General features: G+C 52.6%; 9 protein-coding genes across 11 annotated transcripts; 5 read left to right on the top strand and 4 right to left on the bottom strand.

The window, feature by feature from the left end:
• Nucleotides 1-18,111: 18,111 nt before the first annotated feature.
• Nucleotides 18,112-24,822, bottom strand: CRYGS (crystallin gamma S). Of its 2 annotated transcripts, XM_009977474.2 has the most exons (3): nt 24,738-24,822; nt 20,196-20,438; nt 18,112-18,384 (listed from the first exon to the last, which is right to left on the bottom strand). In XM_009977474.2, exons 1-3 carry the CDS (start codon nt 24,756-24,758, stop codon nt 18,112-18,114), a joined length of 537 nt encoding a protein of 178 aa, XP_009975776.2. In that variant the 5' UTR covers nt 24,759-24,822. The 2 variants fall into 2 exon arrangements, with proteins under 2 accessions (XP_009975776.2, XP_086474597.1); XM_086618471.1 differs by lacking the exon at nt 24,738-24,822 and having other exon boundaries at nt 20,196-20,483.
• Nucleotides 24,823-26,728: 1,906 nt separating this feature from the next.
• On the bottom strand, nt 26,729-36,915 carry TBCCD1 (TBCC domain containing 1). Its single transcript, XM_086618470.1, has 7 exons — nt 36,565-36,915; nt 36,334-36,483; nt 33,428-33,794; nt 32,259-32,445; nt 31,611-32,108; nt 28,369-28,532; nt 26,729-27,272 (listed from the first exon to the last, which is right to left on the bottom strand). Exons 1-6 carry the CDS (start codon nt 36,910-36,912, stop codon nt 28,403-28,405), a joined length of 1,680 nt encoding a protein of 559 aa, XP_086474596.1. The 5' UTR covers nt 36,913-36,915; the 3' UTR covers nt 26,729-27,272; nt 28,369-28,402.
• A 418-nt stretch (nt 36,916-37,333) lies between these two features.
• On the top strand, nt 37,334-52,063 carry DNAJB11 (DnaJ heat shock protein family (Hsp40) member B11). The gene is made up of 10 exons (XM_086618235.1): nt 37,334-37,401; nt 37,537-37,693; nt 40,682-40,779; nt 43,041-43,173; nt 43,778-43,920; nt 44,464-44,546; nt 45,136-45,193; nt 45,756-45,867; nt 46,197-46,356; nt 51,087-52,063. Exons 1-10 carry the CDS (start codon nt 37,334-37,336, stop codon nt 51,149-51,151), a joined length of 1,077 nt encoding a protein of 358 aa, XP_086474361.1. The 3' UTR covers nt 51,152-52,063.
• A 7,273-nt stretch (nt 52,064-59,336) lies between these two features.
• On the bottom strand, nt 59,337-61,446 carry PROCR (protein C receptor). The gene is made up of 4 exons (XM_086618598.1): nt 61,392-61,446; nt 61,036-61,272; nt 59,539-59,805; nt 59,337-59,449 (listed from the first exon to the last, which is right to left on the bottom strand). Exons 1-4 carry the CDS (start codon nt 61,444-61,446, stop codon nt 59,337-59,339), a joined length of 672 nt encoding a protein of 223 aa, XP_086474724.1.
• A 724-nt stretch (nt 61,447-62,170) lies between these two features.
• LOC147528046 (uncharacterized) lies at nt 62,171-62,793 on the top strand (the record flags this gene model as incomplete). Its single annotated transcript, XM_086618596.1, is given in 2 exon segments — nt 62,171-62,327; nt 62,330-62,793. Coding segments are annotated over 2 exon segments (621 nt in total), but the record flags the coding sequence as incomplete, so codon positions are not given.
• A 435-nt stretch (nt 62,794-63,228) lies between these two features.
• Nucleotides 63,229-69,145, top strand: PFKL (phosphofructokinase, liver type). 2 transcript variants are annotated; one of them, XM_086618730.1, is made up of 22 exons: nt 63,229-63,313; nt 63,864-63,937; nt 64,038-64,115; nt 64,211-64,400; nt 64,631-64,796; nt 64,898-64,942; nt 65,037-65,145; nt 65,480-65,575; nt 65,648-65,740; nt 66,074-66,199; nt 66,315-66,379; nt 66,524-66,587; nt 66,676-66,822; nt 66,937-67,007; nt 67,119-67,206; nt 67,343-67,495; nt 67,771-67,935; nt 68,139-68,200; nt 68,333-68,444; nt 68,525-68,624; nt 68,743-68,848; nt 68,924-69,145. In XM_086618730.1, exons 1-22 carry the CDS (start codon nt 63,229-63,231, stop codon nt 69,102-69,104), a joined length of 2,376 nt encoding a protein of 791 aa, XP_086474856.1. In that variant the 3' UTR covers nt 69,105-69,145. The 2 variants fall into 2 exon arrangements, with proteins under 2 accessions (XP_086474856.1, XP_086474857.1); XM_086618731.1 differs by having other exon boundaries at nt 68,943-69,120.
• Nucleotides 69,146-72,188: 3,043 nt separating this feature from the next.
• Nucleotides 72,189-79,170, bottom strand: CFAP410 (cilia and flagella associated protein 410). Its single transcript, XM_086618429.1, has 7 exons — nt 79,094-79,170; nt 78,121-78,139; nt 77,415-77,461; nt 76,611-76,840; nt 75,164-75,320; nt 74,446-74,539; nt 72,189-73,060 (listed from the first exon to the last, which is right to left on the bottom strand). Exons 1-7 carry the CDS (start codon nt 79,168-79,170, stop codon nt 72,935-72,937), a joined length of 750 nt encoding a protein of 249 aa, XP_086474555.1. The 3' UTR covers nt 72,189-72,934.
• Nucleotides 79,171-86,497: 7,327 nt separating this feature from the next.
• On the top strand, nt 86,498-106,480 carry TRA2B (transformer 2 beta homolog). The gene is made up of 9 exons (XM_086618266.1): nt 86,498-86,549; nt 93,435-93,568; nt 97,279-97,441; nt 98,286-98,474; nt 99,826-99,941; nt 100,875-100,958; nt 104,727-104,789; nt 105,515-105,588; nt 106,057-106,480. Exons 1-9 carry the CDS (start codon nt 86,514-86,516, stop codon nt 106,065-106,067), a joined length of 870 nt encoding a protein of 289 aa, XP_086474392.1. The 5' UTR covers nt 86,498-86,513; the 3' UTR covers nt 106,068-106,480.
• Nucleotides 106,481-113,155: 6,675 nt separating this feature from the next.
• Nucleotides 113,156-136,842, top strand: IGF2BP2 (insulin like growth factor 2 mRNA binding protein 2). The gene is given in 18 exon segments (XM_086618107.1): nt 113,156-113,345; nt 113,895-113,955; nt 123,898-123,946; nt 124,328-124,379; nt 124,728-124,791; nt 126,937-127,209; nt 130,783-130,917; nt 131,363-131,485; nt 131,761-131,896; nt 132,096-132,224; nt 133,139-133,162; nt 134,647-134,715; nt 134,862-134,978; nt 135,246-135,320; nt 135,478-135,609; nt 135,872-135,985; nt 136,746-136,796; nt 136,798-136,842. Coding segments are annotated over 18 exon segments (1,839 nt in total).
• Nucleotides 136,843-137,124: the final 282 nt, after the last annotated feature.

The raw sequence follows: 137,124 nt of genomic DNA, 5'->3' as shown, positions 1-137,124 counted from the left end.
GAGGTTCCCCTCCCTGCTCCCCTCCTTCCCCAGCATATAGAAACAGAAGGTGATCACGAGGCTGGATGAAAGGAAGGACAGTTTCTACCCCCAGTGCTGCTTCCAAACCAAACCTGCTGCTGGGACCAAGTAGGGATCATCCATTCACACCACGTCTGTTTAGCATTTGGGTCAAACAGGACAGTAGCTTACAAAGGTAGCCCAGCAATTGACCCATAAGACCCAGCAAACCCATGGGATGATCATCCAGCACTAACAGAGTCAGCAGCTTAAACATACACTGTGCAAACACGTCCTTCTGTCCGTTCTGAATCTGGTTCTTTCCTAAGGTCATCTGGTGCCCCTTCTACCAGAAGAGACCCCAGACTCCCCTACCTCTGGGAACACAAAGTTGTTGTAAACCTGCGTCTGTGCTGGTGCATCTCATCATAGCCCACCACAGGTCTCCACACTTGCTGTCTTCTGTGTTCTCCACCCTCTTCTAGCTGTTACCCTTGATGCCCAAAGGCAGGGAGTCAATCGTATCCACCATTTTGCCTATAATTCCTCCCATTGAGGAAAAAAAGCCAAAATCTCTACTCTGCCAGAAAAGCAGCTGCCTCAAATGCCAGGTTTTTCTTAGTGGGAGTGGTTGTTATGGTACATTGGCAGAGAGACGCTGGAAGGAGTGTCTCATGACGTTGGCAGAGCTATGGCGTGAGCCTCCACTATCTCTCTGTCATTGTTAGTCTTTCTCAGCACAGACTCCAGCAGTCTATTTTATTTTTATTCATAAAATCCCTCCCTGGTCACCTCCAAGTCAGGATCAGCTTCAGGAGCAAAGACAGAAGTTCAGGAGGTCACCATCACAGAGACCTGAGGACATCATCTATTTGCAACAGGTGTTGCATCGAGGGGACGCAAGAGAGACCACGATGGACTAAATGCCTCTGGGATGCATCTGCAGTTGAGTGGGAGGGACTGGAATCATCTGCCTTGGAAAACTCTGCCTGTTGAGTGGGACCTACTAGTTGAGTAGCTGAAGAGGAAGTATCCAACCATCCCCAGCTGTAACCTGTGCAAAGAGCTTGGCCTCTCCCACTTGCCCTCTGGATTTACACCCCGAGGCACCTCTCTCTTCAAACACCATCCCCCTTAATTAGAAAAAACATCTCCTTTTCTCCCAAATTCAGCCTCTACACCACAGCATCACAGCACCCATTTCCACCCTTCGGTACCCAAAAGCCTGCTTTTCCGAGGTCGATTCCTAAAGCATGCTGACAAAACTCTGGTCTGAGTACGTCATGTTAATGCACAGCTGCCCAGGTGTTAGGTAGGTCTTAAACTCAGAAGTGTCTTGAGCAATTCCAGCCCTTACAGGTTTAGGAAAAATATAGGACTTCAGCAAGTGGGCTTAGGAGCCAACCAAGCTGAGCTCCATTCCCACAATCACGTCACCAGCCTCTGCTTCCCTGGATTTAGCACCAGGAACGTGTACACGAAGCAGCAGCAGGAGGGGGCTGACCCAGTAAGTATTGCTAGGAGCTAATCCAGTCTGCTCAGACCAGTGAAGGCTCCCTCCTGTGTCCTGAGCTCTCAATCCCTGAGCAGTTCTGCCTCACAGAGGGTCTGGGAGAGACTCCAAATCCCACCACCCCCCTCCTCCTCCTGCTCACCGCCACTGAGCATAGACCCAGCAATGATGTACCCACCACACCAGGTGCAGACGAGGGACACTTGATGGAACTGGGTTCAAACCAGACCAAGATGATGCAGTGGCTAAGATCAAGAGGACTATCAGGACACTGTGGAGAAGGTGAGGAACATCACCTGCAACTGCTGGAAGCTTGGCAGACTCCATACTGTGAAGGCATTTGGGTGTGAGACATGGGACCTGTGTAATTTAAGGAATTTTCCCACGTATTCCAAGGGCTTGATCAAATTATAACAGGCAAAAAAAGCCCAGAGGGCCAATTCAAATGAGATCACCCCAACCCAGGTTGATAGAGGTTGGAGATTTACAGAAGTTTTTTCCTTAGACTTAACATGCACTGACATCTTTCCATGAGATCGTCCCTCCCAGCCCATGGAGGAAACATTATCCTAACAGTCAAGCAGACAAATGCAAGTTACCAGCACTCTTGCAAGCTACATAATCATTCCAGAACTTCATGTCTTCTATGTCTGAAACAAATAATACGCAATTTTTATGATTTGCCTGCTCTGCACTCACCACATCCATGGAAACTCTTCAAAACCAGCACATCATTCCCTTCTTACTTCTCCAGATGACCACAGGGAACTCAGATGACCTGTGTCCCCCATGGGCATCACCTTTTTCTGATGATACCATTAGTCACAACACTGAACAAGTCTCAGCACACTTTTGGTCACTGTTAAATTTTTAGGAAAACACCTTAGAACGTGCTTTGACCTCTCACAGACAGAGCAGGCTTAAGGTAGGAGGCTGGTGGGGTGTCACCAGAAGCATCAGAATTTACACAATGCACGCATAAAAAGCAACTGGAACAGGGATGCTTGAGTGCGTCCATGTCCACAGGAGAAGGCAGGTCTCTCCATGTTGGACATCCAATGTGGAGTTTGCTTCACACCCAAGCTTCAAGTCTGCTGGCTTTCAGAGCACACTTTGTCTAGATGACCTTCCTCACCCATTAGCTTCAAAGCAGTGGGAGCTTCTTAGGTTGAAGGAAAACCAGGTCCCTCAGCACCACACTGCACACAGCAGGGTTGCTGCGATCAGGTTGTATTTAGTCCTGTGCAGCAGGTAGCAACACAGCTGAGTAAGGAAGGATGAGCCAGGAGCAGAAGGTGACCCCAGCACAGGCAGTGCCCTCACCCACCAAGGCACGGACTCTCAGCACCACAGAGCTGAGCGCTGGCAACAGGGTCCATCAACAGTCCCTGATACAACAAGGGGCTGGACCAGATCCAAGGTCCATCCATGGGGTACCATCAGGAGATGGAGGCAGGAACAAACCAAATACAATATATGGTCAAGACCTACCCAGGAGAGAGAAGAAAGGCAAAACCAGAGGCAAGCAAAGCTCAGGCCAGGAGCAGATACCCAGGTCTGGGCTTAAATGGAGCTCCTGAGCCTATGGGTAGCAGGGTGTGTGGGCCAGGGTCCCAGGTGAGCCTGCTCAGGGCAATTAAAGCTTATCAGTGCACTCAGGTCCCTGGCATCCTATCAGGGATGTCTACTTTACCAGGGCTGAGACCCTTTTTTAACAGCTTCTAAAGAAAACATAGAGAGAACACTGGAAAGTCTAGATTTCTTACAAAAACACACCTGGGCACTGAGAAATTAGAAGACCATCCTGCTTTTTCCAAGTGTGAAGAAGAAGAGACCCCTCTCCCATCCTGGGATCCCTTCCCAGCCTGTTACCTTCTTTCCTAGGAAGGAAAGGAAAGCAAGGAAGGATGCTTCCCAGCCCCGCTCAGTCCTGGGCTGCTGGCAGAGGCCCGAGTGGTGTCCAGTGATGTCCACGCGGTGCTTGCTGGGCAGAGCACCCGGTGGGTGTTCAGGGATCGCAGGAAGCTGCCGGTGACTGCAAAGACAGCAGCAGCCTCCAGCGGCCAGCTGGCAAACCACAGCGGCACGGCGGAGCGTCCCACGGCAAACACTCGCGTGTCCGACCTCCCACGGCAAACACCGGCACGGTCTCATGTTCGATGTCCCACGGTCAACTCCGGCACGGCCTCGTATCCAACATCCCACGGCAAACATCGACATGGCCTCATGTCCGACGTCCCACGGTGAGCACCGGCACGGTCTCACGTCTGACGTCCCACCACGGACACAAGCGTGGCTTTGCGACCGATGTCCTCATGTGGCATGTCACCATCATCCCCTCCATCAGATCAAAGCCCACGGGGATTCACAGTCGGTCCAAAGCCAGAAGGACCTAAATGATACCCTTTTTACCAAAAAGGCAGCTTTTCAACGGCAGCATCACACTTGCCCTGGCATGGGTGGGAACGAGCCTTTTCCCTTTCTGTCCAGAAATGGTAGAGACGCACAGGGCAGGCCCTTGCCCCTGTTGGATGGACACGTGATGTTGTCACAGCATCATCCCAGCAGCAAGGCTGCACAAAGGGGTGCATCTCTTTCCTGCCCTTCACCCTGGTGCAGCTATACGATGGCACTGTGCTTGGCCAAGTGTGGTTATACATATGGTAGCAGCATGCTGGGGACTCCCTGGTGGCAGTTCCTCCAGAAAGACGGCCTTCAGTCCTCAGCACCACCATGCCACCGAGGCCCCAAGCTATCTTCATGACAGATTTCTGCCTGCCTTGGGTCCCCACCTCCTCACCCTTCCCCAGCATCTCACCCCACGCATTGACTGCTTTGTCTTCCCTGAGCTGCTGCACGGAGAACATCTTGCAGAGGAGGAGCCCACCCAGGTGCCTGGAGAAGCTGCAAAATAGGAGTCGAGGAGCTTGTTTTCCTTGTTGTCTGCTTTTTCTCAGTCCTTTGAAATAATCACAAACAGAGCAATAATTGCAAAGATAAAATAGCAAGGATTATGAAATCCTCACAGGCAAAGCTCTCCATCAATTAACTAAATCAATCCTTGCTTGAAAATATAATCCACAACAAGAAGACACACAGCAAGAGACAATTAGGAAAAAAAAAAAGCACAACAAATAAATATTTTCGTGGAAGAAGAGGGCGGGAAGGAGAGAGGAGAGATTTTTATCAGAGAGCAGAATAATTTTGGGTGGTTGCGTGCAACGTACGAGCACCAAAAATATCTCAGCAAGGAGGACACTAAGACGCACTGCTGAGGTTGTAAAATGTAGCTGAGGGGCTCAAGGGGTGTCACGAGTTTGGAGGAACACACCAAAAAAATGCCTGGATCAAGATTTTTAAAAGTAGTGTGTAAAATTGGGTTCCTCCATCCACGTTTGAGGACATCTAACTAGAAAAGCTCTCTGGGACCATGAAGTCCATTCCCCCACGGCACGGACAACGCTGGTGGTTAATCCCCGTCATCACTCACCGATCTCAGAGTAAAACGAGCTCCTCTCCAGGGTGGGTTCAGTCAGGGAGATGCTGTGCTGGGCGTGCTGGTAGAAGGGGTCCTCCACAACCTCGCTCTGCGATGGGAAACCGGTTACTGACAGTCAGCTTAAGTTTCTCCCAGTTTGGCCCCGCTTCTCCCAGTTTTGCCCCATTTCTTCCAGTATCAACATCCCCTCGTAACGGATCTAGCTGCCAACAACTCCAGTGTCTCTGTTTGGGGAGCGAAGTAGGCAGCCTGCTTCTCAGCAGCCCCAAGTCTTCTGCAGCAACCTCAGAGGAGGCTGAGCGCTCGACTGATTGATCAATCACTATTCTAATTAAAGTTCTGGTGGCTCTAGCCAGCGATCGAACCTCAACAACAAGGCAAGATGCCAACGTGACGTCAACGACCGGACACGTGTCCTTCTGGGGCACCCCAAAAAACAACATACACGTGAAGGGCGCTGGAGTGACGGGCACTGATGAGCACCATACAAACCACCAAGGCTTTGGAGAGATGTCCACCAAAAGCTGTAGACTCCCAGGACGCTCGAGTCTGCCTCTCTAGAATGGAGGCAGACCGGCGTCAATGTGCCGTACGGCATTAGCACTGGGCTGGTGCCTTGAATAAGGATAACTAGACAACTCTGCTCAGAGAAGCTGTGGCTGCCCCATCCCTGGAAGCGTTCAAGGCCAGGTTGGATGAGGCTTTGGGCAACCTGGTGTGGTGGAGGGTGTCCCTGCCCATGGCAGGCGGGTTGGAACTGGATGATCTTTGAGGTCCCTTCCAACTCAAACCATTCTATGATTCTAGGAACTAACCCATCTTTGACCGGGCAGATTTGGGTTTATGGCTCAGATGAGCCCCTCATTTCTCTTCGTTCATCATCTCACCCATCATGCCGGAAGAATCAGGAGAGCCTTGGGCTTGCCGGGTGGATAAAGCTTCCGTTTGTCTTCCGTTTGAAACTCAGGGCTCTTCCGCTGCAGCAGAGAGAAACCGTAAGGGACAATCGAAAAGGTTAATAAAAAGTTGAGAACGTTCTGAAATGACAGCTCAGGCTCGAAACGTGAATCTTCTGTTTGTTTCTCTTTTGTAGCTCGACTTGAATATCCCTGCTAATTTTTTGGATATTGCTGTAGCGCACAGAAGAATTGCTGATGATACATTTTCCTAACACGCACGTTACACAAAAGGAGATTATATTTTAGCCTCTTTTAGAGACTATAAAATCAGATTCATCCTAATGAAACAGCAAATAAAAAGGGTTTTCCCTTTTCTTTCTCAATCTCTTGGCATTTTTCCTCCTGCGGTTTTATTCTTCTCCTCCCCCCTCCTCTTCCTTACGTTATCTGTGTTTCCTGCTCATTTCAACTTGATGACATGTTGCTGGGACAACTAAGTCTCGTAACCTTCTTAACTTTGCCATTGTTACTGCCTGGAGTGTATTTAGGAGGAGTGTTTTAATTTCTTTCCGACTGCACGGCGCCTGCCCCGTAGAAAGATATTAGAAATGGATGCGGGGAGCGGAGCGGGGAAGCGGGGGGGGAAGGCTTTTCTTCTCTAAATGTATGCTATTCAAATCATCTCTTTTTTTATTTCCTTTAAACCCATCATTTGTATGCTGTAGGTCGCTACTTTAAAACCCAGCTCGCTGTTGCTGAAAGGATCACCCATATAATGATGTCATCCATATTCAGCTGAAATCTCGGCTCCGCCGGAGCCCGGCGCTTCCCTCCCCTCCCGCTGGAAGCCCAGCCGCGGGCTCCCAACCCATCCCGCGCTCACCCAAAATTTCCCGGTGGGAACGAGTGGGCTCAGCCGCGGATGACATCCTGATGGATGGATGGATGGATCCTGGCAGTGTTCAAGGCCAGGTTGGACGAGGCTTTGGGCAACCTGGTGTAGTGGAGGGTGTCCCTGCCCATGGCAGGGGGGTTGGAACTCAATGATCTTTGAGGTCCCTTCCAACCCAAACCATTCTATGGTTCTATGATTCTATGACGGAGGAAGGGGTCCCGGCAGGAGGTGCATCGTGCTCATGGAAAGGCACCGTGATGTCCAGCTTATTTAGGAGCAAGGGGTAAAAACAGCTGTTTTGGAGACATCTCTTTTCCAAAGTTGATGGAAGGTCTTTCCTTGGGGTCATCCCACCAAGGAGAAACGCTTGCTCTCATGGAGACCAAAGGATTGGGTCTGTCCCAGCCCTTACAGCCCCGGGCAGAGCCAGGTTTCACAGCAACATCCCAAACCCACGGTCGAACGCCCGCGAGATGCCTCCATGTCCACTCCAGTTTGACTGTATTAAAAACCTAATGGTACACGTGTTGTGCACGCGATCTCCCGGGCTCTTCAGTGTCAGCCTGATGTCTCCCTGACACACTTATTGTACCTGGATCAATGCTCCTTTAACAACTAATTGATCTTTTATTAACATATAATAACTTACTTATTAAATCTAAATTAAAGACTTAATTGAGACACTTAATCTAGAGTGGCTCAGTATATCACCCTCATAAGCATAATGTATAATTTAATTAATTGACAGAGCTGATAATAGCGTGTCATCTGTCACCATTTCTCCTGACCTGGGAGCTGGTTGCAGCCCGAGGATTTTGCCACGGATGCAAACACGGGGCTCTCCCAGGAGTGGTACTACGGGCTTTGGGTTGTGCCACTCAACGCGGCGGGCAGAGACGTCTGCAAGCTGATCCCCCACCCCTCCCAAAACGCGTGCAAACACACCTTCTGCTGCTGAGGACCACCGATCGCTCCTCAAAATTTATCTGCTTAGAAGGAGAGAGCACCAGGCGCTGGTGGGGAAGGACCAGCTCGGCCCAGGGGTGCCCCCCCAGGGCTGTCGGAGGATGCCAAGGACACGGTCGTGCTGCCTCTCCCTTCCCTCCAAGCAGAGATTCCAGCTCCTCTCCTGCCTGGAGCTGCCCCAAAAGCCGGGTGCCGGCAGCATCCCCCCCAAACGGGGAGGAGGCGGGTGGTCCCACGTTCCTGGGGAACGTTCCTGCCAAATCCAGGCAGGGTTTGGTTTTCCTGCTGGTCACTATTCCTTCTGCTCCAGCTAAAATTTGGGCCCGTGCATCGTTTTTCAGAGCCAGACACTTACACTCCCCATCCCCCCCCCACCAGCATCTCCCAGCAATAAAGAATTTCATTTTTAAAACTGAAAGATTTAATTTAAAAATACAAAATGGCAAAGGGAGGGTTTTTTAAATAAAAAAATAAAGGTAAAGAGATGATGGTTGGAACAAAATGTTCTAGAAGAAAGCTGTTCCCTTGGGGTCTCTTTTCTTTAAGCTTTGCATATTACAATTTGAAATTTTTGTAAAGAGATCCCCATTTTATATTCACACTGGTAGCCTGAATTTAAATATCTCTCTCACCTGAGATTAATACAGGCTTCACCCTGAATTACTTCCCAGCTCTGAAGTACAGCTCTGGAGAGCTCAACTCTCCACAAATTCACTTCTCTTTTAGAGGCATAAAAGCTTATGAAATATATGAAATATTAAAATAGCGTGTGTGCTGGGGCAGCGAGGGGGGAAGGGAAGGCTGGGGCAGCGGGGGGGGAGCTCCTTTGATAGGAAAACACACTTTACCTCTAGCAAAACACACTTTACCTCGAGTGAAACCACGAGTCTCTCAGCGCAGGACAAGAGACCCATTAAACTCTAAAGGTGGAGACTTCAGCCCGAAAGATGATGATCTTGGGGTTTTTTTTTTTCTTTTTAATTGTTCAGCCCCACAAAGGGAGCAGAAGGCAATTCCGTGTTGCGTGCGACGGAAACCGTTACGTCCATCAGCAACAGAACATCTCGAGTCTCCCCGGAGCAAAACAGAGTGTTCCCTGCAAACGAGGTTCCAAACCAAGTTGGCAACGCCGGCTCCACGTTACGCCAACTCAATATTAACCAAATCCACCTGACGGGGAGCAAAACTACTTGGTTTGACGTGCCGAGGACCCATTAGCTAATTGCCATAGAAATCTGGGATTTTATACAAGGATTTAACCCTCGCGGAGCTGTCGGGCTGGGGGAAGAGGGCAGCTGGCCTGAAGATGTTTGCTTTAGCAGGTGATGCTCGAAGACCTGCTGGTCCCTGGTATCCCCTGCTGCTCCCACACCTCCTCCGCCCGTCCCCGTCTCTCTTTTCCCCTTCCTGGCATTTTTCTGCAGCTTTTCCTCCCTGCCTGCCATCACCAGCTTGCACGGCTCAAAGCAGGAGCTCCTGTTCCCAGCTGGAGGGGAGGAGAGGAAGCTCTCGGCCAAGACACGTGGAGTGTTGGAAGGTGGGACCTCCTGGAGACCCAGCGTCGCTCAGATAACTAATTAGGAGCTGGCAGTGCTACAAAACCTTGTTGGCTCATGAGCCATGAGCAGAAGATGCTGAGATGGAGATGGCTGGAGTCTGACGGGGGTGACAGAGACAGCCCAGAAGAGGCCAAAAAGTGACCGTTGATCGAGCGCCGTGCCTCCAATCGTCAGCTCAAAGAGGCTGCGGGGTCACACCCGGCGACGCTCCGCAGCCCATCAGATGGGTTGGGGCTGTGCTTGTGGCCACCGCGGTGACCTGCCGCGCTCATGAACCACATACCAGATCAAACCTTTTCTGGCTCCATCACAAACCTTTCTCAAGGGTTCCTCAGCACATGGAACCCCACCAATTTCCTCCTCCTTGACCTCTGTAGTCTCCAGGGCTTGCAGGACACCCAGCGCCGTTGCCACCCCAAAAGACACCCCAGATCACAAGTGCTTCTGGGCCAAACCCAGGAGGGATGTGGCGATGCACGTGGCGGGTAATGGGCGGGCAGCCCCCCGCTGCGCATCAGCAGCGTTTTCTTGGGAAGAAACCGCGCGTGCCCGGCGTTTTCCTTGGGAAGGTCCTCACCGCTGCGACACAGGAACTTTTGTGCAGCGGCTCCATTCTGCCAGCTGCAATAAATTTCTTCGCTAGCGCTGCTCGTCTGAATCGAATATAGTTTATTTCATTTTAAGAAGTCTTTCTTTTTTTTTTTTTTTTTCATTTCGGGAAAATGAATGTTAGAGCCAGATAAGAAACTATAGCCTGCTTTCAAGAAGGTTACAAGAAAACTGCATCTTGCATTACTAATCCTTTATCTTTCATGTTAACAAAAAGATTACTGACATATTTTTGAATGAAAGAAAATAAAATAGCGAGTGCATCTAAAGGACTGTGTAACTTTCATGCAACACACAAATCGGTTGTTAAACGCCGAGGAAGAAAAAAAAAAAGGGAGGGGAATGAAGGGAAAATTCATAATACGGTTCCCTTTGTAAAGTGAGCAAACCAACTTTCTATAATCAGAGAAAGTCGTGGAGGACTAGAAGATGTTCCTTTCATCAACGGAAGACGACGATATTTTTACCGGAGGCTGGATTCAGACGGCGGAGGAGGAAATCTCCCTTGCCCGGGTTTCCCAGGGAGGGAATCAAGCGGTGCCAACCCCAGGGCAGCTGTCGTGCCCTCCTTGGGGGCTGGGTTGCTGCATCCCCCAGCCCCTTCCACCAACCTGGGCTTCAGAAGAGGTGTCAGCCTGCCAAAAACCAGATGCGGGATCAACGTGTCCCACCACACCAGCCATCTCCAGGACAGGCATTTGTCACAGGGGACCCGGATGGTGCATCGCTCGGCCCCCCCATGCCAAATCCACCTGGGATGAGCTTTTCTAGCGCTTCTCTCCCCAAACCCGCCGAGAAATCCCAGTCCTGATCCTCAGCCTTGCTTTTCCCGGAGAAAACATCCCCCTGCCTTGGCACACAGTGGTTCATTAGGAAACCCATAATTGAATTCCCTGACCATTGAGTTCTAAAACCTCTTTGATCGAGAATTAGTTAATTACATTGGGCCCAGTATATTCCTTGTTACAAATTTCGCCCATGTCCCCCAGATATGGCATTGTGTCCTTTGAAACGCGTCTCCGAGCCTTTGAAGCTCTCCCCCCTTAACGACGCATTGTTCGTTAATAAGTTGCCCGTAACACTTCCCCATTAGGATACAGCTGCCTGCGCCTCACTTCGGCTCCAACGAGGAATAATAATCCCAAAGTAATTGATAATGTTGGAGAATAAACGGGGATAGGAGCTACCTGGAGAATTGGCTCGAGCCGGGTGGATGGGGAGGGGGAGAGCGCGGTCCCCGCCGGCGACCTTGGCCGTGCTCGCCCTGCCAGAAATCCGTTTGACTTTGAGACAGGGGCTGAATCCAAACTCCCGGCGGCAGATAAGAGCCGGGGAAGATCACAGGTGAGCGAGTCGCGGCGCGGGCAGCCATCTCTCTCTCTCTCCCCTCTCCAGCCGAAGGGAGAGGGAGAAGGACGCCCGGTTCCTGGGGAAGGTGAGAGGAGATAAGGAGCATCCGGAAGAGCGGCAGGAGAGGAGGCAGATGGGGAGATAACGCCGGGATGGGGAGATTGTGATCTGCTCGTCTCAGCGAGGAGGGATTTAAAAAGGAGGGTCGGGGGCTCCGTGGAGCAAAGGTGGTGGAGCCCCTTCGTTCATAGAATCATAGAATCATAGAATCGTTAGGGCTGGAAGGGACCTTCAAAGGTCATCTAGTCCAACCCCCCCTGCAAGGAACAGGGATATCTCCAACTAGATCAGGTTGCTCAGGGCCTCATCCAACCTGGCCTTGAACGTCTCCAGGGATGGAGCATCCACCACCTCTCTGGGCAACCCGTTCCAGTGTTCTACAACTCTCATGGTAAAAAATTTTTTCCTAATATCCAACCTGAATCTACCTCCCTCTATTTTAAAACCATTACCCCTTGTCCCCTTGTTCCTCCCCTTTAGGGCCGGAGTCCGGTTGCGCCCTGTCCAAGCAGCAGCACCTCAACAAAAAAGGCCTATCTCAGCCTCCCCAAAAAAGAATCCATTCCCCAAGGCTTTGCCGCCAGCCCCATGCCGCTGTGGCACAGGTGTCTGCCCAAATAACCTCCCCAGCCACTTGCTGGGATGTCCAGTCCTCCTGGGCACCCTGCATCTAGGCAGGGTTGCTGCTCCCCAGTGCTCACAGCTCCCTGCCGCATGGAATTTGTCCTTCCTTTTGAAATAATTGCCTTTTTTTCCCCTAAAAAAAACCCCAAACAACAGGTCTTTACTCTATATCCAGGTGGCAATACTGCCAGGAAAGACTTCCCTGCGGTGTCTGTCTCGCCCTGGCTGGGAGGGCACCTGGAGCATCAAGCTCCTGCCATGGAAAGCTTTCCTTGCTAAAACATCCCTGTGTAATTCCAAGTAGTTTGGGACAAAAAATAAGGCTGATAAACCCACAAGGCAGGATGTGAACACCCGCCAAGCCAGGCAGTAACGCAGCGGGGCAGAGGCTCTTGCCTGAGCTGGTCCAGCAGCGGGGAGGTGGAAGGGATGCTCTGCCCACCTCTTCCCCGCCGCTTCCCCTCGCAGCCCGCTGCGGTTCCCCCTTTGCAGGGTGGAAGGGAGCCTGTGGGCAAGGCCAGTCCCAGCTCAGAACATCCCTCCAGCCAGGGCGGAGGTTGGCACCCAAAGCCTCCAGGCATGCGTGACTATGGTAGAATTTGTTCTCCAAGAGACCAAGAGCATCCAGAGACCCAGAAAGCAAGCTAGGCTCAGTCCCACAAGTTGACCAGGAGGAGTATAATCGGTGCTGGGAACTCTCAGAGCCGTTCCTTCCAGCACCTTTCACCAGAGGTGCTCAGCCATGCCCATCACAGCAGCACTTTTCACCTAAAAACGGACCTAAAATCAAGCGAGTTTAAACAAAAGGGTTAAATATCTCCCCTTCCTCCTCCATCCAAACCCAGAGCAATTAATTTTAGACTTACGAAAGCATCGCTTTGCTTTAACTCCTACCAAAACATCCTTGAATTGCTCTGTTTCGCTTGGACCTCCTTCTCAAGGAGGTCAAACTGCTCCCACCACCCATCACTCTGTCTACACATCGTCCCCTCTCGAGTCTTGCTCCTCTTCCACATCGCTTGCCAGGTCTTGTCTCTTCCATTTGCTTCTATTGCCCTCTGCTGGGGACTGTCGAAGGGAAGGATGATCCCTGGGCACTGCCGCCTTCTTTTCGTTCAAGGCCAGGTTGGACGAGGCCCTGAGCAACCTGATCTAGTTGGAGATACCCCTGTTCCTTGCAGGGGAGTTGGACTAGATGACCTTTGAAGGTCCCTTCCAGCCCTGACCATTCTATGATTCTATGATTCTCCTCTCCCTCTCCAATTTCCGGGGAGCTGCAGAGCCCCAGGTTGGGGTGCCAGCACCTCCCCGCAGCGGCGATTCCCCGTCGCCACTCGCACGTCCCAGCGAGGCAGCTCTCGCCCACGGCACTGCGCACCCGCTCGTGGGCACGGTCAACCCGGCGCGTGGCCAGCAGGACACACGTAACTCTGAGCAAATGCCGGAGCGGGTCTCCAGGGTGTACTTACGGGTGCAAAGACCTGTGTGAGATATGAAGCAGCTCAGCTCTGCTGTTTCATCTACCTGTGCACAGTTTGAAAGGTCTGGGCACCTTGAGCTGGGATGGACTTCACCCACAAGGCCAGGTTGGATGAGGCTTTGGGCACCCTGGTGTAGTGGAAGGTGTCCCTGCCCATGGCAGGGGGGTTGGAACTAGATGACCTTGAAGGTCCCTTCCAACCCAAACCATTCCATGATTCTGTAAGCTCAAACCAGGATGGACAGAGCCGCTCTTGACCATCTACTCCCGAAACTTTTTGCTCCGTGCAACCTTCGCATTTCAGCCAGTGTCAACAGGGGATGCGTAGGGTGGTTTGTGCATAAAGGAGAGGAAAAGAGGACGTTTGGAAGGGCCACACTGGCAAAACCAAAGCACGTGCCATAATCACCAGCCAGGACCTTCAGAGACTACCCAGGTATGGTCTAAGGCAGTGGCTGAACCTACAGGACCTTCAGTGAGAAGTGCTCCAAGGGAACCAAACGGCAACGAAGCCTTGCACTGAAGTGACATTAATGACCTTGGCCGGTGGGGGAAAGGGACCTGCATCAAGTTGGCTGATGCCTCAAGCCTGAAGAGCACCAGCAACACCAAGAGAAGACCCACAGAACCCTGAGGACCGCCGTGGGCAGCACGAAAGCTCAAGCCATGCCCACGGCAAGCACCACAGAGGATTCCTGCTGCAACCCGGGAGCATCGCCGCTGGAAAGCCTGGAAGAGGAGGACAAACACGGATCATGGGCTCATCTTGCCACGGTACGAGCTCCAGACAAGCCCCACCAAGCTGCGACTGCGGTGCCGGCAAGCTCCCACCGTTAGGGCCTGGGAGCAATTTTTTTTGGGGGGGGAGGCAAAGCTGAGCACGAGTGTCCCACTGGGGCCGTGCAGCAATCGCTCCGAGCCCAGGCAGAAACCCGAAGATGTGATGCTCCGTCGCAGAGATAACCGTGCCCCACGCTGGGCTGCCACCAGCCAGCTCAGAAAAGGAACAAATTGGCAGCATCCAGAGGAATATTCTTCATTTCCAAGCATATCATTTCTGTCCTCTGGCAAAAAAAAAAAAAAAGCCCCCTCCCCACCCCCCGCCCAGCTTTTTTAGCGGCTTTTGCGTTTCAGCGGGTTGAATCCAAGGTGAAAAAGGGGAGGGGAGAGACTGGAGACCAGTTTCCTTTGAGAGCTGGAGGGATTTCGGCAGTGGAAAGGTGGTGCAAGGGCAGGTTGAGGGTCTCCTGTGCAGCGCAGGTCTGCACCCAGAGATGGAGGGAAGGGATGGACCAGCAAAGATGGGGCAGGGAGCAGGAGAAAAGGAGACCACATCCCCCCCAGCCCTCGTGCAAGGTGTCCTGGTGTCCCCTGGGGATGGCCAGCCTTAAGGGGGGATGCTCTTTCCTCCTTCAAAGCGGTGCCACCTCCCACGGTTCCCCAGTCCCACCTCGACCTGCTTCTGCTGAGCAGAAAAAGTTTGGAGAAGAGCAGCACGGGGAGGAAAAGGGGGAAAAACAGCAGCAGGTCTTTGGGCTCCAAGGGGATGGACATGAAGGTGGCTTCAAGATTTCAAAGCCAGCCTGTGCCCCTCGGTCACGGCCAGCGCTGGACGGGCCGAGGAGGGGGGGCAGACACCCACCCGGCGGTCTCCGCTTCCAGAAGTCCTTGCACACCCACCAAGATTACGGATGATGGAGGAGAGGGAGGCCTTATAGCAATTAATTCCCAAAGTGTAATTAACATCTGGGCCAGCTGCGCGCGATCCCCAGCTGCTAACGAAGCATGGCACCCCTTTCATTCCTGCACCGCCGCACCATCTTATTAAATCCGGGAGTAGGTTCCATCACATTTCCCTTAAAGGGAAAAAGGAAAGCGAGAGAAACGGAGCAGGATTTGTCTCAACGAAATATGACAGATTAGAGTTTGCTGGATAAAGAAAGCAGGAGTAGAGAGGAGGGGGGGAGGGCACGAAATGTGAAATTTCGTAGGTGTGCGCAGGCGGGCATCTGGAGGTTCTGTCTCGCAGTGACCTCCTTCCACCCCATCCATCAGCCCGGGGTTGGCTTATTCTACCGAGCGGAGTCTTTGCCCGTGTCTAGCAGGTCCATCGGACACAATCTGCATGCCAATTACCGGAGCGGACCCCCTGATACTGAAAAATGGAAATTAGCTGTCAAGGAAAAAGGAAAAAAACCACCACAAAAACCCACGCCAACTCAGGGATCAGCAAGCTGGGTTTGGATTGCCGGCGCTCCCGTCGTCCGCTCGTATCCATCTGCCCCGGCGTGCGGCCGTGGCAAGGGAGCCCCCGATGGAAAAAGTCATCTTGAATAATAATAAAATAAAAATAAGAATACTAAAAAAAAAAAACCTACCCAACTAGCATATTTTGTTGTTATTCGCGTTGGTTGCCAACGTTCGGGGCACGACGGAAAAATTCACCGGAGAGTAAGAGCCAGCCGGAGGAGGAGGAGGGGGAAAGAGTTGGGATAATTGCGTTTTCGCGGCGGGTAGATCAAATGATGTCAGGGAAGGACACGGGGAGGAAACGTTACTGTAAGGGCAAACCAGAACCAGGTCTGGTTCCTCCAGTGCTGCGGGGTGGATGGACGCCAGCAGCCACGGGGCTGTAGCACCCCAAATCTGCCCGCTGCAGCTCCAGCACCTGCTGCGGGGTGGGACAAACCCCATTGCAGAGGACGTAGGACGGGGACACAAGCTGCCCAGGAAGACATGTATAGAATCATGGAATGGTTTGGGATGGAAGGGACCTCAAAGATCACCCAGTTCCAACCCCCCTGCCATGGGCAGGGACACCCTCCGCTACACCAGGTTGCCCAAAGCCCCATCCAACCTGGCCTTGGACACTTCCAGGGATGGGGCATCCACAGCTACTCTGGGCAACCTGTTCCCAAAATCCAGGTGGGACATGGTTGGAAACACACTGGCCAGAGTACGACGACCTGCAGGAGATTTTCCTTCGAAAGCAGGGATGGCAACAGGCTCCCCACAAAAAACAGCGGCCAGGCCATGCTCGAGCTGGTACCTCACACAAGCAGGAGCCGGCAGCCCTTGGAGGTGCCTGGAGAGCTTTGCCAAGAGCCAAGGGAAAAAAGGAAGCTGGAGCTGGGTGCTGGCAGAGCCAGTTGGTCCTAGAGAAATATTTTTGGGAAAAACGCACCGAGACTCAACTGTAATGCCAAATCGTCTGTGTCCTGCATCCCGCCAATCCAGGATGGAGACGTGACGAAGGAGAGAGGCAAGGGGGGGGAACAGAATTTGGCCAAGGAGATGCGTCACCCTTTGCAGAAAAGGGCTGGAATGGGGCAGGGGGTGAAGGTTTGGGAAGGGGGGGGGTGAGCTGCAGGGTCACAGCAGGAGGAGGAGGAGGAAGGGAACTCTCTCCAGCCCACCTTTTTGCCCAGGAAAGCCCACGGGGCCGGAGCTGCCCCTCTCGGCAGCCCCTTCCCGCTCCCCGCCAGCGGCTGCGTTCCCGGTGGGTCGCGGCACCGCAGCTTGACAAGCATCACTTAACCTGCCTCCCTGCTCCGTAATAACCTCATACATCAACCGGGAAGAGCCCGCGGAGCATGGCTGGGAGGGCTCCGCTTCCACATCCAGCGTCATTATCCCAAGGCCCCTTTGCTGGATATGCAAACGGGCTGCGGGTCCCCGGGGTGCCCGGGAGGAGATTGCCCGACGCAGCGGACATCGGTTATTCCGGCGCGGGCCCAGCCTGACATCTAGTGGCACCAGGCAAAACGGGGTGCTCCAGCTGGTGGCAAACTGGGCTGACTGGGAGCCCTGGGGAGCCCCACAGCCCCTACACATCCCAGGTGCCTGGGGATCTCTTCCCTCCCCTTCTGAGATCGTTCAAGCAGCAACCTCCCTCCCGCCCGCTCCGGGATCCCAGCCTCCCACCTCCACTCTCCCCCCCTCCACCAAGTCCCATCACCCCATGCATCACGAGAGGAACACGTTCCTCCAGCAACAGGATGGCTGCTGCCTGCCCGGGCTCGCCGGGGGGGTCCTGCTGCACGTGGCATGGATGCAGACCTCATCCCTTCTCCCCAGCCGTCGGCAGCCCCTTCTCCCGAGCCACCACGGAGAAGCAACGCAACAAGCAGGAACTCTCCAGGGTCACGACAGATTGAGCCACCGGCAGCGTCCCGGGGACAGGGACTAGCCAAACGCTGGAGCACAAGCTCCAGCTTCAGGATGGCTGGAGAGTTGTAGAACACTGGAACAGGTTGCCCAGAGAGGTGGTGGATGCTCCATCCCTGGAGACGTTCAAGGCCAGGATGGACGAGGCCCTGAGCAACCTGATCTAGTTGGAGATATCCCTGTTCCTTGCAGGGGGATTGGACTAGATGACCTTTGAAGGTCCCTTCCAGCCCTAACCATTCTATGATTCTATGGCTTTTTCCCTGGAGAGGGGCTGTGGGATGGAGGAGAGGGGACGGCGCCAGCCTGGAGGAAGGAGACGACAGCAGAGACGGGCTGGCAGAGGGTGTTTTGCTCAGCGGAGGCTCAGCTCCACCCCGGCTCTGCCAGGGCAGGATAACTGGGACGCCGGGAATAAGAAGGAGAGGCTGAGCTGAGCGACTCAGTTGCTTTTATTGACGGCCTCTGGCATCCCGGTCAGCGGGCCGGCTCACTCGGCGATGCTGCGGAAGGACTGGACGGCGGGACTGGCCGCTCCCCACTCCACGGGTTTGCGGTACTCGCCCTTGGGCAGCAGGTACTGCCTGCCCCGGTAGTTGGGATGCTCGTAGAAAACCCAGACTCCCTCCAGCACTCTGCAGGCGTGGACCTCGCGCATGTGCCACTCCTCCATGACGGAAGGGCAGTCTTCGGTGGCTTCGAACATCTGCCCACCAAAATCTCCCTTCTCAAAGACCTGGATGTGGCCCCGGCCTCCACTCGGCTAAAAAAAAAAAAAAGGAGAGAGAAAAATGGCAGAGGGAGGCACCAACACGTCCCCAGCTCCGATGGGATGGGAGCAGCGCTGAGGCACGGTCAGACACGGATAAGGCACAAACCACCCCCCTGGGCACACCAGGACAGGGCTGAAGAGCTCATGTCAGCCCCAAAAAGCACAGTGGGGAGGCAGCCGGGATAAATCTCGCCGGAGCAAGACTGCACCGAGCCGGAGCAGAGCCACTTCCAGCTCAAAGCCCCACCACGGCCCCGGTTTCGCAGGGAGGAACGGTGCAGGGAGGGATGAGGCCAAGTCAGTGCATGCCAGGCTCTATCCCAGGCAGTCTGTCCATCCCGCTGCCAGCTTGAACCCTCCAGCTGCTCTGTGTGAGCGGCAGCAGGAGAGACGGACCCCCCTCCGCTTCCCACCCCTCCGGGCGACGAAGAGTTTAATGAGCTGGTGACCCCAGCTGGGATGTATTACAAGAGCGCGGGTATTTTCCGCCGCGATTGGAAGCGCTGCGTTGCCCGCGGGCACCGCGGCAGGTTTAATCTACACCAGCTTCCCCCACCTCCCCCATCCACTCTCGTTCCTCTGCAGGGTCTCCGGGACACTCCAACCTAACTCCTGCGAGGGGCAGGTCCCCGGGAGCCTCTCCAAGCTAAGGATGGGAAGCCAGGCACCAGGTGGCCACAAAGGATAAAGCCTCCGCGTTTCATCCTGCTGGAGGAAGACGCGGCGCCGTTACACCTCCCACGTGTTTTGGCTCCATCCCTTAGGCCAGAGCAGTGCTCCGAACTGGCTGGAAACTCTCCCGGCCCTGTGCAAAGGGATTTACACCTAACTCAGACCCAGAACAGGCTCAAAGGTGTCAGACCTCCAGACACAAAGCCATAGGAAACCACGGCTGCGCCACTCCAAGTCAGCAACGCACGGACCCCCGCCGCTGGAGAAGACACAGTGTCTCAATCCCAATCCACGCTCCCATCCCTGCCAGTTCTAAAGGGTGCTCCTCCCCACGGGCTTCCCAAAAACATCATTCCCTCTGTTCTCCTCTCCCCTCCAGCACTTCCACAGGGTGTAAACGCTGCAGTCAACCTACATTTGTCCCATCTCCTGCTGGTGGAAGGACAGGTGCTGCCGGAGGCTGCAGAAACATCTCCCCATCATCAGTTTGGAGGGGATGAGCACAGTTCCTGTGCTGCAGCGGGGAGATGTGCATTGTCTCCTAATACAGGAGACATGGGGCTGCCCCAAGGAGGTCTCACTCCAGCTCTGCTCCTGGGGCTCTTCTCCCCATGCCCAGTGATAGGGATTTGGTTCCCTGTATCAGAAGGGAGCCCTGGCTTGCTAGAGAGGCAAACAAACTACCCCTCGTTCCGAGCGCTCCTGCAAAATCTACATCCCACTGTTACAAGCCTTGAGGCCACTGTCAGATTTGGATCAGTTGGCAGCACACCACGAGGGAAAAGGTGAGAGACAAACCTTGGAGCAACCTGCCTGGACACCAAAGTCCCTGGAGGAACCAGGAGATAAAACCATGCTGTTGTTCCTAAGGAAAAATCACCTAAAAAGCACTCCAAAGGATCTGCTTTTTCCCCATTGCAATCAAGAGTGGAAGAGATTTACCTTCTCCGCTCACCGAACACCTTGTCGTTCCTGGAGCAGGACGCCAGGAACAAACCCCCCACAGCCATCCTCTCCCAGGGAGCTCCCACAGGTCCCCAGGAAGATGGTGGCCACCCATAAGCAAGCTGAAACCCTTCAGTACTAGGTGTGCAAATTAAGCAGGTCCCTTGGGAAGAGGTCACACTTACTATCTGGACGGCTTTGCAGGAGCCGAGGCGGTCGTTGAGGCCCATCCAGTGGTGGTAGTCAGGGTACTCCCCGTGAGTCAGAACGTACATGTTCCCGGAAAAGTTGGGTCTCTCGTAGGCCACCCAGGTGCCCCCATCCACCCGGATGGAGTTGCAGCGGCTCAGGTAGGTGTGAAAATCAGGGCAGTCGCTGTCGCACTCGTAGTAACGGCCTAGGAAATTCTTGTCTTCATAGAAGGTGACCTGAAAGACAAGCAGAGGAAGGAAAGCAGGGAGGTTCTTCATCCCCCAGCACGTGCACACGCCTGCGTCGTCTGTATTCTAGCTGCCCCATGGAATGAACTACCTGGAAACAGAGCCCTCAAGATGTCAAAAAGTCATCAAGTCCAACCATTGAGCAGGATCAACTGCATCCCAACTACTCCTGGCAACCAATTCACCAGCCTGGCCCCGACAGCTCCAGCCACCACCATCTCCTTGCCCCTCCCAGCAGCCAGTTCTGTCCCAATCCAACCCAAAGCTCCCTTAGTGACCCCTGAGGTCCTCTTTGAAACAAAACACTAGTACAACGTTTCCCTCTCACCTTCTCTAGATTGGTAGTTGCTAAATTATGGCCAAGGGAGCTGTAAGTAGCCAATGGACTACTAAGCAGCATTTCATTTCTATCAGCTTATCGAGCGTCAGCACTTAGACCTTTACCAGTAAGAGGGTGGTGAGGTCTCTTACCTCCTGGGACACATCTTCCAGGCCTGCAAGAGTTCTCCTTGTTCCCACTCTAACGGTCCACAGTTTGCTTTCTCAAAAGTCAACGCCAAAAGTTGGACATCACAAAAGCTTCACCAGTGCCAAGAAAAACTGAAGGAGCACTCCACGTCCATGGTGGATAGCACAGCTCTTCGGACACCCAAGGATCACGTTTGCAGTTGGCTGCTTCTGGTTTGGTTGCTTCAAGTTTGCGACACCGCTGACAAATTTCTGATCCACCGCCCCACTTCTTTCCCAAGAGCTGCTCCACAGGCAGCCGACTGCAAAGCCCTTTGCTTAGGGACACTTTTTCCCTACTTTATCACCACCTGCTTCAAAACGACCTCGAGAGGCAGTAAGCAAATCCCATTCCTCCTGCCAAGGTATCACCAACCCAGCCAAGCCTGGAGAGGCGACACGTGCTTTCTTCAAAAAGCCCTTCATGGGAATATTGCCAAGCCCTAGACCCAGACCAGTCCTTTGGACAGTCCCATCTTTAGATCCTTCCAGACAACCATTATTCATCAAGAGCTGCTCTTTGCAATACGGGTTCCTGAACCATCATCTCTATTTTGGATATATCCCTTGCTTGCTTACGGTACTGTGACGTCAGACCATGCCAAAAATGACATTAGTTTGACGTGAATACTGTTCGTTGTCACAGTTTCAACCCAGGAGATCGACTCAAATCTAAGACAACCCGCTTACTACTTTTTTTCCATTCACTTTGTGTTAAAAAATAAGTTAGCCACGTTTTTCCTAGAACTGGTTGGTCAGCGTGTCCCACCAGCCTGACAAGGTATCTAGTGAGTTGGATCAATCATGTCAGAGGAGTCATGTCATCAGTCTTGTGGCCTGCTAGTAGAACTTTATTAGGATAACGTTATTTTCCTCTCACTTTACAGATCCTGCTTCTGGATCTTTGTCTCTAGAGGTGTCGTCTGAAAAACCTGCCAGCACGAGCCCAGAGACAACACCGAAAGCCCTGCTCACCGAGGTCTGGCAGTCACTCACCACCAGTAATCCTCTTCTTGCAGCCAGTGGTCAAGGAAGCCACGGCATCCCAGTAACACCCTCTGCAGGGATTGCACCTCTTCGCGACTCAACCATTACCCTTCACTGGGACAGCTGATGAGTTCTTGCCCTCTTCAACCTCACCCCAGAGCTCTGCAGCCCCTTCTCATCTGCAGTCCCATGCAGTGAGCGTCAAGCTCGGTTGATGATGAACCCTACACAACATCTGTAAGTGCACAGGTCGGGTCGGGTCTCCGTGCAGGCAGCAGCTCACCTGGGCAGAGGGATGTTAGATTGCCCAGAGAAGTTGTTGATGTCCCACCCCTGGAAGTGTTCAAGGCCAGGCTGGATGTGGGTTTTGAGCAACCTGGTCTAGCAGAAGGTGTCCCTGCCCATGGCAGGGCAGTTGGAACTAGATGATCTTTGAAGTCCCTTCCAACCCAAACCATTCCATGATTCTGTGATGTCTCCTCCTGCCTCACAGCAGGGCGGTTGGCAGTGGGAAAGAGAACGGGTCTCCACAACCTCTGGTCCTGGCTCCACAGGAGCTGCTTTGATTTTGCAGCTGGCCTCCAGCAGAACCAGCTCCTCTTGCGATGCCCCATCACAGCAACGGTGCGCGAAGTTGGTTAAACTGGCCTTTAATTTTGTAACAGAAAAGAAAAGCTCATTTGATGTTCCTTCCCTGCCAGGGACACAACTGAACCTCCATCTGCCAAAGCTACTCAGTGCTCCTAGGAGGACATTTTCCCTGTACTTAGAAAGCCACAAAGCCAAAGAAATCCAAGAGCACGTCAAGGGTCTGGCCATTCCCACAGAACAGCGAACAACCCAAAGCGTCGTTGGCTGTTTTATTCTGGGACCATTTTGGAGAAGACTTAAGGAGAGGTCTCCTGCCCACCCATTCTCCACCACAGCTTTTTGCAAACACCCTCCATTCATTTCAGACCTTCACACTCGGCGCTCCTCCGTCTTCCTCCAACGATTCAGGCACAAACCGAGCAGACTGATGTTTCTCACCCGCAGCACAACGACGGGAGAATTACAGATTTCAATCCCAGATTCGCCCGTTCGTTTCGGTCGCATCTTCCTCCGAAGCAAATCACCTTCCTTTAGCAAATCCATGAAGTTGCTCTGCTTACAGCACTCACCCGTTCACCGCTCACTGCCCAAACTTTGCTTTTTGGGGGGGCTTACCTGGCAGATAACACATTTGCCATAGCAGATCTTCCTTACGGGACCGTAAAACTCTTACCCCCTTGGCCACCTCATAGCAGTTATCGCATTTCTTCCCAACAGCAGCTCTGTTAGAAGGAAACTCGTGAACAATAACTGTAAGCAACAACCAGTAGTGCCCACTGCTTCTAAGAAAGCAGCACGGGGGCAGTGACCGCTTTCTAGGGTCACTAGAAACACATTCCAGTGTTTAATTCCCTCCTTTGCCCTATTCTTCTCCCTGGAATGTGCCAGGCAAGAGCATGGCATAGAGAAAAGATGAGATTTGCACTCTTTCACTGACTTAACTCTTCTCGGACGTTTTGCTGCACTACGTAATCAACAAATTCCCTGTAGCACGGTCCCAGGGGACACGGCTCTGAGCACGGGGTGAAGGCAGTAGGTGTTCAACTCTCTTTAAGCAGACACGAGGCTCAAGCAGGAACCAGTTACATTACCCCAGCACCTTCTTTATGCACAGGTTACCTAAAGGCTGTCCCGCTGCAGTCTGACAGCCACCGGGCCAGAAGCCAGCAGCACGTCGTCCTCGGTTTCTAACGACTGCTCACAAATAGTCAAATTGCTTTGAGCCCACAGACAAAAGGCGCAGGGGAGCAGAGACTGAATCCAGATCTTCCACAGCATCAGCCAGTGCCTGCGAAACCACTCTGCTTCCGAGCCCTCCGCCCCCTTGGGTCTTACAGTCTCCATGGGTCAAAAGGAACGTAACCCAAAAGCAACACTCACACAACGGGAAGATGCACGGTCTGTCCACAGCCTCTTAACAGTTGTTTAACATTTCGCAGGAGCAACTGGCCACTAGCCCAAAGTTCTCTCCCTTCCTACCCAGCTGTTTATCCCTGCCCGGTCCCAACCCAGCAACAAGGTCTACATGACCAACCAGTTCAGCTCTGCTAACTTCAAGGCTGAAGATCCCAGCATTACAGCTGGATCCCCACCTGATGCACGGCACTCTAGCTGAGGTTGAGCTTTCTGATCAACCTCCTTCTCCAGTTTAAGTTCATCCCTGCCCATTCCACCAAATCACGAGGCCGGTTCACGTTCTTCAGGGAATGCCTTTGGTGTGATGGTCATCATTCAGGCACCCTTCTGTCGCAGCACAGCCTCTGCTCCACCACGGAAGGGGGATGTGGTGGCTGCCGCTGGCACTGGGACTCAGCTTCTCCCAAGGAAGCCTTCCACAAGACTCTGCACTGCGAACGCGGCTCGAGGCGTTCGCCGCTGGCACAGCAGTCTCCACTGTCAATTTAGAAGGCATCAGGTCCTGGTGCATTTTAAAACGTCCCCTCACCAGTCACTTGTGTTCGACTCCATCCTCTCGCAGAGCCACACCTAGAGGAAACAGCCAAGATCTGGGAAAAGACTAGGGAGGGCTCAGCTCCAGCTTCCCTCCACTTGAGGAGGGATTTCAACACCTCCTCTTGCCGACAGACAGACAGAGGGGGAAGCCATCAGAAGAACAAAGAAACCAAAGTTTCTCCACCACTTACCCCTGTTAAATTCTGTACTCCTAGCCAACAATCACGAGTAGTCTGCAAATAAACTTACCTTGGCTCCAGCTCTGGACATTTTCCGTTCCAGCCAAGCTCCCCAGTGCTGGAGGAACGTCAGAAGCTGTTACAAACAGCCAGGACCTGAGGCACCCTTTTTATAACGGGCTTGTTTGAAACCAGACAGCCGCTTTGTCATGAGAATAGGATCCAAAAATTGAGTCAGTGATTCTGAGGCTACACTCGGTTTCCAGAAAAGCACACAGGATTATGGAATAAAGAAAGGCTTCACCATCCTTCCTTTGTTACCATTTGCTGAGTCAGAACACCAAAACTCTGCCAAACGCACTCAAAACACGCAGCCCCCTGCCAAGTCCTGGAAGACAGCGAGCGATTTGGCTGCTCCCTCCCTTTCGAGCACGTTAAACAAGAAGGCATCCTGGGCAGCTCCAAAAGCCCACCTCCTTTGTAAGGAAGAGACACAATATTTGTCAGAGGACATTCCCACGTGGTGGAGGACGCAGCTGGGAAGCGGCGAACGCGTGCTCGGAGCAGACACCATGGGCTTGCAAAGAGCCTCTGCACCAAAAGCTCCAAGTGGCAAACATCTGCGTGGCAAAAATCCTCCAGCGTCGCAAATTCAACTCGAAACTCTCACACCACTGCCTGTGGTTCCAGCAAGTTGTTCTTTTAGCCACGCTCCCGGCCCACCGAGCGGGGGGGGGTGAGGATTGCTGGCTTCTGTCCGCCCACACCCCCCCCTCCACCAGTGCTTTCTGTAAAAACCACCTCTGCAGCTATTCACTGCAGCAGCCCGAAGGCTTAGCGAAACAAAGGGAAACGAATTTGGCACAGCGGCGCCTGAAACTCACAGGCCCTCTTTCAAATCTGTCAGGACAAGCAGTCTGGCACCAGCAGCTCTGCGTGCCACCCCATCCACGCCGAGACAGGCGTGCTCAGCAGCAGCTCGTCGCCTCCCCTTTTTGGGTGTCTTGAATCGCCCAGTGCTGTTGCTCTTACTGCTAGAAAGCTGTGAGGCCACTTACTTTTTTGTTTTTTTTTTTTTATTAAAATGTTGTCTTCTGAAGAGCAGAGTTCAACCACAACCCAGGTCCCATCGAAAGGTAACTCAGTAGGTTCACGAGAACACCTCGAAGCTCCGCTGCAATCGCTCTGAACATCCCTCCTTTAAAAGTTGGTTCAATGTAATAAACTCCCCTTGCGTCGCAGGACCTGCCGCCCCAGGAGCCACGAGAGACCTTCGGAAAAATTCTAGCAATGTGACAGTCGTGTGCACAGAACCATAGAATGGTTTGGGTTTGAAAGGGACCTCAAAGATCACCCAGTTCCAACCCCCCTGCCATGGACAGGGACACCCTCCACTACACCAGGTTGCTCAAAGCCCCATCCAACCTGGCCTTGAACACTGCCAGGGATGGGGTAGCCACAGCTTCTCTGGGCAACCTGTTCCAGTGCCTCACCACCCTCAGAGGGAAGAATTTCTTCCTTATATCCAATCTAAATCTCCCCTCTTTCAGTTTAAAGCCGTTACGCCGTGTCCTATCACTACACACCCTTGTCAAAAGTCCCTCTCCAGAGGGTACACTGGAGCACTGAACGCCCCTGCCTTGCTCTCACTCTCAGCATGGGTAACTCTTCACAAGTCACACAGAGCTGCTGCATTCGGCCACCCACATGATGCCCGTGCCCGTTTTGCCTGGCTAATTTAGGAGCTCAGCTACGGGCACGTCTCACCAAGACAGGTTCTGCCAGCACACGAGAATGGCACTCTTTCGATACTCTTTGCAAGAAATATGATTAAATATTATATATTGCAAGACAGTCGATACTCTTTGCAAGAAATATTAAAGGCAGGAAACGGTGTTTTTATCAAAATGCTGTGCTAGGGCAGGCTCCAAAACCTCCGACTCCACGGCTGTTCACAAACCAGCACTTCTCCCTCAGCTGAGGGGTTCACATTTCATTAAGCAGCAAAGATGTTGCGTCCCTCTAACGCCCACCATACAGGTAAAACCTTTTCCCCAGGACACACGCCAGGCTTACCCGAGAACTCTGTTTTATTGACATTTGTCAGAACCACGCAAACGTCTACTCAAGTTAATTCCATAAAATCGCATTGCTTAAGTGCCATCTTCATATAAAAAAATCCATTGAGTTTCATTCATAGAAAAAGCAAACGTTTCTTTTTCACATCTATAAAAACAGCGCGGCTGGCTCGTACCGGGAAGATGCACGTGACACCCGGGGCCCCGCGTCCAGCTTGGCACCAGGAAGGGTTCCTTTGCTGGATACTTTCACACCATGGGTACCAACCATGATGACAGCCTCTAAAGCATCTGCAACAGGGCATACTTCATCATCCTCTAGTGACACGCACTTTCTCAGCTACCTGCAGAATGGTTAGGGCACATTCCTGGGAAAGCAGCGGCGATTAGAAATCCTAAACCAGACAAGACAGTCCAATCCACACCGAGGCTGGCATTCAGATCCACATCGAGGGTGTTCGGGTCAGGATGGCCACAAATTCTTAATGAGAACTGGTTTCAGCGCATCGCTGCCTGTTCCCAGGACTCTGGAACAAAGTGAGAGGAGCAAATTTTACTCCTAACGCTTGCAAAGAAAAAGCAACTCAAAGACTAAAGAAAAGGAAAAAAAAACCCGCAACTTTCTAATGGTTTGAAACACGCAATGGTGGAAAAATATGATAAGGGCTTGTAGCCAGCTCCTAAACCACTTCTGTTAGGGAAAAGACACTCCAAAGTAAGAATTATTTGAAGTCTTGCTGGATTCTGTTAAGCAAAAGCAAGACAGCTGAGTAGAGACGTTAATGCATGCGGCCTCTTTGGGAGAGCCCCTGTTCAAACAGGTTTTTCCATCAGATTACGTAGGATCATAGAATCATAGAATGGTTAGGGCTGGAAGGGACCTTCAAAGGTCATCTAGTCCAACCCCCCTGCAAGGAACAGGGATATCTCCAACTAGATCAGGTTGCTCAGGGCCTTGTCCAACCTGGCCTTGAACGTCTCCAGGGATGAAGCATCCACCACCTCTCTGGGCAACCTGTGCCAGTGTTCTACAACTCTCATGGTAAAAAATTTTTTCCTAATATCCAACCTGAATCTACCTCCCTCTATTTTAAAACCATTACCCCTTGTCCTATCACAACAGGCCCTCCTGAACAGCCTCTCCCCATCTTTCCTGTAGGCCCCCTTGAGGTACTGGAAGACCGCTATAAGGTCACCCCGGAGCCTCCTCTTCTCCAGGCTGAAGAGCCCCAAATCTTTCAGCCTGTCCTCATAGGAAAGGTGCTCCAGCCCTCTTATCATCTTCGTGGCCCTCCTCTGGACCCTCTCCAACTGGTCCATGTCCTTCTTATGTTGGGGGCTCCAGAATAGGATATGCCTATCTGCCTCCGCGGCCGCACGCAGAGGTCCCTGACAAATCACACAGAACACCTGCGGAGAACAAGGGAGGTGCTGAGGACACTGGGAACAGATTCAAACTGGAAAGAGGGTTCTGCCTGCAAAGGAAGAACTAAAACCAAACGCAAGGCTCCTGGGAGAACGTCTGCTGAACAGCCTCCCACTTCTCCCACCTCTGCCTACGCACAAACACGGCACAATTCTTCCAGGTAGAGAAGGATCGAGAGAAACACGCCCTTTACTCACCTTTCCTTTCCTTTTGCTGTGCAGGAACACAATGCTATCCTGCTGCCTGCTTGGAGCCTAGGGCAGGGGGGACGAGGCTATCCAGCTGCTGACGGTTCCCCGTCTGAACCAGCCACTCGTAGAATTTGTTTTCCACCAGCGTCTGGAACTGTTTCCTCTGATCCCTGAAACCAAAAGAAGATGAGCAGGGAAGTATGGAAAGGTCACGTTTATTTGTAGTGTTATGCTTCTAAACCTCAATTCCACTACCCAAACAAACATGTGTCAGGGCTTGGTTCCTGAACAGCCTGTACTGGGACAAGAAGGTTTTTGCCAAGTGGCTGTGACTATAACGGACCCCAAAGGGAGAACTTGGTGGAGTTATGCCATGCAAACTTGCCCATCCCACTAGCCTGCTCCACAGGGCTTCCTCTGCTTTACCCAGAGCACAGATTAAAAACTGTCTGAAAAGGGAGAAAAAGAAGATGAGTAACCAGTATTGGAGCACTGGAGACACAAAATTCTGTTCTGACAGCGTCTGAAAGAGAGAAGATGGAGATAAGGAAAAAAAAAAAGGTGCATATAAACAACAGTAATCAAATAATTCCCATTACTGGTAAATAACTCTCGGGGTGGTTTTGACCAGCAATAACAGGGTGTACCACTTAGCTCAGGCTCCCTGTCTCTGGCACTGGTCAGATGTCCAAGAGCAGCGCAGGCTCACGGCAGTATTTCCCAGCACAGCATCCCAGCCATCTGGGATCAGCTCAGCTCCACCATTTCTTAAGGCAAAGGTGGCATGAGTATCGAGTAACTCCTGCTGCACATTTATTTTTCCACGAGCTTATGCAATTCCTTTCGAAACCCACACAAACCATGAACATTTTCAACCCCCTGTGGAAATTTTATGTGGTTTTGCTTTGAGCCCATTCCTCATTTGACAGGCTGATCCCACCCTGTACTGGGAAAAGCAGCAAACCAGTCCTATTCATTTTTGTGCCACTCACTTTCCGAGAGGCTCAGTGCACCCAGACCCTTTAAGGCTCTCCTTCCCCTTTTAAAGGCTCTTCTTTGTCCTATTGCTTCCATTTGAGACACTGCCCAGAAAGCAGGGTTCTAGGAGAGAAACCACCCTGAATTCCTCCCCAGTGAACGTGAACACAAAGGCAGTCACTTCTTTCCTCTCTTAGGGTTTTATCTGCTCCAAGGGCTTTTTGTATCCCTTGATCTGCTACCGACCCTGAAAGACTTTCTGTCTGATATGCTCAGAAAATGCATAAACAGGATTTCATGCTTTTGCAAGTTGCTCCTCAAGCTGTCTTACTGGTCCCGTCTTACGGGGTTTTTACTTTCAGCCTGGCAGGATTTACATTCTTTTTTTGCCCCACTTTCCTCATTCAGACAACTTCAACTTCTTGAAAGACGTCGTCTTATTTCCAATGCTCTCTTTCACCTCCCCGTTCCAGCACGGCAGCTTTTTTCTTTCTACAAGTCTGATATCCTGTTTGCTCTAAGCTTCCTAGTTGTCTCCTTCGTTGATTCCCTGCCCGCAGGAGACAGAGACAGTTTACACCGTCAGCTGCCCGGTTTGTTTTCAGTGAGCTTCTCGACCTGGCACAGTTCTCCCCCTTTTACAAAATCAGCCACTCCAGTCCTGAGCTCTTGCCTCCTGTGACTGCTGCAGAGGATGTTAAATCTAAGCACATCACCCGTTTTACCTAACATTTCCTTACCAGTAAGTTTTTGACAGGCCAAACACCTTCGCAAAACCCTGGGGGGAGAAGCAGCAGCCCTGGGAGAGGGCTGGAAGGGGAAGAAGCACCTTAGATGAGGTTGATAGACGCAATGGATGACTCTAGCACGAGGGCTGAAGTTATAACTTTCCTCTCTGCTGCCCTTCAAGACTCAAGGATTGAGAGTCTCGAAGGTTTCTACATCTCTGTCACCACCACTGCTGCTCAGCCGCCCTCCACCTGCAGCAAAATCCTGCCCCAGAATCCTTTCTCTCTCCCAGTTCAGAGCTCTTTCAAACCACAGGCTCCTCCACGCTCGGCGCAGAGGCACCCGGATTGCAGAAAGGAACAAGGGAAGCAGAGGGAGCTCCTCCCCAACCATGAACGATCAAATGGACTAGAACTCCTCAGCCTGGTACGATGGGAAGTGTCGACAGTTTGACCCAAGAGGAGGTTTTCATATTCTGTGTTGCCCACAGGACAAACCCCTCTGAGATGGCTGCTTATCAGCACCCAGTTACACGACCGTTACAAATCATCGACCGAGCGCAATGCAGAAAGAAAATCTACACAGCTCAAGTGCAGCTGAGGGAACAAAAGTTGTCCTCCTCTCCTCAAGCCTTTACCATTGAATATCTGGGCTTCTGTCCCCATTCTGGATTTGCAAAGGAAGCCAGGTCCTTCAGGTTGCTGCCTAAAAACGGTTCACAGTAAGATACAAGCAGCTAAGGTGAAGGCAGCAGGTTTGTACCCCTGCCCGACCTGGCTGGCTGCAGAAGCACGTTGACAAAGGAAGCGAGGTGAACCTTTTCAGAACTCTGCTACGGGTGCTGAGAAAGCAAACAAACGTGCATCAGAACACAAGGTGGGCTAGGACAGGCCTAGCTAGCACGGCAAAAGCTGGGCAGAGGATCCCACACCATCTGATAAAGAGGATTTTAAAAGCTACTGTCCACGAGGTGATCTACGGTAATAGTCCACGTGCACGTTCTCAGCTCACCTCGACAACAGATGGGACAGTATTTTAAAGCTTCAATCTCTCTGTAAAGGTTGAGCTAAGAGTGACCACCAACCAGCTGCAGGCCAATAACTAGTTGAGTTGTTGTTCAGGGTATGTGCCCAGATCTCACCCAAGGCAGCACGCGACACTGGAAGCAGAACAGAGAGAGCAGAGAGGCAGTACCCAGCGTGAGAGAAGTTCTCAGTTCCTACTGCCAGGGCGGATCCCTCTCCTCAGCAGTATCTAGGCACGCTTTTCCTCGAGTCTCACCAGCTAGGAAAACACAATCATGACAAAGCACACCTTCCAAGTCACAATCGTGAGCGTTATTCTTCTCACTGCAACAACACCAAAGACCAGGATCCCAAGATGGCTGATTCCTAATGCCCTAAAAACAATGCAAGACACGGCTCAAGCAAAGCAACCCGTTACTAAAGTGGTTTTGTTGAACCACAACAAACGAATCTGTTTGCACGTCTGAGCTGAGCTTCAAGGCAGCTCACGCGTTCCCGCTGGGATGGAGCACTCACTTGGTCAGGCCTGCTTCCTTCACGGTCTTCTGCCAGATCTGCACCTTCTGCTCTCGCTGGCTCAGCGCCTTCTGATACGCCTGGGGAAGCCCACCCGGCGTCTCCGTGGTGTCTCCTTCCATCTCAAAAGGAATCACGAAGGTGTAGAAGTCCGAGGTTGGCAGGAGGCGGAAGATCTCCGTGTCACCGCTCTCCTTGCACACCAGCATGGGGCTGTCCCAGTAGTTTGGCAGAGTGGCCAAGCCCACCTGAGCCATGTGGTCTTCAAGCATCGGATAGTGGGTGTGGAAAGGGGCAAAGCTGACTCCTTGGTTCCCTGAGAGGATGAGGGGCTGGGTGGGTGTGAGAATGTGAAAAGTGCAGCCAGTGGTGGAGGAAAGGCACAACCGATGGCAAACCACGATGACCTTGACGTTGTCACAGCTGTGGACGTGAACAGAGGCCTCCACAGGGCCAAGGACAAATGTGCTATTCCGGCACTTCTCGATGGTCACAGATCTGTGAAAGAACAAGAGAGCGAGGACACAGTGAGCAGGACAGGGCAGAATCAGGACTTTTTGACCGCTTAGTCCCTCTAACAAGAACTTGGCACTTGAACAAACTCGCTGAGAAGACACCTAGCTGTGCCTCAGGGAAACAAAAACTCACCGGAGCGGAGAGAGGAGGTAAATGAAGGACTCGTTGCAGCGATGAATTCTTATGTGAGCGCCCACCAGGGTGTCTGAGCTCTTGGCCAGGGTCTGCTTGTACACTTGGCTCATGATCACCATGGGGAACACCTCGGGCACCACACGAGAGTTGCAGGCAATCTTTGCCCTCCTGGTTGTTCCTTCAACTGGAAAACAAAGTTAATCAATGCATTTAAAATAGAAAAAAAAAAAGCACAAAAAGGCTACACAATTCCTACAGAGACACAGACATGACAGTTCACTGTTCACATCACTCAGTAATTCCTTAAGAAAATAACCAGCCCAAAACTTCAAGGACAGTACCACCACCAAACTGCATCACTTCACGCACCAGTCGCACCATCCAAGTTCGCAGTACGGAGCAGTCAGAAGCTCTACAAGTCAAGGCACACTGAAAGACCAAAACCACTTTGAGATTATTCAGAGGCAGTCAAAGCCTCCCATGATCTCCGGACAGCTCTGACCTGCTCTATTCATTGGAGGTATCTCCATTTCCAGAGGTCTGTTCCTGAACACAAGACTTGGCTTGGCAGGAAGATCCCTAGGGCAAGTCTAACGTTGTTGAAAGCAGGAATTAAATGTTTTAAAACAGTGAAATGCTCCCTCTGCAGTACAATCCTCGAGTGACCTGACTGTCCCACCTACCACACTGCCTCTCTTACGACTGTGCAGTCAGAGAAACAAAACATCCATCTAAATTTGTTTCTCCTAAGGTGGAAGGTGCCTTCGCTCCACTGCCACGTCCCTGCAGGTGAGGGAACGCAGATGAAGGCAAGGAAACCCAGACCAGCTCCCAGCTTCGCCACCAACACATCACATCATCTCTTCTGTGTCCAGCAGGACTTGAATAATGAGAATAGCGATACCGGCGTCACTCAGAGCAGTCTTTGGAAATAAACTCATTAATGTTTGCTCAAAAAAGCGATGCAAGGACTGGAAAAACACAACAGATGTCACCCAGCACCCTCTAGCCCCCCAGACTCGCCTCTAAGCTGTCGCTTTCCCCATCTCCCCTGGCAGCAGGAGGAAAAGGAGGCGAGTTCCCACGCCACTGCCAGATTCCTGGTCAGCAAGCCGAGCTGAGACTGGAAAGTCATTTCTAAAAATAAAGGCAAGGCCTGCAGCTACCTTGCTGTGCCCACGCGAGCTTCTTCCCGGACTTGAGGCAGGCAGTCATTCCAAAAGGGTTCGTCACCAGGCAAGCCCGCAGCCAGCTCTCTAGCTTGAGGAAAGAGAAGGCTTTGGAGAGCTTGGAGTAGCCGTTCTGCCCGTGACAGGGCTGCCAGAGGGCGAGCTCGTGCAGAGGACGGACCGTCCTGGATTTGGCCACGGTCCCTTCAATCAGGAAGCTGAGGGCACAGACAGCTTCGTAGGACACCAAGCTGCCGCCAGTGGAATGGGAGGAGGCACTGAGCTGCTCCGGCTCCAGCAGCAGTTCCAGCATATCTGAGAGGTGGCTCTGCACGAAGGCACGGTGGTCCTGATCGTTCCAGTTCTTGGTGGGCAGAAAAACACAGAAGGACAAGTGAGCTGTCATGGAGCTGACAAGCTCCACTCACACCCTACCACGCACCCACCCGTTCTAACAGAGGGACAACAAACGTGGTGTGTTCTCCTGCTCCCTGCACTCTCCTGCTCCCTGCACTCTCCTGATCCCTGCACTCTCCTGCTCTGCTCTTCCAAAACACATCCAGGAAACTGAACCCACCAGCAACCTCCCCTCGAGAAGAGAAAACCGTTTTATTCTAACTCCAAGTACCACACATTTCATCCTAGAAAGCAAGAACAGACTCTCCTACAACCCTTCCCACACGAACCCAGCCAGCTGCTGCTGGAAACAAATCAATAACTGACAGTCAAGGTCTTGCAACTGCTCTATTGGAACATCCCTGCGTCTCTTCCAGACCTTCAGGTATGATGAAGTGCCACCTTCTGAGGCAGGGAAAAAGCAGAGGGTCGTTTCTTCACGGGCGAGCAGACTAACAAAGCAAACGGCCCCTGAAAGAATCATTAGTTCAAATTCTGAAGGGCTCCACGGTAAAAAAAAAAGGCAGAAGACTAGAATTACGGCAGACTTTAACAAAGACAACCTTTGCTGGCCCATAAACTGTACAACAGGCAACACACAGCTGCGATTACACACTGGCCTCGCCACCCACGAGGGCTGTAGCCAAAAGGGTGCCACAAGCAGCTGCAAGCGTCTTGTCTGGTGGCTGGAGATGCCTGCCCTGTGAGAGAGACCCCCTCGCACTGGACAAACCTCGCTGCACCACTTCAAAAGGGGGCACGGCTCACAGTGGGCATGGCTGGAGCTGGGGGAGGCTCAACCGATCACAAAGACACAAGTAACACCAGTGGAGACAGCCCCAGTCCCGTCAGGACCAAACCTCTGGGAGGGGTACGACGGCAGCCAAGATGCATCTCCTTCCTGTCCAGAGTTCTGTGTAATGGCTACAGTTCAAAAAAACCATCAGCTTTTAAAGAATGCTGGATGCTCCATGGCCACCCACCTCACAGCCCTGTACCAGTTCCTCTCATTTCTCCTTTCCTTTGTTCAATCTTTCAGTATAAAGTTACCCAGTCCCTATTTTTAATTAATGCAGCTTGTCCCAAGCTATGTTTCACTAGCTCATGCAGCTCCCAACATCCCAGTCACACCAGAACTCCACTGAGGTTTGCAGCTGGCCTGTATAACAGCACTGTGCATCTGGAATTCGCTCTCAAACACAGAGTTGCCCACAAGCTGCACCCCGTACAACCAACTCACTTCTCCGCTTTCAGAATCCTTGATAATCATTTAAAAGGGAACGCTGGCATTTTCACACGGTTGATCTGCAGCTGACCACCAACTCCTCCCTCTGAGAACCTCATGAAGTTCAACAAGGCCAAGTGCAAGGTCCTGCACGTGGGTCAAGACAATCCCAAGCACAAGTACAGGCTGGGTGGAGAATGGATGGAGAGCAGCCCTGAGGAGAAGGACTTGGGGGTGCTGGTGGATGAGAAGCTCAACATGAGCCAGCACCATGTGCTGGCAGCCCAGGAAGCCAACCGTGTCCTGGGCTGCATCCAGAGCAGCGTGGGCAGCAGGGCGAGGGAGGGGATTCTGCCCCTCTGCTCTGCTGAGACTCCCCCTCCAGTGCTGCGTTCAGCTCGGGGGTCCCCAACATCAGAAGGACATGGAGCTGTTGGAGCGGGTCCAGAGGAGGCCACCAAGATGATGCGAGGGCTGGAGCACCTCTGCTATGGAGACAGACTGAGAGAGTTGGGGCTGTTCAGCCTGGAGAAGAGAAGGCTCCGCAGAGACCTTCCAGTACTTAAAGGGGGCCTACCGAAAGCTGGAGAGGGGCTTTGGACAAGGGCATGTAGTGACAGGACACGGGGCAATGGATTTAAACTGAAAGAGGGGAGATTTAGATTGGATATAAGGAAGAAATTTTTCACTCTGAGGGTGGTGAGGCACTGGCACAGGTTGCCCAGAGAAGCTGTGGCTGCCCCATCCCTGGAAGTGTTCAAGGCCAGGCTGGATGGGGCTTTGGGCAACCTGGTGTAGTGGAGGGTGTCCCTGCCCACAGCAGGGAGGTTGGAACTAGATGATCTTTGAGGTCCCTTTCAACCCAAACCTTTCTGTGATTCTATGGTTGCATGAAATGTAAGTTAATGCCCGGGACCATCCTGAGATCCTCATGCTCTACAGCAGATCGTGGGAAAGCAGCTGCCAACGTAAGAAGAGTCTCCTGTGTGGCCAACAGAAAACCCAAGTGACAGTTGTGCCTCAAAAGGAGAACTACGAAGACCCTGAGAGAACCCTCACAGTTCATCCTGCACTCTAGGAGATTCCCGTAGACACCTTTTGCTGTTAAAGCTGCAGAGAACACCCTAGACTCATTCCCCTTGCTGTTGAGAGAAGTATCCCAAATTTTAGGGCAGGGTCACCCCCTCCCAGGAACAAACCCGCCGCTTTTCAACCCACTTCAAGGCAGGACTTTGAGCCTTCCCACAGAGCCACGCAAGGAGGCTCCTCCATCCACAAATACCTTATTTTCACTGGTGGGTTTCCCAGTCAGGCTGGGAGATTTGGTCCTGGGGCTGGGCCACTCCTCCCCGATCAGAGACCGCCGCAGCGAGACCTTGTTCACCTGCTGGACGTACAGGAACAGCAGGAACTGCAGAGTGTCCACGGACAGCTGGCCGAGGAGGGAGGAAAAGAGGCGTTAGGACGGGCTCGGCCCTCCCCACGCCCGCCCAGCCCGGGACGCGGCTCCTGCCTTGCTCCGCTCCCGCTCCAGCTCGTCGGCGCCGGCGCAGGCGGCCTCGGCCTCGGCCCAAGCGAGGCGGCGCGGCGGGTCCCGCCGGAGGAGGCTGCGGAAGAGCTCGAAGTAGAGCCAGGCCAGGCCGCGGCCCAGCTGCAGCTTCCCGCAGGCGATGTGCCGCCAGCGCGGCCACGGCAGCCGCGGGAAGAAGCCCTCGGCCGCCCGCGCCCGGGCGTACGCCGCCATCTTGCGCAGGTAGTGAGGGGCGAGGCGGGCGGGCGGCGGGGCGGGCAGGGCACCCACCAGGAACGGCTCCGTCTTCACCCACAGCCGTACCGGAGCCGCCGCCGCCGCCGCCTCCATGGCGACCGCCCGCTTCCGGTGCCCGCCGAGGCGCCGCGTAGAGCGGCGGCCGCGCGGACCAACGAGGCGGCCCTTCCCTCACAGCGTGGAGGCCTCAGGAGCCGGTTTCGATTGGCTGCCGGCGCCAGCGCGGAGGCGGGAATAAGCGACGCGCGCTATGATTGGCTGGCGCCTGGCGGATTCACTCTTCCCTTGCGGCGCGGAGCGCCAGGGTGCGGCGGGCTTGAGAGCCGACGTCCTGGCAGGCGATTGGCCGGCGGCGCCGAGCCTTTGGTGAGGTGTGCGCAGCCCATAGGCCGGCGGTCCGCCGCGCCGCGCTCCTATTGGCTGGTGGCCGCGGCGTGGGCGGGGCGGGCGGCTGCGGCGCTGCGGGCCCTGCGCTCCGTCTCCCCGGCAGGCCCGGCCCGGCCCGGCGCCCGCCATGGCCCCCGGCTGGCTCGGCCGCCTCTGCCTCCTGCTGCTCTGCCTCTGCGGCGAGACCGCCGCCGGGTGAGTCCGCCGCGCCGGTCCCGGTCCGCGTCCCCCCGCCCCGCCCGGGCTCAGCGTCCCGCTGGGCGGCCGCGGCGCTGATTTCCCGCTCCTTCCCTCCCCCCCCCCGTTTCTCTCTCCCGTCCCCCCCGCCAGGAGGGATTTCTACAAGATCCTGGGGGTGTCCCGCGGCGCCTCCATCAAGGACATCAAGAAGGCCTACCGGAAACTGGCGCTCCAGCTCCATCCCGACAGGAACCCCGACGACCCGCAGGCGCAGGAGAAGTTCCAGGATCTGGGGGCTGCCTATGAGGTGAGGCCCGGGGGTTCCCCGCCCTGCGCGGGGTAGCGAGGCCTGGGGGGGAGAGGGGGGAGCCGTGCGGCCCGTTGGAAGGAACTGGGAGAGCCTCAGGGCCTCCCGGCCCTGCCCAGACTGAAGGGTGGATGGGGTTCCTTGGAAAACACGCTGGGAGTGTGAAACTGAGCTTGGCAACGAGTCGTCTCGTGAGGCTTCACCCCATAATGGTCAGGGGAATGAGAAAGGAGGGCTTCTGGAGATGTAAAGGCTTTTCTGTAAGGTGCAAACCCTTCTCTCCTAGAATCATGGAATGGTTTGGGTTGGAAGGGACCTCAAAGATCATCCAGTTCCAACCCCCCTGCCATGGGCAGGGACACCCTCCACTACACCAGGTTGCCCAAAGCCTCATCCAACCTGGCCTTGAACACTTCCAGGGATGGGGCAGCCACAGCTTCTCTGGGCACCCTGTGAACCTCTCCCATTGCTATGTTGAGTTTCAGGCATTCTGCCGAGTCAAAAACAAAGGTGGAGGGGCTGTCAGGCTGATTAGAGAGCTGCTTTAGCCAGAGGGCAAGGAAAGGCTTTCGTTCCCTTAGCCAGGAGACAGCAAAGGCAGGAAGTTAAAGCCGTTTGGTATTTATTTCTTCCCCAAAGATCTGTCAGCAGAGTCCCATCGGCTGGGAGTGTTGGCACAGGAACGTGTGTGTGCACGTGTAGGGCCTTACTGGGGGTGAGCCTGAGCTGATAGGAGAGGAAAGGAGGTTGACTTGCCTTTTAGAGGGCATTAAGGTGGGGAAAAAAAGCATTATGTCCCATATCCATGAGGATTTCTGTTATTCCCATGATAATAGAGTAGCATACAAACGATGCCTGACACTAATAGCACAGTGCATTATATAAATTATTTCATCAGCCAAATCTTTCAAGTCAAAGACTACTTTCTCTGCTACATATATACACGTTAACACAATTTAGGCAGCCTGATGGAATCTGTTTCTTCCCCATTCTCTGTCCTTTTTATCTCCCTTCTGTCACTGTTGGCTTCCATCTGCTCTTGCCATCCCCCATGGAGCAGAGGGCCCTGAGGAAGATGGTGTTGACCAGGAGGAATTCATAGAAATGGTTCCACCAGGAGCTTGCTTGCGCTGGCGGACTGTTGAGTAGGAGGTTTGTGTCCTCTTTGAGGAGCTGGGCTTCAGAAGGAAAGGGTCCTGCTGTCCCTGCTTTCCTCCCAGGTGCTCCTCTGCTCTTCAGATACACAAATATAAAATGAATGAGGAAGTGAGGAGAGAAGCAGCTCGAATGCATTCCTCTTTAGCCAGAAAAAAATCCCCACGTTATTTTTGTGTCCGATATGGGACTGAGTCTGCCTCCCCCTACCCAGGGTGTCACTGAAGCACAGCAGCATCCAAGTTGTTCAACACAGAGTGTGAAGTTCTAGTGCTGACACGGACAGCATGAATGCCACGAGCTCTCCTTGGCTGCAGGCGGAAATGGAACTAGGAAACCTCCCTTTCAAGTCTTCCTGTGCTTCTTGCTGAATAGAGATGAGTTGGAATATTGAAATCCAGCACTGACATCCATGGGTTTTGAAATAAATTTGGAAGAAGTAACGTTTTGATGTCCTGCAAGGTCTTTGTCCCTCCGTTTAGCCAGTACAGCTTGCAGATCCTTCTGCTAAACTAGCCACGAGGTGCAGCGTGTTGGATCGGTTTGGGCGTAAAGGGAGCTCGAATTCTGGTTCTCTTAGAACCTAAACCAGGGTGCTTTTTGCCATGGAGCAAACCTCTCTTAATAGCACTGCTGCTCAGGGTTCAGTTAGCTGTGTACAGCAAAGTCTTCAGCGAAAGTGTGGGAAAAGTAGGTTAATTAAACTACTCAGTCTCCTTCATTTAAGTAATTTCCACCCTGCAGCTGCATGGGCTGAACACAGATGTTTGGGTTAGAAGGGAGACTGACCCCCTAGGAGGGAGCTGAGACTCCTCCATGTATAGCCAGTCGTCTGCGAGTGGTTTGGAGCTGCGTTTTCCGTGGGGTTTTTCTAAGCGTACCCACGGTGGTTGCTTTCCTTTCAAGGCAACCTGACATAGAATCATGGAACGGTTTGGGTTGGAAGGGACCTCAAAGATCATCCAGTTCCAACCCCCCTGCCATGGGCAGGGACACCCTCCACTACACCAGGTTGCCCGAAGCCTCATCCAGCCTGGCCTTGAACACTTCCAGGGATGGGGCATCCACAACTTCTCTGGGCAACCTGTGCCAGTGCCTCACCATCCTCAGAGTGAAAAATTTCTTCCTTATATCCAATCTAAATCTCCCCTCTTTCAGTTTAAATCCATTACCCCGTGTCCTGTCACTACACACCCTTGTCCAAAGCCCCTTTCCAGCTTTCCTGTAACCCCTTTAGGTACTGGAAGGCTGCTGGAAGGTCTCCCAGGAGTCTTCTCCAGGCTGAACATAACAAACAAGAACTCCTCACTGTAGTGTTCTCCCAAAGACTGCAGAAAGGAAGAAAATCAATGGAAAGGCAAATATTTCGCCTTCTTAATTCTTTTCGTATTGCTCGTGGTATCACCAGTCCAGTACCAGTATACTCTACTGGCAGAATTTTGATCCAACAGATCACAAAATGGAAAGCTTGTCTCAGTTTTTCAGGAAATGTGTGTTTCCATGCAGAATCTGAAGTGACAAAGGGAGACTTGAACTCTTATCTACAGGATGAAGCTATTAAAGTCACTGTTGATTTTTCTCCTCGTTGCATTTATTACTGGTTACAATTCCGGGCTGGTTTCCATAATTCTGAATTATGATTCGAACTTACCGATTCGAATTATTCCCTTTAATTTTTCTAGTCCAGTGCAGCGAGCGAGTTCTGACCAGTAACAGAAAACTTTGCTGCTTGGCCCCCAGAGAAGAGCAGTGGTGAGCGTCCTCTGCGCTGTGTCCCAGTAACCCAGTTCAGCCGGGAGTGAATGTCTGGTCTGTTTGCTTCCCTTTTTCCAGGTGCTGTCGGATGAGGAGAAGAGGAAGCAGTACGATGCCTATGGTGAGGAGGGATTGAAGGATGGCCACCAGAGCTCCCATGGAGACATCTTTTCTCAGTAAGGAGGTTTTGCCACTTTTAGGGCTGTTCTGTAGTTGGAGCTTTAATTTTGGGACGTCCATGCATGCGTTGGATGTGGGTGAGTTCTAAGGTCTTTTATCGAATCAGGAAGCACTGATTTGGAGTGAAAGTTGAGAATTTGAAGGAACACATTTACAAGGGATATCCCATGTGCAGTTTTTGGTTGTCTCTCTTGCACTGGTCCTTTCTCTAAGGGCAGTGAGTAGGAACCAGTGATGTCTTTCCACATGGATCACAGAATGGTTTGGGTTGGAAGGGACCTCAAAGATCATCTAGTTCCAACCCCCCCTGCCATGGGCAGGGACACCCTCCACTACACCAGGTTGCTCAAAGCCTCATCCAGCCTGGCCTTGAACACTTCCAGGGATGGGGCAGCCACAGCTTCTCTGGGCAACTTGTGCCAGTGCCTCACCACCCTCAGAGTGAAAAATTTCTTCCTTATATCCAATCTAAATCTCCTCTCTTCCAGCTTAAATCCATTGCCCCGTGTCCTGTCACTACACACCCTTGTAAAAAGTCCCTCTCCAGGTTTCTTGTAGGCCCCCTTTATGTACTGGAAGGGTGTACATGGACAACTCTTACTCACTTGGCACCAACTGGGTCACCAACATGGGTGACTTGTAAGGTGCTGCAGGTGCATTGAACGTGTAGGAACATTCTTGTGTTCACCAGCGTGTGACTGATGTTTAACTTGTTGTCCTGGATCACGTGTGTGCTTTGGAGGTCACTTTTTCTCTTGCAAAGTAACGCTGTGGTGACTTTGTGGTGACTTAGACCCAGCTGGCAACCAAGCATCAGGTGGCTGCTTGCTCACTCCTCCCACCAGGGTAGGATGGGGAGGAGAAAATGTAAGTAAAGGCTTGAGGGTCAAGACAAGGACAGGGAGGGATCACCCACCAGTTATGGTCACGGGCAAAACAGTCTCGGCTGGGGGAAAAAATCAATTTAATTTGTTACCAGTCAAATCAGAGTAGGATAATGAGAAATAAAACCAAAACCGTAAAAACACCTTCCCCCCACCCCTCCTTTCTTCCTGGGCTAAGCTTTGCTCCTGATTTCTCTGCCTCCTCCTTGCAGTGGTGCAGGGGGATGGGAAATGGGGGTTGCAGTTGGTTCATCACATGTTCCTGCCTCCTCCTCGGAGGTTTCCTCACACTCCTCCCCTGCTCCAGCATGGATCCCTCCCACAGGGTGCACTCCTTCACCAACAGACTGCTCCAGTGTGGACTTCCCATGGAGTCACAGTCTTCTTCAGGCACAGCCACCTGCTCCAGTGTGGGGTTCTCCATGGCCACAGGTCTTCACCTCCACCTGCTCTGTCTTTACTGACCTTGGTGCCTGCAGAGTTGTTTCTCTCACATCCCACTTACCTGCTGCAGGTTCCTCAGCAGTTTGGGTTTTTTTTTTTACCTTCTTAAATATGTTATCACAGAGGACCTCCCACTGGCGCTGATGGGCTTTCCATCTTGGAGCTGGAGAAACTTCTGGCAGCTTCTTGCAGGAGCCACCCCTGTAGCCTCTCCTCTGCCACTGAAAGCCCACCACACAGACCCCATGCAACTACATTTCAGAGCAACTGTAGGATTTGGATCAGTAAAACCTGAAAACATTTGCATGTTACTCAGGCAGAACCTGATCTTCTCTTTGTTTAAGGCTCCTTTGGTTCTGCTAGGCACAAATTTACTGAAATAATTCCTGAAATTTCTCATCTCATGTAATCCTTCTGGGTGAGAACTTGCAGAGTCTGCTGGTCTGTTTTGAGGAAAAACATGCAGACCTGCTAGAGTTTTGTTTTTTTTTCCTCACACTCCTTGTCCTCAAACTACTGAAAACCAGCCTGCTAGCATTGACCTGCAGTGCTAGAGATGGGGCACTACTCAGAGTTTGCACCTTGGTGGTGGGAGCTGAGCAGCAGTGCAGTGTGGAGAGGACTTCCTTGAGGCACTGGTCAGGTTGTAAGGTGTTGGTGTTCAACTCCTGCTCCAAAACTTGTTTTCTGGAGCACAGAAAACTCTTCCTAAGTGCCTGCTTTGTTCGAAGGCGTTATCTTGTGTCCTCAAGGAGCAACAAGTAGTATCTGGATTTACTGCAGTGCTTTTGTGCTGCGAGGAGGCTGTTCTCTAGGAGACCAGAAGCAGCCACCAAGCAGCACGTTGCTGCTGCCTCGGATGTCTCTCTTCAGCAAAGCCTTGTTCGATCCCAATGCCTCCCTGAACTAATCGATGTGCTTTACTCCAGCTTCTTTGGGGACTTTGGATTCATGTTTGGAGGTAACCCTCGCCAACAAGACAGGAACATTCCCCGAGGAAGCGACATCATCGTGGACCTGGAGGTCACGCTGGAAGAGGTGTATTCAGGAAACTTCGTAGAAGTAAGTTTGACCACTTGCCTGTCGGTCTCTCCAGTATCTTCTCGGGTTTGAGATGTCTGGTCTGGCCACTGCACGTTTGCCAAATATGTAAGCCAGAAATCTGCAGAAATATAGCTTTTTTTCTGTTTAAGCAAGCTATATTTCTGGTGCTGATAAGCCTTGCTATTCTGCATGTTAAAACTTGCATTGATTGAGTCTGTGTTGTGAGTCTCTGGGTAATAAATAATAATAAAATAATTTTGCCCATTGGATGGAACGAGCAAGCTGTCGTAACCAGAGGTGTCAGGTGTGTCATCCTAGTGTTACCTTTCCTATTTAGAAAGATGTGCTAGAAAGAGTAAGAAAATGGTACTAGTTGTATCAGAGACAGGGTTTTTCCTGATATTTTGGTATTTAATGCGTGGTCAGCACGAGGTGAAAGGTGAAAACTTACCAGTCATGTTTTGCCAAGATCATGTGGAGCTACTGTGGAGGCAGCAGAAAGTGCATTTTTTTTTAAAAAAAAAACAAACCAAACACACCACTCTGTTTAGGCTGTTTGAGAAATCCAGACCCTTGTAGAGAGCCAAGAGTGCTGGTGTCACCCTCTTCCTCTTCCATGCAGGTTGTCAGGAACAAGCCAGTGGCAAGACAGGCACCGGGCAAACGGAAATGCAATTGCCGGCAGGAGATGAGGACCACCCAGCTGGGTCCTGGCCGTTTCCAGATGACTCAAGAAGTTGTTTGTGACGAATGTCCCAACGTCAAGTGAGTTTTAAGCTCTTCATTGCTACATGGATGTTTATTCAAAACCTGCCACTAGATGGAGAAAAGTGCCTGTACTACCAGTAGGACCTGGGGAATTTAGGAAAAAACTTGACACAGGGTTTCTCACTTCCAAGGAGCCAGTCTTTATTCTTACAGTGGAGATGGCCAGCTCTATCAGATGTAGAGCTCTCCATTTTGCTCTTTCAGCCTCTTATTCCTTGAACAGGCATACTACAGTGGAAGTTCCACAAGTAAATCTGAATAAGCAAACTCAGGGAAGCCCACAGTTTCCAGCTGGGATCAACTGGGACATGGAATACTGCGTTGTAGTCGCATATCCAGATGCTGAGTGTGCATTTAGGAGCTTGATGTTGCCTTCTCTACCAGATGAGTATCAACACACAAGAAAGGCAATACTCACTCTCTAGTTTTAGAGCAAGGAGAAGGAGCAGTGTTAACTTGGGGGGGTGTTCCCATTACCCCAGTAAGGAGCTACCACCTGTGGTTGAAAACTTAGAGCTTACTTCCTCTTCCCCTTCGCAGGCTTGTGAACGAGGAGCGAACACTTGAAGTGGAGATAGAGCCAGGCGTGAGGGATGGTATGGAGTATCCCTTCATTGGGGAAGGTATGTATATGGGTGCTGCTCTGCTCCTCAGCTTTGATGTGCTGCTTTTCCATGACTCAGTGAAAGCATCCAAGCCCTGCTTTTGGTAACTGATCAGCACCCATGGTTTGAAGTGCTGTGTCCTCTCCATGCTGCCGAAATCCAGGAGCTACTCTTTGCTAAGCCTGGATGACCCTCTGACTTCCACTCCCTTTGTTGGTCCTGGAGTCCACAAAAAAAACCCACCCAGCTCTGAATCTGATGTTTCAGATGACTTTTGAGTAGGAGCATCTGTTCCAGGCTTGAGTATGCGAGGGAATCCCCTCTGCCCAAGGAGATGAAGTCCTTCAACAAGTACAGGATGTCACTAACATGCAGGCAAGTGTCTCAGAACAGCAGAGATAGGAGGAAACTGAGGCAATACTCAAAAAGTCCTGGGCTTTTTACAAAAATGTGCGTAAGCAGGGTTCTAATGATGTAAAGATCAGCGAGTTAGTTTTTCCCTTTAACATGTGAGCTGCACATCTCCTTTGTGTTTAATCTGCTGCTTGTTTCTTCAGTTGTTGCTAATTAGCTGCTTTGAACAGAGCTTTTCCTTCTTTTTCCACAGGTGAACCCCACGTGGATGGGGAGCCAGGTGACTTGCGTTTCCGAATAAAAGTTTTAAAGTAAGTGACTGACTCGGACCACTCGTTCTGGTTACCGTGAAGGAAGCTTGCAAGCCAGTGTTGGCCACTTGGCTAGCACGTAGCTTACCCTTCAGCAGAGTTAGTGCAGCCAAGAGTCTGGTTCCGAGGGCTGTGCAGGATGTTGGATGCTGATGATGCCAGAGGAGCTGGCTTCACCACTGTTAAGATGCTGTGATAATTCCCCTTTTATCTCGTTTGGCTTGAATTCTGGGACACATTAGTAGCTGCTGCGTGAATCACATGGAATATCTCCTTTTTCCATAAGCATACTATCTCCCTCTTGTAAGGAAACGTGCTACTAAGAAAATTGGCGTGTGAGTCACAACTTCTTGACACGCCTCACCACTCATTGCCCTGAAAATAGAAAGGTTATTAGTAGGACGTATCTCACACAGGAAAACGAAGCTAAATTTTGTTCATTCTTCACTTCCTCTCTGATTTGTGAATCCTCCAAACTCACAAGGAGAGGGGAGGAAGCCTGAGGACCTGTTTCCCCTGTGGGGAAGGAGAAGAAAAGTTCCAACGTCTCTTATTTCCACAGGCACCCAGTCTTTGAAAGAAGAGGAGATGACTTGTATACAAATGTCACCATCTCGCTGGTCGAGGCACTTACAGGCTTTGAAATGGATATCACCCACTTGGATGGGCACAAGGTGAGCCAAAGGGTTTGCTTTCTTGCTGTGGAATTTAACTGCAGGTCTCCTGTGCTGGGGCTTAGCTTTCTTGGAGCCTTCCAGGCCAATTCTCCTGGAGTCCAAACAGGCCCTGTACAAGGGATGTGCAGTGTGTCTCCCCGTTCCAGGCTGGCACAGCAGCTACAGTTGGTTCTGGCACGTGTCCTGGCAGTAATGCTGCGTGGCCCCCTTGAATATCACTCACTTTGGCAAGGAATTAATATCAGCTGAAGCTTTTCAGTGGGTTGGAAAGGGTGTTGGGGTGTGCACACAGGACACTAGTAATGTGACGTTTCTCTTGTCTCTAGGTCCATGTTGCTCGAGATAAAATTACGAAACCCGGGGCCAAACTCTGGAAGAAAGGAGAAGGTCTTCCAAATTTTGACAACAATAATATCAAAGGCTCACTAATAATAACATTTGATGTGGAGTTCCCCAAAGAGCAACTGACAAACGAGCAGCGGGAAGGTGCGTGTTTTACGGCCCCGTCACGGCAGGGGGCTGCACAGACCTCTCACCAAAGCTGATAAGAAGTTGGCACAACTGAACCAGTGGCCTGTAGTGGTCAGGAGGGACTCTCCTTTCCCTGTGCCCTCTGTGCAACATAACACAGTTGGCCAGTGCCCTGGGATTAACTTCCGTTGCCCTTTGAAGCAAGCGGAGCGTGGCTGCTGCGGTTGTAGGGAGCCAGATTAGGTTGGGATGTAGCCCTTGGCAATAGCCTTTGTTCTGTAGCCCTTGCAAGTTTGCAGGTGCTTTGTTCTGTAGCCCTTGGCAAGTTTGCAGGTGCTTTGTTCTGTAGCCCTTGGCAAGTTTGCAGGTGCTTTGTTCTGTAGCTGGCCATCTGTCTGAACTGAAGGACTCACTGGGCTTAGCCTCCCTCTGCTTTGCCTTTGTTGGAATGGGATCACAAGCTGTTTGCCAGCCTCTGTTTCCACTTTCCTGGAGGTGAGACTTGTGAAAAATCCCTCTGCTGTCAAGGATAAAGAGTGTCGTGCAGCACCAGGAGAAGGATTGGTCTTTTCTACGTCTACCCTAAGTGCTTTGTGTGTGTACAGGGCAGAAGGGTGCCATGCAGGGGTCTTGTAGAGAAGAGATCTGCTTCTCAGCTTCAGTGCTCAAATGGAAACTCGATGAACTATGTAGAAATCCTCAAATTGATGGGAGGGTAAATACTGTGCTCCTAGCTGGAAATTCCAGCAGCTTCTGCAGTATGTTCTGCTGCTCTGAACATCCTCTGCTACAGGGCAAAAAAGTTCCTGGCACGTACCAGTGCAGCTCTTCAGAAAATCCCCATCCCCAGAACTTCTTCCTGCTGGTTAGGACTATCATACTTTCTTCTTCTGAAGGTGCCCTCTTAGTTTATTTTGGCAGCTGTCCTCGTGAAATGAGGCAAATGCACCACTTTCCTGGGCTCTTCAAGCTTGTAGAGGGAAGCCAAGCCCTGGGTGGGCTGTTCCGAGCCCTACGGCACTTACTGCTGAGTTGACAACGCCGTGCTGGTTACCTCCTGGAGCCCAGTTGGTAGCTGCAGCTCCAAGGAAGGTTGCCTGATGTTGTGTGGCTCTTTCTGCAGCCGTGTGGGCTGTGAGATCTGTGCTTTGAGTGGACCTGGGTCGTGTTTTGACCCCTGTGCTTTCCCACGTGTTGCAAGCGTGTCATGCCCAGCGAGGGCTGCGGAGCACGGGGACCGTGCCAGTGTGAAGTCTCATTCCGGGCTCTGCTGCCCTTCTCGAAGCTTTGGAAGGCAGCAGCACCTCTCAGACAGATGTGAGGTTTTTCCAGCTGTTGCTGGTGGCAGTTTGTAATGAGACTGGGCAAAGAGCAGCGACAGAAGCCTCTGTGTTTGTCAAAATTGCTCGCACACCTTTACGGATATCCTGGGAACAGAGAGGTGATGGAACCAGCATGAGGGTGTTCAGGCATGGGGCCTTTAAGTGTTCCTCTCCCTCCTAAAAGAATTCCCTGCTTCCCAGGGGAAGGTGACTGGGTAGGCAGTCAGATGCATTTCTGTGTGCTAGAATATCTCCAAACATCCAGTGATTTAGGGAGTTTTATGAGGGAATAGGTCTCTTCATGTGGTGTGGCAGCAGTTCAGTGTACACATTCAAAGGAAGACTGTAGGCTTCAGAATTCAAAACATCCCTTTTTTTTTTCCTTATTGTTGGCAAGGATCCTAATTTCTTATCTGCTAACTGTATGTGCAGCTCCTGGGGCGCTCAGAAGATACTCTGGCTCTGAGAGCAGCTCCACTCTGACCAGTCTAAGCTCTGGAGTCAGAGAGATAATATGCTTTCATCCCCACCAGTGTGACATCAGGGAATTTGTCACCTATTGATCAGAGGTGGCCGTTTGATGTTCATCTTTACTGCCACATGTTTTTTTTATCCGTTTTTGAGCTTTGGATCCCGTGCTGTAACTCTGGAGTGCCCAGAGAGCAACAGCAGGCAACAAAGTGCCAGGTGGCATCAGAAAAATCTCCCAAGTTTGGCTCAAGTCAAAAATACCTGAGGTGCAGTAGCACCCAAGGCAGGATTCCTGGCTGGAATTCCTGATTCAATGTCAGATAACGTGTTGGAATATCCTGTGTGCTTTAATGAGGGCGTTCTTCAGGCCAGCAGACAGCTGCCTAGAGCTAGCTAGCAGGAAACGAGGTACAGGAATGATGCTAATCCTGCTTTTTTCAGGATTCCTGGAGCTCACCTTTCTCCTTCCTTTCAAAGAACTACCCATCCAGGGGGCACATCCTCTTACCCATCAGCCAGGAAGCAACTTTGAGCCTCCTTTGGCTGTGGAGGGGAAGTGAACTTGCCTTGCACTTCCCTGGAGAGCGACCTGTCCTTAACGATGAGCAGCTCCTGTGCAGGGGCTCGCTTTTCCCTGCTTTTGAGGATGTTTTGGAATGCAGAATTCAGGAGAGCAAGCAAGAGGTGTGAATAATTCTTGCCTGGCAGAGAGCCGCCTCGGTTCCAGTTACTACTTCCAGGACAGTTTTCCAGTATTTTAACAAGGCTACTGTGACCCTTATGCATCCAGTCACTGCTCCTAAAGGACAGAAGGATTTGTAGCTGGAATGATTTAAGGATAGACAAGCAGGACAAGGTTTGCAGGGAGATGTACTTTTTTTTTTTTTTTTTTAGCTGCATTTACTGAAGAAGGACTTGTAGAGGAAAAAAAAAAAAAAAACAACAACAAACAAGCTTTCAGGCATGAAGTCAGTGGATTTAATTCCTGATCCTCCCTCTCCATGCCTGTATACCTCACTTAAAGTTGACAACCACGGTGGAATTTTCTAGGCAGCCTGGTGCCCCTGTTTTGGGGGCATCCAACAACAGAGTTAGAGCAGTTTAGCTTTATTTTTTTTTGTTATTTGAAAGTTACTGATGGTGTGGGGAGTTTTTTCCTCTCTGTTTTGGGTCCTGACAGCTCCTGCTTGGGCTCGATGGTTTCTGGTGCTGGTCAGAGCAGGGACCCCATAGCCAGGGCAGTGGGAGTTGTGGCAACATTTGACCAGGCTGACTTTAAAGAGGGAGTCCCCCTCTGATGATGTCTGGAAAAAGTGTGCCACATCCGTTCTCAGCAGTCTGCTTCCTCTGTTTTGTGCAGAGTTGCCCTTTAAGTAGCAGTGAAGACCTGCCAGTCTTTCCCTGAACACCCTGACCCCAGTAGATGAGCTGTGTAAGGGCTGACTTGTGCTCCTCTTATCCTGCTCTGGGAAGCATTTGATACCAGTAGGATCTCAGAGCAGTCAGTTCTTGGAAATGTTCTGTGAATGGGCTTTCAGGAGTGGGGATGATGGTGTTTGTAAAGTCATCGAGACTCCTTTGTGAAACAGTGGGTTTCAAAAAAAAAAGAAAAACCTGAAGATTTTCAGGCCTTCAGCAGGATACTGAAGCCCACAGAGAAGAAGTTTGCTTCTTTTACTTCAGAGGCTGCATCTAGTGGAGGGCAGTGTCCCAGATCACCACGGACCAGTGTGAAAATCTCTGCTCTCTAATCACTCACGTGGGTTTCTGTAGCTGGCAAGTCCAGGAGGACTCAAACGTAGCCCTTCTGAGCTGCTGGTAGACTTCTCCTGGGCTGGAGAGGGAGCCTGGGGAGATGAGCCTGATGAATTTAGGCTCTGGAAATACTCAGCAAGCTGTTTGTTGCTGCAGTTTCACAGAAGATGGTAAAATATATTCTTATATCTAACCCAAGATATATTCTTATATCTAACCTAAATCGAGGGCAGAGTTAGGTTAGATATAAGAAAGAAATTCTTACCTCTGAGGGTGGTGAGGCTACTGGCACAGGTTGCCCAGAGAAGCTGTGGCTGCCCCATCCCTGGAAGTGTTCAAGGCCAGGTTGGATGAGGCTTTGGGCAACCTGGTGTAGTGGAGGGTGTCCCTGTCCATGGCAGGGGGGTTGGAACTGGATGATCTTTGAGGTCCCTTCCAACCCAAACCATTCTATGATTCTATGAAAATTGTTCTCCACTTCAATAGCAAAGCAGCTCTGGGAGTCAGCTTTATCCCTTAGAGAGCTGTGAGGATCTCAGGGTGGTGCTCTGGGCTTGGAGTTTGTATCAGGGGAGACTTTCTCCCTGGATGTACTGGCCTCGTGTGGTCCCGAGGTCGCGTGAAAGTGCTGGTACGGATGGCATCACCAACCTCAGTCCTGTTTCTCCTTGTAGGAGTGCTGAGGGAGCAGGAGTAAAGCTGTCACACCACTGAGTCTGGGAGGATTTTTGCCTTTTTTTTAAATTATTTTTTATTTTCAGATGATGCTCTTCGAGTACTGGTGTTTGCATTATTCAGGTGCTTGGGCTCAGCCTTGAGAGACTGGTGCCACGGGGCCTGCGAGCCCGATGTGTGAATCACAGAATCCCAGAATGTCAGGGATCAGAAGGGACCTCAAAGGATCACCTAGTCCAATCCCCCTGCTGGAGCAGGACCACCTAGATCAGATCACACAAGAACGCATCCAGGCGGGTTTGGAACATCTCCAGAGAAGGAGGCTCCACAACCTCTCTGGGCAGCCTGTTCCAGTGTTGTGTTCCCCTTACTGGGAAGAAGTTCTTCCTCATGTTTAAGTGGAACCTCCTGTGTTCCAGCTTAGATCCATTTCCCCTTGTCCTATCATTGGATGCAGGAGCAACGGCAGCAGAGTCTTCCTCCCGTTTGTGCCGTGCAATAACACTTTGGTTTCTCTTGCAGGTCTCAAGCAGCTGTTGAAACAAGGGTCGGTGCAGAAGGTGTACAACGGATTGCAGGGATATTGATGGCTGGAAAAATTTGGACTTAATTGAAAATGAAGAGTCCGATTTGTTTGCGGTCTTTTCTCCTGCCCGCTGTAGAATGGAAAAAGAGGGAGGGTGGGGCAATTGTTGAGCTATATATAATTTTTTCTTTGTAAATTGTGGAAGTGCTCGGATGAGTTGGAGGAAATTCTACGCTTTTCAGGACATAACTGGTGCTGCCTATCATGTTCCACGTCCTGGAACAACAAAGAGACTCCTCGAGCAGGAAAAAAAAAAAAAAAAATTGAGGAAAGGAGTTTTAAATTCCACGCAGGTTGGAATTTCTGGGGTTTTTTAAATATATTTTGATGTGACTTTTCTTGACCATCTCAACGTATTTTCGTAGCTTCTCCTGCTTTTTACGTCCTTTGTGTCAGTCTCTTCCGAGTTTCTGTTGGTTTGGGTTTGTTTGGGTGTTTTTCAATCCCAGCCCTTCCTCCTTTTCCCCTCGGAATCCAGAGTGTGGTATTGCTTCAGGATCTGTGTTTCTGGGGTAGGAATAGAGACAGTGTTGGGAGTGGACTGGCAGGAGAGCCTTTATGGAATAGGTTAGGCCCCACATATGGTTAGAAAAGCAGGAAAAAGAGTTTTTTTTAAGGCTCCTGTGGACTCTCTTAACCACCAAGTAGTCCTCTTGTCCTAAAAGTTAACACTTGGTTTTAAATTTGGAGTCACAATGGCTTAGCAATGGTGACTTCAAATTTAAATTCAAATTAGCTCAGGCTTTTACGGTGGGATTTTTGGAAAAATAACAGGAATGGGTCCTCATGTTCTTGGTTCTTCCTCGTTGCCCCCCCCACCCTCCAAATGTAACGAACAGCTTGTCTGGAAAAGTCCACTTAGCTCCTGCACTCTGTCCTCTGTGAGGACGGGTGAAGCTAACGGCGCAGAAATAAAGATGTTTGAGTTGGAATGGCAAAAACTCCCTGGTTCTGTGTTTCAGCAGCCCTTCCCCTGGTGCAGCTGCAAGTCACAGGACTGAAGGAACGGTCCCTTCGGAGATCCGAGCTGGGAGCTGCTGTGAAGGGCGAAACTACCACCACTAATCCCAGCAAAAAGCTCTGGAGCTGCTTTAATTGATCCGAGGACGTGGTAGCCTGGCAGAGGGGTACCTGTGCTGCTCTGGTCTCTTTTGGGAAGACTTTGCTGCTTTAAGCATCCCCATCGGAGACTCTCATCTCCATGTGTTCTTCAGGAGCAGTAGCTGAACAGTTTCTCGGCGGTGCTTGTGCCAGCCTCGTGCTTCGCGGCGACGGGGATGTAGGCAGCAGGAGAAATGAGTCAGTCGTTCGGGTAGGATGGTGTTCTGCTCCTTCCCTCTGGAGTGGGATCCTTCCAGCTGCTGCCTTGTACCTCATGCCCTGCCTGGGAAGTGGATGGGATCGGTGTTTTCCGCACGGAAACGTTTGCTGGGAAGCAGCAGGAGACTCAAGGTAGTTTTTTGGGGTTTGGTTTTTGTTGGTTGGTTGGGGTTTTTTTTTCTATGTTGTGAACTTTGAAGTAGCTCAGATCTGAGCTCGGAGAGGTGGAGAGCGGCTCTGGCCCACCCCTCGTGTGCTGCCCTTGGGTGAGCAACGTCCCACCCAACCCTTCAACTCCAGCGGAAGCAGCGGCACCGGGAAGGTTTCCTGTTGGATCCTACGTAGATTTACCTTGGCAGAGTGAAGCGGAGGCGTCGGGAATAGCTGAGAGAGGGGGGCGAGACACCCAGAACACGAAACCCTTGGTCTCGCTGCTCCTCTTCCTCAAAATTCATCAGTGTAAGCTGTTAATCTCAGCTGAGGCTGCTGCCCCAGTGTCTACCCATTTGATGACCAGCTCTTTCCAGGTGTCTGTGGGCAGCTCCCCCTTCCCCCCTTAGCTTAGATGTTGAAGGAACCTCAGATTTCCAAAGAAATTCTCCTTCCGCTATCCCCGCGCGTGGGGCTGGTTCCCGTTGGCTCAGTCCCTCGAGGGTCCGTTTGCTGTCCTGTTCTACCGGTGCACGACCGTGCTGCCAGTGCTCACCTGTAGCAATAAACCCCAAAATCTGGGATTTCACACCGGAATCTCAACTTCTGCACGGGAGAGAGTTCGGCCGCGGTGTGACCTTCCCGACCCGCGCCCCTCGCAGCAGGCAGTGCGTTTGTTTCGGGCATGAATACTGGTTCCTGTCGCTGCTTTTCCTTTCCCTGCTGATTCTTTTCCTTCCTGTGGTTTTTGGGTTGGGTTTTGGTTTATTTTTCCTTTTCATTGTGGGTCCGTACTCCTCCGAGAGGCCGGTAGAACAGCAACAATAGCTGCAAAGCCCCAGCTTTCACCAGGGTGAAAAGAAAACCAGAGAAGAAAGCCCCAAATCCCACCAAGCCGCCCTGCTTCCTTCCATCAGCCTTTTCCCCCCTGCTGCGACGTGTGTGCGGAGCTGGGATCCTCCACCTTCCCACTTTGGTGTCTGGGCAGGGGGACATGGAAGGTGTTGGGTGTCTGTGACATTCTGTGTCCCCCATTTCAGTAGCGTTTAGCTGGTGTGAGTGAGTCGTAGCACGTATGGACTCCTTTATCTCATATAAATGCTTCTTAGGAGGCTTGGGTCTTCACATGGCCTCTTCTTGGTTTGGGACCAAGCAAGCATCTTGAAGGTGAGAACCTCTGAGCTGGGAGTGCTGTAACGCGGTCGTAATTTCCAGCCCCTTCTAAGCAACGCTGCTGTTATCAAATTAAAAAAAATCACACTACTTTCCTGGTCCCCTTTTACCCTAAATCCTTGCACAAGTCAAGGATTGTTGAGGGTTTAGATCCAGGCATGTTGTCCACTTCATCTAGCAAAACACTCGTCCTTGACAAACGCTTCTAGAAGTCCTTGCTGTTTGGAAAAGGGGACGTTCAAACAAGCACAGGGTCCTTGCCCGGCTAAAACAGGATCCTGATTTATTTCTGAAGTGAATGGCTGGGAGCCTCCAAGAAAGCTGGAGAGGGGCTTTGGACAAGGGTGTTGGTGACAGGACATGGGGCAATGGCTTTAAACTGAAAGAGGGGAGATTTCCGTTAGATCTGAGGAAGAAATTTTTCACTCAGAGGGTGGTGAGGCACTGGAACAGGTTGCCCAGAGAAGCTGTGGCTGCCCCATCCCTGGAAGTGTTCACGGCCAGGCTGGATGAGGCTTTGGGCAACCTGGTGTAGTGGAGGGTGTCCCTGCCCATGGCAGGGGGGGTTGGAACTGGATGATCTTGAAGGTCCCTTTCAACCCAAACCACTGTGTTGGAAAAAATCTCTTAGATCTAATGGAAATCTCCCCTCTTTCAGTTCAAAGCCATTGCCCCGTGTCCTGTCACTACACACCCTTGTCCAAAGCCCCTTTCCAGCTTTCCTGTAGCCCCTTTAGGCACTGGAAGGTGCTGGAAGGTCTCCCCGGAGCCTTCTCTTCTCCAGGCTGAACAGCCCCAACTCTCTCAGCCTGTCTCCATAGCAGAGGTGCTCCAGCCCTCGCATCATCTCCGTGGCCTCCTCTGGACCCGCTCCAGCAGCTCCATGTCCTTCTTGTGTTGGGGACCCCAGAGCTGAACACAGCACTGCAGGGGGGTCTCAGGAGAGCAGAGCAGAGGGGCAGAATCCCCTCCCTCGCCCTGCTGCCCACACTGCTTTGGATGTTGAACTTCTGGACCCACGCACAGGCGCTTCAGCATTAGGTAGGTGGGTCCTGGGGAGCAGAGTGGCCCAAGGGGGTGGTTTGTTCCCGATGGTTTCAGCCACGCAGAGGGCCACTGTGGTCTTGTTTCTCACCACGGCAAGTGGCACTGCTTGCATGGAGCATCCCCCCTCCTCCTCGAGTCCAGGCAGGGGGTGAAAGTGTTCCCAAACAATTTGTTCTCCATGGAAACCTCTCTGCAAGTACAGTGCAGGCGGGCTTGGTGGTTTTTTTCCCAAATAACTTGTTATTTTAAAGTGCTTATCTATAGATAAACTTCCCTGTTTCTGAGAGACAGGCAGCAGAGATAAGAGGGCAGAAGCGACTGATGCCAGGAGAAGACTGCTCTCCTGAAGGCACCTTTGCAATGGTCCTCAATACAGGACCTTGGTGGTGGGGACCTGGCAGAGAAGGTGAAGCAACAATTCCTCGCTGGAATCATTAATGTGGTATCAGGATGGCAGCCCCCGTCGCTGCTCCCGTGGTGTCAAGCCAGTGACCATGGGATGCTCCTGCTGCTGAAGGTGGAGCATCTTGCAAGGCATGGCTTGCTCAGACCCAAGAGTTCCCCAGGGAGGGGTCAGCCCAGTTGGGCAGAGTGGGAGGTGTGATGGGTGGGACTGGTGGCCTCCCTCCATCCTGACTGCCACGTAGCCCTGCTCCGTGTTGACTGTGGCCAGCAGCCAGCTTTCTCCTCCTGTTTCCTCCAGCTCGGTCAGGCACGTTGACCTGGGAGGTGAGAGGAAAGGGAAGAGGGCAGTGATGGGTCCTGGGCACCCATACGCCCTACAAGGAGGGACTCACCAGCACAGCCCTTTCCTCTGCCATTAAATGTTTCCAGGGACCTGCCTGTTCTTGTCCAGCAGCAGGAGGCTGCTGGGAAGCAGATCCAGCCTCCACCCCCAAAACTATGTTGCCCAAAAAAACCCCAACAAAATCAAAGCATTCCTGTCTCCGGGAGGGCTGGCCGGAGGCTGCGCGTGTTGCAAATCCCTTTGCCCCACTGCGGCCCCCAGGGTTATAAAAAGATGTTTGAAACTGGGCAATGCCAGAAACGAGAACATCTGGGGCTCTGATGCTGGGACCTGGGGGGAAATCGAGAAGAACGGAGCTTGTTTGGTCCAGAAAAGCGATGCCGACCCCAGCACAGGCTCCGAGTGCGTAAGGGGTGTTTACAAGGATAATCCTGGCCCCGGAGACTCGAATCTGGTGCTACCCATTTTCATGATGAACACTGATACCATCACCCCAATTTTTTTTTTCCCAGCTGCTGCCTTCTCCATCCCCATCTGAGCAGGCGCAGGAGCCCACCGCTGTTTTCAGGCAGCTCCTGGAGCCATCCAGCCCTTTGCCCCGTGGCTGCCAGCCGGAGTACGGAGCCAACGATGCCGTGTGAGCTGCTGGAAGCTCCCGAAGGACCCGGCCGGACATGCCGACCTTGATGCAGGAGCTGATGTCCGAAAGGCAGCGGAGGGATGGGTGGTGCTTCCAGCCCATCGGAAGCACCCGTGGGATGTGGACACGGGAAAACCGCTTCGTAGCACATCGGCATCGTCTTACTCAACTGGAACAACGTTCAAGGTTGGGCGTCTTATCTCACCCCTTATCCAAACCGGCGATAGCGGAGCTGAGTGACGGAAACCAGGCGGCGCCGGGAACGCGGAGCCTCGCATGTTGATCCATGGGGGTGACCAGAGGGGTTTGCTTTGGGGGGAAGATGCTGGGTTGAAGCCTCCAAAGGTCTGTGTGCGGGTTGGTTCACCCTCTTGCAGAAAGCAAGGAAAAAAAAAAACAAACCACCAACCAAAAAGACGAGGAGCAAATTAAAATCAATCCTGGGTTGACAGGATACGTGGTTAAGTGTTGGTGCCTGGCCCGAGCTGTGATCAAGGGCGGAGGAGCAGCCAAATTTGGGAGAGGATTGGCCATGGATGTGGCTACCAGCTGCTGGAGAGATGGTATGTGTTGGAGCGGTGGTGGGGAGAGAGCTGGGCCACATGTCCCCAGTGGCCAACAACCAAGGCCACCAACAACCAAGGCCACCAACAACAAGTGGCCACCAAGCGTTGGTGGCCTCATGATGAGGAAGTCTGGGGGTTTGGGGATGGAGATGAGATATTTTGGGGGTTTTGGGGTGGGGCTGAGTTGTTTTGGGGCTACAATGTGCAGGGCAGGGAGGTGGATGCTATTGCCACAACCCCTCTGCTCTTGGCCATCGTGCCCACGTCAGGTGCTGGTCCCTACCAGGGAGGTGGCCCTGGGAGGGCGGGGGTGGCAGCTTTGGGCGTGTTGCCCACGGACATGATTTGGGATGAGGCTGTTTTTCGGGATTGGGTGTTTTCGGGGGTATCCCCTCTGCTGGTGCTGCCCCATCCACATGCAATCACTGGTGGAGGCTCAGCAGGACAGCGGTGAAGTTGGCTCCTTTCTGGAGCGCTCCCCTGCTGCGACCGACACACACAGAGGGCCCGGGGGCAGGAAAAAGGCTTTTCCAAGAGCGTTTTAAAGCAGAGACTTCCTCATCTGTCCAAAAGATGACGCATTTCAGAAGCAAAAAAGCAAAAACAAGCCCTGTTGTTCCAGACCTCCCCGCTTTCTCCAGCCTGGATCTCTCCCGGGTGCCGTCCCTGCTGCCAGCCCGTGTCCCAGTCTCGGAGCATCGCTCTCGCACGGGGAGCAAGGAGCTGACCAGCCCCAGGAGACTCGGCATGAGGCTTGGCCCTGGGGAAACACGAAGATCCTGGGACCACAGTGCAACATCTGCCTCCACGTGCAGGTGGCCGAGACGCCCCGAGTCGGAAGACCCAAGCGGAGCGGGAACGCAACGGTTTCTCCCCTCTGGAATGTGGCTACAAGTGGGTTTTATCCCTTCGTTGAGGGGCAAACGTACCATGTTGGACCTACAGCATCAGCCTCGTGTCCCCCTGATGCCCGTGGTGGGGTCACACCACGCTCGGCTTCTTCGGAGGCCAAGTGAGGACGTCCACGTGCCTCAGCCTCGTTGTTTTGGATCCTCTGGCTTCTTGGCTGACACTTCCCTTTCGCGAACGAGCCCGCTGAAGGGTGGAGATCGCCCCGGCCCCTCTGCCCTGGGGCTGCTCAGAGGGGTGGCCCACAGCCAGGGTGATGAGATGTGGTCTTTGGAGACCTCCTTCTCTTCCATCCCTCGTTATGGATGACCTCTATGTCATCTTCCCATCCCCTTTCTGCCCTGCATCTCTTTTCTCATCTCCCCCAAAGCCCATCCTTTTTTTGGGATTTTTTTTTTTTTTAAGTGTTTAGAAAGAAAGGAGCTGGAAGTTAATCCAGGAAAGCTCCTCGTGTTGTCCCCTTTTCTGGTGGCCCGAGCCAGCTCCTGGCTCATCCCCAGCCCTTCTTGCCCACGGGGCAGTGGAGAGGAACACGAGGAGGGGGGTGGACACCACGCTCAAAATCTTGCTCTGGGCGAAAGGGAAACACAGCCAAGAATTTATTACTAATATAACCAAAGTCTGAACAGTCAAAGCGGGGATTTTTAGCGGAAAAGGAAAACGAAGCGGAGAATTTCGGCGTACGGTGCCAGTCCTACAGCTCCGTGTTTCTTTAGCTGGTCCTTGGGGAGCAGTTTCTCACCTCGGGGTCCCCAGTGCATCCCCGTATCCCTGTGGGCAGCATCTTTCTGGGACAGTGGTGAACACATCGATCTGCTGGAAAAAACCTGTCCTGCTCCAGCTGCCCCTGCTTGCCCTCTCATCCAAAGATGAGGAAATTAAAAATAAAGGAAGCGTCGCCACGTGGCCATTGGGGAAAAAATAAAATAAAATCACTTAATTGAGTGAAAGGGGCAGATTGAGACGAGTTCAGGACGTGCTGACCCCACCAGCCCCTCTCCAGAGGCCGTGCAAACTCGCTGCACGGCTCGGGGTCCCGCGCAAGGGCTGGCAACACCGGCCAGCCCACCCAGTACTGGCAACTGTGGCCACTGGGAGGGCCCTGCCGCCCCAGCTGGGCGCTGCTGGTGGGAAAGGAGAGCAACGAGACGCCGGGTGAGAGCAGTTTTATTGGGGGACATCTGGAAGCAGTGCCACCAAGGCACGACATCCCCCCTCCCTGGCATTTATCCCCACTGGAACAGGGATAAATGGGGGGTTCGATGCCACCCTTTAACCCTTTCTTGGCTATTTCTCCTCCCATCCCACCCTTCTTCCCCATTTGTTCCATCCATGCCAAGCGTGTTTCTGTGCTAAGTCCCAGTGCACCGTGCCAGCCCGGCGTGGGGACCGTCCCCGGGGCAGGGTGCTGCTGCTGGGTGCAGGGGGTCAACCCAGCCAGGAGCGGGCAGGGAAGCCACCGGCGTCCTTCGGGAGCAAAGCCTGTGGTGCCAGGGCAGGATACAGCCCTGGCAGAGCACAGGCTCAGTCCCTGCCTCCGCGGGGTGATGCAGGATCCGTCCCCTGCCTCCACGGGTGGCATAGGGTCCATCCCCTGCCTCCTCGGGGTGACGTGGGCCAGCTGCCAGCTCCGCTACCAGCTCCTTCCCGTGCACAAGAAGATCCCCACGGCCATGCCCAGCAAGGTGAGGGTCCCCAGGATCAAGCCCAGCACCAGCGGGGTGTGCGACCGGCTGCTCCGTTTCCCTGCAAGAGGCGAGAGGGGTGGAGGTGACAACTGGGGTCATCTCCACCATGCCACCCTTTCCCTCCCCTTGCCCAGCCCTGGCACAGACCTGTCCAAGGGCTCTGAGCCCGCAGGATGCCAACGCAGGTGGTGTTGAGGAAATACTGGAGGTCCTGGGTGGTCAGCGGGTACTTCATCAGCTCCCTCTCGGCGAAGGCGGCCACCGGGTCCGCACCGGGCCAGCGTCGCTGCCAGGTGGCATTGGGGACGTGGAAGCTGAGGAAAGCCGTCCCGTTGAGGGTCACCTCGTAGAAGCTGTGGGCCGTGCCGTTGGGGAAGAGGCGGCAGCCCAGGTGGCAGCACAGGGTCTGGGTGTCTGCGGGGACCGAGGGAGGGGGTCGGGGTCAGCGCCAAGCCATGCCCTGAGTTTGCAAGGCCTCAGCCTCGTGCCCCCCAAAAAAGCTTCATTTTTTCTCGAATTAGCTGCAGCCGTGATGACTTTTCTCTTCTTTTTATCTGTGTGCGGCACAGCTTGGGTTTTATGGAGCCGGGAGGTTTTTTCGGCGCAGAGCGAGCGACTCGTCGCTCTGGCGGAAGAACAGGGCACGGGAGGGTGGGGGGTGGTGAGAAAGTGCCCCCCGAGGGCCAGGTAAAGAAACACAGAACTGGGGCAAAACTGGCTTGGGGGTAGCAAAGAAAACGAAGGGAAAAGACACCTTGGACCGGAATGGCGGAGCAACGCAGGCGGGAACGCGAAACCATCGCTGGCAGCGTCCCGCGCCTCCTGTGAAGGCTGCAGGGTGCAGGTGGGGTGTGGAATGCAGGCAGGGTGCAGGTGGGATGCAGGCAGGGTGCAGGTGGGATGCAGGCAGGGGTGCAGGATGCAGGCAGGGTGCAGGTGGGATGCAGGCAAGGGTGCAGGATGAAGGTGGGATGCAGGCAGGGGTGCAGGATGCAGGCAGGGTGCAGGTGGGATGCAGGCAAGGGTGCAGGATGAAGGTGGGATGCAGGCAAGGGTGCAGGATGCAGGCAGGGGTGCAGGATGCAGGCAGGGGTGCAGGATGCAGGCAGGGTGCAGGTGGGATGCAGGCAAGGGTGCAGGATGAAGGTGGGATGCAGGCAAGGGTGCAGGATGCAGGCAGGGGTGCAGGATGCAGGCAGGGTGCAGGTGGGATGCAGGCAGGGGTGCAGGATGCAGGCAGGGTGCAGGTGGGATGCAGGCAAGGGTGCAGGATGCAGGCAGGGTGCAGGTGGGATGCAGGCAAGGGTGCAGGATGCAGGCGAGGTGCAGGTGGGGTGCCTACACCTCCCTGTCCCCCCAGGCTGCATCTCCCAGCCCTTTTCCCAAGGGGCAGTGGGAAGCTGGGCATCCTCCTGTTCCCAGGGTGGGCTCCGGGTAAGGAATTCCCAGCTCCGCAGAAGGGCTCCTTTTGCCTGGAGCGTGGTTTCACCCATGGCCATGTCCCTGTCCCTTTGCCCAGCTGTTCCCAGAGAGCCGTCCCTGTGCCCAGGCAGTGCAGGGGGGGCTCTTGCACCCCAGTAGGACCCGTCCCCCCACTGGGTCATGCATCCTCATCCCTGTGCCCCCTCCCCGGGTACCACTCACAGTTGATGGGCCTCTCCTTGCAGAAGAGCTTCACCAGCCCACTGAAGTAGTCCAGGTAGGTGACCACCTCCCGCTGCCGCCTGGCCCACACGTCCGGGGGCTCCAGAGGCAGCACCTGGGTGACATTACGCTCCTCCAGGAGATGGCTGAGCTGCCCGTCCAGGCTGGCATTCCCCCACAAGACGGAGCTGCCTTTGGAGATGCGGGTCCATTGCAGCATGGTGAAGGCAAGCGGGGCTGCGAGAGATGCCAGATGTCACCCACCACCCCGTCCCCTCCCCGTAAGTCCTGTGTGTGTGCCCCCAGTGCCAACCCCAAATGTCTCCAACCCCACCGCCGCCGTGGCCGTGCCTTACCCGCCCGCTCCGCTCCGCAGCCCAGGGCCCCGCAGAGCAGCAGCAACCGGAGCATGGTTGGGGACAGGGATGGGGACGGGAATGGTGGCCCCACGGTTGGGCTGGCAGGGAGTTAAGCGGGACTGGGGAGGTGGGGCTGCGGGAGGAGGAGAGTGGGAGCCCAGCCAGGTCTCTCCCATTTCCTCAGCCTGAGCCACCCGCACCCCTTCCCTGCCGGACACGCTGGGGGTGTCCAGCCTTGCAGCACCCGGAGGTGGTGATGCAGGATGAGGCTCCGAGCTTACAGCAGGACCATACGGCACTGGGCGAGAGAGTAGCCAGCGCCTGCCTCAGTTTCCCCATCCTTCAGCTGGGCAGGGACCCTCTTCCCTGTCTGCCTGGGTGATGCAGGGGGCCAGCGGGGACACAGGGGTGGGATACGACTCCAGGAGGAGAAGGGAGAGATGGAGGGGAGCAGCCTCGCAGCACCGCGCTGCACCCACCGGGGCCCGGGGCGGGCACCCAGAGCCCGCGGTTCCGCAAGCGCTGGTGCGACGGGATCGCCATCCCGGGCAGGATGCAACCCTCGGGATACAGCACCCCTGCAGCCCCCGCAACGGGCTGCGACCCACAAACCCCTGGCTGGGCTCACTCCGTGGCTTTAATCATACCTAAAAGGGATTAAACGTTAAAAAAAATAGATAAAATTTATAGTGAAATACGCAGCTCGCCCCGCTGGCACAGCCTGGGGCGGCACATACCAGCACTGCACCACCTGCCACGCCACAGTACAGCACGGCATGGCGCGGTGTAGCGCTGTATGTGTGGCGCCGTATGGCACCATATAGTACGGTAAGGCACGGTACGGTATGGCACAGCATGGTATGGCACGGCATGGCACGGTGTGGCACAGCACAGTATGGCATGGTACAGCACAGCATGGCATGGCACGGTATGGCATGGCATGGCATGGTATGGCACAGCATGGCACGGCGCGGCACGGCACGGTACTCAACAGCATGGTATGGCATGGCATGGTACGGTACGGCATGGCATGGTACAGTATGGCACAGTACGGCATGGCACGGTACAGCACGGTACAGTATGGCACAGTATGTTATGGCACAGTACCGTGCGGTACGGTGCGGTACGGCATGGCATGGTACGGCATGATACGGTATGGCACGGTACGGGATGGCACGGTACGGCACGGTATGGTATGGCACGGCACGGCATGGTACAGCATGGTACAGTATGGTATGGCATGGCACGGTACACTATGACGCGGTACGGTACAGTGTGGCATGGCACGGCACGGTACGACATGGCATGGCATAGCACGGTACGGCATGGAATGGCACGGCACGGCATGGTACAGCATGGCACGACACGGTACGGGACAGCACGGCACGGTATGGCACGGCACAGTACGGTACGGTATGGCACGGCATGGCATGGCACGGTATGGCACGATACCGGACAGCATGGCGCGGCCTGGCGCGCCACGGCCGCAGGAGGGGGCGTGGCCGCGCAGGAGGGGGCGTGGCCTCAGCGGGGAGGAGGCGTGGCCGAGCAGGAGAAGGCGTGGCCTCGGCGGGGAGGGGGCGTGGTCGCACGGGAGGGGGCGTGGCCGCGCAGGAGGGGGCGTGGTCTCCGCGGGAGGGGGCGTGGCCTCAGCGGGGAGGAGGCGTGGCCGAGCAGGAGAAGGCGTGGCCTCGGCGGGGAGGGGGCGTGGTCGCACGGGAGGGGGCGTGGCCGCGCAGGAGGGGGCGTGGTCTCCGCGGGAGGGGGCGTGGCCGGCGGCCAGGCGCGTCTCCGCGGGGGCGTGGCCGGCGGCGCCGGTGCCGGGAGCGCAGCGATGGCGGCGGCGGAGCTGAAGCGGCTGCGGATGGCGGGGGCCGGCATGGCCATCGCCGTCCTCACCAGCGGCGGCGACGCGCAAGGTGGGGCCGGGCGGGAGCGGGGCTGCGGCTCGGCCCCGGTTCCGCCCCGCGGGTCGCTGCGGGTCCGTGGCCGGCCGGTCCCGCGGGCGCGGCGGGGCCGGAGTCCGTCCGCGGGGCCTCGGGGCTGCGGCCCGCGCTCCTTCCCGGGAGCCCGGGGTGGGGGAGCGGGGAGGGGCGGACACCCCCCTCCCGTCTTCCCCCCGCGGGGGAAGGGTCGGTGCGTCCCGCCCGCGGGGCTCCCCCATCCCCATCACCCCCGGAGCACCCGCCGGGGGGAGGTCCCGGCCCCACGGGGGGATCCCCACGGGGGAACCCCCCACGGTAGGACCCCCCCTCTCCCGGGGATAAGCCACCGTTTCTTCGTCTCGCTCTCGGGCGGTTGCTCATCTCCAGCTCCCACTCGTGCACCGAGTTCCCCCGGTCCCTGCCTGCGTGGGTGCCCCCACCCCCTCCCCCCCGAGGGGACACTTAGAGGTCACCTACAGGATCGGGTCCCCTCTGGGGCGCGGGGTCCCTCGGGCCCACCCCGACTCGCGTCTCGCCTTTCCAGGGATGAACGCCGCCATCCGCGCCGTCACCCGCATGGGGATATACGTGGGAGCCAAGGTCTTCCTCATCTACGAGGTTGGGGTCCCCCCACTGCTCCCCACCACAGGTGGCGAGGAACCACCCCCCCACCCCGTGCCAGGGCACCCCTCACCTCCTCCCCCCCACTTCTCTGCAGGGCTACGAGGGGCTGGTGGAGGGGGGAGACAACATCAAGCAAGCCAACTGGCTCAGCGTCTCCAACATCATCCAGCTGGTGAGGATCACCGGTGGAGTCGGGAGACCCCCCAAATCCCACCTCCCCCAAAACTGCGTGGCCAGCTACGTCCCCCCCCACCCTTATCTCTCCAGGGTGGGACGGTGATCGGCAGCGCCCGCTGCAAAGCCTTCACCACCCGCGCGGGCCGGCTGCGGGCCGCCCGGAACCTGGTGGAGCACAGCATCACCAACCTCTGCGTCATCGGCGGCGACGGCAGCTTGACGGGCGCTGACATCTTCCGCTCCGAGTGGAGCGGGCTGCTGGACGAGCTGGTCCAGGAGGGTGCGTGAACCAACCCCCCCCCGACTCATCCCCAAAATCTTTGGGTGGGAAGAGTGAAAGCATTCAAGGGGCGCTGAGGTCCAGAGGTCCACCCCATGGCTATGATCACCAGGGAGGGTTGGGCTCCTCCACTGCTCTGCAGGATCCGGCCAGATGCTGGGGTGGGGGACAGGAGCACCCTAAAATAACGGGTGGCGCGGCCATCCCATCCCGTCCCCCCCACCCCACAGGGCAGATCAGCAAGGAGATGGCGCGGGAGAACTGCCGCCTGAACATCGTGGGGCTGGTGGGTTCCATCGACAACGACTTCTGCGGCACTGACATGACCATCGGCACCGACTCGGCACTGCACCGCATCATGGAGGTGATCGACGCCATCACCACCACGGCGCAGAGGTGAGCAGGCCGGGAGCTGGGTGCTAGGTGCCAGCCCACCCCGTGGCATCGCACCCACCCTCCTCATCCTCCTTCTCCTCCTCCCACCCGTGTCCTTGCAGCCACCAGCGGACGTTCGTGCTGGAGGTGATGGGCCGCCACTGCGGGTAAGCCCTGGTGGGTGGGGAAGCTCGTTAGCGGGATGAGACGCCGTATTTTGGGGCTGATGGTGCTGGTGCTGCCACCGCCACGTCCCCGCAGGTACCTGGCACTGGTGTCCGGCTTGGCCTCGGGTGCCGACTGGCTCTTCATCCCCGAATCCCCTCCGGAAGACGGCTGGGAGGACCTCATGTGCGAGAGGCTCGGGGAGGTGAGCTGGAGGGGGGGGTTCATCCCATCCCATCCCTTCCCATCCCCCTTTTTTTTCCCCTGGAGATTCCCCGCAGGAATCCGGGCTGAGCCCCGCGCCCGGCGCCCGGCCCCTGCGAAGCTTCGGGAGCTCCCGCCATTGTCCCTGTGCGCCGGGGCACTCAGCCGAGCGCAAATCCAGCCCTGGCGTGCCAGGGGCAGCGCTGGCTCGGGGGCTCGGCCGCCCCGGGGGGGTGGCTCCGGTTCCGTGCCGGCGGCGGGGGAAGGATGCTCGGGCTCGGCCACCGGTGAGTTTTGGCTAAGCCGCCGCTGGCGTTTCCCTCCCCGCGCGCCAGACGCGCAGCAGGGGCTCGCGGCTCAACATCATCATCATCGCCGAAGGCGCCATCGACCGCAGCGGCAAACCCATCTCCTCCAACTACGTGAAGGACGTAAGTGTTCGCTCCGGCACGCGTTCCGGCAGCCGGCGGCTCCCCGGCGTGACGTCCTCTCCCGCTCCGTAGCTGGTGGTGCAACGCTTGGGCTTCGACACGCGGGTCACTGTCCTCGGCCACGTGCAGCGCGGAGGGACCCCATCAGCCTTTGACCGCGTCCTGGTAGGTCTGGGGCAGGGGCACGGGGAGATGGTGGTGGGGGGGTCACCTTGCGGGAAGGAGCGGGCAGCTGGGGAACCCCGCTCCCGCCTTCCCTCTGCCCGTTGTAAAGGATTTTCCGGGTGGGATGAGGCTCAGAGGGTCCCTGCGGGCACCGGGCAGAGCCGTGTGCCCGTTTCGCCTCGTTTGCTGCAAATTTCGTGGGTTTTTTAAGTCAACCCAGCAGCTCTCTGGCTGTAAATGGGGTGGCCGCCCGGTTTCCAAGCCCAGGGGGAGCATCCCAACCCCGGGTGGCCCCGGCGTGACGCGGCGGCGGGTGCCCCTTTGCCATCGCAGAGCAGCAAGATGGGGATGGAGGCGGTGATGGCGTTGCTGGAGGCCACGCCGGACACTCCCGCCTGCGTGGTGAGCCTCTCGGGGAACCAGTCGGTTCGGCTGCCGCTCATGGAGTGCGTCCAGGTGGTGAGTAGCAACACCACTAGTAGTGGTTTTGGGCAACGCCAGCCCGCTGGGTGGGGGTCCCACTCCCATCCCTGCTGGCGTGGGTGTCACAGTGTTGCGTCTCTCCCTGCCCAAGACGAAGGACGTGCAGAAGGCCATGGATGAGAAGAGGTTCGAGGAGGCCATCCAGCTCCGGGGGAGGTGAGGAGCTTGGAGCAGGATGGGGGAAAACATCTCTGTGGGGCGTGCTGGGGTGGGGGCTTCTCCCCGGGTGGAGGAGGGTGTCCCCTTGCCGCACCCCGGGGTCCAAGCGCTCCTGGGGGCCACGTCACCTTGTCCTTGCAGGAGCTTTGAGAACAACTGGAACATCTACAAGCTGTTGGCGCACCAGAAGCCGGCGCAGGAGAAGGTGAGGAGGGCCGGGGAGCAGCAGGGGACACCATCCCCGTCTTGGGGACGCACGCACCCACACGCCATCCCCACCCCGGTCCCCGCAGAGCCCCTTCAGCCTGGCCATCCTGAACGTGGGTGCCCCCGCCGCCGGCATGAACGCTGCCGTCCGGTCGGCCGTGCGGATCGGCATCTGCCAGGGACACACCGTCTACGTGGTGAGCGACGGCTTCGAGGGCTTGTCCAAGGGGCAGGTAAGAGGAATGGCGAGCCGGGTGCTGTGGGTTTCCCAAGGTGGGGTGGGTTTGGGCTTGGAGGGGGTAGTGGGCTGCTCCCCCCACCCCAAAACCGAGCGCTGCTGCTTGCAGGTCCGCGAGGTGGGCTGGCACGACGTGGCAGGCTGGCTGGGACGCGGCGGGTCCATGCTGGGCACCAAGCGGTAAGCACAGCCCCGGGGAGGTGGATGGAGCAGAGGGGACGTTGTTGTCCCCAGGGATTGCGGGGACCCCTTGTCCTCACCCCACCGTCTCCCCTCTCCTCCCCGCCGCAGGACGCTGCCCAAGACCTGCATGGAAAAGATCGTGGAGAACGTGCGGAAGTTCAACATCCAGGGGCTGCTGGTCATCGGGGGCTTCGAGGTGCGGGGGAACCCCCAGCCCTGTTTCGGTGGGGGTCGGGGTGGGCTGTCAGCATCCCAAGTGGTGCAGGCACCCTGGGCCAGGATGCGGATCCGGCTCCGGGGCCGGAATCTCCCCAGCCCTTGGCTGTTTGCAGGCGTACGAGGGGGTGCTGCAGCTGGTGGAGGCCCGCGGGCAGTACGAGGAGCTTTGCATCATCATGTGCGTCATCCCCGCCACCATCAGCAACAACGTGCCCGGGACCGACTTCAGCCTGGGCTCCGACACGGCCGTCAACGCGGCCATGGAGGTGAGGGACAGGGTTTGAGGGGGAAGCTCACAGGGCTGTCCCACTCCATCAGGTCCCATCGTCTTCAAGGCCAGGTTGGATGAGGCTTTGGGCAACCTGGTGTAGTGGAGGGTGTCCCTGCCCATGGCGGGGGGGTTGGAACTGGATGATCTTTGAGGTCCCTTCCAACCCAAACCATTCTGTGCATCTATGTTTTGGGATGATGTGTGGGGAAGGAACAAGCATCCCATCCCAGGTGGGTTTTCCTGGTGTGACTCCTCTTTCTCCCGGCACAGAGCTGTGACCGCATCAAGCAGTCGGCGTCGGGCACCAAGCGCCGCGTCTTCATCGTGGAGACGATGGGGGGCTACTGCGGGTACCTGTCGACCGTCACTGGCATCGCGGTGGGCGCTGACGCCGCCTACGTCTATGAAGATCCCTTCACCATCCACGACCTGAAGGTGAGCGGGGCAGGAGCTGCTTTCTGGCAGCATCGGTTGGGTAAAATAAGAAGGAAAACCAGGAAAGGGAGGGATCCAGCCAAGCCCCGTGAAGCTGCTGGGTGATGTTAGTGGCACTTGGGTCCAAACAAGAGGACCAGAGGGACCTGGGATGGCTGCAGAGGACATGGGGCACCGCTGGCATCCTGGCCTTTGTCTTGCAGGCCAACGTGGAGCACTTGACCGACAAAATGAAGACGGATATCCAGAGAGGGCTGGTGCTACGGTGAGTTGGGGACTCCTGGGGACGCTCGCTGAAAAACTTGGCCAAAAAAAGTGGTTAGGGGAGCATGGAGGGACCCCCTGGGGCTGCCAGGTCGAGGAGCAGCCCCCCCACTTCTTCTCTCTGCTCCCCCAGCAACGAGAAGTGCCACGAGCACTACACCACCGAGTTCCTCTACAACCTCTACTCCTCCGAGGGCAAAGGCATCTTCGACTGCAGGATTAACGTCCTGGGCCACCTCCAGCAGGTAGAGGGGTGAGGGCAACGTGGGCCACCGCTGTCCCTGAGAGCCGGGCGGGTTCGACGCCGTCATTTCTTTGTCCCCAGGGAGGAGCCCCGACCCCCTTTGACCGCAACTACGGGACCAAGCTGGGAGTGAAGGCGGTGCTGTGGATGTCGGAGAAGCTGCAGGAGGTCTACCGCAAAGGTGAGCCGAGGGCTGGGGGTCCTGTGGTGGGGTGGGAAGAGGCTGGTGGCACTCGGCAGCCTCTGCTGCTCTGGGCTTGGCTACCCAGTGGCCACGGCCGGTTGTGTCCCCTTCCCAGGACGCGTGTTTGCCAACTCGGGAGACTCTGCCTGTGTGATCGGGCTGAGGAAGAAGGTGGTGGCCTTCAGCCCGGTGACGGAGCTCAAGAAAGTCACCGATTTTGAGTAAGTCCCCGTGCCCCGGCGGTTCGCCAGGTCCCAGAGGGACCTTCTCGGGTTGTCCCTGGGGCCACTCCAGAGCTGTTGTCCCCCTGCACAGGCACAGGCTGCCCCAGGAGCAGTGGTGGCTGAACCTGCGGCTGATGCTGAAGATGTTGGCCAACTACCAGATCAGCTTGACCGAGTACATCTCGGGGACGATGGAGCACGTCACCCGCCGCACGCTCAGCATCGAGAAGGGCTTCTAGTCCCACCAGCCTGAGCCGTAGTCGTCCCCCCCCTCAACCTCCAGGTCCTCTCCATCCCCACGTGCTGCTCGGGGAGCACCAGGTCCCCCGTGTTCTCACCTGTAGCTTCGCCATCAACCCCTTAAAGCAGGCAGAGCCTGGTCCCGGCTCCCAAACCAGCACAATCCTGCCCCGAATCGTTGGTGCAGGGTCTGGTCCCTGTGCAGATGCAGAGAAGAGGTGTTGCTAGAGCCCAGCTGCACAGCCCAGACCCTTAATTTTCCCTTAATAGTTTATTCCTATTATTTAATGATGGGATATCTTGATTCCCTATTGAGCGGCTTGACCGCCTGAGCCAACTGCTGCTTTTAGTCGCGTGCGGGAGGGGAGCCGAGGAGGACGGGGCACTGTCCCGCAGCGGGCAGGGGATGGACCCGGGGGGCTTTCGGCTGCTCTGTGAGCCCCGGAAAAGCTCCATCCTCCCGTGGGGAGTGTGGAGGGCTCAGCGCAGAGCACCGGTCCCGGCGAGCCCCTTTTACCCCCAGTCACCTTGCATGATGCTTGGCTGCCACCGGCCCCGGATGCTGCCAACGGGGCCGTGCCCATCATCTCACCGCTGCTCCGTGCCCACCCCCTCCCAAATCTTGTACTGTTGGCGGTGCTGCTCTCCTCCTCTAGAGATAAAACCCGCTGGAGCCAAACCCGCTGCGCCGGAGAGTGGTCATTGCGCGCCGAGTCCCGGCGGGGAGGGAAGGGGGGGGGCAAACCTGGGCTTAGGATGGGGATGAGCCATGCCAGACTGTTTGCCAGAGCCGGATTAACGCCAGGTCAGGATGTTTCCCTGCATCGTGTGTCCTGAAAGCCTGGGAGAGGCCCTGGCCGGGCCGCGGCGGGTGCAAGGTCAGCATCTCTCTGCGGGCGGATTTGGCAATCCCGGAGCGACATCGCTGCTCCATCGTTTTGGTTCCCACCTTCAAAGAAAGCGCCGGAGTGATTTATCACGGCACGGCGTTTGTTTGTTCCGGCGGTTTCTCGGGGTGGCTGCCAAGCGCCCCGGCTCCCGCGTGCAGCGCTCGGGCTTGGCCGCGCTCCGCCGCTGCCAGACGGCCACCCGGAGCCCCTTTCCCAGGCCACTTTCCTCCTGGGGCTTTCGGCTGACGGCTACAGCCTCTGGGACATCGTCAGCACCAGGACACATGAGTCTTTTGGGGGCCAAGGCACCGTTATTTTTCCCTCCCTATGGAGTCGTCTCCAAGCAATGAGTCCCCTTTGATTTCAGTGCTTTTCCCCGAGCTGGCCACGTTGTTTTAGTCTCGGGATGAAGATGATAATTATTGCATCTTCCCTGCCAGAGCTGGATGCGCGGAGAAATAGTGTTTTCCTTGCTGATGGAAGCAGCATCGCTGCTCTTCCTCAGCGAGTATCTGCTCTGGGGACCCCAGGCAGAGCCCTGGCTGCTCCTCCAGAGCCGGTGGGCTCCTTCGAGGAGCCCCATCCAGCTCCCAAGCAAGACCCACCAGCCGCAGACCCCTGCGCTGCAGTGGTCCCGCACGCCTGGCTCACCATCAGCCTCCCGAGAATGCCCACGGATGCTCTGAACGTGAGCTGCGCTGGACCCGCGCCCACGGGCAGGCAGCCGCCGGCGTTTTCCACACTGGGAAAACGTCTGCCCTCGCCGCTCGATAGTGCCCGTTGAGGCATGTCAGGACGAAAGCGGGTCACGCCGAAAAGCCCCGCGGTTGTACCGTAGCCCGGTTGGAGCCTCGTGCCCGGGCGCAGCTGCGGGCCCTGGGTGTTCAGCTCCTCTCCAGCCTGGTGCTCTCGGCAGCAGGGTGGGCAGCGGAGGGGCTGGCACGGCACCGCAGCCCTCCAGCACCCGGGTTTCGGGTGTGAATGGTGTAGGGGGGTGTCCCCACACTCAGACCAGCTGCACACTTGGATGCACTTGGGGACAGGGGTCACTGCAGCCCTAACGCCTCGTTTCATAGATTTTCTAGGTTGGAAAAGACCTTAGAGATCATCCAGTCCAACCGTCCCAAAAGAAAAAAGCTTGGAATGCCAGATTCCTAGGGGGAAGACAGAGAGGCACAATCCTAACATCCCATGGCGGGTAGGCGCCCCGTGTCGTGCCAGGACGAGCAGGAGGGGACGTGGTGACTGCGCACCCCGGCTCCCCGGCACATCCAGCCCAGCCCTGGCTTCCGTCCATCCCCAAAGCGATGGAGCAAAAAGCCACGAGCGTCGTGCAGGGCAGGGCAGGCTGCCAGGTCCCCGGAGCGCAGAGGCATGAGTTGAAGGGGTGAGCATCCCCTCGGGCCGGGCTGAGAGCGAGCGGGATGCCCCTGGGTCACCCTGGAAGGAGCGGGCGGGAGCACGGAGGGCAGCTTGCCTGGCAGCAGGAGCACCGGCACCGGCCAAGTATGACAAGCGCGGCACGTAGGCGGCAAGCTCTGCGCCGCTCGGGGGATTAACAGCCCAAACTTCTCCGGTGGAGAAAGGAGGAATGGTGCCAGGGCAGCCTCCGGCCGCGGCGATTGCTCCATTAACCACCTTCACCACGAACGAGCCTCGATGACACGCTTATGACGCTTGCTTCCATCGCTCTCCTCCCAGAGATGCCAGGGGGATCGGCACACCCCAAGGGCAGCTCCCCTGTTGCCCAACGCGGACGGGCGCGACTTCTGCCACCGAGCAGGCTGCGGAGACAGCCTGGGAGAGGGCTTGCCCTTGGCACGAGGGGGTTTAACGCAGAAGGCAAGAGCTGGGTCATTGGAGGAGTTAAAGGCATCAGGAATCTTCACCCAAGTGATGAGGGTCAAGCCATGTCCCTTCCCATGAAAGTCAAGTAAACATGCGGACACAGAGCTGCCACCATCCCCGAGGAGCGTTCCCTCCCGGCAGCACGACACGGCCCGCGCAGGATGGGACACCCCTACAAAGAGGGAGAGCGGGGAGTCAGTTCTCACTATGGTTGCTGGACCCCAGCCACGATTTAGGCATCCTAGAGGGATAACTGCTTTTATTTGGGATGTCACCACGGTTTAGTTCGGATCTAACAGCTCTACAAGAGCTTAGTAAACACTTTTTTTTTTCTTTTTCAGTTAAACGGACAGCGACGCTCGGCTTTCCTCCCAGCAGGGGCTTTTTACTCTGACCTTGGAGTTTCCTTAAGCTGCTCTAATGCCTGCAGGGACACGTGGGGTGAGCGTACAGCCGAGCACTCAGGATCCAGGAGTCATTTCCGTCTCACCTGGGCTGCCCCCAGCCTTCCTCTGGGCCGCCTGACCGCCACCTCGAGGCGCTGCACGCGGACCAGAAGAAGTCAGGAGTCGAAGACAAATCAAGGATTTGACATCGACCTTCACGATCTGCACCGGACGCTTCTCGGCGCTCGTTTCGGGCAGCGTCTCCCAGACAGACTTCCCAGATCCTTGTGGCAGAAGCTGCCTTCGGAGGCTGCTGCACGAAACTGGCAGCTGGGCAACGGTCAGCCTGCCAGGAAGCCACCGACGGTGACGTTTCCGCAGGCTTTTCCGTCCCCCTTCCATGGCGTGGCACAGCAGCACCTCTCACCGCAGCCCTGCTCGCTTTTGCCGAGTCCCCTGCAGCTCCCATCACCCAGCCCCAGCGACACAACGTGAGATGGAAACGTTACCGGAGCCTGCTACGCCAGCAGGAAAGCTCCCAAGAGCCAGATCGGGCACTGCCAGCGCTGCCAGCCCCGGCACGGTGTGCACAGCCAGGGGTGATGTCAGGAGCTACAGGGGCAGCCAGCAGCACCCTGTCCCAGCCCCTCCGGAAGGGAAGAATGGCACTGCGGGTCTGGGGCTGGCTGGTGCTCCAGGGAGGTTTGGAATGGGCACCGTCACTCCTCCTGCAGCTCCTTCTTCCGAAAGGCCTGGAGCCTCCTCCCCACCGTCTGCTGGACAATCTCCAGACCCTCCAGGTCCAGTTCCTTCGTGAGAAGCAGGATGGCATTCAGGACGTTGTTCTGTCGGGATGAGACAGACATTGCTTTAGACAAGCATAGAATCATGGAATCACAGAATGGCTTGGGTTGGAAGGGACCTCAAAGAACACCCAGTTCCAACCCGCCTGCCATGGGCAGGGACACCCTCCACTACACCAGGTTGCTCAAAGCCTCATCCAACCTGGCCTTGAACACTTCCAGGGATGGGGCAGCCACAGCTTCTCTGGGCAACCTGTGCCAGTGCCTCACCACCCTCAGAGGGAAAAATTTCTTCCTTAGATCCAATCTAAATCTCCCCAAAGCCATTGCCCCGTGTCCTGTCATACACGCTCTTGTCCAAAGCCCCTCTCCAGCTTTCTTGTAGCCCCTTTAGGTACTGGAAGGCTGCTGGAAGGTCTCCCCAGAGCCTTCTCTTCTCCAGGCTGAACAGCCTCAACTCTCTCAGCCTGCCTTCATAGGATAGGTGCTCCAGCCTTTGGATCATCTTTGTGGCCTCCTCTGGACTCGCTCCAAGCATGTTAACGTCAGCCCAGAAAAGGACATTTGATTTTCACAGAACTGCTCCTTCTAGGAACTCCACCACCACCAGCAGCGGTTTGCAGCTACAGCGACAGATCAACCAAGCCCTCGGGGCAAACATGGGCAGGAACTGCATGTGGCTAACTGGAATTCAGGACCAACCCGTCTGCCCAGCCCTGCCCAGACTGCCCACATGCCCCTCTGGCTCCCGGCCACCCTCCCAACCAGCTTCTGGAAGGAAAGGCGCATTCAAGAGCAGCCGCCCTCTCTCTCCAGCGTGACTGCACGTAGGATGGGAAAGGACAGGAACCCTCTGATCTGATGGGGAAGAAGAGCTGGTAGAACTGTGAAAGCACAAGCTGGAAGGAACCCTTGAAGGTCCCCAGCCCAGCCTCCCACTGATGCAGGACTACTGCCAACACCAGACCACGGCTCTGTCAAACCACAGCTTGAAAAACTCCAGGGAGAGATTCCACAGCCTCTATGAGTAACTGTCCTTCTAGGGAAATTTTTTTTCCCAACATCCAGCCTGAACCTCCCCAGCTGCAACCTATGGCCATTTCCCCTCCTTTAACGTTTTCTCTTCCCAAAGGCCAGGCAGCACTCACGCTGCTCCGAAGCAATAAACTCAAGCGTGCTTAGAACATCAACAAGAGAGAGATCCCAGGTAATTCCCATCAGAGTGAGGCAGAACGCGGTCTGGGTCTCGCTCTGGCCTTCCCGTGCCAACCGAAGGGATGGCACTGAACCCAGTGGGCAGCGTTTCTCCCCTGAACAGCCAAGACCCATCAGCGCAGACAGACGGAGAGGACAAACCCCGTCGGGCTTTCTTTACGTTGCATGACGTCTTAAAGACAAAAAGCAATTTGGTCTTTAAAGATACTCACTCCCTTCTTCCGGTTACAGTCCATCTCTCGAGGTGAAAAGGAGGAAAATTTATCCCCAGGAACCGGCCACATACCAAGCTCCTCTCGGATTTTGCTGAAGAAGGGGAGGAAGAGCAAATGTTACGCTGACCAGCTGGCACCACCTTACTCTGCCAGGCCAATCCTTTCCAATCATGGGCAACCAGGCAGGAGGCATCCAGCTGAAGGACTCAAGGCACGTCTCTTCGCACACCACCTCTGCCTGCAGACCACAACACCCCCACCAAAACTCCCAAGCAGGAGCCTCACTGCTCTAAAACGTAAACGAGCACGCTGCCACAAGGAGTCTGCTCCCAGCTCCACCTGGGATGACAGATTCCCACGTTTGATGCCAGCCGGGACTGCAGACGGTGTAACGCCGCATTCCAACAGCACGTGCCGCAGCACCGACGTGCGCCCGAGCGTGTCGGAGCAGCAGAGCTAAGCAGGGCTGGACTGGAGCTCCCACTTCAGAGAGGATCCCTCTGTCTGCACATGCAGCTGACACGTTTGAGAGTCAGCCCCCACCTACGGAAGAGCCTGTTTTGCAGATACAGAACCAGACCCACCAGTGCTATTAAAGCAGCACAGCTCCACCACGGTAACTGGAACAACAGGAATCTGCACCAGCTGCAGGCCTGGCCCCCGGAATGTCAGAGGTCAGCCCAGAAATCCTAACACCTCACAAGCAAGCCCTCACTTTGTCTCCTCCAGACTGAAGTTCAGCAGTTCACTCTCGGTCTCCGTTGTGGATTCAGTGGACTCAGGGCAGCTGTTCTCTACGCTCCTCCCGGCTGGCGGGGCCGTGATCTCCTCACCATCAACCAGGGCCTGGGACAGTTCTTCCTCTGTCACAGCTGCAAAAACCAAGACATGAGCCAGCAATGTGCACTGACAGCCTAGAAAGCAAATCGTATCAAAAGAAGTGTGGCCAGCAGGTCAAGGGAAGTGATTCTGCCCCTCTGCTCTGCTCTCGTGAGACCCCACCTAGAATACTGTGTTCAGCTCTGGAGTCCCCAAAATCAGAAGGACATGGAGCTACTGGAACAAGTCCAGAGGAGGGCCACGAAGATGATTCAAGGGCTGGAGCACCTCTGCTATGAAGACAGGCTGAGAGAGTTAGGGCTGTTCAGCCTGGAGAAGAGAAGGCTCTGGGGTGATCTTATTGCAGCCTTCCAGTACCTAAAGGGGCTACAGGAAAGCTGGAGAGGGACTTTGGACAAGGGCGTGTAGTGACAGGACATGGCGCAATGGCTTTAAACTGAAGGAGGGGAGATTTAGATTAGATCTAAGGAAGAAATTTTTTACATTGAGGGTGGTGAGGCACTGGCACAGGTTGCCCAGAGAAGTTGTAGATGCCCCATCCCTGGAAGTGTTCAAGGCCAAGTTGGATGAGGCTTTGGGCACCCTGGTGTAGTGGAGGGTGTCCCTGCCCATGGCAGGGGGGTTGGAACTCAATGATCTTTAAGGTCCCTTCCAACCCTAACCATTCTATGAAAACAAAAGGCTGCTGCGATGAACTCCAGCAGCCCAGGAAGACGGCACCTGTAACGGGGCTGGTATCACCACTGCAGAGCTACACCGCAGCGGTTTGGTCCAAAAATCAGCCTTTGTACCGGCCTTTTGCTTTCCTCCTCCTCCTCCTCCTGCAGAAAAACCCGCCCGGGAGAGCACTGGCAGCTGTAACCAGTGGGAAAAAAATCAGGGAGGGATGCAGACACACTTTGCTATTTCTTGTCTCTGGAGAAGGCTCCGAAAGCCACCAAATTACTGCTACCAGACAGAAAAACCTTCTCATTTTTTTTTCCAACAGCAGAACCAATTACAGAATGTTTTGCTACAGCAAAGGAGAGCTCTAAAAAAACACTAATTAGTGGTACTGTCTGAGCTGTAACGAGGTGCTCTCAGTCCCACCAGCGTTAACTCTGGCCCTGCAGGGAAGGGAAGGGGGAAAACAGCTTAGAAACAGTGGATCTCACAGAGGGGTGCTCACCCTCAAAGAGATCCTACCTGGCTGAGCACTGCCTTCCCACCACCATGTCATGGAAGAGTCAAAGGACACCTTAACCAGAAGAACCAAGAGGTCACTGTTTTCCAGTTCACCCTGCCCGTGGCCTGGGGCTCCTCCTTTACCTGCCAACACCCACCTTGGTTATCAAGCTTCTGCAGGCTGGGTAGGTTCCGCAGCACCGTCATCCGGTAGCGGTGGGGGTCCGATCCACAGCAGGGATTTTCAGAGAGCCACAGGACCCTCAGCCGGGGTAGGTTTTTAAGGTAGAAGAGCTCATTTAGGCTTGTAATGTTGTTCTTCCTCAGATAGAGTTCGCTCAGGTTCTGGCACCGATTCAGCGGCTCGAGGTCCCAGATGCCGTTCAAACTGAAGAGAGATCATAGAATCATAGAATGGTTAGGGCTGGAAGGGACCTTCAAAGGTCATCTAGTCCAACCCCCCTGCAAGGAACAGGGATATCTCCAACTAGATCAGGTTGCTCAGGGCCTCATCCAACCTGGCCTTGAATGGTGGGATCAGAAACCACCAAGCCCATCCCTCCCTCCGTACCTTTCAGGTGGGAGCACAGCGGGGAGGCTTACGGAATCAAAAAGCTTTGTGAGACGTCAGAATCATTTCAACAAGCATCGTGCGAACGAGCCCTATACAGAGGCCCAGAAGATCCCGTCCAAACTACGGACTAGAACTTACGGAGCAACAATCCGAAGAGGTTTTAACGCTCTCAAAACCAGGATTATTTTCTCGAGAGGGAAAGGTGCAGAGAAGCTAGCAGAAGAACAATCATTTCTGCATCTCTGCTGCTTGGGAAATCGGGCACAAAGAGCCAGGCAGCTCAGACACACAACCACAGAAAGGTGGTTAAGAAACCCAGGGCCAAGCCACAGCCCCAGGAGAAAGGCGATTTCCCTGCCCTCTCCAAGGCTGGCAGCCTGACATTCACCTGAGCGTGATCACCTCGACGTTCGGCAACTCCCGGCATATCGATATCTGGGAAGGACGAGACAGAAACAGCAAGTTAACACCCTCGGAAAAAAAATACAAATAAAAGCAATTTAAATCCCAAACGAGCACCATAAAAGCAAGAACAGGAATTCAGATCTGCTGCCACAGCCCGTGCCCAGTCAGCAGCCCCTCCGCCCAGCGGTGGAAGCGCAGACACCAGCCAGCGTCACGTCGCTCTTCTGCTCCAGCGACTCCGCAGCCTCCGTGCCAGTTTGCAGCCACGGCACGCAAGCAGGGACCCCTCTGGCCCTAGGCAGCCCTCTCCTAACGGGAGTATGCCATCCTGAGTCCCAAGCAGATGAGGTGGGACTCAGGGTCCTGCTCTCTGCGGGTCCGTGCAGAGCTTCGGAGAGGAATTTCCAAGCGCTCTCTGGAAACAACAGCAACGCTTTTTTTTTTTTTTTAAAAAAAAAATGAGATGCTAATCAATCCTGAAAAGCACTGCAGTTTGCTGGCACCAGGCCAGCCCAAACCCAGGCCTGCGCTTCCCTCAGCTCCCCTTCAACCCCATCCCCTCCCTGCTCCGGCTGCCAGCCCTCGCCAAGGTTTCCGTCCGGCGGCACCATGCGGCCTGGGGCTCAACGATGGCAGCCGGGAGCCACGGGGCACCTCCTCGGGATGGCAGCGGGCTGTGCGGTACTTACATCCGTCAGGTGGCTGCCCCTGCGGGAGGAGAGTGGGGGGGGTCACTGGGAGCACGGCACGGCCCAGCTGCCCACCCGCTGCCCTCATGCCCAGGCTGCCCAGCCCCAGGCCCTGCGCCCCTGCTGCCTCCGTCCACCAAAGCTGCTCTGAAGCATCCTGCCATGGGCCTCGTTGTTCCCCCTCCCGGGTCATCTGCACCCCCAGCCCTGCCAGTGCCCTCTGCCCATCCCCCAGCCCTGCCAGTGCCCCCAGCCCCAGGCCCTGCCAGTGCCCTCTGCCCATCCCCCAGCCCTGCCAGTGCCCCCAGCCCCAGCCCTGCCCGTTGTTCCCCCAGCCCTGCCAGTGCCCCCAGCCCCAGCCCTGCCAGTGCCCTCTGCCCATCCCCCAGCCCTGCTAGTGCCCCCAGCCCCAGCCCTGCCCATTCCCCCAGCCCTGCCAGTGCCCCCAGGCCCAGCCCTGCCTGTTCCCCCAGCCCCAGCCCTGACAGTGCCCTCTGCCCATCCCCCAGCCCTGCCAGTGCCCTCTGCCCACCCCCCAGCCCTGCCAGTGCCCCCAGGCCCAGCCCTGCCAGTGGCCCCAGGCCCAGCCCTGCCCATCCCCCAGCCCTGCCAGTGCCCCCAGCCCCAGCCCTGCCCGTTCCCCCAGCCCTGCCAGTGCCCCCAGGCCCAGCCATGCCAGTGCCCCCAGGCCCAGCCCTGCCAGTGCCCCCAGGCCCAGCCCTGCCCGTTCCCCCAGCCCTGCCAGTGCCCTCTGCCCATCCCCCAGCCCTGCCAGTGCCCCCAGCCCTGCCAGTGCCCCCAGGCCCAGCCCTGCCCGTTCCCCCAGCCCTGCCAGTGCCCTCTGCCCATCCCCCAGCCCTGCCAGTGCCCCCAGCCCTGCCAGTGCCCCCTGCCCGTCCCCTCAGCCCCAGCCCTGCCAGTCCCCCCCCCCGCCGCCCGCCCTGCCCGGGCCCGCCCCCCCCCCGGCGCCCACCAGCAGTTGAGGCGCCGGACACCGTCGAGCGCGGCGGCCTTGGCCCGCGCCAGCACGGCCGCCCGCCTCAGCCTCATGGCCGGGCCGGGCCGTGGCACCGCCGGGGCGGGACCGGCCGCCCGCGCAGGCTCCGCCCGGTCGGGGCGGCACCGGAGGCAGCGCGGCGGTGCCCGGCCGTGCCCGCCCTTCCCTTCCCCACCCGGGGCGGGAGGACGGGCCGGGCGGCCCCCCGGGTGTCCCGCTCGGGCTGTGCCCGCTCCGCAGCGGGCCGGGGCCGCGGAGCTCCCGGAAGTGCAGTTTTATTTAATCCCTTCGTATTCGCTTCCAAATTTTATTGTTCATTTAATTCCATCTTGTTAGGGGATGTTCCGTGCATACCGCAACGCCTTTATGGGTATATAGGTCCGCGCGAGTGCAGAGACTCCTGTGTGTATATAGATATATAGGAAGTGCATAAATAAAATATTTAGACACATTTCTACACCGCCTTCTATGTTAATATATAGAACGAGACATTCTATATCTTATAGAATAGAATATATATATAATCTATATAGAGAGCTATAGTTCTATACACTCTATACCACTATACATTCTATATCTTATAGAATATTATATATATATAATCTATATAGAGAACTATAGGTCCATATATTCTATATATAGACTATATTCTATACATTCTATACATTATATTAGAGAACATATTCTATATCTTCTATACATTCTACATGTTATATATATAAAATCTATATATAGAACTATATATAGTTCGCGGGAGGAAGAGCGACGTACGCAGCTTTGCAGTACTTTTCGTTCTCCAAATCCCGGGCTGTTTCCACTTCCAGTGCAATATGGAAACACCCAAAGTGGCTGCACAATCCCAGCCCCAGCCCTGCTGTGCAGGGCTGCTCCACTCTGGAACTCCAGCTTTTCCACTCCTTGTGGCTTCCGCACTGTTGGCGGCGAAGCCTGTCCCTGAAACAGGTTAAGTAGATTAAGGAATCTTCTCCAGATGCCACAGAGAGATTTTGGTACTTGTCTCACTGGCAAAAGTCCAGTCCAGCCAGTTTAAACATCAACACCCTCCTCTGCCTGCTCCGACATCTCTGCCGCGACTGAAACGTGCACAAAAGATTGTTGCGTTCAGGTTAATTAAATAAAATCGATTTTAATCCCCGGGTTAATTTTGCAAGTAGTATCAATACTGATCTCAAACAAACCACCTCGCCGGTCTTTTCCTTGGAAAGGAGAGAGCTTAAATAATGTGTATGGACGTGTGCAGGATCACCTGCAATCCCTGGCACGTCCACCTCCTGCTCGCAGCCCTGCAGTGTGCCCTGAGAGCTCTTCTGAGGCAGAGATTGAATCTCCCCACCACGAGCTCATCTCCTCCTCGGCCACGACGAGGTCCAACTCGCCCGTTAATTCCTGGTGCTGGGCTGTGCTGGCTTCTGGGCTCTGCGTGAGGAAAAGAGCGCAAAGCTGACACTGGTGATGATGACAAAAGTGCTGCTGGTAGTAATCCCGAGTGTAATCATTGCCACCAGGATCAACACCTTCATGCTTGTCACCACCATCGCCTAAGGGGCATCTTCCATCACAGTTATCAGCAGTTACTTCCTCCGTTGGCCATGGTGGTACTCGCCAACATCCCTGTGCAGATGGCAGTGCCCATATGGACACCGTCCTCTTGAGTCTTGGCAGTAGGCAGCCTCACTGTTGCAGCTGGGAGGGCAACCCAGAGCCACCTCTCTTGGTGCCGCCCCTTGCAACAGTGGTATCTGATGACAGCAGGTTTACGTGGCCCAGAAGCTGATCCCCACCAAGCACCATTCTGGTCAGGAAGATTGTTAAATGGGGTAGAAGGAGCAGGATGGATTTGGGGGGGGCATTCAGAGAGCCTGGTTTACCCTACTGGTATTAGCAGAGAGGTCGTCAGCACTCCTGGAGATGGGCTCTGCTCCCTCCACTCCTCTGTGGTGTGGCAGGGAAGGGCGAGACTTCAAGGGAAGCCAGTGAGGTGTTCATGGGAAAGTCCCAGTTGTTTGAAAATGTCTCAGCAGTCGTCTCTGGGCAGCAAGTTCTTCCTGTAACTGCTAAAACGTAACTCAGCGTCGTGGCAAGCTTGGCCATGTTGTGGTTCAGAGGATGCTCTGCCCATGGCAGCCCTCCAGCAGCTATTCCACCCACAGAACATTCCCTCTGTGCAACTGTCCCTGCTCCAGGCTCCGCAACGTTGGGTGGGATCATTGTTTAGATGTTGGCAGGAAATGCTGTGGTTTGTTGAGAGCTAATAAAAAAATCATGGAGACAGGCATGTCGCCACAGACTTACGCAGGCTTCTTCAGAGGCTCGGTTGCTCTCTTTGGGAAGCATCCCGTTCGGCCCCTCGGAGGAGCCAAGAGGAACACCAGTGTTTGTGAGACAGTGCCAGAGCCAGTGAAGGAGATGAGTGCTCCTGTTTGGGCCAAGTTGACAGAGCTGCTTCTGCAGAAATTCTGGAAAAGAGCTTTGGGCAGAATATGACTCAAGGTTGGTCAGAAATCTCCCTCTTGCCCTCCTCCTTTCAGAAGAAAAAAACCCCACAGAATTAGTGGAGCAGAGTGAAGGGTGCCAAAACACAGCAGGGGCTGCAGTGAACCGACTGCGGTCGACTTCCTGGAAGGGGAGTGAATAAAACTACAGGTATTTGGGAAGAGGGAAAAGGGAAACAGCAGAGAAATCCTTCAAAACGGTTTCTTGAGCATTGCAGACACGGTTGGATTACAGCCACGTAATACTCCAGATTTGGAAGTCACAACCAAATAGCAAATCCAGTAATTTTTTAAATTACGGTTTAAAAAGGATGTGGAGAAGAGCAGAAGGAGGTGCAAGGAGGTAAAGGGAGTTTAACCAGCGCTGTCTTTGCCACCCAGATCTGCCAAGGACGTTGCCACTTTGCAGGGGAAACGTCACTTCAGCCCAGTTGTTTTACCTCTCAATCCCACTCCTTCCTCATATCCCCCATTAGGAGGTCGGTGTCATGGAATAACAAATATTCTGTGAAGATTAAGAACATTTAAGTGAGGATTAAACATTTAGAACAAAGAGTAAGTGAAAAGTTCTGGGCAGAAAACACTGTTTTGTGGAAAGGAGCTGCTGTAATAGCTCCCAGAGAAGCACTTTCACCCTCTCCAGCAGCAGGAATTACGTATCATCTCCCAAATTAATCCAGAGTGGAGCGGAGTGGCTCATGTCTACATTGCTCAGGTCTCTGGAGCAGACTGGGCTGCTCTTGCTGCTTCAAAATCATCTCGTTGTGGTAGTCTTCTGGCTGGTCCTCAGCTGGGCAAGGTGCTCAAGTCCATCCATACGTTCCACTGCTGCTGCAGTAATGTGGACTCGGCATTGTTCGGAATTCCGCTGTTCATGTTCGCCGTGTCTGTGCTAATCAAAGTGTACTTTTCAGTGTTAATATCTTCAGGATTTTTTTAATGACTAGACAAAGGAAAAAAAAGAAAAAGCAAAGGTGGAAGTTCCTTAAATTCCTGATTTCAAGTGCATTTGAGTATTTTTTAATGAATCCACCACCATAGTTTCTTTTCAGGATTAATGGGATGAAAGTCACCTCATACATTTGATACGTTTTTATCAGTGTTCTTCCGTTCCTGATCGGCTGTCGTGCCAAATTAGCAAGTTACATGCTAATGAAATTTGTGCACGCTGGGTGCAGTACAGATGCAGTACAGATTTCTTGGAAAACGTGGCGAAAACGGAAGCTTTTTATCCTGTGGTGGTTAAGGCTGTTGACCAAGAACGATGAGCTGCCTATGGTCAGCTTCAAATGACTAACGGATCACATACGTAATTCGAGGAAAGGAAAAATCCGCTCCCAGGAGTGACGCAAGATGAGGAAAAATCGTTATTTCAACAAATAGATCTTTATGATGCAAAAGGCAAAGAGTGATGCTCACTCGGGGGTTGCTAATTCTTTGGCATTTGCTTACCGAATTGCAGCCCACGCAAAAATCCACACTTCTGAAAGTCAGGAAAAGATATTTGTTTCCGCGGCGCGCTCCCATTCCAACATGTCTGCAGCTGCAGAGCCAACCTGACAGCTCCCCGCTCCCCCTCCACCCTGCCCAGCACACCAACACGCTCACTGCACGCAAAAACCACGTTAGGGAGAGGGCCAGCTCGAAAATAATGAGTGAACTGGCATTAAGACAGTTGCTTAAACAGCTTTTCCGTGGCAGCGCGGGCGTGAGCTCTCACCGCCATCACGCCGCACCCCTTCTTCCTGGCTGTGTGCTTCCCAGAGCTGCGCCAGCCCAAGCACTTGCGCGGCTCTGGGTTGGAAGGGGATCGGAGAACCGATCCTGCTAACAAGAACCTTTTTTCCCTGAGCACCGGCTCACCCTGTCGCTGAAAGAACAGAGGGAAATGAGCACAGATGGGGCAGTCGCTGCTTGAACCGGAGTCGTGTCTAACCACGCTCGGAAAACGGCGTGCATGACCTGAGCTGTTTGTAGATTTTGAGGGATCTCTTCTGAGGAATGAGATCATAGAATCATAGAACGGTTTGGGATGGAAGGGACCTCAAAGATCATCTAGTTCCAACCCCCCTGCCATGGGCAGGGACACCTTCCACTACCCGAGGTTGCTCAAAGCCTCATCCAACCTGGCCTTGAACACCTCCAGGGATGGGGCAGCCATAACTTCTCTGGGCAACCTGTTCCAGTGCCTCATCACCCTCAGAGTGAAGAATTTCTTTCTTATATCTAATCTAAATCTGCCCTATTTTGGTTCAAATCCATTGCCCCTTGTCCTATCTCTACAGGCCCTTGTAGAAAGTCCCTCTCCAGCTTTCCTGTAGGCCCCGTTTAGCTACTGGAAGGCTGCTAGAAGGTCTCCCCTGAGCCTTCTCTTCTCCAGGCTGAACAATCATAGAAAGGTTAGATGCACCTGAAGATGACGTAGCACATGTGAAACTGCTGCTTTAACTGCACAAGTGGCTTTTATAAAACCCGTCAGGAATGCGGCCGTGGAGAACATAGCCAGGAGTCGCATAAATGCATGTTCACGGTGTAGAAACGCAAGCTGGAAATGGGCCAGACAAACCAGAAAACATCTCTTAAATCCAGTTGCACTCCTCGTGCAAAGGGAAAGGAAGGATTGCATCTCTGGGCGCTTCTGGGAGCAGGGAGTTAATCTCCTTGGGATCATCTCACACACCTGCATCACCATTGCAGAGGCCGAGAACAGTGGGCTCAGATGTTTGCCGAGAGGTAGCTTTGCTTCCATAGCTCTCGGTTGACCAAGTTTAAACGTGGATAGAAAGGGTCAGAGCGCTCCCTGATCGGTTGACCCTTTTCCTTTGCACCCTGTTCTCCTGCTTGGAGCATTTTCAGGAGTGTTGGGCCCTCGTCCCTAGCAAACTCCAGCCGATTTATCCCCGGTGGTGTCTCCTCAGTCCCACTGGTGAAGGGGAAGAGCTCGAGGACGGTGGTCAGACCCTGTGGGCCAGTGCCTGGTTCTGCAGCGGGTGCTGTGGGCAGAGATTTGGCTTTTATAGCCACAGGACTCTCTCTGAGGGTCGAGGACTGCCTATAAATATAGACCGAGGGCTGGAAAACAAATGGCCATTAAACTTTCTGCAACAAAAGCAAACCAAAGGAAATTCCCTGGAGAGTTCAGGTGCTTTCAGTCAAAACTCTGTGCTGCAGATTTGGGGTGAGTGTTTTGGTTTCTAAATACGAGCCAGAACTTCGATGTCATGCTCCTGAATATTAGCCAGCTTTGACAGCTCGTCTCAGATGTGTCTCCCTGCCCCGGCAGTACAGGATGCTCCTTCTCCCCCTTCTGTTACAAGCAGCATACAGGAAAAAATGATTTTTCTGAGCCTGAGTTCTCAGTGATTTAATAAACACAGTGGTGCTTTCTATGACCACATCCTTCCACCCTTGCTTAGGACTTTGTACAGCATGCTATAAAGCCAGCAAAGAATTGAGATGAAACCACCGAAAACTGGCATTAAAATAAGCTGCGGTAGCTTTAAATCAGCAAAAGCTGTGAAAACACTTTTCGTCTTGGTTTGATAAATTCATCTTTGTGTTCTGGGTCTGGGAGGGAGAAGGAAGGCAGCCAAGCAGCCTCCAGCTTGTCTTTTCTCATGAGTGTCAAAGCTAACAGAAACGGAGCTGGAGTTCTCCCTGGGTGTTTCAGGAGTCGTCACCTGGAAATCTGCAGTGCTCACCACACAGCAGAGCTTGCTGATGTTTAAAGCCTTCAGCCAAACTGCTGTCTTCACTTTGCAGTTTGTTGCCAGCCTCCTGTCTGGCGTTTTACTGCTCGAGCATGTTGCTGCCGCCTCTGAAATCTGTGTGGCAAATGGCGCGGGGAACAACCTCGGCAGCACAAAATCCACAGACGAAAGAGGTGCTGAGCTGTTCAGCTCTCTGCCTCGCTGCTCGTTTAACAGCACAAACGCAGGGGTGTGCAGAGCATTATCCCAGCTCTCACTCTACACAAAAAAAAAAAAACATTTAAGTGAAGAAAAATCATTGCTGCTGGCGTGTCAGATGGTTATGGGAGCAGTCGCGGAGCGGGATCGCATCCTTCAGCGGCAGTGTGTGGGGTAACTGGGATGTGCCAAACCGGTGCGATGACTCCTTGTGTCTCCAGACTTCAACCCTGGTGCAGTGCTGTGGTTTCAAGAGTCTTGAATAAGTCATTATTTTGCTTAACCTGAAAGGGTGTATTTTACATCGTGGCAGTCCACTCCATTCGGGCATCCTTGTTCAATACCTGCACAGACAGAACGGCGTTAACCCTTTGGGGTCGTGCTGCTCGTCTCGCCAGGGTGAAACAAAACAAACACGCGTGACAACAGCCGGTCACAAACGGAGTCCCTGCGGTGGAGAAAAAGCTGTTGGCGCCGCCCGACGCAGTGGTACGTGTCTTACGAGGAAACAATCCGCGGACTGACCCAACACGACTGCTCGGTGGTACTGTGCTGCCCTCACGCGGGTTTTCCAGAAATAGCCCAGCCTTCAACCCCGACCTGCGCGGCGCTAATTCTTTAAAACTCTTCGGCATTCCCTCCGGGAAAGACTGTTGCAATCGCAGCGATTTAATTTTTGTTTTTATTTTTTTTTTTTTTTACCGTTTCCACGCACCCCGCGGCCTGTGGAGGGTGAGGCCGGCGGGAGATCACCTCAGCGCGGGGGGCGGGGGGGGCGTGGCCTCACCTCACGGCGGGGGGGAGGGGGCGTGGTTTGGCGCCTCACGCTCAGCCGCGCGGTGGGCGGGGCGGGGCGGGGCGTGGCGTGGCGCGGCGCGCGCGGGCCCGCGTCACTTCCTCTGCGGGGAGCGTTGGCGCCCGGGACGGTCGGGTCGGGATCGGCGCGGCGGTGGCGGGGAGCGGCGCGGCGGGACGATGAGCGACAGCGGGGAGCAGAACTACGGCGAGCGGGTAATACACGGAGCCTGAGCGCGCTGCCCGGCTGGACCCACCCCCTCCCACCTCGCTCCTTATCCACCCTCCTCCGCTACTCTCCGGGCGGCGCGGCCGCCCCCCGCGTCCCGGTCCGGCGGCGGCTCCGCCACCCGCTCCGCCCAGGCCGAGAGGCCGCGGTGGCGCGGACGGGTGAGGAGGCCCCGGCGGAGGCGCGGGAGGCCCGGTGGGGCCAGGGCTTGGCGGGAGGAAGATGGCGGCGGGGCTGTGCGGGCGGGCGGTGGGGGCGCGCGGCGGGGACGCTCTAGTGAGTCTGCCCGGCGCCATCTTGGGCTGGTGACCGGGCGCGCCGGAGAGGGACAAAATGGCCGAGGGCGTGCTGCTGCGCCCCCGCCGGCGCGGCTCTCGCCACCGCGGCCGCGTTGTCTTCGCCCCGAGCGTGGCGAGGCTGCCCGAGAGGGCGCGGAGCCGGGCGGCCCTTGCCGCCTCGCAGCGCCGCTCCGCTCCCTTGTGGCTCCCGCAGCAGCGCTGAGGGCGCTCGGCCGTTCAGCCCGCGCCCAACCGGGCTCGGTTGGTGCCGAGGCGCCTCGTCCTCCATCCCGCAGCCCCGTTAGGTAACGTCTGGATCGGGAAGGAGAATCCCGAGCCTTTGTTCGCGCTCTCTCCAAAGCCGCGCTGCGGTTCCCTTTCGGGGAATTGCTTAAGTCCAACTCCGACTCGCTGCTCCTCGCGCTTGCTTGTAAAATATTAACTCTTGCTTTTCGCTGTAGTCGCAGCCCTGCGGCCGGGTGGCTTGGTCTCTAATTTAATTTAAATGTGATTATTGCAGTAGCGGAAGGGTTAAACCTTAGACTGAAGGCGCTGTGGTGCTAGGGCAGTGTCCTGGCTTTGTGAAACCTGCAGAAAGTGTCCTCCTAAACGGCATAGTTACTGCAAGATGGTCCTGCCTGGATGGACTCTTACTAACATCGCAGTGGACAGTTCGCAGAGCTTCACTTTTGTGATGTACATCTGCAGCACAGGTTACCTATAGTTGTATTTTCTGTCGTGAATCAGCCTTGTTTTGCTTTGCAGTCTTCCGTTTTTGCTGCGACAGACGAGTGCAGCGCAGGGTCAGTCCTGTGGTTTGGGTGTTTTCAGCATCAGACTAACTTTTTTACTTATTGCAGCATCGCAGGGAGTTGTGGAGGTGTGAATTTTAAACCTTCACAGCAGGTGGCGAAAAAATTAAACAGAATGCTGTAATTCTGAGCACAAAATTTTAGTGTTTCGCAGGGTCTTTCCTTGAATATGGCCTTTTCTTATGCAGATTTACTATAATAAGCTTTAATACTATGAGTGTTTCCACTTCAAGGTAGGTTAGGCTAGAAAAATTTGCTCTCTAGGAAGCTAAAAATGCTAGATGGAAATGAACGCTGAAAGAAAGGGATTAAAGAATAGAATCGTGCCACCTCCAGTGTTATTTTTTTGTTGATGTTTTCATGTCACTTTTAAAACTGGTGTATTTTTAGTGGGAGTATTACTTCTGAGTTGCTCAAGGTGGATTTCCTTGTGCTAGTTTTTTCAATAGGTGATTTAATTGCTATTGTGCAAGTCAGACTGAAAACCAATTTAAGATGGTAGCCTAACTTTGCTAAAGCTTGCCGGGGCAACCTGCGTTGTATTTTCATTCAGAATGAGTGGAAATGTTGAAACCTTCACAGCAAAGTCTTTTTGAAACATAATTGTGCAGGGCATGATGGGACAGCAATTCCCACCTGCTTTTCTATTTCATCTTTTCTCTACTTTTATTAAAAAAAAAAATAAATCATGTGCAGGCAGTCTTCACCAGGGCTTAAAATGAGTTATGTCTGAACTCTTATGAATCGTAAATAGGTAAGTTGTATGCACTGTGCATGTTTGTAAAACTAAAAGTTGAAACTGTAGAGCTACAAGCCTGCTATTTCAGACTAGATCAGGGAGTGGCTTTCCTAATGCCATTGCCAGTGTTATTTATGGTATTTTTTGCTTACTTAAGGCTTATGTTTTACCGAGTCAATGGCTTTCTACTTTTTCAAGCTGGAAGTGCTGAAATCTCCGCAGAATAGAAACAGTGTTTGGATAAATAATCTAGGATATGACTTTACAACTGTCTGTTAAGCTGTTCCAAGTCCATGCTGCCAACAAGAGTTCTGCTTCTGAAAATGTGTTCCTGCTTTCTCCCTTGTACTAGTGTTTGTATAGTAAGTCAGATCTGGGAATTAAATCAGCTGATTTTTTTTTTTTCTCTGATTCTGTTTCCAGCTGCATTGGTTCACAGGCTTGAGTTGATTGTGTAGCCACGTGTCCTAATGTCAGGATTGGGGAAGAAGAAGAAATACCAGGCGCTTTTGCGAGTAATGGGACTTGCTATTTCAGCAGCAACACAAGCTTAAACTGGCTTATGTCACAGTTTAAAAAGAAAAAAATAATCCTCAGTCAAATTCCATTTTACAGTTCATACTCTGTAGTGGGATTAAACTCTGGAAATTCTTTTTTAACTGAAGAGACTAAAAATTACTAAATGCTACCAGTACTTCAAATACTGTCAGTGTGCTGTCATAATTGCCCGAGTTTTCCGAGTCACTTTGGTTTTGTTTTCATTCATGGAGTTAAACTCACTGAAGTGCATGTGATTCAGGCATGGAAGGGTTGGAAAGAAGAGGAGTTAAAGGAAAAAAGAGAGAGTCTCATCCTTTGAATTAGTTAATTGTGATTACTTGGTATGTGTGTGATCAAAAGCTGTTTAATATGGAAGACAGGGGTTTTGTTCATTTTTTTTTATCATGGTAACTTGAATGGTATAAAGACTCCTCAGTTTATAGATCTACTTAGAAGGTACTTGACAGATATATTTTAAAGAACGCTGATTTTATTACTTATTTTTGGAAGAAGGTCTAAGGAAACAGTTTGAGAAGGTTAGAAGCAATCTGATAGCTCGATGCCACCAAAAGGGTAGGTCGTTCTCTGTGTTCCTCCTTCATCAGCTGGCACTTGATCTGACTTCTTGGGGGGCTGATTCAGTACCCTAAGCTGTCAGAAAATCGTTTGCTTTTTGCTGATGGACTGGTATCCTGCCAGCTGGGTGCACTGAGTGAGCCCACAGGGTCAGGGCGAGTGGCAGGGGTGGTGGGAGGAAGCTGAGCTTCCATGCTCGTGGTCTGTTAGCTTGGTTTTTAAAAACACGTTCTTGTCTTAATTTTGGTGGAGTTTGGAAACTGTTGTGGAAAGGGATCCTTCTGCTTGCCCTCCGAGGGGATTTGCAGCCTGCTCGCCCGAAGCGATCTGATCTGGTCGTTGTGTGCTTCAGGAGGAAGAGAAGCAAAAGCTGTTATTTTTCTATTTGATGGATTGCTACGTTCCGTAGCGGAATGGTTGAAGAAATGGGAAGTGAGCACAGTTATACCTTGAATAAATCTGGCTGCAGATTTGATAATGTGTAATGTGAGGCTGCACCTTTCTTAGGAAAACAAATGGAAATACATAAGTGTATAGGCATTCAGAATTTAAAAAATACTGGTAATTTTAACTATATCTTATATTATTGAGTAACTGAAATCTGTAACTTTTATTCCCATGAGGAAAACCTGAATCTCAGAAGTGCAAAGAACACGTAGTCCTCACATACTTTACAGCTGCTTCTGTCCATGGAAACCTTTTCTGTCTGCTGCCCCAAAGTAGTCCTGCTGTTGCGACATTCCCTGCCTGTAGAATAGATGGCTGTAATGAATCTTTATGAATGTGCTTAGAGGTGTTAAAAGTACAATCCCTGCAGTATTACATGTTGGTTATAATATGCTTCAAGTATGGAAAGAGTAATTTGGAAACCACAAGCCTGGACTTCAGGGTTTCCACCTGAATTCCAGTAATACCTGATGAAGAGGAAGAACTGTTGGTAAAGATCAAGGGATCTGGTGGTTTTTCAAATCTACACTTCACAAACGCAAGGTTAGAAAAAAAAAATGGTTATTCAGTAGTGAACACCAGTCTTGATCTGCTTACCAGCAGTGTTTGAATATAGGGAGGAAGGAGGAGGTTGTTTTTTCTCTCTTCTTCCACATGTCATGACAGGAGCCTACTTTGACATTTAAAATAACCTTAAAATTGATAAAGTGGAAGAGCAAAAAGTAGAAAAAGAAAGAAAAGGTGTTAAGAGCAATAAAACCAGGTAGTAGCTTGTGTGAACCCTCAATGAGTGTTGGTGTAATGGGGTGTAAACTAAGTTTGGGGTGCTGCAGGTTCCTGGCGTTTGAAATTTTGGGTGGGGAGGGTAACAACTTAGAAATTTTAGGGGTTATTACCAGTCTTAGTAATATCCGGAGCAGGTGAGGTGCCATGAATTCCTTTGAGACTGCAAGTAATAAAAAGTGGTGTAATCCTGTAAAAGGTGGTAGGTTGAAGATAAAAGTTTTGAAGGAGGATGATCTAGAAACAAAATGTGGATGTTTAAAAACTGGAAAATGTAGTAAAGTCCAAAGGAGCTGGATGAAAATAAGTCAGCTGTTTAATTTTCTGATTTAGCTATACTTAAGTTGCCTTAAGTTTTTTTTTCCTTCCTACATTTCTTCTCGGTTTCTAGGTGTCCAGTTTCCACATCAATTTTAACGTAATATAGCGAAGATCATCCAAAAAAATGTATCAAATAAAGACTTCAGTCATTTGCTTATGCTACTACCGTTTCTTTACTGATTTCTTCAAAGCCTATTGAATTCTAAAAAACTCTTAAAAACCAGTGTATGGGGTATGTTTATGGGCAAGATCCTCCCTGCTGCTGCCCTCCCATCGTGTGTTTCTTGTATCTTTTTCGGTATTAGACCTCCTGTATTTGGATGTGACTCTTTCTGTCCAGCCTGAATCTCTTAGGATTATGTTTTATGAATGGAATTATTTTTCCTCAAGTGAAGAACAGCCTTAGTTTTGGTTTTTATCCCTTCTTCAATCCTACTTTGTCTAACTCTTTAAAAAAGAGTCAAAGACTTCTTATGGCTAAATTAATACAGTAACTCAGAACTCATCTTCATAGATAGTTTTTTTTTTTGAAGGTAGTTGTGGGTTTAGGTTGAATCTGTTATTTGTAACTTAAATTAGTTCTGAGTATTTACACTGTCCTTTGCAGGGTTAGTGTGTGAGGTGGCTGCAGTTCGGATAAAACACTTGCCAGAGAAGAATATGGCCTTCATCAACTTTATTTCTGTTGCACTTGGTATTAATTGGAAATCTGCTTTATCCTGCAAGTTGTGTCCAGTCCTCCCAGTATTGTATGGTAGGCAGTTGTAAATGTAAAAAGTTGTAAAACTTTAAGTTGTCTGGAAGTGGTTTAAGCACCATCAGCTTTTGATTTAGCAAATGAGTTTCTGAATGCTTAGTATGAATGGCCATTAAGCTGAATGTTCAGGTTTAAGAGATGTTATAAATAAAGTGATTTGAGAAAAATCTGGTCCTTCGGTGGTGTTAGTGAGCATTCTTGATCAGAATTGACAGGAAATTTAGAATCGTTTTGGGTTTAGGACAGAAATAGAATTCTGCTGCTGAATTTTAAATTTTCTCTAATGCCTTGAAGTGAGTGATACTTTCTAGTATGTTCAAGCCATGTGATGGAAGTTGAGTTACACTGATTAAAACAAAACACAAAAGTTGAAAATGCTAGTTAGGTTATGTCATTACCAGAGAAGATTACAAGTAAATAACAGAGTAGACGGGATGGTATTATTCCAGAACAGCATTTGAGTGTTTTGCACAGAATTGTATTTTCGGTCAGTGCAGGATTACGGTTTCCTTGGAAGCACGAGGCCTGCGTATGTAATCACTCTTGTGCAGGCAGGATAGGTGGGAGTGTGCTCCTCAACCTTCCAACTAGGCTTTCTGAACTGCAAGAACATCCCCAAAAGTAACCTAATTGTAAGTCACTGAAGGACCAACCGCGCTGTGCTTTGTGCACTCAAAAAGCACAGCAGTTATCGTGTCTGGCCGCGGTAGGGACCTCACTTAAGTCACTTCTTGTTGATTTTATCTGAGTATGTGGCTGATAGTGCAAAATATTGGGAGTTTCCTAACGCTGGAATTCATTAGTAGATACTCAGTTGATCTGCTGTGCGTTTGCTGTTAAATATAGGCATAAATAGAAAATTCAGTTACTTAGTACTAAGTTAAACTGAATTGACTGAGTCTGTTTGTAAAATAAAAATAGTAGGGCTTTTGGTAGATTCAATTCTTGAACTGCATATATAGTAAAAGTCCACACAACATTTTTTTTTTCTAGTTTCAGTTTTGGCACTAGATTTTATCCTGGAGTTTTTAAATATTCTTCATCCTGTTCTTTTTCTATTAAGGTTAATGTTGAAGAAGGAAAATGCGGAAGTCGCCATTTGACAAGTTTTATAAATGAGAATTATTTGAAGCTCAGGAATAAGTGAAGCTGAAATTTGAAAAAAAAGAAAGTGAATGCATGCTAATTATCAGACCAGAAGTCCCACTTGTAGAATATTGAGCAATTTGTGTGAAGTGGGGAAGATGAAAGAAGTCAGAATTTGAAACGGAAGAATGAAGAAAAGGAATAAAAATGAAGTTAAGATAAGAAGTAATCTGGAATCTGAAAGCACTACGCTAAGTAATTACTAGTCTGTTTATGTGTCCCTGTATATTTTGCTAAACATGCATGCATTATCTGTTTAATAGCAAAAGTATATGCAGGGTAAAGAAGTGTCTACCAGGGAAAAGAAAAAAAAAAAAAAACCACAACAACTTAAAAAAATCTAGGCAGTTCTAATGCCAACTGCCCGGACACATAGATATGAATTTTTACCATTTATTTCACTGGAGCTTGTTTACAGACATTAGGTGAACGAGAAATTGTGTACAAATTAGGCTTTCAATATCTGCGTGCAGGAATCCCGTTCTGCTTCCAGAAGCGGAAGTGCTCATGGGTCTGGCAAGTCGGGGAGGCACACCCCTGCAAGATCTCGATCTAAGGAGGATTCCAGGCGTTCCAGGTCAAAATCTAGATCCAGGTCTGAATCCAGGTGAGTTTACTTCTTTTACCTCTTCCTCCTCTTCACAAGTGAGATGATTATGTCAGAGGTGAACTGAAGCCCAGTTGAGCCCAGCTCTGTTTCCGGAGATAACTGGTGATCTGTGGACATAGAATGCAAAGGGGCGCATGTTGTTTTGTGATTTGAAAAGCTAAACTATCATGTTAGATCTTTTTGCAGCTTTTTCTAAGAGGTAGGCAGCTGCATAGGCTTCTCTCTCTACTGATGAAGTTTGGAGGTGGCCTGCCTTTTAAGTCTTAGATGATGGCTAGTTTCTGAGCATGAAGCAGTAGGAACTCGAGATCTTAGTTTCTCTGGGCATTAAAAGAAATACATGCATCAGCAGATTTTCCATTTTAGGTCACGCATTCATGTATTATGTTTTCTCCCTGGAAACAGTGATGTTTCTGAAGTAGTTAACAGTATATTTCGTGAAAGAGAAGCAGTAGAGATAAATGTGAATTTCGACAAGACGTTTGTCTGACCATTTAAATATATACATTAATTTAACTTGAAAAATAACAGACTGAAAAGCTTTTTCTTAAGAGTCTAGATAATTGAGTGCCGACTATGGAAATGAATGTGTTGATAGTTCCTTCACTCTCTTGTAAGCATTCAGGTTAAAAAATGTAAGTTTCGGCAGTGAGGTTTCCAGTTGAGCTGTTTGTAATACACTTTTATATGTATAAGCAATGAGTTAGGCTTGCCAAAGCTTGGGGGTCAGGCTGGAGGGAGGATGAAAACATTACCAAATACTGTGTTTAGGTCTCCTTGCAAGATCAAAGTGAAGTTTGAAAAGCTTTTGTGAGAAGGAGGGACAGGAGAGGAATGGGATACTTAGGGACAGGAGAGGAATGGGCTTCTTTTTTTTTTTTTCTGTGTATTTCAGGCACAGTCACAAGTGTCAAATCATGCACTTGGCAATCCCTGTAGTGCAAGAACAAATATTATTAAAATGAGTAAATACTTTGGTAGAGTAGTATCACTTCATAGAGTATGAAATTGGAGTGACCTGTGGAGTTGTTAATAGTGAGAGATTCATAGAACAGCTCAGGAAGTCCAGCCCAAAATCCTGCTCAAGGCAGAGTCAGCTCTGGGCTCAGACCATGCTCACAGTTGGGTTTTGAAAATGTCAGAGGACGGAGACTGCACAACACCTTATAATTTTAAAATAACAAGCAAGTCAGGACCCAGCCCAGCATGTCCTTCTGCACCTTAATCCATAACGCCTGGGGATTCCATACACTTTAAAGCACCGTGTTTCTCACTTGCAGGTTCACCTTAATAAGATGTCAGAATGCAGTCACGTTGTATAAAATGCTGGAAGAAGCAAATACAAGATCTAGAATTTATGAGAAACCTGGCAAATCATTCACTCTTAAAAGAAATCACCCTTTTAAATAATACCCTGACAACTGACTCTTTACTTTTTGATGAACCAAAGTAGAAGCTTATGACTACCATGGCTTCCTGAGCATTTAACAGCTGTCTAGGAAGTGCTTATGGCTGGAATTACTGGAAGTATATTGCAGAGTTAGAGTGTGTTCACTGGGCAGAATTGTGTCAAGCCACATGCTTGCAACCAGCATACTTAAATCTGTTTCCAGTGCTGTCACGCGTTTGGATGTGATCATGAGCAGGTCATCCAACTCTGGCTCTCACCAGAGAAATAACCTTGTGAGAACTTTCGTGTTTCTTGGCAGCTTCTTGTGCAAATGTATTTTTGAGTAACCAGCTTTATAAATTAAACTTCTGATTTGAGAACAAATCTGTGTCCTGGTGTATTTATCAATTGGAGTGTGGATATACTTGCTTTAAAAATCTGCTTTTATCGATGTTTTCAGCAGCAGCATTGTTATTTTTTTGACTGACAATGTGAAGTCTAAACAATTCTTAACGAAGGAATAGCATTTTCAGTTGTGGTGGCTTTGCAGCAAAGGAGAATAATGGCAGGATGACATTTAAGGCAGCAACATAAGCAGAGCCTGTTTAAAATAAGCCTTATTCTCCCATAACGGGTTGCCTGGTTTAGAAGTGTCCAGCTCTTGTTCAGTGTAATGGGTGTGTTCTGGAACCTGGAACATCAGGTCTGTGTTTGCCTTCAGTTTTTTCCATGTCAGCAGTTGAAATGTGGCTGTATGCATGTGTTGAGCTTTTTTTTTTTAATTAGTATTTCTGTCTTTATTTTCCTTCCCACCTCAGGGAAGTTCTCTATTTATTTTTTTATTCTTTTTTGCTTTCTGTTACCAAAAATAATTTATCCTTTCAAAATATGTAGTTAGAAGCATTGTAATGGGACACGCTGAAGTAATTTCTGCTGGACATGTATGCATGTTTCGAGTTGAGGAAGACAGAACTTAGCTGGCTCACTTCTGACAAGGCTGAAGGCATTTTTTTAAGGAAGCTTGAGTGTATATTGTGCAGTTGGGCTGTCTGGTGACACTCACCTAGTGAGAAATCCTGACTGGGAAGAAGCTGTTAAATGCTCAGGAGTGAAAATGGGTTCAGGTTAAGAGCTTCATTCATGGTGGTACCATGAAACGTGGTTGTGCAGTTGTGGTAGTGTATGGTCTCGGTCAGTACTTGCTACCTTGGCTTCCACAAGCTAGAGGAAGGGCATCTAAGACAAAAACAAGAGTCTGAAGATGAACAATTGATGAGCCTTTGACTATTAAACGGTTTATTGCACTTAATAGCCTTGCAATGATTTCCTTTGTAGTTATGTGGAATGCCAGGTTATTCCATGACTGCCATCAGCAGGCCCAGCTCAGGTGTAATAACCCAGTTTAAGTGCCTGCCCAGCTTTTCAGCTGTAATTGTGCTGAGAGGGCTGAGGGTTTAGTTGAAAATAGTGAAGTGTTTCAGGGCCTCATCTGCACGGACCTGGTGCTGTCAGAAAACATTTCTGGAACTGTTCTGGAGGGGGCTGGGCTGAAGTTAGTGAGCAGTTGCACCTTTGTCTAAATACACTTCAAGTGTGAAGGTGTAAACATTCATGAACAGCTCATGTTAAAGAACTGTTGCAATACCAGCAGGTGGATGAGCCTGATGCTGTGTCATTTCTTCAGTCCTGTTAAGCTCTGTTTCGGGCGCATTTGCCAGACTTCTGTGCTTGTAATTGTGCACTGTGTAAATAAAAAAAAAAAATGGTGTTTGCTCTTCAGTGGCACTGAAAGCAGTGTTATTCTGAATGCTAGAACAGTCAGAAGTGTGCACCTCTGCAATCGTGCATGCTTTGTATGAAGCCATATTCACTATTCAGCTATTTACTCCTACTACCTTTCTCTGTTAAGTCTTCAAAAGAAAGCAACCCCAGCTATTTTTACTGAAATGCTGTTATAAACACTGTGAATATTCTAAGCATATGCTGTGTCAAACCAAGATAGCCTTGTTAGAGAAGGTTAAAAGCTATTGGAGAATTAAAAGCTAACCGAAATGGAATTTGAGGTTCCTGTTCTGCAGTGGAAATGCTCTGAGAACATCTCCAGTAATCTAATTGTAAAGATTTAGTGCACAGTCCCTGAGTGTAGTGACTAAACTGGTTATAGCTGAATCACCTGCTACTACAGGTTTTTAGAAAATGGTTATTTGGACTTCTTGTTTGTGATTATCTGATGTATTTTTGAAGCATTTTGGAAAAAAAAAAAAAGGCAAAAAAATCCCTCCCAACGTAACGCTGTACCTCTTTCTTTTTCTCTCAGATCTAGATCAAGGAGGAGTTCCCGTAGACACTACACACGATCACGCTCTCGTTCCCGCTCTCACAGGAGATCCAGAAGTAGGTCCTACAGTCGGGATTATCGGCGCCGACACAGTCACAGCCATTCACCCATGTCTACTCGCAGACGTCATATTGGAAACAGGGTAGGTCTGTTGTGGAAGTAGCTGACTCACACATAGTCCTGAATGCAGCTTGAAATCACCGAATTAATTAATTGGGGTTTTCCAGAAAAACGTTCTGCTTCCCACTCGGGTCTAGTTAAAAGATAATTTGTCGTGGTTAATTGCCATTTGGCTCTCGATAAGCCATGGATCTCCCTAAGTTTGCTTAGGTTTGTGGGATGGGGGGGGGTCTCATTTGTTTGTCTGTTTGCTTTTTTAACAGATGCCTTTAGAAGTGCTACCAGCACAGGCTGTTGTCGGTGTACCCAGTATAATAAATGAGCAAATATATGCAGGGAAGGGTGGAGGTGGAATTAGGGGGGAGAAATTGTGCTTTTCTTGATTGGAAAGCCTGGAAAACGAAAACATTTAATGCTGTCTTTATTAAATGAGCATGCAAACCAGCTAGCTGTTGTCTGCTTTACAGGCTCGGGTGGCGAAGCGCGGTGTGGTTCATGCTAAAATAGAGGGGAAAAGTGATAACTTTAACACAAATGTGATCCAGGCTTCTGTGTGTGTATTTATCTCTCCACATTGAACAGCCATCAGCCTTTGGAGGGAAAATTTTTAAATACAATACCTATTATGTGCTGTAACTGTAGTTTGTACAGTACCTTGAGAAATGCAAAGTATTGTTGTGAAAGGAGGCTTGTGTTTCTCTGGGTTTTATGGTAATAGTGTCTGTTAGCAAGTTAACCCAACTTGAAATCCTCAGCAGTATCTTTTGTTGTTTTGGCTTGAAATGCTGACACTCAGAACTTGTGAAATACCTTGTACTGCAAATACAAGCAATTTTATCCTAATATCTATCTGTCCCTTCCTTCAGGCAAATCCTGACCCAAATTGTTGTCTTGGCGTGTTTGGATTGAGTCTGTACACCACAGAAAGAGATCTGAGAGAAGTTTTCTCCAAGTATGGTCCAATTGCTGATGTTTCCATTGTGTACGACCAGCAGTCTCGACGTTCAAGAGGATTTGCATTTGTGTACTTCGAAAACGTTGAGGATGCTAAGGAAGTAGGTTGGAGTAGAGAACAAATGGCATGTTGGATGTGTTCTCAGTTGCTGGGATGTATGTTCTGTAACAGGATATAGCCCAGGGAAACTCACTCTTTGTCCTTGAAAATGGTACAGGAACCTTTAAATTTAATTCCTTTTGGCTATATGAAATAATCATAATGCAAGCTAATCCACACCATCTTCTCTTCCCTGCCTTCTCAGGGCTTAAAAAATACCTGGCACCTCATAATAAGAGTCTTAGTTCAAAAGGTAACTACTGTGTATCAAAGGAGAGTGTGGAGAATGATTGCTGGTCCCCGTGTAGCCTGAGCTGTTTTGTAATTCACAAAAGCAAACTTCAGGCCAGTCATAGAGCTGACTATGCCAACAAGAAAAAAATAGAAACACAGGCTTTCTGGTTTAATTATGAGATGAGAATTCCTCCTTAACTCCACATGTGATCTTATATTGAATGACAGGCATGTTCCAAGTGGACCAGACTGTCGTTTCAGAGTTCTCTGTAGGAGCTAATGTGTGTTCTGCTGACTTCTAGTGCGTCAGTCTGAAAGGGGACAGGGCATCTCTTCTGAAAATAGAAGGCCAAGCAGATGTACAGTGGCTTCCTGGTCCTTGCAGGTGACCATGGGAAACCCTAAGGGATTCAGTAACTTAGTGTTAGTACCCTATAACAAATTATGGGATTTGTGCTTATAAGTGCTACAGAATGAACAGGGAGTTCTATACTCCCCACATATAGAAGTCTACACTCAGGCCAGCCTTCGGAGAGCAGTGTGCTTATGGGCTGTAATTAGATTTGTATTCTGCATAAATTGCACTACTTAAAGTCTCTAGTGTCTTCTTTTCCAAATTTGGCTTGAAGACTTCCCTGTTAGGTTGGAACTTTGGATGTAGGTCCTGCTACTTGACAGAAAAAAACACAATTGTTTTGATTTTTTTACTTCAGTTTTACTTATGACTGAGATATTACTGTATTCAAGATTGTGGTAGTTTCTGAGGATGTACTGGTGGAAAAAAAAAATTAACAGTGCTTTTCTGTTAACCTCTAAAAGCTTTGTTTTGTGTAAGTTATATTTCCTTCCATAAGCATGTTCAAAGGTTCCTCTTAACCATGTTAGAAACAGGTACTGAAACAATTGTTCAGTTATGTTCCTTTCAAGCTTTTTGTGCAATATAAGTCACATTTTAAATGGTTACTGAAGCTTATATCCAGCTAGTCTTAGAATTTAGTACGTGCATCATAACTGAGCCCTTTTAGGACTTCTCTTAATTCTTGAAGCAGTGATTAGAAACTTGTGTTGGTAATAAAGTTCATACCTACGAGCTAATTGTATTTTACCATTCTATTTAGGCAAAGGAACGTGCCAATGGAATGGAGCTGGATGGAAGAAGGATTCGGGTAGACTTCTCCATAACAAAAAGACCTCACACACCTACCCCTGGCATCTATATGGGAAGACCCACTTAGTAAGTTACCTGCATAGTTTGTGGGTTTTTTTTTTTTCCAAACCAGTACGGGTTAGGATTAGTGGTGTCCTGTGTCTAAGAGACGTAGTTCTGGGTGGTTTTCCTAGTTTGTCTGGCTTTTGTATTAATGCACTGTTCTGAAAGCTGATCGCTTGCTTCTGACTTGTGTGCTGTGCAGTGTGTGGATGTTTCAGTACTAGAAACAAAAATACAAAAATCAGCCTTGATACCAAATTATGTTTTGGGTTTTTTTTTTTAAAAAAAGTCTCCTTAACAAGAGCTGTGCCAACACTGATGTGCTTATCTGGCAAAGCTTCTGAAAACTAAAAACCTCAATAAAGGAGGCTCTTCAGAATTAAAAGAAAAGACTCCATGTGGACAGCTCATTAACAAATGAGTGGAGCAGCTGTGTGGCACAGTTTGCCCTATCCACAGAGTACACTTTTGGACTTAAAGTTGCAAAGAATGTGTGTTATTCTCCTTGTCATTTCCCAGTCGTTTTCCCAGGACTTTCAGTTTATGGTACTGGTAGTTATGTAGTTGAGGTTGTGTTGAGATTGCAGGTTATTTTTTTTTTTTTAATGAGAAAGTTCTTCCAAAAGGAGCTCTCTGAGAGTTAAAAGTGAATGAAGAGTTGTCAGAGAATGGAATTCCTCATGTGCCCGTGATAACAAAAGGTTAAGAGGTTTCAGACCAAGGAGGAAAGTAGCTGTCTTAAAGTTCAAGCATTTTAAAAAGCAGTTATTCAAGTAGTTCTGTTCTGATGGGAAAGTAGGAGCGTTCACAGTCATTTCAACTGTGAGGACGCGAGGTAATGATGTAACCCAGTTAAAATGGTGTGTACTTGACTGACTGTATGCCTCCTGAAAAGCAGTGCAAACCAAATGAAATATAAAACATGAATAAAATGTAATTCTCTTTCACTCCTTGCAGTGGCAGCTCGCGACGACGAGATTACTACGACAGAGGATATGATAGAGGGTATGATGATCGTGACTATTACAGCAGATCATACAGGTGAGGCGATGTTTGTAATATTCAACTGCTTTTCTACCTGTAGAAATACATTTCTACCTATATAAGTGTTAAACAGCTCATCCTATATACTTATGCCACATTATTTTTGCACTCACTGTCATTCTGGACTCTTACTACGAAATCTTTACCAGAATGATTGCTCAGTATGGGTCAGATTGAGAAATATTTTGTAATGTTTAACCTGTGGCATGAGTTGGTCCATAAAGCTTTTTAAATCTGCATGAAGTTTGGAAAAACAAAGTATGTTCTCTATAGTGTTGTTTTAAAAGAAACCTTTGTTGGGTCATCTGTTAGCATTGAAATGGTTGGAACACAGGTGCAGATCCAATATTTGAGTTGGTATTGTAGTGCTTACTTAAATTTTGAGCATAGTGTAGTAGACAGAAAGGGGAAATTTCAGTGGTCCCTTTTAGTGGTATCCCTTACTAATAATTTTGGCACCTCAAATGTTCCCAGAAACGAGGAATCAGGAATTGGAACACTACCTGTTCTGTATTGGACATTTGCATAAAAAAGCTTTTTTTAACATACTCCATCAGGTTGGATGTGTGTGTTTTACTTGAAGGACTCGCCTCCTATTTCTGTCTGTCTTCTGTCTAAACTTCTGTGTTTGACAGCATAATAATTATCTGAAAGAGGTGAATATTCAGGTGGCAATATACATTGTCAGAGAGCTAGTAAAGTTGAAAAAAAACCTGTTGAAAACATGACTGGTATGTAATTGGGTTTGGTGATAGAGCAAGTTTGTCTTCTGCGTTTTCCATTAAGACTGCCAAGAAGACTTGCCCCCTGTGAAATCCTCACAATTTCTGGGATGCTAAGTTGGACACAAAAATAAGAGTTCCATTTTTTGTGTCTGCAGTTACCAAACTGTTCCTGTATTTGCAGAATTCTAGAGTGATAACATCCTAAGTAGTTTGCAAAGCTTCAGTGTGTCAGTGATGGGTGGATTTTTGATTGTTCCCTGACAGCAACTGTGTATTCATGGAAATACTGTCTCCTACTGGTTTCAGCCACTGTTACTCCTTCCCAGGCTGTTGGCTTTGCTTCCAACGTGTTTCTCCCCTCCTTGCCTTGTCCTTGTCACTTAAATCAGCTCCCTTGCTTCTACAGTGCTTCAGTGCTGCTGGGGACACAGAGGGGACCAAGGTGCTCTACATCACCCCAGTGAACACAGGAGACACAAGTGTTATGCTCTCATTTTTGGGAAGCAGTCGTTAGGGTGCTTCTCCGCCTCCAACAGTCCTCCAGCAATCTTGAAACATCAGTGGCTTGAATATTTTGGATAACTGTAGGGGCTAAAACCCGAAGTTGATACTGGGCATACGAAAAGCAAGACATGTTGGGTTTTATCTCATAGAATCATGGAATGGTTTGGGTTGGAAGGGACCTCAAAGAACATCTAGTTCCAACCCCCCTGCCATGGGCAGGGACACCTTCCACTACACCAGGTTGCTCAAAGCCTCATCCAACCTGGCCTTGAACACTGCCAGGGATGGGGCAGCCACAGCTTCTCTGGGCAACCTGTGCCAGTGCCTCACCACCCTCTGAGTGAAAAATTTCTTCCTCATATCTAATGGAAATCTGCCCTCTGTCAGTTTAAAGCCATTGCCCCTTGTCCTATCACTACACACCCTTGTCCAAAGTCCCTCTCCAACTTTCCTGTAGGCCCCCTTTAGGTACTGGAAGGCTGCAATAAGATCACCCGGAGCCTTCTCTTCTCCAGGCTGAACAGCCCCAACTCTCTCAGCCTGTCTCCATAGCAGAGGTGCTCCAGCTTTCGGATCATCTCCGTGGCCTCCTCTGGACCTGCTTCAGCAGCTCCATGTCCTTCTGATGTTGGGGACCCCAGAGCTGAACACAGCACTGCAGGGGGGTCTCAGGAGAGCAGAGCAGAGGGGCAGAATCCCCTCCCTCGCCCTGCTGCCCACGCAGCTTTGGATGCAGCCCAGGACACCGTTGGCTTTCTGGGCTGCCAGCGCATGGTGCCAGCTCATGGTGAGCTGCCAGCACTTGTATGTAGGTTTTCAGATGTAGTAGGTGGCTCTTCGACCAAACTTCCAGTTTGTTTCAGAAACTTTGCTGGGGATAGTTAACATAGCCTCGTCTCACTTGATTTTGGTTAATTAACTGAAGCAGCTCACCAGAGCATTGGGGAACAGAAAAGACTTGCAGCATAGCCTGTGGAGGAGTCTTTTTACGTGGTGCTTCTCGCTTGCTCCCACTTAATCTTTTTTTTTTTTTGTATGAGGTTCTGATGTAAACCTCTCAAAATGGCAAAGGCACCTAAGGACCAGTAAAAGATGGGGGCCTGTGCAGTGTTTTTTAGGAGTTTTACACTACTGGTCTTTCCTCTTGCACTTCTTCATAGTGCAGACTTCCCTTTTCGTTCATAAAAGCTCAGTCAGGGTGTACTGGTGGTTCTTGAAATCTGTTGTTTGTTGCTTGAGTGTTCTTAAAATGGTCATTTATTCCTTGTTCGGATTATGGCATGACCCTGAGTCTTTGGTGCTAAAGTGTTAGCTTTTTCATTCCTGATAGCAAACAGTGGCTCAGATGTTTGTAGAACGTTCTCAGAAGCTGTAATTACATGAGGTCTGGGTGCATGCTGGTGAGAGTGGTTGCAGACTGTGAGAGTGACTGAACGTAAGAGTACGTGCATTAGATGAGGAAGAGGAGACTAGTAAGAGGTGATGTGAGAAGCTGGACTTACTTCAGTCAGTGCTCTGGTCCCAGTGTAGCCCATCAGAATTCGTGGCCGTGCTTCGCTCTGGCTCTTTGAGGCAGTCACGTGCTGGGCAATGTTCTGACCTTCCTACACACACCCTCCCATCCTGTGTCCTGTTGTGAACTAGGGCTTTGGGCTGGAAACACTCACAATATTGACTGTTCCAGCAAGGGGGATTTCCATTTCCTAGCTTTAAAGAAAAAAAATAAAGCCCTCAAAAAAAAAAAAAACCAAACCCAACCAACCAACAAAAACAACCCAACCAACCCAAACCAAAAAAACAACCACAAAACTGAAAAAAGACCACACCCCAATGTTTTTAAAGCTCCCTGCAGAACCTTTATAATGTCTTTTCATAGAAGATATTGAAAGAATTAAAGTAAGCTGTGTGTGGCTACTTTAAAAACATTATGGTCTGCCCAGTTTAGATACCTACTTCCTCATCCTGCAGGTACTGGTCGTTTGAGAGAGGGACAGGAACAGTGTTGTGTATGCCATGAGTGCTTCCTTGAGGAAGGGAGAGTTGGAATTGTTAAAGATGCAGTGGAGCATGGCATACTGGTAATCCACCCTAGAAAATTAATTGGTAACAATTCCTTTGCCTTTCTTTCCCTCTTGTGCGCTGAAGCCTTAAGGGAAATACGATTTTAGATGGGAATTGTCATGTGGAAACTTTGCATTTCTCCTTATTCCTGTGGGATGCTTCATCTTGGCTGGAAAAGTATCTGTAAACCGAAGAGTAACCTTAAAAAAAAAAAAAAAAAGAAACCCAACTTGCACACTGACTATCTACCAAATAGATTTTAAAATAGTAAATAAATAAAGTTGTACCACAGTTCTTAAATGCCCTTCTTTAAACATGATTATGAAGTGTTAAAAAGTAAGGATGTGGGTTTTTTTGTGTAGGAACCAATGTTTTCTTGCCTTGACGTTGTTTTCTTACGATGCTTTTTGCTTGTACAATAACTTTTTGTTGGTTTTGAAAATTTTCAAAAATCGTTCTGCTTTTGTATTCACAGAGGAGGTGGCGGCGGCGGAGGAGGAGGATGGAGAGCTGTTCAAGACAGGGATCAGTTTTACAGGTACGGTAGGAACACTTTCAGTGTCTGGTCAACAGTGGAAATATTTTTCCACGTTATTTTTTGAGTATTCCATGAATCAAGCCTAGGATATCTTTAAATACATGAACAGAAACGGGGCTGTGAGCAGTGCAGTTCATTTCCAAGGTTCCTTCTTGGCTGTGTGAAGGGATGAGGTTACTCTAGGGACCAGGTTAGTGCAGCTTTGCAAAAAACCACAAACTTCTGCTGTATGCTGGAAGCTAATGTCCTGAATGTTTGGGGTTTTTTTTGTTTATTTATTAGGAGATTAGTGGAACTGGGCAAATGCAAAACTTAGGAGTGCGTGGATTGGAGGGGTTTGGGGTCGGTTGTAGCAGGGACTGCTACTCAAATCGGCTCCTTATCTTGGAACAAATAATTTAGATGCAAAGTTAAGGTGTGATTTGGCTGATGTGGCTTGTTTGGGATGCTCGTGGCTTGAAATTTTGAATGCAAGGGAGCTTATGTTTCTTTTATTAGTCCAAAGGACTATTTCTCTGACCTGGTAGGAAGGAAAGCATTAAGAAAAGCCACATCTTTGCTTTGTTACGCAGCAGAAATGTTGATCAGCTCTTTCTGTGCTCGCTGACTTTCTCAAGCACGCTCTTGATACTGGGATGGGGTTTAGAGGTATCCACGTAAAGCTGCTGCTGCTCATCCACCACAGGCTTTAACGAAGGGATTGTTTCTCTTGCCCTCTTTCCCAGGAGGAGATCCCCGTCCCCATACTACAGCCGAGGGGGCTACAGATCTCGGTCCAGATCTCGATCCTATTCACCTCGTAAGTAGTCTGGGAGCTCGCGCGTCAAAAGCAAATTCCCACTTTGCCTGAACAGCTTCTCCTGAACTTTTGTGTCCATAACCACATTCCCACTTCTGAACTTGTGTGTCCGTACAGACTATTCAACTTCGGTGCGGTTATTTTTCTTTTTCTTTTTGGAACCACAGTTCCCTTTAATGTTTCATTGAGCAACTGGTAACCTTGAGGACAGAGCAAATATTTAGTTTGCAAAAAAAATAAACTAGATAATACCACTTGGTTAAATTAAAAGTCTGAGGCACCGTTTCTTCTAAACGCTGTTAAAACAGGAGTTTGTAGAACGTTAACAACTGGGTTCCCTCTGGGATAGCAAGGCTATCTAAAAAAAAAAAACAAAAAAAAAAAAACAAAAAAAAACAAAAAAAAACCCCATCTGTCAATCCTTGGAAGTCTAACAGCGTATATATTTTTGTTTTTTCTTTCTTTCAGGTCGCTATTAAAGCATGACGTGTAGAGGAATTTCTAGCTACAGCCTTTGAGTTGAAATTGCAAGTTTGTGGACAATATTTTTTTATTGTCTCTTCTGTTGAAACAAGTGAACAGTGCCTAGTGAATAGGTGACTTTTACACCTTTTATGAAGACTACTTCTGTGACGTTCAATGCTGTTTCATTCTGCATATTTGTGTAGTTCGGTGCTTTGTTTCAAGTTGTGTTTTGAAAGGAGTATGTTTTGCATGTATTTTTTTAGTCTCAATTTTGACTCCTGAAAGGTTTCTATTGTAAAGACAAACTGTTCAGTTAGTTTTTTCTACTGATTCCGAGGTATTCTGAAGATCAAAACCTGTGTAAAATGCTTTCCAAAAGTGAAAAAAATAAAATAAAAAGGAGTTTTGTTTTTTCTTTTCCTAGTTACTTTTGCCAAGTCTGAAACTTGAGTTTTTCTTATTTCTTCACTGATGATTGTCCTTTTAACGAGCACGTCTTTCTCCGCGTACGCGGCTAAAATGCAATCTAACTCTCCAACGATGCTTTCCTATCAAGCTGTACCACTTTGCCTACTTGGATTCATGAACTTGGTACACTGAGAGGAATATTCCAGGCAAGATTGGGAAGTACTTTTGTCAGACTAGAACTTCCCTCAGCCCCGTGTCATAGCTCCGTGGTGCCCGAGTCAAAACACCGCACGAGCAGTGAGGTGCTGGGCCACGGTGGCCACTGTCTCTCAGCTTTTAAACACAAGTTCTCCTACTTTTTTTTTGTCCTGCATAGCTATTTCCACACTTTTCATGGACTAAAAGCAGTTAACAGGACCCTGCAGACCTTTATTTGATGATTTTCCCCTGTTCCCTGTATGGGAACGGAACAGACAGCTGCTCTCCACGTGTTTCTGTGCCATTTCTGATCAGTGGTCTCCATCTCTTGTCTTACTGGTTTTTCACATCAAGTTAGATCTTTTAATGGAAGTTTTCTGTAACTTGAATAATTTCTGCTTCTACTGTGTGTTCTTTTGGAAATGGGGGGGAAGGAAGGAATGGGATGGCACACAGTGTTCCCCAGGTTGAGGAACTCTGGATTTATGGAGTAACGGACGCCGATTTCTTTCTTTGCACCATCTCACGCTTGTCCTGGTTTGGTTCTCTTAAGTACTGAAGTTTTTCGTACAGCAACAGAATTCCAAGGTTCTGAAGTGCTTCTGAGGTCCGTTTCCCATTTGGAAAACGGGTGCTGAATCACTCCTGGTTTTCAGCCATTGAGTCACCTATTGGATTTAAAAGTTCTTGGGCAAACGCTACATCATGTACCTGTCACACCGCTGAGTAAATCGGTGCGGTTAGATCTATGATCTAATTATTTTTTAATCCTGAGTTGGAGGAGATGCACTGAACTTTCCACAGGGGTTTACGATGAGAATATTTTTTTTGTTTTGCATAGAAATAACTGGTATTCTCGTTTCTGGACTCAAAAAATGATGTTCTGTGCTGATGTAGGGAAGAAAACACTTCCCCCTTCTGCTCCCAGAAGCACTTTGACAAACGATGTGCAATTCCACGGAGCAAGAGACTGCAGTAGCCCTTCCGCAGCGTTCCCTGGGAAGGTGGAGTCCTGCCCACCCGCTGGAGCTGACCTTTCCCTGGTCTCTTTGTTCTCCTGACCGCGTTTTCTTGGTCACAGTGTTACGCTGCATGGACTGCCGGCCCGCGGAGTCGTGTCCTTCGCTACGCGTCTTTTGAGTGAAATGAGGATTTCGCAACTCCGTGGTGCGGTTCCTGGCAGCTGAGCTCATCCCATGGCTTCTTGCTCCCACTCCTTCCCCGCACCGTGATACCTAGGATTTCTGGTACGGCTCGGATCCGCGGCAGAGCTTAAATCCCAACCTGTGGTGGCTTTGGTGGCATGTCTCTTTACAGCTAAGTGCCAGCAGCTCACACAGCCACGTTTTAAATTCTCTAACAAAAGGGGCAGGCTCCTGGTCCATCATCCTCCGGTGCAAGCCCTTGGAATTCTGTCGCTGTAGGAAAACCTTCAGTACTTAAGAGAACCAAACCAGAACAAGCGTGAGATGGTGCAAAGAAAGAAATCAGCGTCGCGTTACTGCGTAAACCCACAATTCCTCAACCTGGGGAACGCTGTGTGCCATCCCGTTCCTTCCTTCCACCCCCTTTTCCAAAAGAACATAAAGAACAAAGCAGAAACAGAAATGTTCCGATCCGGATGGATTGGAGCCTTGTCCCTCCGCAAACGGAGAGGTGGTGTTGGGCGGCAGCGTGGCAAGCTGCACCCTAAAATCCATTTTAAAGCTGCACATAGGGTTTGGGAAAGCATCGGCTCCGGTGCTGCCGTAGCCTCACGGTGGGGAGAGCCTTTTGTCTGGGTTTTTCCTGCTGCTGAATCATTCCCAACTGCTCGTCAGTCCCGAAAGAGCCCCCGGTCAGATGCTCCCGGGCCGTGTGTCATGTTGCCCTGTTCCGCGGGAATGACGGATTGCTGTGGTATGTGATGGGCTTCGAAACGGCGTCTGAATCACTGCTGGATGGCCTGACGCTCTGCCAGCGTGTAACGCAGAAATCCATCGCTGGCGAGGTGGGGAAGCGGATCCTGAACTCCGGCAGAAATCCCACCGGCCGTAGGGAAGCGTCCTCTGCCGCCGCAGCTGCGAGAGCAGCAGCTGCTGGGGTGGATGTGAACCGCCGTGGCCTTTGTTGACCCACTTTCCTGCCGAGAGTAGGACAAATTTTTTTAAAAAAAACACCCCACACTTTAAAAGCACGTGGAGGGGGGCAGAAAAGGAAACTGGGTGATGTTCGTGGTGTCCCACCGCGTGCTGGCGGAGTTTCCTCCCGCTCAGTTTGTGTCTCTCCCGGTGTGAGAGATGCTCCGGTCCCCGCGGTGTGTCCCTGGGGACCTGGAGGGTCCCCGTGGGGGTGGTGTACCTCGAGGGAGCCGTTGATGTCGTCAGGGCTAGTTGTGGTTTTAGTACATTTAGAAAAATATTATTAAACCCAAGTCATAAGATGGCTTCAAGCGCCAAGAAACTTCAAACTGGGTTTTGAGAGCATCCGGGTCCAGTGTGGCACTGGACACAGGGAACGGAGAGGGCTGTGGCTGTCCTGGCACCCCTTGCACAAGCAGTGCAGCAGCTTTCGGGTCTCTACCCAAGCTCGTTGAGTTCCTCAAGATCCTGTTTTCCCCAGCAACTCCTTCATTCGGGTGCGAGTGATTTATTTTTGTGGTGCAAGTGTCGGTTCCAGCAAATCAATCGCGCGAAAGGCAGGTACTGCCGTGCTGGCAGAGCTGCTTTCAGAGCCAAGAGAAGCTGCTCCTTGCTTTTTTCCTTCTCCAGTAAGATGGGTATGGCTCCGTGGGGCCCGCATGGGTGTCCAGCTCCGGCACCTGGCCTTTGCTCCATCACCTTGGTGTCCAGCTCTGGCACCCGACCTTTGCTCCATCACCTTGGTGTCCAGCTCTGGCACCCGACCTTTGCTCCATCACCTTGGTGTCCAGCTCTGGCACCTGGCCTTTGCTCCATCACCTTGGTGTCCAGCTCTGGCACCCAGCCTTCGCTCCATCACCTTGGTGCCCAGCTCTGGCACCTGGCCTTTGCTCCATCACCTTGATCTGAGACATCCATACCTTCACCTTTGGAAAGTCAGTGAAATATTTAGCTTATCAGGAAGGAGCTATTGGTACATCACTACTGACAATCTCTGTCCATCGTTCTCATCGTTAAGAACTTTGAAGAGTTGGTTTTTCAGTTGTGCTCAGCCCCTGGACAGGTGTAATTAACAGAAACTCAATTATTAATCAACTACCTGGCCAAGAGCGTTGCCTTGCACCTCGGCATCCCCCAGTGCTAAGAGCCGATGACTGGAAAGCTTCCAAAATTCTGTTAGTAGATGTTAGATTTTCACTCGTGTCCTCACAGACGGTGAGCAAACCCCTTCCCCCGTGGCTTGAAAAGTACAGAAGTGGTTTTTTCAACCAAGTTCTCAGTTATTTCTCTCCACTACGCCCTTGGTGACGGATAACCTCGCCCGACCGAGGGCGCTCGGCGCTGCTGACCGCAGCCCCTTCTGTGATGCTCTTCCCTCATCTCCACAGCTGCTGCTCGGTTTCCTTGCTAGGAGGTTTCCAAAAGCCAAACAATACTTTTAAGAAAAATTCACCAGTGCTAGAGTAGAGTTAAATTTGGGGTTTACTCCGGTCTGGCGGTGCCTCGTCCCTGGCACGTGGCGATGGAGTGGGTTTGGCCAAGAAACCTGTCCCAGGCCACAGCCAGATGTTACGTTTGTCCAACTGATGCTTTCTCATCCAGCCACGGGGGCTGATGCCTGGTGACATCTCCCTTGGGATCATGGCCGTGTCCACCTTGCCGCCAGCCCTGCCAAGCACACCACAGCTCCTGGAGCTCCTCTACTGACGGAAGTGTGATGGCTCCACCGTCCTTCTCACTGGCTCGAGGCAGGACCCACCATCCCCACGCTATCCCTTTCTCTGTCCTCTGTTCCCATCATTTTCTGGAGACAGATGCTCCAGCTGTGGGATCCGAGGAGGGATCTCACCACGGATGCCCCAACGCAGCCCCAGCCAGTTGCCTCCCCCCCCCCCCCCATTAACAGGAACCCAACCAGTGCCCTGACCACAGGTCCCAGTAAGACCAGTCCATCAGAAAAGAGTGATGAAACCTGATGGATCTCAACCTGCCTGCTGTGAGACAGGCTTACCGAAGGCTCGGGATAAAACAGAGCTGTGGGCCATCCCGTTTATCCTGAGCTTGGGGGGGACTCGAGAATCCCTCGGGCCAGCCCCAGCGTGGATGTGGCGGTCCCAGGTGTCTGTCCTACCTCCTCCCAAAACCTCCAGCCGAGGAATGGCACTACCTCCTTCTGTTCCCGTGTCTGATCCATCACTCAGGTTTTTTTCCTAATTTCTCCTGTCTTTTTGAAGCAGCCCTTCGCACGCACAAACCCGTTATCTTGTCCTCCTCCAGCCTAAACAAACCTTCCTTCAACTTTCCCTCGCTCTCACGGTTTTTTTGTTCCTTTTTATCAGTCTCACCGCCGCCTCCCAGACTCGTTCCACGTCAGCGTCTCTTCTTCAGAGAGGAATGATCTCGCTGCACATCCCACCCCTTAGAAGAGGACCTGACTTTCCTGCTGGGTCTTGCACCATCCTTCGGATCGTTTACCCAGAACTTTCCCTGTGTGGTTGCTGCTTTGCCAGTTATTTTCTATCAGTTCCTTCTCTTGATCATCTCATCTGGACCAAGACCGGTCCACCAAAACTCTGGGAAAGAGCGTATCAGCTCCATAGGGTTGGGAAAACATCTGAAGAAGGTTGGTGAGCTCCTTCTGCAGAGCCCAAAATCAGGGGCAAGAGGGATGAGATCATGCAGGAGACTTCCTACCTTCCATCCAGCCTCCTGCAGAAGACTCGAGCGACGAGTCACCAATGAGTATTACGATCTGTGGGCGCCAGTTACTCCAGAAACCTCAGGCTTCTCCTGCCGCTTTCCCAGTGGCAATGACCTCATGGGATGAAATGGCAGCTCCGTGGCCCGTTACTGGTGATAGCTCATCACTGAGGATGAGTTAACGACCCGAATGAGGGTAAGCCTTTTTGAAAAGGACGTTCTCAACACCTTTCAGCCTAAAAGCACCCCAAAAAAGGTGGTGGGGATGGAAGAGCCCCCCAGCCCCGCTGCCAAACGGCAGCCCGGCAGGAGCTGGGCTGAAAGCAAAGACGAAGAAATTGGAGGAGAAAGGATTCTTCGCGCTTTGCATCATCGCAGTCCAACCACATCTATTTTTGCTACACGCGTGGCATCAGGCACCCGTCACTGCTATTCCTACTCCATCCAGCACCTCCGCATGACAGGGTGGTGGGATGGAGCGCGGCGGGAGGGAGCGTCGCTTTGAATCGTCCCGCCACGCAGCTTAAAATCTCGGGAATTCGATTACCGACCTTCATCCCCGCCCCGAATAAAGGACGACTGGTCCCAGGGCACAACGCCCTGCTCCAAGGACACTCGTCCGCCGCCATCACCCACTCTTAATCCTACACCTTATTTTAGTCTGCGGTCACAGCCTGGACCCACTTCCATAAAGATTTGAGTTTGTGTCCTCAAGAAAAGAGAGGGAAAAAGTCATTTAACCTGCAGCATCCGGCCCTCAGCGGATGAGGCGGGTCGTGACACTGACTCTTGGTCGCTCCAGGACATCCGTCGGCGGAGACCCCCGAGAGCCCCGTGCCCAAAACACTCCAGCAGCCGCCCGCCACCAGGCTGAGAACATGCAAAACTCAGTGCCGGGATGTCACGGCACCGGCTTGTCGTTTCTCCAAGCCTTTTGGATGATCGGACCTTGGTCGGGGCGGGTTTGCGTACTGATGCTTTCCAAAAAAAAAAAATAAGTGCATTTAATACCGGTTTTGATTTATTTACTGATTTTATACCTCGGTTCCTGAGCGAGACGGTTTCCCTCGCCCTACAGGAATTCCTCGAGGTGTTTCCATCAAGGACGGAGCGGGGTCTGACAGTGGGACACGGGCGCTGGGCGAGGTGTCGGAGATGGGGTGCGCTGGGTCTAAGGGCAGAGGGGGTGGGGTGTGCGGGCACAGCGGACCCCCCGAACGGCTGCGACCCCCCCTCTGGAAGCCTCTTCTGCCCGTACTTGGGCAACCCACCCCCCCCCGGGGGAAGCGAACCGGCTCCCCCCTCACCCCCCCACTCCGAGGCGGGGACATCCCAGCCCAGCCCCAGCGCGGGGGTCTGACGGTTCCAGTAACCTGCTCCGGAACCCCGCGACCCGTCGGGGCGGCCCCGGGGCCGGACGCCCCGTCCCGCCGGGCGGGCGGGGGCGGCGGGCCGGGCTCGGCGCGGCTCCGCCCGCTGCCCGCCGCCGTTGCAGGCTCCTGCGGGGCTGGGGCTGGGGCAGGGCGGGTGGCGCAGAGCCGAACCCTCCCGTCCCCGCGTCTCTACCGGCCGCCGAAGGCGGGGAGGAGCCGGGGAGGGGGGGGGGGGGGGTGGGTTTGTATTTGGGGGTGTCAAGGCTCGGGGGTGGGGGGGGGTGGGGGGGTGCGGCGCTCCCCATGAAGCGGCGGAGGATGAACAAGCTGTACATCGGGAACCTCAGCCCCGCCGCCACCGCCGACGACCTCAAGCAGCTTTTCGGGGAGAAGAAGCTGCCCCTGGCCGGGCAGGTCCTGCTCAAGTCCGGCTACGCCTTCGTGGATTATCCGGACCAAAATTGGGCCATCCGGGCTATCGAGACCCTCTCGGGTAAGGCGCCGCAACATCCCCCCCCCCCCGCCTCCCGCGGCGGCGGCATCCCCCCGGCTCCCCGCCCGCCGCTCCCCCGACCCCGTCCTCCCTCCACCGGGGCTCCTCCACCCCGCTGACCCCCCTCCCCGGGCATCCCCGCCGGTCCCCGTGTGTCCCGTGTCCCCCCCCCCCCCCCCCCGCCAGCTCCTTCCCGCGGCCGCCGGGGCTCTTTCCAACCGCGGGTATTTTTCGCTGATTTTTTTCTTCGATTTTATTAAGAAGCTCCCGAGCGCCGAACCCCCCCGACCCACCCCCCCCCCCGGGACCCGCTGCCCCTCGGGGACCATTTTACGAGGTGCCCTGTCCCAACTCACCGGGGGCGCGGAGCAAAGGGCGGCCGAAGGGGCGGCTGGGGGGGGGCGGCGGGGGAGGCGCGGGCAGAGCACCGGCGAAGGCGGGTACGGGCAGGGCGGGCCGGGGAGGGGGGGGCGAGGGGGTGGGATGGGGGTTTTTGAGGGGGGGGGGGTATGCCCGGGGGTGATGCTGAGGGCCCCGCTGTCTCCTTAGGGAAAGTGGAGCTGCACGGCAAAGTGATGGAGGTGGATTATTCCGTGCCCAAAAAACGGAGGTAACTTCAGCGCCGACACCCCTCTCCCGCCATCCCACCGTGGGGGGGGGGGGCACAGGTTACCGGGGAGGGGGGGTGCGGACCCCACCGCCTTTCACTTTCGCTCCGGAAAGTGGAGGTGCGGGGGGGGGGGGGGGATGGGGGGAGCTCCCGGGCCGGGGGCGGCAGCGGCTCCGTGTCCCCCCCAGCCCCGTCCCACTGGGAAGGGCAGGAAAACGAGTGGAGTGTTTCCCACTCTTTATTTTGGGGTGAATGGGGGAAAAAAAAACCAACCCTCCCCCTCAACTTTCTCCCTTTTTTTTTTTTTTTTTGGGGGGGGTGGGATTTACCCCGGGGGAGGTCGCGCAGAGCAGCGGGGCTGCCCGCGGCTGTTGTTTTGAATAAGTAAATCCAAGAATTCGCTCTTCCCGAATTTCCGCCCCCCCCTCCCCTCCCCAATTCACACTGCTGACCCAAAAAACTCAAGGGGTCGATAGAATCGCGGCGTTTTATTTTAACCGGGGTGGAACGGGGGACCCCGAGGCCGGTGGGATGGGGCCACGCGCTTTTCCCACGGAAAATAAATCCCGGGACCGCGTTGCGTAGCTGCCTCGTCGCAAGATATTTATTTCCTTCCACCACCCCCCCCCCCCCCGCGCCTTTTCCAACCCTGACATGGGATAAAAGATCCGCGTGCTGGGCCGAAAAACCCATCGGATGGTCCCGCTGGATGGTTTACCGTCGCTCGGTGTGGGGTTTTGGTTCGTGGTTGGGGTTGGGATATTAATTTTGAAATGGCAGTGGTGGAGGGAAGAGGTGGGGGGGGGGGGGAATGATGTTGTGTAATTGAGGCTCGGTGGGGGAACGGCTCGTGCCCAGTATCACGTGTGCCGGAGCGGGATTTCTTCTTCGGTAGGGATCACACGCTCTCTTACCTTTAAAAAAAAAAAAAATCTTTGGGGAAAAAAAAAACAAAACAAAACACATCAAGTTGGGGGAAAAAAAATAAAATAAAATATCCCAGCTGTGATATTTCGCAGCGAAATCTACGCAGCGGCCTCGGATGACTTTTGATGGAGCCAGAAATTGGGAATTTGGGGAGATAATATGGACCTGGGGCTTGACCTTTACTATGGATGATGGGGATGTAAACAAGGAATCTGTCTTCACCTAAATTCTCCGTCCGCTGCTTTTCCTTCCAAGTTTGAACAGAAAAAAAAAAAGACATTTAAAGAGCCCCGAAATAAACGCTGATTTATTTTGCATTAGCCTGTTTTCAACTGGCTCCAAGTTTTCGATTCCAGCTCGGCTCCCAAGTTTCCTCAGATTATTGGGATCTCATTGAAGCCGATAGCTTGCTTTTTTTTTTCCCCACAGCTAAAAAACATAAAATATTCTACTTTATATCCATATATCCAGTTAGGGGAGCCGTGCCTTTGCCTCGGGAGATTATAGATTTTATTTTTATAATGTGATTTTTGGCAGGGAACGGAGCCTCACGTGGTCGTGTTTTAGTCGTCGTTCCCCCCCCCCGCCCCGCCTTGAAATTTGTAGAAAATCCAATTTTTGTAGTAGCCATCGGATCCCAGAGAGGCGCTGGGATTTCGGGGCGGGTCGAATGAAGCAAAAATTAAAGCACAAAATAAGTTTGTGCTTTAATTGGGTTTGGGGACCACAAGCCTCTCTTGGCTCTCGTCCCCCGACGTTCCTGCGTCACGGGGAGGGAAACCAGGAGATGCCGGGCGGTGTCCGACCCTTCCCCTCCGCGTTCACCTGGAATGCTGAATTTTTTCGAACCGGATCCGACACGGATCTACTTCACTGCTTGATTCCTGCGCCCGTAAATACGGTTCCATAGGGTTCATAGGTTCCATAGGTTCCAACATCCCTCCGTAGGGAAGGGATTTCCTCGAGGTGCCGCCGGGAGCTGCTGGCAGGGGCTCGGTGCTGTTCCTCCGAAGGCAGGAATTCAACGTGACGGCGGGAAGGAGCGTGAATCCAGCCTGAGCCGCCTCTCACGAGTTAAAAATCAGCCCTTCTGCTCCCATGCAAATGCTTTGGGCTCCTATAGGAACCATCCAACAGTGTCTCGATTGTTTTTTTTTGTTGTTGTTGTTGTTGTGTGTTTTTTTTCCACCCCCTCCCCCCCCCCTTGGAGAATTAAAGGGGAAAAAAAAAAAAAAAACAACCCAAACATATTTTTCAACCAGCGTTTAAAAATTTCAAATTAATTTTTAAATCGATTTTTCAAACCAGCGGGAACAGGGAAGGGGTTTTGTTTGCTGATGGCAAGGTGAGGCCATCCCGCTTCCCGAGGGTTTTGGATCCGGAGCGTGGCAGCGCGGGAAGCATCAGCATCTTGTCACCTTAAAGATGGGTCGTACGTCTCTGAAATCGTTGAAAATCTCTGAAAATAGGAAAAGCAAAACAAAAAAAATCAGGATTAGCTGTGGAATGTGGAAAGCGAACCACCCCAGCGCTGACTTTTAGACAAGGATTGGATAAAAATAATAAGTTTAATAAGTAGCGGAGATATAGTGAAGCCCCATTTAATGTCTCCAGACCAGTGAAATTTTTGAGTTTCCAGTAGCAAAGGTGCCTTTGAATTTCTGCTTCCGCTGTAATTTTCATCCACAAATTCTCGTAGGAGAAATAAAAGCGCGAGGGACATCCGAAGAGCACGGAGCGGGAGGCTGTAGGAGAGAGCTTGGCCTGGAAATCTTGATAATATTAAGAAAATAATAATAAATAGTTGTTGCTGTTTTAATAAATGGCCAAAACTTGGGTGGTTTCGCCCCAAACAGCCATCGCTGGAGGGGCAGCGATGAAAATTCCTGCCCGAGCAGCTTTGCTGAGGGTGATTTTTATGGGATGTGCAGGATTTTCTCCTGTTTCTAAAGGAATTATCCTTAAATAAGTTTCCTTTCTTGAGCATCGGAGCGATTCTCCTTTCCCGGTGTTTTGGCTTGATTGATTTATTTGTTGTTTGTTTTTTATTTTTTTTCCTCACCCCTTTGTTTTTTAAACCCAAAATGCTGCTGACGTTAAGGCTGGGAAAAAATGTGACTTGATTTCGTGTCCCCATGGGCAGCCCATCTTTTCTTCCCTTATTCTTAATTGCTTGTCGGCGACGAGATGCTTAATTAGGGGAGAGGAAATCCCCGGGCAAACCCGTTGCTTCCCAGGAAAAGCCACCGGTACCTATTTGTGGGTGAGTCTATAAATACACCCGAGGAGCAGAAAAAGTGTGCCCATGGATCACCAGTTCTGGTAGCTCTGGTTTTCAAAAATAATCTCGAATTTAGGAAAAAAATCTCCAATTTAAGAAAGAATCTGTAAGGTAAAAAGCAATCTCTAAGTTTAAAAATAGCTCTAATATTTAAAAAAGTCTCCAATTTCAAAAACAAAGTCTCCAGTTTAAAAAGTCTCCAGTTTAAAAAGTCTCCAGTTTAAAAAGTCTCCAGTTTAAAAACAAAGTCTCCAATTTAAAAACAAAGTCTCCAGTTTAAAGTCTCCAATTTAAAAAGTCTCCAATTTCAAAACAAAGTCTCTAATTTAAAAACAAAGTGTCCAGTTTAAAAAGTCACCAATTTAAAAAGTCTCCACTTTAAAAGGTCTCCAATTTAGAAGTCTCCAACTTCAAAACAGTCTCCAATTTTAAAACAGTCTCCAATTTAAAAAATTCTCCAATTTAAAAATTCTCCAATTTTAAAAATTCTCCAATTTTTAAAATTCTCCAATTTAAAAAAATATCCAATTTTTAAAATGATCCAATTAAAAAAAATTCCAATTTTTAAAATGACCCAATTAAAAAAAAAATCTCCAATTAAAAAAAAAAAATCTCTGATTAAAAAAAAATATCTAATTTAAAAAAAAATTAGAGAATCCAAGATTTTCCCCGGCCGCAGCGCGAGGAGGTTTTGCTTCGCGGGAAGTTTTCTTGGATGTGCTACGTTGGCTTAAACTGGATTTTAAATGGAATAAAGAGTGTGAGAAATGAGGCTACTCCCAGTCCTGGTCCAGATTTTAAATATATCTATTTAATTCCTTTTAGTATCTTTTATTTTTATATAAATTAATAACGTATATTTAGTATTTCTATATAATAATATAAGTGTATATATAATAGTATAAATATATATATCAGAATAAAAGATACTATATGCATATAAACATACTGTATATAGAAGATAATATATATTTATATATAAGAAAAATAGTTTTAAATATATATATTTTTAAAAAGATACTTCCAAAGCACTATACATCTATTTTATATATTTCTATTTGATATAATATAATATAATAGATCATAATATGGTACAATAGATATTTTATATATTATAAACACATAAATATGACATTGCCAGGACGATGCTGGTCACATCAGGGATGGGGAAACCCCATCCCGCTGGGTACGTGGCAGGTTCCCTATGGATCTGGGATGCTGTTCCCTATGGAACTGGCCGGGAGCAACCCCTCTTTCCTTCTTGCCTCTTTTTCTTTCCTTCTTGCTCCTTTTTCTTTTTCCTTTTTGCCCCTCTTTTTTTTCCTTTTTGCTGCTCTTTTTTTTTCCTTCTTCCCCCCCTTTTTTCCTTCTTCCCCCTTTTTTTCCTTCTTGCCCCTCTTTTTTTCCTTCTTGTCCCTTTTTGTTTCCTTTTTGCCCCTTTATCCTTCCTTTTTGCCCCTTTTTTCTTTCTCCTTTTCTTTTTCCTTTTTGCCCCTTTTCTTTTTCCTTTTCGCCCCCTGTTTCTTTCCTTTTTGCCCCTTTTTCTTTTTTTTTGCCCTTCTTCCTTCCTTTTTTCCCCTTTCTTTTTCCTTCCTTTTTGCCCCTTTCTTTTTTCTTTCTCCTTTTCTTTTTCCTTGTTGCCCCTTTTCTTGTTCCTTTTTGCCCCCTTTTTCTTTCCTTTTTGCCCCTTTTTCTTTTTTTTTTGCCCTTCTTCTTCCTTCCTTTTTGCCCCTTTCTTTTTCCTTCCTTTTTGCCCCTTTCTTTTTTCTTTCTCCTCCTTTTCTTGTTCCTTTTTGCCCCCTTTCTTTTTCCTCCTTGCCCTTCCTTTTTCTTTCCTTTTTGCCTCTTTTCTTTCCTTTTTGCTCTTCTTTTTCTTCCCCCCCCCCTTTCTTTTACCCCGTCTCTTTCTTATTTTCCCTTTTGCCCCTCTTTCTTTTTCTTTTTGCCCCTCTTTTCCTTTCCTCTCCTTTTTGCCCCTCCTTTGCTTTTTACCCCTCTTCCCCCACCTCCTTAATCTCAAAGAGCTGTGACAGATGGGACATTATTTCCCATTCACCCCCACTGCTAATACATCCCCAGCTCACGGGGATGTATCCATCACGTGCCGTCCCCTCCCCGCCTCCATCCCTGGGCAGGTGGTTCATCCCGCGGAAGAGGACGAGGCTTTAACGTGAACGGATTTTAATTCCTTAAGAGCGTCACGGCAAAGCCCCCGAGCTGGGAGGGGAACTGGAGCAGACGCGGTTGCGATGCTCTTGGCAACTGGTTGAAACTGGGGCAGCTCTGTAATGCTTATCCAGCCCGGCGCTAAGATCCGCTGCTGGATTCGCGTTGGGCGAGAGCAAAACTTGTTGAGGATGACCCCGATAGACTGAAAAAAAAAATAAAAAAAAAATTAAATAATCAAGAAAAATCAAACCAACAGATGTTTTCTTCCTTCCCAGTTTAAGGGAGCGTGGCTGCGGGTCTCAAAAATTCAGTTGAGTTTGAGTTTGGCCCCCACCTGATGATAAGCATCTTTTTTTTTTTTTTTTTGGTAGATATTTTCTTGCCTGGGACAAATATTTCATCAAGCAAGTCAGGCTGCTGGGGAGGTGGGTGGTTTCCAGCACGTTTCCCCTCTGTTTCGGTTTGGTTTGTTTTGGTTTTTCCCCAGTTCTCTTGAAAACTGATTTTTATTGAAAGCAGGAGGTGCTGGACAGTGTTTTCTCAGCCCTCGGTACCGATCCGAGGTGGAAAGTGAGAAAATCCCTTTATTACAGTAAGATATTACAAAGCTTGGCTAGGGAAAAAAAAAAAAATCTTTATTTTTTTAGGATAAAGAGGAGTAAAGCCATCCCTTACATCCCATTATAAGGTTTATATTTAAGCCAGCTCGGTGGAATGGAGTTTCTGGTTTGCTTGTGGAAGGGGAGGTGGAGGTGAAGCCCCTCTGGAGCAGGAGACCAGGAGATGGTGGGGTTGGCGAGTGGTCCACGGAGCTGCAGCCTGGTGGGCAGGCAAAGGGGGTCTGGGGAGAGGTATCCCAAAAAATCCCACCCCGATCCGCTCGATTCTGGGGACTAAACCCCAAGTTTTAAGGCATCTTCTGGTTCTTCCTTGATCTCAGCAAGCTCTTGCTCGTGGCCATCAGCCGGTGACGCCGGCAGGGCGCGGGTGGCCGGGGATTTTCCATCCCATTTTCCTGCACGGTCGCGATGATGGCCCCCTCGATTTCGGTCTAACGGATGCGTGAAATCCAGCGTGGCTCCGGTGTGGGTTATTCCTGAACCCAGCTTGATTCCTGAAGCCTCGCTTGATTAACGAGCCAGCTCCTTCATCCTGCCCGTGTTACCATCCGGCACGCGGAACCCAACTCTTGGGTGGAGGAGATGTCTCCTCCTCGAATTGGAATAGCTGCTAGCGAGCAGGAATGCTTTGGGTTGAACTTAGAAGGGAAAAAAAGCAGGTGGACCTAGATAAATAAAAGTTAAATTGGTTATAAACTGGTTTCTTTAGCGCTGGAGGCTGGTGCTCGGTTGCCACCGGGCATTTCGTCCTGGGCCGGGCACCAAGGTGGCTGGTGGGAACATGCAGGTAGGGAAGAGCAGGAGGGTGATGCAGAAGGATACAGCTCTCCTGCTCGCTACAGCAGGGCTAGTGGCGCCCCTTAATTAAGTATTTTCCCACAAACTCCCTGCCTGGAGTTACTGGTTATTATGATTTATTACTATTTTTTGTAATTCCTACCAGCCTGCCAAACAGGTTGGGTGAACTGTGGCCGCTGCCTTCGTCACCACGTCCTGCGCTGAAATTGCTCCCCTGTCTCCCAGGATTTGGGAGGAGTGAGGAAAATTAAAATAAAGAGGTTTGCTGCCCCAAAATTCCTGTCGGGAGTGGTGTCGGAGGAGGCTGCCCTTGAGCTCTGCTGCCCTGTCCCATGGGGACCACGCGTGGTCCTTGCTCCAGCCCTGGGAATGATACATCCATCGTGGCCCCAGATGCTGCGTCCATCACTCCGTCAGTGATGACCACGCGTGGTCCAGCACGTGGACACCGTCGTGGCGAGGGGACCGCGTCCGGCCGGTGTGCTGGTTTCTCTTGGATTTGCTGCTTCAAAATGCCTGGGGATCCTCTGGGCTACTGGGCTTCGGTGATGGGGCGAGCTGAGCCAAATGATCCCCAAAAGGAGGATGGCTTCTCCGTGGTCCAGCCTGTAGCATCCATGGGCACGGATGGTTGCCAGCCTGGGGAAGGAGGATGGTTGTAGCGATGCTTTGGCTTGCAGCTGAGAGGTGGAATCTTGGGATAAGGTGGGTGAAGGTGCCGCCAGTTCTGTTGTGGGGCTGGAAGGTGGTAGAAGTAACTGGGCAGCGTGTCCAGCGCTCTTGGCCAGTGGGGAGAGGCCAGTCTGGAGCTTCAGTTGGGCTTTTGGAGCTAAGAAGGGCTTTTCCCTGGAAAGCTTGGAGGTGCCCATGGTTGGAGACTCGCTGGCAGTTGGGCTGGGGTTTGCTTGGGCAAACTGGCCTGACTGTGTGCCACCGCTCAGCTTGGGAGCAGGTTGCATAGAATCATGGAATGGTTTGGGTTGGAAGGGACCTCAAAGATCATCCAGTTCCAACCCCCCTGCCATGGGCAGGGACACCCTCCACTACACCAGGTTGCCCAAAGCCTCATCCAACCTGGCCTTGAACACCTCCAGGGATGGGGCAGCCACAACTTCTCTGGGCAACCTGGTCCAGTGCCTCACCACCCTCAGTGTCAAAAATTTCTTCCTTAGATCTAATGGAAATCTCCCCTCTTTCAGTTTAAAGCCATTGCCCCGTGTCCTGTCACTACACATCCTTGTCCAAAGCCCCTCTCCAGCTTTCTTGGAGGCCTCCTTGAAGCAGGTCCTCCTGGGAGCTGAGCATCTCCCAGGACTGGACCTGGGCACCTTAAAATAGCCTCTGGGAAATGTTGGTGTGTTTTAAAAATGACACGTCCCGTTTTCTGGAGTGGGACCTACTGAGCATTTGCACCAGGAGCAGCGGTGTGGGGTCAGCCACGGGTGGGTGGTAAGGACAGGCAGGAGAAGGGGATGGTTTAGGCTGTTGGCGAGTAGCACAGGTTTGTCATTGCCATGGTTCCCCCTGGGCCACATCCTCCTCATTGCCTCCTTCCTGGCTTGAGGTGGGAATGGCTTGGCGTGGGAATGGCTTGGGATGGGAATGGCTTGGGGTGGAATTAACGTTTCACAAGGCAGGTGGTTGTCCATCACAAGGGTCTGGTTGCCCTGTGCTGTTAAATGGGGAGCAAGCGGAGTGTGCTGCAGCTGTAGAGGCACAAGGATGGTGTCTGGAGCACGTCAACCTCCAGCGCGGCGGCGCATGGCTCTCCCCAGCCATGGGTTCTTGCTGTGCCCCGCATTTCCTCTCTGTCCCCGGTGTCTGGCCCCAAAACTACTTAGAAGCCCTTTATCTGCCAAAAATTGTTTGTGGTGTGCAGAGGTTCGGGATGCGCGTGTGCAATGAGAGCAGGGACCAGCCTCGCCACTTGGGCCAAAGTTTGGAGGTCTTGTTTTCCAGCTGTTGAAGACTGCTGGTGGGATCAGGGTGTTGGATGATGTTGATGGTTTGCAGGTGAGCAGGGCTTGTCCACTGTCGTACTGGCTGGCTGCTTGCGTGTCCTCACGTGGCGTTCAGGCTGGTGGTGCCAGTCCTTCCAAGCGTCCTTCTTGAGCTCATCCCAAGGAAGGGCAAAGCTTGGCAAAACCAGCTTCCAGCTGCTGGTTGACTCCCAAAAGCCGGCTGTGTGCCTGGGGTGGCTCAGTCAGAAAACTCGTCACTGATGTTGGGAGAGGTGGTCCTGCTCTGCTCTGATCAGAGCATTAGAGTTGGACCAGGTGAGAACAGAGGACGCTGCCTTGGTCGGAGCTGATGGACTACAAGCAGCGTTGTGAATGCTGATCTGGGTGGGCAGTGGATGGGTTCATGGCTGGGCTGGATCCTCCATGGGCTTGAGTGTCTCAAAACTCCCTGCTGTCCAAGCACACCTCCTTCCAGCCAGGCTGGGGAGATGTTTGGTGGTCATTACCTCTTGGGAAACCTTTGCAACCACGGCACAGTTGGGTGTGCGACCATGTGAGGTTGGGAGTGCAACCAGGCAAGGCTGGGTGTGCAGCCACCTGAGGTTGGGAGTGCAACCAAGGAAGGTTGGATGTGTGACCACGTGAGGTTGGGAGTGCAACCAGGCAAGGTAGGGTGTGTTGGCCATCTCCAAGGACAGGCCTCCAAGGATACATATTTATGTTTCCCCATGGAAAGCAGCCCCACGTTGCTGGGAAGTGGTGGACATCAGTAGGACGCACCTTTGGAGAGCCTCTCTCAAGCAGGGCCGGCCGTGGTGGGATTTGGGGTCCTGTCCCCCTGCAGCCAGCCAGCCCGGGGTGGCGTGCTCAGGGATGTGCGTTCGCGCATCCCAGCCGTGCCTGCACGGCCGTGGCTCTGCAGAAGCTCGTTTCAGGAGGTTTCCTTGGAAACCCAGCAGCCAGCACGAGGAGGGACCGTTCCTGAGACAGCTTCGACCCTGGCAGGAGGTGACCGGTGCAAGGCTGAGAGGAATGGCTTACCCCGGGGCCGGGCTGCTCCGGCTCGGCGTGCGGAAGCGAGATGTTTGGGCAAGCTCTCACCAGCTGTCGTCCAATTCCCGGGAATCCTTTGCCCTCCTGCTGCGACGTGCCCGTAGACCCTAACCCGGGGCCTTTGTCTCCGCAGGAGCAGGAAGATCCAAATCCGAAACATCCCCCCCCACCTGCAATGGGAGGTAAGGAGCAGAAAATCCCAAAAGCATCCCAGAAATGAGTTTCGGGATCCCATCTCCTCCTCCATCGGTTGTGCCGAGCAGCGCAAGCCGCGCTGCCGGAGCGGGTGGTCTGCACGTGGGCTGCTCTCTACCTTCCCAGTTACCCCGGGAGGGAGGTGGAGAGTCAACTGGGCTCCGGCTCCTGCCTGCATGGGGGTCCCGGGGCCGCTTTGAGTGGTGGGACATCATTGGGGTAATGGGATGCAGGTGGGTGAAGGCATCTAAGGAGTTGGGTGACGCCAGCTCTTTGGAGGGTCTGTGGGTGAAGCCGGCTCTGCCCGTGCCTGGCCAGCAGTGTCTCCTGCCCGCCTCACCTGGCATATTTGCTGCTCTCTCCCCCAGGTGCTGGATGGCCTCTTAGCTCAGTACGGGACGGTGGAGAATGTAGAGCAAGGTAAGATGGTCCAGCATGGCGGTCCTCATCTCCACAATGGTCCTAGCACCGCTGCCCAGCTCTGCCCATGCCGGAGAAAACCCAGCAGGGTGAAACCTGGTTTTCCTGGTCATCGGTAGTGGGCTAAAATGGTCTTCCCTGTGGAGACAAGCCTTACTAGCAAATGTAGGGCCACCCAGCCGGTGGAGCGATGGCATGGGCCATCAGGTCTCCGTCCTCCATGAGACAGGCATTAACCTCTCACCATCCCCACCTGCATCAGCCCTTCGGGATGTGCCAGGGTGGCCGGGAGCGGTGGTGGCATCTCCTCCCCTGCTCTAATGGCTCCTTCTCTTGCTTTTCCCCCAGTCAACACAGACACAGAAACAGCCGTTGTCAACGTAACGTACGCAACTAAAGAAGAAGCAAAAGTGTAAGTGGGTTTCGTTGCGTTTTGTCCATGTTTTTACACCACCCAAGCTTTTCCCGAGGAATCCCAGGTATCTTCCAGGCTTCTTCTTGTCTTCCCTCTAAGCCTCCTTGGATTGTTTCTAAGCTCTTACGGTGTGACCTTCAAGTGCCTTAGGAGTTGTCTGTGTATCTTCTCAAGATGCAGCGGGCAGATGTTGGTTTTGTCTTGAGCTGTGTCATCTCACGTGTCTTCTGCCAGCGGTCTTCTCTTAGCCCCACTGCTGGGTGGTCTCCTGTCTTCTCCTTTCACATGGGAGATGGAGTTTCTCATGGTGCCCCATTGTACAGGCACCGCTGGACCAGCTTGGGGCCATCAGCCCTGTGATTGTCCCGTCTTCATCTGTGCCTTCTCCTCTTGTCCCCAAGGGACTCCCAGATGTGCCATTTCGCCATTCCCTTTGAACATTGTCCTTCCTACAAGGTCCTCTGCAGAGTCACAGTGGCCCCGTCTTCAGGCAGCAAAGCGCTCTAGAAAGCTGAGGGTCAGGTCGGATAAGCAGGTCGTCAAGGAGTCGTCTTCCCAGGTTGGAAGTCCAGACCTAAACTAGGAATACACTGGATTAATCACCAGTCCATCCACCCAGCCCGAGCTGCTGAAGAGGTGGAACTTGGTGAAGGAGGTGGGAGAGATGGTGAAGAAGCGCTGTGATGGTGGGAGATCTAAGTACTGCCCCCGCCGTTTGGGGAAAATTCAAGTTAGAGACCCAAAATGTTCAGGGACCTTCACCTCCTGCTTCCTGGAGCCCAGAGAAACCAACTGATGAAGGCTTTTGGAAAGTTCTTCTGCTGTGGACAAGAGGGAGGGCCTTTGGGTGGATGAATGACTGGTTAGAGGAGGTGAGAGGGAGGTGAGGGGTCCACGATTGGTTTCTGCAGGGGAGGGAGAGCAGCAGAGGGTAAACGACCTGCACGTTGTGCAGAGTTGTGAAGAAGTGCCACCCATCGAGTGGTGGAGGAAAAAAAAAAAGGAAAAAAAGAGGAAAAAAAAAAAATTAAGGGTTATTTCAAAAACGCAAGGACTACTTCAAGCAAAAGGCTTTGTCAGAGTCTTGTAGAGACTTCAGCTGTGTCCTGGAGACCACCCTCCGTTGGCTATGAGTAAGCAGCGAGCACATCTTACTTGGTGGCCTGGGTATTTTTGATGTGACCAAGAGCCCGGCAGACCCCGTGCAAGGAAGAGCTGTTGCCACAGTCCCTTTGCCGATGGACTTCCCATCTAAGTTGACCATCACGGGGTTGGTCTTGTGAGGACAGAGATGGGGAGAATGATCTGCTGGTTCAGGAGGCCACAGAACGGTCCACTTTGCTCCAGTTGGGGTGGCCACGCTGGGCACGTGGGCCGGCTGGTTGGCAGCAGGTGAAGGGAAGGTGCCGTGGACCACAGGTGAACAAGGCGTGAGCTGCTGTGTCTTGGGATGTCTGGTAAGGAGGGAAGGAAGTCTCACCAACCAAGCAGTGCTTGATGCTCTGGGCTAAGAATCTTCAGGATTAGTGAAGATGCCGTGATCTGTCGTGTCCAGCTGGACTGACACCTGTCTCGTGTGGTGCTCAGCAGCTCAACGTAGAAGCGAGTGGTGGGAGGAGAGGCCAGGGTGGTCCGTGGGTACGTGTGTTTGGTTTAGAGCAAGCTGTGGTAGGAAGAAGTTAAAGGAAGGCTGCACCTCCAGCCTCACCAAGCTGGAAAGGGAGTTGGGGTTCCCAATAGAGGGGCACCACGTGCCACGTCCTTCTCCTCGAAGTGATGCTCTTATTCAGAACCCCTCTGCCACCTTTTCCATGCCCAAAAAGCCCACGAGAGTGTTTCCACGCTGTGTGATAGCTTCTGGCCAGTGCTTTCCCTGGGTGATGTGGCATATCCCCAGGCTGGCATCCTACCTCTGCTGTGGCATCACCCACATAGGGAGGGGACATCGTCCCACCACGCTATGGGGCTTGCTCCACATGGGGAAAGTGGGAGGCCTCTGGCTTCCAGTGGCCACCTTCTCCAAACCGGGGAGGGAGGAAGGTGGAGGGCTGGGGAGGGACCATGGTCTACAAGGGCAAGTTCTGGAGGTGTACCCATCCCCGGAGAGCCCCTCACCACCGCCCGCCTCTCCCTACCTTGCAGAGCAATTGAGAAGCTGAGCGGCCACCAGTTTGAGAACTATTCCTTCAAGATTTCCTACATCCCGGATGAAGAGGTGAGCTCCCCTCCGCCCCCCCAGCGATCTCGCCGCGGGGGCCACTCTTCCAGGGAGCGGGGCTCCTCCCCGGGGGGCTCCTCGCAGCCCAAACAGCTCGATTTCCCACTGCGGATGCTGGTGCCCACGCAGTTTGTTGGTGCGATCATAGGAAAGGAGGGCTTGACCATAAAGAACCTTACTAAGCAAACCCAGTCCAAGTAAGTACCTCGAATGGTTTCGTTTCCTTCTGTAGGGTGCTGTGGGTCCCCGGCGTTGGTCCTCCGTGCACTTGGGGCTTTGGAGTGCCGGCCAACGCCGTTTTCTTGGGGTGCAGCCTTCACGGGACGGTGGTAGAGCCCATGTCCTAAACCGTTCCTGCTGGCCAAGGGGGGGTCTGGGTGCAGCAAGAAGGTGGGGGACGCCCGCCAAAACCGGCCAGGAACGGGTTTCTAAAGCCTAAGGATGGCGGGGGATGAGGCTTTAGGGAAAAAACGGCAAGTTTGGGGATGAAACGCTGAAGGGGGGTCCTAGGGACAGACCACGGTGGTCTTCACCCTTGGTGTCAGCTTGTCCCACAGTGCCCAGTATGGACTCGAGCTGCCATAGGGGGAAAGCGGGCACCGTGGGAGCGCTGCCTTCGGTGGGGTGGGCTTTCCGTAACTGTTGGAAGCTTTTTTTTTGCAACTTAACATTTTTTATTTTTGAAGGAAAACAAAAAAACCCCAAACAAATGGAAGGGGAGGGGACTGTCTTGCTAGAAGTTATCCCGTGTTTCTCTTGTCCATGTTGACGTTGATTTCACCTCTCGATTCTCTGCATGGTTTTCCCGCATGGTTTGTTCCTACCTGGATTTGTTTGGTTTTAACCCAAAGCTGTCTTCTCCCACGCTCATCATCCTGAACCCGGTGGTCCCACAGGACATATAGGACTCCTGTACCAGCACATCCTCCGGGGCGTCCTAGTTCTCAGAGGAGCTTTTTAGAGGCAAATTATTTGGTAAAGAGCGCGTCCGCTTGAGCAGGAGGTAGCGGGACGCTCCGCAGCCGAGCGAGCCGAACCCCGGCGCTGGGTTTGCAGGAAGAGGTTTGTACGGAAAGGGGGCAGACGCGTTAGGGAGAGGAGCTCTTGGAGCCCTAGAGCGTGGCCACCTAGTAGCCGTGAGCTGATGCCACCTGGCCGCAAGCCCTTCTTCTCCAGGTGAGTCCCCTGGTGTGACGAGCAGCGAGCGTCGCCGCGTCCTTGCCGCTCAAGACTGGAAGGTTGCTCTTGGCCAGCCCCGTGCCTGGCGAGGAAGGTGGGAGGCACCAGCGGCTGGTTTCTCCCAACCACATGGCCAAACGCTGCTGCCTGGGGCAGTTTCTGCCACCGAGCTGTCCCGCGTTGTGGGTTGGTTCCCTGTACCTGGCCCGAAGACCTGTTGCCATGGAAGAAGGCCGTGCTCCATGCTCTCACCTCTCCTGACCTACCTGAGGAGGCCATGTGGCATGGCGGGCCACTACCTCCGCTCCAGCCTTGGGCAAGGGGGACCTCATGCACTCAACCCAGGTAGTCACAGGAGACCATTGCCTTCAGTTTGGGGTGTCAGCCCGCAGCTCTGTGCCTGCTCAGGTCACCCTCACCCACCGGTGTGCTGATCCTGGGGATGAGGGTGCTGGTGACATCCTGCTGCCCGTCCTCTGCTCCTACCCAGAACAACGTTGGGTCCTGGATTTCTCTGGTCACGTAGGACTTCACCCCTGTCTCCACATACAACAATTGCCGGAGATGCTTTTGACCTCCAGGGGACAAAACTGTCCTCAGGTTGAGCTGTCTTCTTCCTTGGCTGAGAAGTAGCCCAGACCAAGAGCCCACCCCACCAGAGGACCTTCCTTGGTCCTGGGTCCTCGTCACTTTGGTGCATCCATCCAGCCTGTCTGTGGCTCTTGGCCCCTCTTCGGTACGAAGGCACAGCCACGTGCTCCATCTCTGCCTTGACTGCTCAAAGGTTCAAGAAGCTGCCGGATCCACCCCATCCACAGGGTTTATTGAGGTGGCCATGGATTCCCCATCGGTTCCCCCCAGCTGGGAGCGTCAACCCGGCATGGCATTGCGGCACCGCTCTGGAGCATGCGCCTGTCATCACCTTTGGTGGCACGTCGTGATGTGTTTGCCATCTCTTTGGTGGAGGGGGTGGCAGTGGGTGCCCCCCTGCCTGCTGGGCGCTGCCTGTGAAAGGAACACATCCTCCCAGTCAACCTGCTGGAGCTCCACAGACAGGAGCTCCTTAGAGGGTGTCACACGCAAGTGACAGCACACAACTGGGTCTCTGTGTGTTGTAGACACAACCGAAGGGTAGGGAGAGCCTGACGGTGTTGATGTCTCCAGCACCTCATTGCCTAGTCTGAGCAGGACCAGTGTCCTGCCTGAGCAGGTCTGGCTGAAGCCGTAGGAGATATAGAGGGTTGTAGCCTGCAAAAGGGATCAAACTCTGTCTTCATCCCCTCTTCAGTGTGCAGAGGAAACCACCCTGGCTTCCCTTTCGAGGCTGGTGGTGTCAGGCTCTTCCCTTATCTCAGGGAAGGTTCACCCAGCTGCTCCCCCCTGTAGATGAAGAGTCCTTGTTCCTACACCCTGGTTCATCAGCTCCTGGAAGAGTTGACCTGTGCAAATCCGCCATGACCCTACAACATCCAAACATGGTGCTTGTTAGAGGTGACTCTGCACCACAGCCCTTGGCCGTGCATGCACAGCAGCACCCATGAATGATCCCAGTTGGGATGGAGACCTCTTACAAAAACAGAGACATGGCCAGAGGGCACCGTGGTGGAGCCGAGTGCTGGTGACATTCACTGGGTGGCTGAGCGGTCACTACTGCACCTTCCTCAGAAGATCTGGGCCAGCCCAGCTCTGGGCTGCAGCAGTGACAGGGACCCCGAGGTGGTGACCGATGGTAGGATGGCTGCACGGCGTCATCCTCCAGTGGGAAGAGTGCACGGACTCACGTGGAGAAGACGGAAAAGTCGCTTAGCCCTGTTCTTCAAGACGCGTGGTTGACGTGCAGGAGTCTCCTACCCTGCTTTCCTCTCTCCCTCTCTCTCAGGGCCTTTGCCAGGTACGGTTGAGCGGTGAGGAGCGAGCTGGAGGCACGTGCCTCCTCCCCGCCATGAGCTGAGGGGTGGACCAGAGGAGCTAGAGCACGGTCCCTGCCGGTGCGCAAGGGAGAGCTTTCTGGTCTCCCGCGGAAGGGCGTGAGTACAAGCGCTGTCGTTGACGCGTGCCTCCGTGTCGTGACAAAACGCTGCCGACGGGTAAGTTGTCTCTCTGACCCGAAGGGCACCCAACGGTCGTGGCAGCCGCTGGTCGCTGGGCAGCCGCGGGTGTTGTGCAGAGAGAGGTTGAGGTTGGAAGGGACCTCTGGAGACCTCCAGTCTGGTCTCCTGCTCCAAGCGGGACTGGCGTCAAAGATGTTAGACCAGGTTGCTCAGGGCTTTGTCCAGTTGAGGAGTTGTTCCGCCCCCTCTTGATGCATCGTTTGACGGTGGTTGACATCCCCCAGCTCCTGGGGAAGACCTCAGGTCATAAAGGTGAACGTAGCTCAAATCTGATCTAAACCAACTGAAGAGAAAAGCTACCTGGGCTTGCATGAGACCAGGTGATGGTAGATGTACGTCAGCGAGGCCCAGGTTCACCCCAGAGCTTGAGCAGGTGGTGCAGGTTGGAATGAGCAAGCTCAGCTCCTGAGCTCTTGAAAACCTTCATGTGACACCAGATGCATCTCAGGGTGTTCCTCTCTGCTGGTTCTTTCGCTGTAGGGTTGACATCCATCGGAAGGAGAACGCCGGCGCTGCCGAAAAGCCCATCACCATCCATGCCACGCCGGAGGGGTGCTCCGAGGCGTGTCGCATGATCCTTGATATCATGCAGAAGGAGGCTGAAGAAACTAAGTCGTAAGTGCCCCTGGCTCGGCAAAACGGGTGGGTGTGGTGGAAGGGAGGTAAATTCAGCCATCAGTGGAGAAGCAGCCATCTTCTGGCACCCTCCACCCCCTGAGGGAACTGCTGGCATTCGGAGTTCCAGGATAGAGTCATGGGTCAGTTAATGACTTACCACTTAGTAACTTCTCCATGGTGTGGTTGGCAGTGCTGTAGAGACCAGAAGCTCAGGTGGGACCAAAGAGCACGTAGGCAAACTTGGAGAACAAAACCCCATGAAATATAGATTTACCATTGGGCTTGGGAAGTCCCTGAGTTCCTGTTCCCCAGAAGCTGAAGAGATACAATGGTGGGAAACGGTAGTGGTTCTTCTGCTCCTTCCACCACATCGTTAGTGCCCGTGGCTGGAGATTTTCCTGGCCAGATGGACCTTTAGATTTTATCATTTAATCTATTTTAGAGCAGAAGAGATTCCCTTGAAAATCCTAGCACACAACAGTCTGGTGGGGAGGTTGATTGGCAAAGAGGGCCGCAATCTCAAGAAGATCGAGCAGGACACGGGCACGAAGATCACCATCTCCCCGTAAGTCCTGGTGAACATCAAGCTATCCCCCTCCATCCGACATGGTACGGGCAGCACTGGAGCCAGAAAGCAGAGCAGTTGCATCCTTCCATGCATGTTCCCCATCCTGGGTGCGTGTTCCTTATCTCAGGTGGATGGTGGCATGGGGCAGGGGGAGGGCGTGTGGTCCCACAGTGTCTCAGGGGGGGACCTTCGTCTTTGATTTGAGTTTTCCTTATGTTTTTTTGACTTGGAAAAAAAAAATAACTGCGTCTCCGGGTTTATCTGTGGGGTAGTTTGCAGGATTTAACCATTTATAACCCCGAGCGGACCATCACGGTGAAGGGCAGCACGGAGGCGTGCTCCAATGCCGAGGTGGAGATCATGAAGAAGTTGCGAGAGGCCTACGAGAACGACGTGGTGGCCGTCAATGTAAGCTCCCAGCCCTCCTGCCCGGCATGCCCCTGCTTCAGAGCCACTGCTGAGGTGGCCAGAAGAAAACCGGGAGGTGGTGATGTCGATCTGTTACGGCAAGGGTCGGTCCTCACCCCTCATGTCCACACTACATGGTGAGAACCTCCAAACCCCAGCTCTGGTTTTCACTCGTTTCTCCATGTCTTCGCTTTCCCAGCAACAAGCCAACCTGATCCCAGGACTGAACCTCAGTGCTTTGGGCATCTTCTCGACGGGGCTGTCCATGCTTCCATCCACCCCGGGGGGCCGAGGGGCTGCAGCAGCTGCCCCGTACCACCCGTTTGCAGTAAGTTCAAGAGGTTTTGGGGTGTGGGGGATGCGTTCCGAGCGGCAGAGCGGTCTCTAGGCTCTCCTACTGTAGCTCTTGGGTTTGAGTGGACACCGTAGCTATAGGAGCCATCTCATGGGGAGCCTTGAACAAGAGCTCTGACTCTTGGCCGTTTAGGGAAGATGCTCCTCACAGCTGCTAAGTGGAGAAGACAGTGAATGAACGTGGCTTGTCCCTTCTTGGATTCAGCTGCATCCCAGTGTTGTGCTCAGCTTGGTTTCACCTACGTTTAAGGACTGGCCACATCCCAAGTCTGCTGCTCTCTGAAGGTGTCCAGGGGCAATCTGTGCCGATGCTGGCATGGAGAAACCATCTGGGTGGTCTTCAGTCCTGACCCCCAACCCACCGCTGGGTTGCGATGGTGTGGGCGCAGTTGTGCCCGGCGGGTCTGGCCTCGGTGGCCGCCTGAACCCATCGGCATCGCCACAGGGCGCGTGGAGTGTGGCATCAAAGAGGATGAGCAGCACAGCCTGTGCACCCACCACCATCAGAATTGATCCCTTGGTCCTTTGATCTACCTTTGACGGGTCGTGCTTGCTGGGAGCCAATCTTCACCTGACCTCGTAGGCGAGGGTTCCCCTCTTCCTTGGGGCGCTGTGGCTGATGAGACCTGGGGTAAAGCAAGCCTGAGGAGCAGTTCCAAAACCACCAAGGTTCCACGCGGGCAGGGATGGTCCAGCGTCAGAAGACCGCGCTGGCCAAAGTGTTGATGGAGAAGGTCCATCCCCAACCCACTACCACCTGCAGAGCACCCTTAGGATGACCAAGCTCTCTTAGTCCTTCTAAATACTTCTGCTGAGATGGTTCGGCTGCGCGGCGACCGGCGCGCGGGTTGATTCACTTGTGCTGTTTTCTTTTCCTGGCGACGCCAGCAGCAGAGCGGTCGGAGGAGAACGGTGAGTGCCAGGCTGGTGGTGCGGAGGAGAGGATGAGTGTGATGTGTGTGATGGCTCTTGAGGGCACCAAGAGGGTCGGTCGGTCTGTTGGGGAGGATGCTCTGCCCACATTGGCTGCCCAAATGAGGGCAGCCTTCAGAAGACATCTGCTTGAGCGTTGATTGGTGTGATGGAGAGGAGCTGGGCAGGTCTCCTGAAGGGCAGCGGTTGGTGGGGGCTCCTTCACCCCAAAGCGATGGCCTCTGCAGGAGCAGGAGAAAAAAAAACAAACAACAAAATCTTGGCTCTGTGGTGGCTCCATCCAGCCAAGTACTTTGTGTTTCACACCTCAGAGTGGTCATTTCTGACCGTGGCCTCAGCAGGACCTGGGGCCGGTGGGTGTAGCTTAAACCAGAGCTTTAGAGACCTGGTGAGGATGGAGGATGGGGAAGGAGCCTCACGGTGAAAAGGAGGAGCTGGGGACATGCAGTGCTTTCCCTGACTGTGAGGACAGTGTGGGCAGGAGAGGTCACGTTGGTGTAGGAGACATGGAGAATCCATGGAAAGGGCAGACGTGGGGAGCATGAGCTTGGTGCAAGTAGGAGCTCGAAACCTGAGAGTGGTGAGTTTAAGTAGAGGACCAGGAGTGAGAATGGTGTGGGCAGCAGGGCTGGGTCATCTCCGCCCAAGCAACAGTGGTTTGCAGGTAGCATCTGGTTGTGCTTGCCCAGATCCAGAGTGGGAGAGAGTTGTGTCCACTGCCAGGAGAAACGTCTGACGTGTTTGAGACACAGAAGAGTCAAAGAGGAGTTGGGTTGAGTTGGATTGGGCTGGGTTGAATTGGACTGAGTTGGGTTGAGTTGGATTGGGTTGGGTTGAGTTGGATTGAGTTGGGTTGAGTTGGATTGGGTTGGGTTGAGTTGGGGTGCTGGCACACACCCCTTGCTTTCTCCCTGTCCCCAGCCTGGCCATGCTCTCACCCCAGTCTTGAGGGGAGGAATGTCTTCTTCAGCCTTTGCTTTATCTCCTCTGGAACTGGAGAAGGGACATGGTGATGGACACGGAGCCAAACCAGACGTTTTGCTCAGTTCTCACCAAACCCCACCTTCTCCGCTGGGGACCGACGGTGGTTACAGCGTGGTTTTGGCTTTCCAGGATCGTGGCTGCTCCGAAGGGCTGTAGGGGCTGGTTTTCTGCTACAACCGCAGGACACAGGCGGAAAAACACCAGTGGGGAGGGACTGGGGGTAACTGGGAGCCACCGTCCGCTTCCCAGCCCCATCGCGCTGCGCTGCCGGCACAGGATCCGGGCTGCAGCTCACCCCCCCTCACCCTTGGGGGCACATGTGCTCTCTGAGTGGGGGGTTTCAGGGGCTGTGGGGTTGTCCCCATGTCCCTGCCAGGCCCACGGTGGTGGCACCTGCTCTGCATTGGGCTGGGGGCAGCCGGGAAGGAGCTGGGATGTCGGCGACATCACTGACCCTGGTTTTTCTCTTCCCACCGTAGAGCTCCTCGGCGTATCTCTCGGGTCTGTACGGAGCCCCCCCGGCTGGCACCTTTCCCCATCAGCACCCCGTAAGTGCCCAGCACCCCCTTTCCATGACATCTCCCCACCTTGGGAGGGTGGGCACGGGGCTGGGGTGGGCAGATGCTGGCAGGGAGGGACAGCCACCCTCACCCCGGTCTGCCCTGACCACCTCGCTCTTCCGTGCCCTCGCCAGCTGCCGGAGCAGGAGGTCGTGAACTTGTTCATCCCGACGCAGGCGGTGGGGGCCATCATCGGGAAGAAGGGGCAGCACATCAAGCAGCTGGCACGGTTTGCTGGTGCCTCCATCAAGGTGAGCTGCAGGGCTGTCCCCAGGCTTCGTGCCTCAGTTTCCCCTTCCTACTGCCGAGGGCAGCAAAGCAGAGCCCTTGGGGAGCGGATTTGCTCCCCAAATTAGTAGAAACGCAATCCTGCAGCACCCCAGTTGTTGGCCCTGCTTGCTTGGGAGGGGACACCTTGCTCAGGGGGATGTCCCGGTGGGGGGGACATCCCACGTAGGGAAGGTCTTGCCGAAACAAGGCCATGCTCATGCTCCTTCTTCTCCCCTGTCCCTCTGCAGATCGCCCCAGCGGAAGGTCCCGATGCCAGCGAGCGGATGGTCATCATCACGGGGCCACCCGAGGCGCAGTTCAAGGTGGGCTGGTCACGGAGATGACGGGGTTGGGGGACTCTTTGCTCAGTACCGTGGTGTTGGTGCTGCTGGACACGGGCACATCATCGCCCTGGGCGAGGGAGGGCAGTGCCAGGACCGCTGCCCGCCCGTTTTACTCCCCTTACCTTCTCCTCCCCAGGCCCAGGGTCGAATATTTGGGAAGCTGAAAGAGGAAAATTTCTTCAACCCGAAAGAAGAAGTGAAGCTTGAAGCCCACATCAAGGTGCCTTCCTTCGCCGCCGGCCGCGTGATAGGCAAAGGTGGCAAGACGGTAGGTGAGGGGGGTGCAGGGGTGCTCCCCCACCGCTGCCCTGGGGTTGTGGAGATGGGTATCACCCATCAGCCCTGCCTGGGCACTCGGTGATGGCAGCAACGTCTCGACCCCAGCCCTGTGTCCTGCTGGTGGCTCTGGGTGGGTGGTGACCATCTCAAGACAGAACATGGTGCGACCCAGGGCAGCCTGGTTGGGAATTTTTTTTTTTTTGGTTTGTCTGTGACAAAACCTACCTCGGGGGCTCTGTCCTTTGCTCCAGGTGAACGAACTGCAAAACTTAACTAGTGCAGAAGTCATTGTGCCACGAGACCAAACCCCGGACGAGAATGAGGAGGTCATCGTTAAAATCATCGGGCATTTTTTTGCCAGTCAGGTAAGGTCTGGCCGTAGCTTTTTCCAGTATTCTCAGCTGGTTTCATCCTTCAAGGAAAGCTGCTGGAGGCACAGAGCTGCATGAGCATCCTGGCTCTGATTCGGCTGGTTCCCACGTGTCTGGGAATCACAGAACGGTTTGGGTTGGAAGGGACCTCAAAGATCATCCAGTTCCAACCCCCCCTGCCATGGGCAGGGACACCCTCCACTACACCAGGTTGCCCAAAGCCCCATCCAACCTGGCCTTGAACACTTCCAGGGATGGGGCAGCCACAGCTTCTCTGGGCAACCTGTGCCAGTGCCTCACCACCCTCAGAGGGAAGAATTTCTTTCTTAGATCTAATGGAAATCCCCCCTCTTCCAGTTCAAAGCCATTGCCCCGTGTCCTGTCACTACACACCCTTGTCCAAAGTCCCTAATGGTGTTTCGGAAGCTCTCTCCAGCTGTGCCAGCACTAAAGTTCAAGATTGGCTTAATTTACCTAAAAATACGTGCCTTAGCCAGGCCGGGTAGCAGCACCCGGGGCGGGATTCGGCTCTTTCCCCAACATCACTGCCCATTAAAACCTCGGAGGGCGATGAGCGGCGAGATGGGGGGGCACCAACTATTTGCCATATTCCAACCTGGTGTAGTGGAAGGTGTCCCTGCCCATGGCAGCGGGGTTGGAACTGGATGATCTTTGAGGTCCCTTCCAACCCAAACCATTCCGTGATTCCTTGACCCCCCCACTTCTTGCTTCTCTCTCCCCCCCCCCTTCCAAGACTGCACAGCGCAAGATCAGGGAGATCGTCCAGCAGGTGAAGCAGCAGGAGCAGAAAACACGCTCAGGGAGCCCCGGCCTCGCAGCACGGCAAGTGAGGCTCCCACCGTGCCGGCCAGCACCGCCCCATGAATGTAACCCCACCGCCGGACCCCCCAGCAGGTCAGGGGAGCAAACCAAAGACACCCCCCACCAGCACCACCACCACCACCGCCCCGAACCATCTCCCCATCCTCCGCGAGGATGCGCAGCGGAGGGGCCCGGGGAGGGCTCCGGCCATCCCATAGCCTCTCCCCGCTCCGTCGCCTTCCCGACGCTATCCCTTTAGTTGGACTAACATAGGCAGAGAGCGAGGTGGGGCTTTTTATTTTCGGTTTATT

Source organism: Tauraco erythrolophus, chromosome 11, assembly GCF_009769465.1.
Source record: "Tauraco erythrolophus isolate bTauEry1 chromosome 11, bTauEry1.pri, whole genome shotgun sequence".
Taxonomy (NCBI): Eukaryota; Metazoa; Chordata; class Aves; order Musophagiformes; family Musophagidae; genus Tauraco; species Tauraco erythrolophus.
Note: the sequence above shows the minus strand (reverse complement) of the source record. Positions and strands in the feature narration are given on the sequence as shown.

Coding starts and splice junctions, on each gene's coding strand:
- CRYGS (XM_086618471.1), bottom strand. CDS start 20,480: ATGAAGAACCTCCCTGCTTTCCTTCCTCTGCTTGTCTTTCAGGTCACC. Junction 18,385..20,195: donor CCTGCAAAGCCGTCCAGATA/GTAAGTGTGACC, acceptor TTTTTTTTTTAG/CCGAGTGGAGGCCGGGGCCA.
- TBCCD1 (XM_086618470.1), bottom strand. CDS start 36,912: ATGGAGGCGGCGGCGGCGGCGGCTCCGGTACGGCTGTGGGTGAAGACG. Junction 36,484..36,564: donor TGGAGCGGGAGCGGAGCAAG/GCAGGAGCCGCG, acceptor CTCCTCGGCCAG/CTGTCCGTGGACACTCTGCA. Junction 28,533..31,610: donor AAGGAAGCAGGCCTGACCAA/GTGAGTGCTCCA, acceptor TTTTGGTTTCAG/GGATCAGAGGAAACAGTTCC.
- PROCR (XM_086618598.1), bottom strand. CDS start 61,446: ATGCTCCGGTTGCTGCTGCTCTGCGGGGCCCTGGGCTGCGGAGCGGAG. Junction 61,273..61,391: donor CTGCGGAGCGGAGCGGGCGG/GTAAGGCACGGC, acceptor CATCTCTCGCAG/CCCCGCTTGCCTTCACCATG. Junction 59,806..61,035: donor CAAGGAGAGGCCCATCAACT/GTGAGTGGTACC, acceptor CGGTCCCCGCAG/ACACCCAGACCCTGTGCTGC.
- DNAJB11 (XM_086618235.1), top strand. CDS start 37,334: ATGGCCCCCGGCTGGCTCGGCCGCCTCTGCCTCCTGCTGCTCTGCCTC. Junction 40,780..43,040: donor CATGGAGACATCTTTTCTCA/GTAAGGAGGTTT, acceptor GCTTTACTCCAG/CTTCTTTGGGGACTTTGGAT. Junction 43,174..43,777: donor ATTCAGGAAACTTCGTAGAA/GTAAGTTTGACC, acceptor TCTTCCATGCAG/GTTGTCAGGAACAAGCCAGT.
- PFKL (XM_086618730.1), top strand. CDS start 63,229: ATGGCGGCGGCGGAGCTGAAGCGGCTGCGGATGGCGGGGGCCGGCATG. Junction 64,943..65,036: donor GTGATGGGCCGCCACTGCGG/GTAAGCCCTGGT, acceptor ACGTCCCCGCAG/GTACCTGGCACTGGTGTCCG. Junction 65,741..66,073: donor CAGCCTTTGACCGCGTCCTG/GTAGGTCTGGGG, acceptor TTGCCATCGCAG/AGCAGCAAGATGGGGATGGA.
- TRA2B (XM_086618266.1), top strand. CDS start 86,514: ATGAGCGACAGCGGGGAGCAGAACTACGGCGAGCGG. Junction 93,569..97,278: donor AGATCCAGGTCTGAATCCAG/GTGAGTTTACTT, acceptor TTTTTCTCTCAG/ATCTAGATCAAGGAGGAGTT. Junction 99,942..100,874: donor TATATGGGAAGACCCACTTA/GTAAGTTACCTG, acceptor CACTCCTTGCAG/TGGCAGCTCGCGACGACGAG.
- CFAP410 (XM_086618429.1), bottom strand. CDS start 79,170: ATGAGGCTGAGGCGGGCGGCCGTGCTGGCGCGGGCCAAGGCCGCCGCG. Junction 75,321..76,610: donor GCAGAAGCTTGATAACCAAG/GTGGGTGTTGGC, acceptor TGGTTTTTGCAG/CTGTGACAGAGGAAGAACTG. Junction 74,540..75,163: donor TTCAGTCTGGAGGAGACAAA/GTGAGGGCTTGC, acceptor CCCCTTCTTCAG/CAAAATCCGAGAGGAGCTTG.